General features: G+C 41.4%; 3 protein-coding genes across 8 annotated transcripts; 1 reads left to right on the top strand and 2 right to left on the bottom strand.

Annotated features, from left to right (window-relative positions):
- Window positions 1–6,037: 6,037 nt before the first annotated feature.
- On the top strand, window positions 6,038–19,050 carry SCCPDH (saccharopine dehydrogenase (putative)). 3 transcript variants are annotated; one of them, XR_008429850.1, is made up of 14 exons: window positions 6,038–6,348; window positions 6,525–6,637; window positions 7,476–7,556; window positions 8,016–8,145; window positions 9,757–9,806; window positions 11,279–11,409; window positions 11,944–12,061; window positions 12,964–13,083; window positions 13,204–13,260; window positions 14,225–14,336; window positions 15,152–15,233; window positions 15,673–15,793; window positions 17,076–17,125; window positions 18,305–19,050. XR_008429850.1 is itself a non-coding variant. In XM_053937758.1 (13 exons), exons 1-12 carry the CDS (start codon window positions 6,075–6,077, stop codon window positions 15,776–15,778), a joined length of 1,374 nt encoding a protein of 457 aa, XP_053793733.1. In that variant the 5' UTR covers window positions 6,038–6,074; the 3' UTR covers window positions 15,779–15,793; window positions 18,305–19,050. The 3 variants fall into 3 exon arrangements, 2 of the variants coding, with proteins under 2 accessions (XP_053793733.1, XP_053793732.1); XM_053937758.1 differs by lacking the exon at window positions 17,076–17,125; XM_053937757.1 differs by lacking the exons at window positions 17,076–17,125; window positions 18,305–19,050 and having other exon boundaries at window positions 15,673–16,672.
- Window positions 18,951–39,495, bottom strand: LOC128785339 (protein ELYS-like). The gene is made up of 25 exons (XM_053937759.1): window positions 39,398–39,495; window positions 38,184–38,310; window positions 36,790–37,043; window positions 35,129–35,309; window positions 34,177–34,384; window positions 32,915–33,031; window positions 32,154–32,238; window positions 30,586–30,736; window positions 28,788–28,920; window positions 28,520–28,701; window positions 28,006–28,067; window positions 27,140–27,268; window positions 25,674–25,764; window positions 25,498–25,587; window positions 25,168–25,308; window positions 24,297–24,401; window positions 23,728–23,821; window positions 23,305–23,428; window positions 23,140–23,196; window positions 21,944–22,090; window positions 21,027–21,214; window positions 20,705–20,849; window positions 20,476–20,607; window positions 19,188–19,335; window positions 18,951–19,102 (listed from the first exon to the last, which is right to left on the bottom strand). The coding sequence occupies exons 2-25, from the start codon at window positions 38,302–38,304 to the stop codon at window positions 18,951–18,953; spliced, it is 3,237 nt and encodes a 1,078-aa protein (XP_053793734.1). The 5' UTR covers window positions 38,305–38,310; window positions 39,398–39,495.
- Window positions 39,496–43,003: 3,508 nt separating this feature from the next.
- Window positions 43,004–83,998, bottom strand: LOC128785148 (protein ELYS-like). 4 transcript variants are annotated; one of them, XM_053937399.1, is made up of 36 exons: window positions 83,960–83,998; window positions 78,867–78,993; window positions 77,445–77,698; window positions 74,014–74,194; window positions 73,062–73,269; window positions 72,121–72,237; window positions 71,323–71,407; window positions 66,956–67,106; window positions 66,112–66,244; window positions 65,844–66,025; window positions 65,330–65,391; window positions 64,370–64,498; window positions 62,368–62,458; window positions 62,192–62,281; window positions 61,862–62,002; window positions 60,993–61,097; window positions 60,424–60,517; window positions 60,003–60,126; window positions 59,838–59,894; window positions 58,547–58,693; window positions 57,623–57,810; window positions 57,301–57,445; window positions 57,072–57,203; window positions 56,388–56,535; window positions 56,152–56,302; window positions 55,505–55,606; window positions 54,837–55,032; window positions 53,810–54,004; window positions 52,202–52,631; window positions 51,577–51,676; window positions 50,525–50,631; window positions 49,173–49,333; window positions 46,365–48,156; window positions 45,443–45,576; window positions 44,888–44,994; window positions 43,004–44,383 (listed from the first exon to the last, which is right to left on the bottom strand). In XM_053937399.1, the coding sequence occupies exons 2-36, from the start codon at window positions 78,985–78,987 to the stop codon at window positions 44,194–44,196; spliced, it is 6,750 nt and encodes a 2,249-aa protein (XP_053793374.1). In that variant the 5' UTR covers window positions 78,988–78,993; window positions 83,960–83,998; the 3' UTR covers window positions 43,004–44,193. The 4 variants fall into 4 exon arrangements, with proteins under 4 accessions (XP_053793374.1, XP_053793373.1, XP_053793376.1 ...); XM_053937398.1 differs by lacking the exon at window positions 83,960–83,998 and adding an exon at window positions 83,640–83,833; XM_053937401.1 differs by lacking the exon at window positions 83,960–83,998 and adding an exon at window positions 83,640–83,832 and having other exon boundaries at window positions 77,574–77,698.
- Between the last annotated feature and the right edge of the window lie 20,308 nt (window positions 83,999–104,306).

Here is a 104,306-nt window from a genome sequence, read left to right as displayed (position 1 = left end):
TCTATGCAATCTGATGCTAATGTCTCCCACATTTATCATCCTCTGAGCAAAACATTTATCCTTGTTTCTTTTAGCATAGAAAAAAGTTTTAACTTCTCTAGTAGAGATTACCTTGCATTTTCTGGATATTTTCACTTTTAGTTTCTTACCAGCCTTTAAATTATTTTTTCTACAGCTATTGAAGAAAGTTTCAAACCTTTAATTGTTGTCATCAAAATGAATACTGAGCTGTGACCTACTGCAGAGCCCTCAGCAAGAGAACCCTGACATTTAACTCCTTAAGTCTTACTTTACTGGGTGCCCACTTTTATTGTAGAGCATTCTAACGCAGCATTGGTTATTACTTAGTATCACCAGAGAAAATATGCTCTTCCTCTACATTGTCTTGTTTGGTCTTCCTGAACTGACAAAACTATTCATTTATTGGTCTTTTCATACCTGTGTTTCAAGTTCAGTGTGAGAAGTGGTAGCAGTAAATACAGAAGGAAGAGCCTGAACCTCCAGTGAAAATCACAAGCTTTGACCTTGGCTGTACTTCTATGTGTCAATCGTGCCTTCATTTCCTTTCCTCAAGAGATTGTTTAGAGCTGTGTATGAATGGAAATGTGCACAGAGCTTATTAAAAAATAAAATGATGGGATCTGCAAGTATTATAAATTGCCATCTGTTTCTTTGTAATCTCCGATTTAGAAATAAGCAAAATAGGTAGAAGTAACTTTGTTAATGTATTATTATTACTTGTCTAAATATATATTTGGTTGACTATACATATATATAATATATACATATAACATGACTATATATATGTATACAATATATGTATTACTATATACATATTACATAGAATATGTATAAAATATACACTTTACATTAATCTGCATGTATGTATGCATACATACAGGTTAAGATGGTCCCACACTTGGGTCACAACAACCCCATCCAGCGTACCAGACTGGGGGGGAAGTGTCTGGAAAGCTGCCCAATGGAAAAGGACCTGAACATGAGCCAACATGTGCCCAAGCGGCCAAGGAGGCTGATGGCATCCTGTCAGCAATAGTGTGGCCAGCAGGAGCAGGGCAGTGATTTTCCCACTGTACTGGGCATTGGTAAGACAACACCTTGAGTGCTGTGTTCAGTTCTGGGCCTCTCACTGCAAGGACATTGAGGTGGTGCTGGAGCATGTCCAGGGAAGGGCAATGGAGCTGGTGAAGGGTCTGGAGCACAAGTCTGATGATGAGCAGCTGAGGGAGCTGGGGATGTTTAGCCTGGAGAAAAGAAGGCCCAGGTTCTTGTCACTCTCTACACCTCCCTGAAAGGAGGCTGTAGCCAGGTGGGGATTGGCTTCTTCTCCCAGGGAAAAAGCGACAGGATGAAAGGAAATGGCCTCAAGCTGCATGAGGGGAGGCTTACACTGGATATTAGGAAAAATTTCTTCATGGAAATAGTGGCCAAGCATTGGAACAGGCTACAGGGGGAAGTGGTGGAGTCACCATCCCTGGAGATATTTTTAAAAAGTGTAGATGTGGTGCTTAGGGACATGGCTTAGTGATGGACTTGGCAACATTAGACTTGCATTTGGACTCAGTGAACTTAAAAGTCTTCTCCAACCTAAATGATTTTATGATTCAAGATTGGGATTTTTTTTTTTTAAGGTTAGATGACATTTTAATTTTAAAATAAAATTAAACTAAAATGAATAAAGCATTACTGAACTGCCACATGTGGCAAGCCTGTTGGCTTGTCGGCAGTTTTTTAGTTTAAGCTGCTCTTTTTTGTCCTAGTCTAGATGTTTCTGTTTATTACAAATTTTTAAGTTCTGTATGGGTTGGCGTTTTGGAGCCAATTGTCTCTTGATTATAAAGTAATAATCTGCACAAATTAAGGATAAAATGACACTAAAATTATGGGCTTTGTTCCAGAAACTCTTGTTCTCACATCCTTAAATAGTAACTGTAGCAACTGTAGCAGGTACAGAGATGCCTGCCTTTTTGCTTTTTCTAAATCCCTTTTATACTCACCCACATTACTCTTCATTCCCTGCAGTGATTTATCCATGCATAGTTAATCAACCTTATGTCCCAACACCTCTGCCTACTCTTATGTTCTATAGTAACTTTTACAATTATGCAAGTCAACTATCTTATTTCATCCTTGGAGGTACATGACAATTGTGTTTTAAAAAATTGCCGTCATACAGCATTGTGTAAATTACATAATACTGTGCTCTTTCTGTCACCTTGGTATTATTTTAATTAAAAACAATAGTAATAGAATATCTGCATTTCCATTTCAGTAAACAAAAAGTGCCCTAAAGTCATAAATGAGTATAAAAAACTTTACCACAAATATTGGTGTCCAAGAAATATATGAATATTGATATAAAGGAGTTTATTGGAACAACTGCTGCATGAAATGATGGGGCATATAGGTGCTTTTAAAAATGCTTGCACAGATTCCTCAGATCCTATCAGATGCTCCAGATGGAACAGGATAAGCTAGCAAAGGGATGCAAGCCCATTTAATTCCAGGAATTTGAAAAGATACAGCAAAGCACACACGGGAGTGTTGTGTGTTTCACTTGCATGCTTTTCTATCCCAGAGAAACCAGCAGGGACCTATAGTAGTTAAAGCTGTTTTAGACTGAATCCGTCTAGTAAAGGAGGCTTTAAAGTTCTGAAATCCTGAAGTATCGGTATGCAGATACACATGGAAGAAAATCCTACCTTCAAATCTGAGAAGGAAAATTTTAAAAGAAACAGCAGTATCTTTTTATTTGGTGAGTTTCTGAAGCTGATTCAGGTTGGAAGCTGCTTTGCAGAACTGCACTTGGCAGCAGATCTGGCATTTCTTGTTTTCCTGTTGGACAAGGAAAAACTGTAAATCATCCCACTGCTTTCCCACAGAGTATTTTTTGCAATCCTGCATTGTTGATACTAACTATGGAGAAGGATTAACCTTTGCTTCTAGTCAAGTCTGCTATAAGTCTCCCATTTAAAATCAGAGCCTTGACATCACTTTGATATTTGCTATTTTGAAACCTACCTGCCTACTTGTTAGTTCAAAGGCAGGAATGGAAACTGGCTTAGAGACTTTGAATTTTGTTCTCTTTTTATGCAGAGAGCTGGAGTGAAACTCCATACAGAATTCCTCAACTTGCCAAACAGAGCTCTCCCAAGAAAAAAATTACTTGGAGCTGCCCTAGTGATATTTAATGCAAACAAAAAGGGAAAAAACCCCTAGGTTTGTCACATGTTTTGATAGCCCTGTGCTCATTTCTTGTCCTTCTGTAATTCTTAAACCCTGATTTCTCTGTTGTGTAAGCTTTTATCTTACTTCCTTATCAATTTATCTTGCTCCAGCAGTGTGTTTTAAAGAAACACAGCTGACATTGAAAGAGCAGGTGAAATCTTGAGAGTTGTTGATTGATAAACAGGGTAGGTCTGCCCAGTTTGGTGTAATGTTTCAGTCATCAAGAGGAGACATTGCACTGCATGCAAGCTTGTGCTTGCCAAGCCTCTGCCTAACTACACAATGAAGGTCTTATCAAATACATATGGTCCAAGGAGGCTTGTGCAGTCCCAATTCTTAACAAATGGTTGAGTCAGAATCATAGGTTTATAAACTGCCTCGTGTTCTGGGGGATAACATGGAGAGGGAGAGTGGGCAAGAGAGACAAACATCTGAAGCAAAGGGATGAAGGGATCCCAGCCAGCCCTGCAAGCTATGTCAGGATCTCTCTGTAAATCTGCAGACTTATTACAGCCTCCTGTCACTGAATAATTTTTAAAGTCTGGGGAAAAAAAATGTTAACTTCAAATTAGGGGGAAAATATCCAATGTTTATTGTTCCAGTGTTTTTTCAAAACTTTTGCAAGAGAGAAAAGAGAATGGAAGACCAAAACCAGGGGCCTCAAAGAAGACTTTGCTTTGACAATTGGTGGCAGAAAAGAAAAATTGAGCATAAGAGCAAAGTAGCTCAGAGGAGTTCCACAGTATTGTGAGCACAGATGGAAATTATCCTGGTGTGTAGGAAGGAGAAGAAGGTAGTAGAGACAGCTTGACTGATGATGTTCAGTGACCTCACACATAAGAAACTGGTTTTTCAGGGTTGATCTGTAAATCAGATCAACAAAATTATCTGAATTAAAAAGGAGCACAAAAAGTCTTTGTCCTTCCCTCCCCCACTCTTTGTTTTTTGTTAGACTGAGTTGTTTCACTGACACAGCTGATGGTGTAGGCCTACAAACAACTGCTTCAGCACTACTCAAGGAGTTGATACTGACGCTTGGAGGAGAGGATCTGCTGCCTCGGAGATGAGATCTTTAGCATATATTCAGAAAGGTCATTACTCTTCAGTACAAATCTGAGATGGGGAAAGACTAGCTAGGCAGCAGTAATTTGAAAAAACCTCTGAGGTGGAACAGATCACGACCTGTAGGTGCAGCAACAATGTGACACTTGCAAAAGAAAAAAAGAAGGCAAGTGTTTGAGTCGCGTAGAAACAGACGCAAATTTCAGCATATCACATAACCTTCTCAATCAATTTCACACTGACAGGGTGAATGTGGGGTCTAGTACTGGATATTATGTTACAAAAAAAAAATGCAAACCAGCTGAAGATAGCTCAGAAGAGAACAGGATAAATATATGTTCAAAGTGGCCTGTAAGGAAAAAAATCAAAGGAATCTTTTAAATAAAGGCTAAGGAGATGCATGGCAGCTTCCAGCTCTGCAGCATCTTTTTATATGCTCCTCGGGGATTAAATCTTTTGCCAATGTCCTCAAGAAACAGGAGAAAAAGTATGGGGCTAAAACTACAAGATCTGAAGATCTAGCTTCTTGTCTCCATCCATATTTATAACAAATGCAGGAAGAGACTGCCTGAGGAACAGTATGAAGGTATCTATCACTGGAGGTTTTTAAACAGGTTAGACAGGCTTCTGTTGGGAACAATTAAATATGGTAGGTGCTCCCTGGGAAAATGGGCCAGGATTCACGAGGCTGCTTCCCTTTGCGTGACTTGCTGCAAGTCTCTGGAATTCAGGTGAACAGCCTGGCCATGATAAACACAGAAAACGTGGCCTCACCACTCCATGCAGTCATGGATGCTCCATATTGAAGTTTGTCTGCAGGGCCACAGGTTCTCCCTGCTGCAGCAAGAACTTCACATGTTGTGTCATTCCGCTTTTGTTGTTGAGCAAAACATAAATATTTGCTGCAATTGCAGGGGAACAGTGTTTCATTTTACTTCCAGGTCATTAAATTTCTCTCTTTTATTAGTTACAGTCTTCCAACCACCTGTGTTACCTGTGCTGAAATACCTACAGAGCCATGCTCATCATGAGAGAGGATGTCTGCTCTGGAACCAAACAATGGTGACCCAGAGGAGGACCACCAACAAGTTGATCAGAGGGACTGAGCACTTCTCCTATGAGGATAGGCTGAGAGGATTGGGATTGTTCAGCCTGGAAGAGTGAAAACTTCAGCATGACCTAATTGCAGCCTGGGGCAAGGCTATTTACAAGTAGTAAATGTACTACGTTTTCCTGTCACTACATGTAGTGACTACATGTAGTGACAGGAAAAAAAGAGAATGGGTGCAAATGGAAAGAGAGTAGGTTTAAACCAGATATTGGGGGAAAACCCTTTACTGTAAGAGAGGTGAGGCTCTGGAACAGGTTGCTCAGAGGGGTTGTGGATGCCACATCCCTGAAGGGGTTCAAGGCCAGGTTGGATGAGGCTTTGAGGAACCTGGTCGAGTAAAAAGTGTCCTTGCCCCTGGCAGGGGGACTGAAACGAGTTGATCTTGAAGTCCCTTCCAACCCAAACCATTCTGTGACTCCATAGGGCCACCCCCTATAAACGTCGCTTAGGCCTGGGCTCCAGGCCCCCTCGGCCGTGCCCTGGCACACTTCTACTCCCTCGCGGTCCATTAAACGCCCCGGAGGCTGCTCCTCTCCCCTTCGCCGCCGCAAGCCGAGCAAGGGCCGCGCACCGGCCGGGCACGGGCCGGGCGGGCACCGCCGCAGCCCGAGGGGGCGCGGGGCGGGGCGGAGCGGGGCGGAGCGGGACCGTCATGCCAGCGCTGCCCGGCGCCACCGCCAGTACGACGGCTGCTCGCCCCATGGCGGCCCGCAGTAGCACCATGACGGCCGGACGGGTCTACGACATCGTGGTGTTCGGCGCCTCGGGCTTCACCGGCCAGTTCGTGGTGGAGGAGGTGGCGCGGGCGGCGGCGGCGACGGCTGCCGGCGAGGGGCAGCTGTGCAGCGGCCGCCTGCGCTGGGCCGTGGCCGGGCGGAGCCGCGAGAAGCTGCGGGCGGTGCTGGAGCGGGCGGCCGAGCGGCTGGGTACGGGCCGCGGCCGGGGCGGGGGGCGCAGCGCCGCTGCCCGGGGAGGCCCAGCGGTTCGGGTGTGCGGGGAAGGGCTGAAGGAGCGAAGCGGGGCGAGCCCCGGCGCTGCGCCGGCGAGGAGGGGGCTCGTCCCGGGCGGAGCGGTGTCGGTGACGGCTGTCTCCGGTGCGCAGGGAAGGCGGCGCCCGGGGAGGAGGTCGGCGTGCTGCTCTGCGATGTGGGCGACGCGGGCTCGCTGGCCGCCATGGCGAGGCAGACCCGGGTGGTGCTCAACTGCGTGGGCCCGGTGAGTACGGGGATGCGGGCGGGGCGGTGCCCCCGCGGCGAAATCCTCCGGGGCCGCGCCTCGGCTGCGGGCGGCCGGGCTGCCTGCGCCTGACCGGGGCACGGAGAGCTGCCGCGGCCGCGCAGGGACAGCGCGGCTCTTGGAACTCGACCCCGGAGTTCGGAGTACAGCTGTGTACTGCAGTGGCCGAAGGGTTTCCCACCGCCGTCACAGGTGGTGCGGTTCACGGTCAGGTCTCCGCACTAAAATACAGCGGGGTTGGTTTTCGCTCTTTCACAGGCAGCCTGAGATACTGATGGTAAAGCTTGGCCCAACGTTTTGGGTTGGGCCAACATGTCAGTGGTGCTAGGGCTAAGCACGGAGTTGGAAAAGGGGCCCATAGGCTTGCTGCCAGAAGCACTTGGCCCTTTTAAAACTTAGAGTGGCAGTATTTCCAGTGCATTCAGAGAGCATCAACGTCTGCGAGGTGGAAGTTGGGTCGTGACCATGTCTTTGAAATTCAGATTGTTTAAGTAGAGAATATGCTGATAATAAATTGAGTGCAGAACGTGTAAAGTGAAATTAGTGGCAATATTCAGCTGGTCTTGGTAATCTGATTTCATGAGAGAAATCAGGTGCAGTAGTCTGCAGCAAGCTCCATTATCAGCAGTGAAGTTTGTTTTCTTCTCCCTACAGTGCCAAGAAATAGAAGTGCTGTTGCATTTTAGCCCCACTTAGAAAAATTGATAGCCACCAGATTCACTTTTATTGCAGAGATGTACCTTTAGGTAAAGCACACTAGTTAAGTTGTGGTGTGTGGGTTTTCTTTTGTTACATCTAGTGTTCTTTCCTTCTACAGTATAGATTCTTTGGAGAACCTGTGGTAGAAGCTTGTGTTGAAAATGGTGCAAGCTGCATTGACATTAGTGGAGAACCCCAGGTATGTGACAGTAAAAAAACATGACCTTATATCAAGGCTCTGCAAAAGGAGTGTTTGTTTAGTATGTTTCATGCTTTTGCTAATGTTTCTGAACATGAAGACAAATTCTGCTTCCTGATCTACAATTTCAAGATGCAGTAATTATTTTAAAGTACACTATACTTGGTTGTATAGTTTCCTTGCTTTTAAGACAGGAGACTCTTTGGGTCTCTGTGGAAGTTCCAAATTGCTGAATTCTGCTTCAAGCCTCTGTTATGATACTACATAGGAATTTTGTACTTTTCACTGCTGTGAAACTTTCATACTACAGACAGGAATCATGTATATTTGTCAAAGATACTTGTGAGTGGTTTCAAGCATGGAGGGTGCTATGATGTGTCAGTGAAGCGCTGATGGCTAATATTTGGGATGGCCAAGAATGAATTTCAGCTTAAAACATTTGTTCTGGCTGTTTTTCAGTTCCTGGAAGGAATGTACCTGAAATACAATGAAAGAGCTGCAGAAAAGGGAGTATATGTCATTGGAAGCTGTGGCTTTGACTCCATACCGGCCGATATGGGAGTACTGTACACCAGAGACAAGTTGAAAGGTGACTAGAATAAGTATATTTTTATGGTGAAAAAGGAATGCAGATTATGCTCTCATCCAGTTTCCTAAAGCACCAGTGGTCCTGTGGAAACTTCTTCAGTGTCTCTTTTTGCCTGCCTTTTCCCAGGTGACCAGTTTCAATCAAGTGGGGTAGAGAGGAATTTAAACTCATATTCCCACTGGATGGGTCATTGGGTAGGGAAGGGATTCATGGTCACGTTGCTCACTGAGAGGGCCCTGTGATGAGCCCAGTTGTTCAGAGCAGGGTGCTAATAACACGAGGCTGTGGGTTCCAACCCCACATGGGCCATTCACTCAATGATGCTCATGGGTCCCCTCCAACTCAGAATATTCTGTGAATCTGAGAGGACAGAATGTTCAGCTGTGAGCAGCAGGCTGCTCAGCCAATGTGTGGATGTCCCTAGGCACCCTCAGCACAATTGCCTCTTGTGCAGTGAGAATCTTGTAGGGAAGAGACAGTGGGAAGAGGTCCACAGACTGGGGGGTAATCAGGTTTCCCAAGTTTCCTTTTTCAACTGCAAGCTCTGAGAAGCTGTTTATGAGTGTAAGTAGCAGTGCCTTTCACTTTAATAGCAGCTAGAGGGTAACTGAGAGAGAAATATATTTAAGAAGATATGTGAGAGGATTTAATTCTATGTAAATAGTGCTTGATCCTGATCCCAGATGAGGATACTCTCTTCATCAGGTCTGACTTTCAGTTGGGAGGGCCCATAAGAGTATCCAAATGTTTTGCTTTTATGGACTAATAAAAAGGCTGCTAAATGGGATCAGTTTACATTGGAGTCAGCATTCAGTTGAAGAAACCTCAATTCAGATTTGACTAGAGGAGAAACAAGGTATGGAAATGAGTATCTGGATGTTCATGAGGTTGTAATTTGATGTTTGATACCTGTTTCGAATAGATGTCTTTTATCTCTTCCTATTTTGATTTTATGGCATTACCTCTGTCTATCCAGTTGCTTGCTATATTGAAATTTATCCATACAAATACAGCTTTCCAGTCTCAGAAGGAACTAAGCAAAGCAAAACAAGTAAGAATACGGAGGCCTTGTGTTGTTCTGCTGTTCATCAAATTAAGCATTCTTTGCAGAACACTATTTAAGCTATGCTAAAATTAAATATTTTCGGTGTGTGGGTTTTTGGGGGAATTGTGGGTTGTTTTGTTTTGCTGCTGGGTTTTTTGTAGTTTGGGTGTACCAAAATTTTTAAATTCATGTTTGCTTTCACAGCATACATCTTCCTTTATTTTGAAACTTGGAGGAAAACTGAATGTGGCTCTCAGTATTGCCTTCCTCTTTTTTTCAATGAATGTTTTACATTATTTCATTAATTAGATATGAGAAAATAAAAAAAATTAAATGGAGGTATTACTTCATCTGTATTGAAGTAATTTACACAAGAAATGTAATACTTGCTAACTCAAATAGCTATGAGTCTTAATGTTACATTATTTTGCTTTGAGATAAAGATGTAACTCTGCTTTTTCAGCTGATAATGTCAGTGGCCTGCTGTTTTGAGTCTACCAGAGCATTCTCTGGCTTTGCAGACTAATGACTGCATGTGCCAAGTAATGTTTTCCCCTCCCTTACAGGTACCTTAACTGCTGTTGAGAGTTTCCTGTCGGTGAAATCTGGGCCTGAGGTTAGTTGGTTTCTTCCTTCCTGAAATTCAGGAGTATTTGCAATAACATCACCATAGCCCGTCAGAATAACTGTTGCTACATTAAGTCAGACCAAGGAGCAAGCTGGCAGGTCTTTGATGATAAGCCTAAGAACTTTATTCTTTAGGAGCTACTAAAAGTATCGTAAGGAAACACCCTTTTGTAAGGTCTGTTTGCAGAGCTGTCTACCTACACTTTACTCTGCTAAGCTGTTCCAAGAACTATTTTGCTTTTGCAGATATGTGGGAAGGATTCTTACAGAAGTGAAACTGTAACAGGTCCATAGTGTATTGCCAGTAATCCTAGTGTTAGGCTGTTTGGGTTTTTTGTTTGTTGGTGGGGTGAAGGTTGTTTCAGCATATTTTAATGCATGTAATGATAATACCTGTGGGTAGTAATTGTAATAATATATAATATATGTAATAATTCTAATGCTGTTGTTAAAACAATGCAACAATGATCCAAGTCAGTCTTGATGCCCAACAACCAAACAGTACTGCTCCTGGCATGAGCATCCATCTTGCCTTACAAACCATTTTTGTTCTTAAAAACATCTGGAGGAGTGGAGGAAGCCCATGGAATGGGAGAGTAGTATCTGTCTGCTAAGCAACAGAAGATAGTAGTTAATGGGAATGTATAAATTTGTATGTTGGCTATGAAGACATATTTAAATATATAGCATAAGTTCAAAGTGTTGGTAAGAAGGGATTTCAGTAATGAGAATTAGCTATGAGATGAATGAGATGGTTAGAAGAGCTACAGATATGTATTAAATTCTGTGGGTCCTGAGTATGTTGCAGATCATGTGGAAAGAGGGGTGGAGATTGCGTTGGGTCTGGCTGATCTGGAGCTCATTTCCCCACAGCAGCCCTCACAGTGCTGTGCTTTGTGTGGCAGCTACAGAGGTGTCAGTAACACAGCAGTGTTCTGGCTACTGCTGAGCAGTGCTGGCACAGCACTAAGGCTGCTCTGCAGCATTTCCCCCCTCACCTTGCAATCTGGAGTGGGCAGGATGCTGGGAAGGGACATAGCCCGGACAGCTGCCCCAAACTCACCAAAGGGATGTTTCCATGCTGTATGAGTTCTGCTCAACAATAAAGGCTAAGGGAGAGGAGGAGAAGGGTGGGGGTAGGGGGGTGGGGAGGCATTTGTTACTACTACACCTTTGCTTCCACTACTACACCTTTGCCTTATTAAATTAACTTTATCTTTACACACAAGGGATTTTTCCATCTTATTTTCTCTTCTCCCTATCTTAGCTAGGAGGACAGTTATAGAGTGTCTTGGTGAGCACCTGACATCCAGCCAAGGTCAACCCGCACCATTTCAATATACTATCATCATAACATTTATATGTGATAATTGTAATACATGTAGTGATTCTAATATTATTAAAATAATCCATGAAACCTTTAAATACTGAACTAATTACTGTTTCATGGTATGTCACAAGGGTCTTGGTGTACATGATGGGACCTGGAAATCAGCTGTCTATGGCCTTGCAGATGAAGCCAACCTGAAGAAGCTTCGAAAACAGATAGGATATGCCCCTGTTCCAGTAGTTGGTGCAAAGCTTAAAAAAAGGTATAAGCACAAGATGTGGAATATGCAGTCTCCTAACAGTTCCAGTATTTATGATACAGATTGCTACAGTAAATTAAATACTAAAAAGATGCATTTAGGACTTTAGTATAGTATGAAAACATAGGTGCTTATCTAGTAGAATTGAAGAAATCGGTTTTACTGATTCATCTTACTGATTTATCTTACTGAAAAGAGAACACGTCCCAGCATACTGGGTCTCAAAATTAACGTGTTCTAAAGGACTTCTAGTGACATGGGAAACGTTTGATTTCAGAAATGATTAGTAGAATGGAGGTGAAAAAATGAAAATACTATTATATAGATTATCAAATTCACCCTTGATATAGAGCATATAGAGAGTTATATGTAGTGAATTTTGAGTGAGCCAGGGATATATTTGGAATTGCTTGCTTTCAGTGAAAAGAGATAATGTCACAAAAATTCTTGAGAGAAAACTGGTAATGGTAAGTTTATTTCAGTTTGTGTGAAGATTAGAACATTTTTTTTCTGACTTAATTTTTTTTTTGTTTGCAGAGGATTTATGTTTTACAGTCCAGAATTCAAGGAGTATTGCATTACATTCATGGGATCTGATGGTTCTGTTGTGAAAAGGACTCAGCGTTATTTGTACACCGAGTTGCAGCAAACACCTGTAAGTTACTGTTATTTGTGCACTGGCCTGTTTCATGCTACTTGAGACTGTGGCTGATGAGCCTGCCTTTGTTAACATGATAGTTATGAGACTGTCTTGTCGTTCTCCTGTCTGATTTCTAGGTATGTATTTGTAGGGAATGGAAACCTTGAGTCACAGGAATATTTGAAAGGTAGCTTTCATGATAAATATACTAAATTCTGTTTCTGTGCAGAGACTTTTCTTGTTGTATCAGCAGAGCTTCTAAAAGCATCATAATTGTAGTCAATGGTAGGTGTAGCCAGCTCAGTATAGTGTAGTAAATATCCTGATACAGAATTCATATGCTGCTCATTTATATCTTAAGATTTCTTTGATGCTTGGGTCTCCGGTGTGCAGAGTAAAGGCAGTGTGAAGTAATGGTGGTGAAAAAGATGATTAATTTTTGTTTTCCATGGCTTCCTGAGAGGAGATGAGCACCAACAATCTGTATAACTGCTGTGCAGAATCACAGGCATTAGTTAAGCAATGAGAGTGAGATGGTGCTTTAAAAAATGCACTTGGAAGCTACAAATGAGAAAGGCTTGCCATTGCTATTTCAGTTTCTCTTTAAAAAAAGCACAGAGAGGAGAAAAGGAAGATCTAGGAAAGAAGACTGAAATTGGATATCAAAACACATTTTTCTGTAAAGTTTTCTGTTCTTGTATACCATGTCTGCTCCCCCTTCACTCTGTAGTTACATTATCTTCCCAGAATGAATGATGAAATGAAAAGTATTCTTCAAACAATTCCTTAGAATTAAGACAATTGTTTAAGGCCCTGTTTAAACCGATGTATGTTGTACAGAATAACTGCATCTTGCTTTATAAAAATCATTTGATGGAAAAAGTTAATGTAAATCTGAAAATACATTCTTGCTTCAGGTCCAGTATGGTGCTTACGTGACTGTAGGTGGTCTTGGCTCTGTTATCAAGCTAATGTTTCTGGGAATGTTATTTCTTCTTTTGGTGAAGTTTAACTTTGGAAGAAAACTTCTGACAAAAGTAAGTTTTCAAAACACAAAATAATTTAGTGTTTGGAGATATATTTTTTTCTTCCTCTTATTTACTGTTGGTCATTTTTTTGTCTTTTCCATTTTTTTTTCCTCTCCTCTATTCATACAGTACCCAGAATTTTTCTCTGCTGGACGCTTCACAAAGAAAGGACCAACCCAGAAGCAGGTAACTGACTGTTTTCTACCACAGTTATAGAATACATGTGTTGTGGTAATGGTGGAATAGTAATTTAGAGTCAACTACCTAGCCTCAAAGAAATAATTTCTAAATGAATCACAGAATATTCTGAGTTAGAAGAGATCCACGAGGATCATCCAAGTCCAACTCCTGGCCCTGCACAGGACACCCCAGAGTCACACCATGTGCCTCAGAGCATTGTCCAAGCACTTCTTGAACTCTGTCAGGCTGGTGCTGTGACCACTTCCCTGGGGAGCTGTTCCAGTGCCCAACCACCCTCTGGGTGAAGAAACTTCTCCTGATGTCCAACCTAAACCTCCCTGACACAACTTCAGGCCATTCCCTTGGGTCCTGTCACTGGTCACCACAGAGATCAGTGCCTGCCCCTCCTCTTCCCCTCACAAGGAAGGTGTAACTGTAGTGAGGTTTCCCCTCAGTCTTCTCTTCTCCAGGCTTATCAGACCAAGAAACCTCAGCCTCCACTCATACAGCTTCCCCCCTAGGTCCAAATGCATGTTGTGTGTGCCTGTTTTGATAGTTACTGAATATTTAAATAACCATACCTTCTGCTTTTAGACGTCAAAGTGTGTGTAACTACTATGATGAATAAATGGATAATGTTGCTGGGCCTGATGTAGTCCCATGGATGGCTCAGAGCACACTATCAAAGGTGATGACCAAGGCAGACTGATTAGCAAAAAACCCAGGACTGAAAGTACTGAGAGAACAAACAGACTTTAGTAAAAGGCCAGTGCAACACAGTGGAAGCAATTAAAAACTCAGATTATACCTTTTGAACAGTAATTCAAAATAGCTCCTCTCATGCTTAAATGGATTATAGTATTTGGCAGGATTCTATATATAGAATTTGGATACTTTTATTTACTACTTGTGCTTTCCTGATAGCAATCAGTTTCTCTTTTGGTGACCATGCTTGTTTTGTCCACTACAGATGGATGGAACCTCTTTTACAATGACTTTTTTTGGTGAGGGTTACAGTGAGGGACAAGATCTCCAGAACGGCAAACCAAATGTGAAAATCTGCACTGAAGTGAAAGGACCAGGTATGTATTTTGCCTAGCATTTCCTGCTCTAAAAGACATTTCTGATTGCACCTTTAACCCTTGAGAAGCACTTGCAACAGGAACAAAGCCAACAGCCTTTACAGTGTATTAACTTGGATACTAGAATTCATTGTGACCTGGTTTTTGAAATAGCCACTTCACTTGCATTCTTGTGATTCTTTTTCCTCTGACTTTCCCTGGTTTGATTTTCATTTTTGCAGAGCAGACCTTCTGAAGGAAGAGGGCTTTAAGAATAGTTTTTAGTTTTTACAGCCTGGACTTTGTTTATTTCCAGTTCCCTGAGAGTGAACTTAAATGGATCTGGTGTGGTATAATTTCTATCACATACTTTTGTTTGGGTCATTCCTTGAGGGGAGATGACACCTGACAGTTTGGAGAGAGCAAGAATGTACATTCAGAAATAAGTTACTGTAGCACAGCCTCTTTAAATAACTAGAGATGTGGCAGAATGCAAGTGTTTGATGGTAAAATTCTGAATTTAAGCACAGGATGGGGAAAGCTCTTGCTGTGTCAGAGAGCCCTCTGTCACCGTGATGTGGTCACTCACAGTTGTGTGGTTAGAGGCCATTATGTGAACCAGTATTTGTCTGGATTAGATCTTAAGGGTTTCACCAGCTACTTGGTCTGATTACTAGGTAAGAAAAGCTGTTCTTAAATGGGGAAGGCTCTTTCATTGTTAAAGATATTATTCTTCAGAATGCTGTAGGGAAGAGCAAGATTACATTGTACATTTCAACACACTGTATTTCATGGGGGGGTTTTAGTTTGGTTTGTTTTTTTTTTTTTTTTGTCAGAGCCTGGATACATCGCTACACCAATTGCAATGGTTCAAGCAGCTCTATCTCTTCTGGAAGATACAGCTTCTCTGCCTAAACGGTAAGTACCTTCCCATGCTGAGCAGCTCACTCTCCCTTAAACCTACTGTGTGCAAATGTTTCTCTTTGCAAATACACTTAATCAGCCCTGTGGATTTGTGTTACCTCACCCAGCTGGCTGTGCAAGGGAGTCACCACAAGCTGATTTAAAGACACTTGCTCTTCACCAGCTGATCAGTTTAAAAGGATGTAGTCACAGGCTTTTAGTCAGGCCTTTGCATCAATGTCTTTATGTTCAGTTAATGGAGTGGTTTCTGTAGAGTTTGCTGGATGCAGAAATGAACCTATGGTTATAACCACCCTGCCAAATTCTTCACCCACTCTCTTCTCCAAGTGGCTTTTTCTTTCTTAGTCAGGGAAGCACATCTCTAGCTTCACAAAAAAGGTGTCCCTCAATCACTGTGCCACTAATGTTTCTTCTTTTTGATTTTCACTAACAGGGGTGGTGTATATTCTCCAGGAGCTGCCTTCTCAAAAACAAAACTGATTGATCGCCTCAACAAGCGTGGTGTTGAGTTCTCTGTTATTAGCAAGCCTGAAGTCTGAAGTCAGAACGTAACTGTATGAACTAACACCTTTCCTGGGTCTAACTCTAATAAAACCCATGTGGCTGCAAAAGCCTAATCATAAAACAGTTTCAGCTATTGTTTGTAGCAGAAACAGAAGAAAATTCCAGTTAAAAGCTATAATAATATTTGCTATAGTGAGCAAACCCCTGAAGGGTGGGTATTGAGTTAATTCACAGACATATTGGTAGCCTCTTGGGTCCTAATTCTGGAATCTTAATCTCATTCATCTAAGTTCAAGTTCCTACTTCAGGACCCACTATAGCATCTGCTTCACAAGTAAGCACAGCTGCCTTGCTTCGCCCCATTATGCAACTATGTAAAGCAGGCAGCCTGGAAACAGAAGTGCCTTAGCAGATAAGCTACTAGTTATTCCTAATGTGTGTTTGGTATATGTCTTCATTAACACCTTCAATTAATCTTTATTTAATAATGGTTCTTAGTGCAGATCTATGTGTAGTTTCTGTAGTTAGGTAAGTAGTCATGAACTGTATTGTGCTTTTGCTTCTGTAAAGAAGGAGGCTTGTTCTGTTGATTGCTTTTGGAGTCTGACCTGATGTGATCCAGGCTCTGGGTGCACTGGCCTGTTTCACACTACCTGATACTGTGGTTGATGAGCCTGCTTTTTGCTGTTAGCCTCAGAATTATGAGAGTGTCTTGTCCTGCTGTCTTATTTCTGGGTTTGTATTTGTGGGCAATGGAAGCCTTGAGTCACAGGAGTATTTGAAAGGTAGCCTTTATGATTTTCAGGACTGTGAATGCATTAAATTCTGTTTCCATGTAGAAGCTTTTTTTGTTGTATCCGTAGAACTTGTGAAAACTATGAAAGTTACTCTGAGATACTTAAGGTCATAAAAGTCTCTGATCTCCCTCAGCTGCATCACACTGACCTTTATTATTTTAAGGCAGATCACATACAAATTGATGCTTTATAGTGTCATAGCTGTGTTGATTTCTTTATGGATTTAGTTCATTATATGGTGGGGTTCTGGTGCTGCTTCTTAAGTTTATGCTGTCACTGCACTGTCTTCAATAACCTAAAGTTAAAAAATATCTGTTAATACTTTATTCAGTAGCAAACAGACTAATTCCACACTGAGCTACAAGAAATTAAAGACATTGAAAAGTTGCTTTTCCCATCCACTCACCCCTGAATGTGAAACATACGTACACACTCTGTACTACCTTACAGCTGAGAGTTTATGTATTTGAGGCACAGGGATGAGAGATGTCCCTGTGTACAATTCACATGCTCTGTTTCTGATATTTCTGTTCAGAACTGACCATTTGCCACTGCCCATGACCAGGAGCAGTTTTCCAGCACAAGGTGTGTACACAACCAGCGGTGACCATTACATTGCAGTGCCCTCTGCACTGCTCCACAGCCAGAGTGACCCACTCTGCCTCTGACAGGGCAAAATACAATTGGGTCCCCAACGCTTAAAGCTTCAGTCACGACAACAGAAAGGTTATTTTTCAAATTTCCTGAAGAAACAAGAATATAGCATCTTGTTGTATACAATGTTCTCTCCTATCCCAGTTATTTTTACGCTGCTCTTTTTCTATGCTGCTCTTTTAAAAGGCACACAGCCATTATTCCACAAGGCGGCATTTTCAATTACTGTATTCCAGATGCCAGTCAAGAGAGCAACAGCCACAGCTTATTTCTGCACTAATTAATCGAGATGAAGGGATAGTGCTGTAAAAATACCTACATATCTTCATGTAGCAGTGTTCAGGTCTTCCTGGCTCAGAAATGTTTTACAGTATTGAGAGAGTTAGAAAGGAGAAGGATGAAGCTAGTTCAATAGTATAGATGGTATTTCATAACAAGAAAAAGGTTATAATTTAGGGAGATGGCAATGATTTCATTCAGGTAGGCAAAGGAAAAAAGATCAGAACCAAGGGGCCATGTCAGGTGTTACTGCCTTACATGGTAACAATTTGATGGCAGTGACTGGAAATACAGTTTAACACAAACAACTGATAAGCAAAACTGCTGCAGAGTCGTCACTGCATCTGACAGAGACTGACATCACTGGCATTGCTTAGTTCTTATTCGTGTGACTGGATTAAGAGTTTGAAGCACAGTTCTTGATTGTAGAAATGCACATCAAACTACACAAAGCTACTTGGCACTTAAATAATGACATGGTTAAGCCACAAATTGCATCTTTAGGGAGCTAAGTATAGATTGAAAAGTCCAGGTTGAACTTTGTTCCATGCAAGAAGAACAAGTGTATTTCTCAAAGCTGTGGGACAAGGTGACCACTTCAATTAACTGAAAACTAAACTTTCCCTCTGTTCCCATTTTACTGCTTTGAAAAGGACTGTGTATACAATAACTACATGCATGCTAAAAATACCTCACAATTTGAATCCAGGAGTTTCATTTTAAACAAAGCTCACAAGCTTCTGCTTTGATTAGTTGCTACTGACTTTTTAAAATACAAACCTTGACCACACGAGGAGTTTCCAGTACATTCAGCTCTGATGCTCTTGGCAGATTCTTTTGGGAGCTGGAGCGATGCGTATCTGATCTCAGGAGGCTGGATGCCACAAAAGAAGTAGAAGCTCTGCACAGGGACTGCCAGCTCTCATCCTGACCCATGGAGCCGGAAGGAACAGGACGAACCACCAAATCCAGCAACCTGTTAAAATACACATTTCAAACCAGGAACATCAATAAATAAATGAAAAAAAGCATGCTATGATAGTCTCAAATGCTGACAACAGGAACACTCAGTGAACAAGAAATACAGGTGAACGCTCACTGCTGGGGTGATACATTAGGCCCACATGGAAGTGACAGGCATTTCTTTTTGTTCGTCTGTCAAAGTCTGTACACCAAGAGCTTGGTGGTAGTCCAAGCTTTAGTTTCAGCGGTCTTAAACTTTGTAAGCACATTTCTCATCATGTAAATACATGTATTTGCCTAACTAAAATTATCATAGCAGAAAAATACGTTTCTCCAAATACTCCTTATGATGAATTGTGTCTCAAACATTATATATTTTATGCGCAAAAAAACAAATCTGTATTCACATGTACCTTCCCACCAAGACGCTAACATAATTCAAACAGGTTTCTCTCCTCCTTTTTCTGTCTCCCCTCAAACACATAGAACAAGGCTAAACTTGTGAAAAGGCTGCTTACTTCTTATATTCTGAGAAAATGGTTGTCTTGTTTCCTAGCCATGCTTCTTTAAATCTGGACAGTACTTTAGTGATTAAACTTGTTCTTATATGCACATTTCCTGCATTAGCCTGCCTTGTTGCTGTTGATAAAGGCTTTGGCCTTGGGACTGTAAAGCAAGAGAGAAAAGTATCAGCCTTGTGTAATCAAAGTGACGGCCAGCTGCACGTCCTATTTCCCTTCTCTAAAATTACCTTCTCTTAAGACCGATGAAGGCAAACGGTACAGCTTGGCTCTCTCTACTGCCAGCTTCCTTTGAACTGTGGGAAGGATCTTGCCATATTGGTCTAATAGAGAATTTCTGGCTACTGCTCTCTCTCTCAAGCGAGGATCACGATCATTCTGACAAAGGAAATGTGTAAAGCGAGAGTTAACAATTCACCAGAAGATCATTGCACAGAACTCTCTCTGCTCTTTCTAACCTAAATTTGCTCTACAGCTACAGGAGAACAAATCCACTGCACAGAGCCACAGCAAGTTCCACCCAGGAGCACGCACCAATTTCACCTGGTAGTTTTGGATAAGTGCAAGAAAGACTGGAATAAAAGCAGAACATAAAACTCCTAGTTAAAAGGACTCTGGCACTTTGCGGAGCCTTCTTCTTACATACTTCTTAACAACTGCAATTTTCAAATGGCTTATAGAAGAGCAGGCTTTCCCCTGGTTATCATGAAACACAGATGTCTGAGATTACTGAATATTCAGGGCAACTGCAAATTATGTTGGACAAAATGATGGGAAAATTAAAACAAGTTAAGAAAATCTACCTACACACACCTGACTGGAAAACAGTTTTCACATACAGGACTTAAACCTTCCAAGACTACCTTTTAAGTTTGATTTACTGGAAAAATACACTTTCAGAAAAAACAACATATGCATCCCTAAGAGAAGTTCACATAACACAAAATTTGATCTGGATATTTTGATAAACATGGCTTAGAATTTATGTCATAACATTGGTATCATGAAACTACTGGGATCAGAGAGCTTGCTCTGTAATTTGAGAAAATAAAAAACCCAAAATAACAACTAAACCCCACTACTCATACTTGACCTGTTGAGTGTCCAGACTGCTCTCAGGTAAAAGCAAGATACAAGACATGACATAAAACATACTCTTCATTCCATAGAAAAAAGTGACACAAATAACTTCCATAGCTAAACCATATATAATAGGGATCTGAAGATCTGAATGAAAAGATGGGATGGTAAAAAAGATACTTATTTTTTCCTCAGATACCAACAAACTTTCAGTGGAGTCAACCACTGAACATTTAATTTATAACTTTACATGGGAGTTTGCAGTAGTAAAATTATTTCAGCACCTTTTAGGTTCAGCTGTAACTTGACATGTAGGAACTTATTCCTAGTCTTTCAAAGAATAGTATAAAAGACAAAACAGGATTTTTCTTGAAGACTACAAAAATGATCAGTCACACTGAAAGAAACTTGCACACTCAGAAGGGCTGCTACCCTTACCGTCGGATTGGCCTTCATGGACTGATTCAGCTGGAGTGCTGGGATGTAGTTGGCACGCTGCAGATGGTGGACTAAGAGGAATTCATGATTCTGAACACCAGATTTGGTCTGTAAAAACTTCTCCAAACACTCCTGTGAGAAATAACACGTTTCAAACATCAATTACAATTCTGCCTCTTCTCTTGCCAAAGAGACAATTAAGATCTTTTTGTTTCTTCCCCAAACTCACTTTTTCTGTGTCTGTGAAGGGCAGCTTCAGCAAATCCTCCATGAGCCCCATCTCCTGACAGATTTCATACATGTGCTTTAGCAGCTCTTCTATGTTTAACTTCGTGGTGTGCTGCTGCAACAGACCCCAAGCCTCCACCATGCACCTGCAGTTAAAAGTTTTGCACATGGAAAGGAATGGGAACACTGAAGCCAAAAAGATGCCCCACAGTGATGGGGCTTTCATTCAAAGCTCAAAGGAAATGGAGGGGAGCCCCATTTGTGTCATCACTTCTCCACATTTCCCCATATCTGAATGCCAAAAGAGTGGGAGATTTCCTTACCTATTGGACAACAACACGGTGAGGAACAGGCGCACTTCACTGCTGCTGGACATCGACGGCTTCATCATCTGCATGTACCTGAGGGCTCGCCTGTGCTCTCCCTGGCACATGAGGGACTGAATTATCCTCATGTGTTGCCATGACACAGTCTTGATTGTAGCTGGATGGAAGAGCAGGGCCAGGGAATTCTGGACAAGTTGAGAGCAGCTTCATTACCACAGATACACATACCCATGGCAACAAACAGTCAAAACTTTCTGCAGCAAGGCTGGACTTGGGTTAGAGAAACTTAGATGTTTAAATGACAAGATACTTGATCCAGGACATATCAGTAAAATTCTTCAGTATTTGCAGGGGAAAAAAAATCAGCCATACAATTGTGAATGTCTTAAAAGGAATGATTCAAGTTTTTCTAAGTTCACAAAACTCGGTGTACAAACATCCCTTTTTATAAATACATGACTAAATAATAAGTTACTTGACAATCAAATTGATTCTATTGGTATAGTGACAGGTAAAGAACAACCTAAAGCATTAGGAAGAACAGGCTGAATCATCACTCCTGCAGTCTTTTGTCTCAGATGTTCCTGCTACCATCACAGTTTCCATGCTTCAAGTACCCAAAACACTCTTCTAGAAACAGTGCCCAACCAATCTGCTGAAACAGATATGGCTTTGAAACTTCAAATATTAAGCATTATTTATGCTGATTATGCCTTTGTTTTAATCAATTTCTGTCAAAGTAGTTAAAGCAAAATTTCAAATCATAACTTGTTGCTGAAGATGTCAGACCAGTGTTATAAAAAAGCTTCTAATGCTCCAACAGCTCCTAACATCTAAGTAGCAATTTTAAAATAATTTTATTGATTACAGCTCCGCAGTGCAATGTGTGTCTAACTCAACTGTTTCATACTTACTTCATAATCATTGTGATCTAGAAGCCAAAACCCTCGAATCAGCTTAATAAGACCCCAAGGGATAGCAAAGGCAGTTGGAAAGGAAACAAGTAAAGTTTCTGTTTCATTTGGAAAGGAATGCATAATATCCAGCAGCAAGTAAATTGTCTGAGAGTATCTAATTAAGGTGAATAAATTGCTAAGACCAAAAACTTGTATCACATTACATTTAGCAAAACAAAGAAATAAGAATATGAAAATAGTAGAAAGCAGAACATCCCAAGGTATTGATCTTGCCGTCTCAAGCTATTACAACCCATTATATTAATAGTCAGGTCCTAATCACAAAACTGCATTCTGAATATACGTCCAGAAAGAAACACTTGTGGATTTCGGTAAGGCAATCAGAAAGGCAGATATTGGGTATTTATATACTGCTGTTACAAACCCAGACTTCTGCTTCTGTCAGTGAAGCTACCAGTTGGACACTCAACAGACTTCAACATCCAGTGCTTAATTAAGGAAAAGAAGTGCTACAGCTGTTTTATTCTCCTCATTTCCTGTCTTCACAAAACCAACACAAATTACGGTGCCCTTACAATGCAACTTAGCACTTATTGATTGATACTGTGTTTAAAACTGCATGTGGATCCCTCACTCAAAGTGTCATCTTCCCTTTCTGACATGCCATATTAGGGACATGTCTGAGAAAGGCAGCTTGGGAATACAACCATTTTTAAGCCCTTTGCTCCAGGCTCCCATCTCGTTTTAGCTAACAAACAACAAAGGCAAGTCTGCATGTTCCAGCAGCTTAAAAATTAGGCTTCAACGCAATGACTATCCTCAACCCCCTCTTTATTATTCTGTGTGCTCATACTTCTTACACAAATAAAAAGCAAACACTCTTAGGTGGGAAACTAATGATTTTGGCAAAAATCAGCAACTGGAAAATCACTGTTACAAACCATTTTGTTCTGAAGCAGTACATTTCAGGCACTGTCCTAACACACAGTCCTTTGCTACAGAAAGAAGTGCTTTAAAAAATTAAGAACTATTACATTTTGAAAGAAACTAAGCAAGGTTTTTATCTTGAATATTTTAGGGAACCTGCTTTCTTGTATCAGAAAAAAATTTGCACAAACACATAGGTGACAAACAAATAAGAACATTTATGTTCTTATTAAGGAAGGAGTAATAACAGACTCTGGAAAGGATACAATTGCATGTTTGTCACTTTCTTCAATGCTTTCTAGCAAATAGAGATCCAGAAGTGCCTGAAATGAAATATGAAAAGGTTTTCTAATGCTCCTGTCTTTCACAATCATTGGCTTTAGGGGACTGCTGCTGCTGCTCCTGGGGTTTTCAGTGAACAGAACACTCACATGTAAACTAACAGGTGGGTATTTCCCAGTGCCGCCTTCATCTCTCTGCCACAACTTCTCCACTTCCTCTCCCAGCTGGGAAACCATTCCATCAATCATCAAGCAATCAGAATCCCATTTGCCTCTGCAACAAAAGGGAGCAAGGGCTTGCACAGTGTAAAATACACAATCCAGCCTCTCAGTGTCACAGATTTTGGAGTCAGAGGAAAGATGGTCCTTAGCTCACAATGAACTTATTAATTAAGAAGGCTGAAGCACAAACCCAAGAGAAGAGTTGCAATGACCTTCTGGGTTCCAGGTTTGCTTTCTTGCTCTGTTATGTGTAATGCCAAGGAGTGCAGACAAAGGGTTTTGCAACTGCAAAAATAACCACTCTCACAGTCTAACAGTGTCAGCTTTCTAGAGAATTCCTCTAAGTCTTACCTTGATAAACGTTTGAGTTTCTGTCGGTGACCTGTATAGTAGCTCTGAATCAGAGGGTAATTGTAGAAAGGTCTGGACAAATGCATGTGATCATCTACAGGTGGTAAAGTAAAAGCAAGTTAAAGAATAAGACCACATTTTTCAACTAGATCTTTGGACTAGACAGACAGAAACCACAAAACCTCAAGCAGCCTCCAACTCTCAGTGAATCCAATCCTGTTTCTGCCTTTGCTAAAAGAGAACTAAGGCAAAACTACTACTGCTGCAAACTGCAAAACTACAACTACTTTTCTCAAGATCAATTTCATGTTTGCGGTTGATGCAGCGTTCAGACCATGTAGGGTAAGCTCAAGGCTACTCCTAAATAAACAACTCTCAAAGGGAATGATTTTCTGAACATGTGAGCATCTGTAAAATGATTAAAACTGAAAATGGAATTTATAAGGTGTCTGAATTAAGAGCATTTCCGAGGAGTACTTTCACCTCGAGCAATGAATCAAAGGTTCAAAATTTGCAGGTACTGCTTTTACTATCAAAACAAGTGTACTGGAACTACAGGTTCTGCTTACCTAAACCCTCGGGAAGGAGACTGGATCGACAGAACCAGATCACTACTTGTGCATACAAAGAAATGAGGCTGGTTACCATCTGCTTATTTGTCAAGTCTGAAAAACCTGAAAAAAAGTCAAAACAAGATTTGAGTATTGCAATTCCTTTCATTTTACAGAACTCCCTTTGCAGAACAAATAGAAAATATGAACAAACACATAGAAACCTGTCTTTGTAGTTGTCCCTCTGTATCACTTATGAATTTGAAAGAAAAAACCACCATTCCCCCCTCGCCAAAAAAAACCCCAATCACTACAAAGAAACAGAATCACCAAAGACTAAAATTGAAAAATAAAGCCTAAACTATTAGATACACTCAGGAAGACAACGTTTGTTTTCCATGTAGCAGAGAGTTTTACTTTAGCGAAAGGTATTATAGTCCTCTATTTCCCTCAATATGCCAACAACAATTTATAAAATCAGAAGCCAAAAAATCTCAATGCAATTGCTTTACGTGTTACTCACTTTGGTTTCCTTTCTATTTCCCAGCAATCTGCAGACAACAATCAATTGCTATCTAACAATTATGAACACTTCTCAGCATTACCACACTCAGCTGCTGCTATTGCCACCCAGGTCCTTACTCAGCTCAGTGCTGAATCAGTGTAGCCTCCCATACCCAGTCTCATGAACTCCACAAGCTGCTTCCCTGAACTCAAAGTGGCTTAAACCAAAGTCCCAACTGCTCAGATTTAAGCCTCTCCTCCCAGCTCAACCTGATTCTCTCCCAACCATCCAAAACAACAACAGCTCCTGTCTCCACAGTTACAACCCAAGCATCCTTCCAAATCTTAACCATCAGACCTAAGGCCTAGCAGTGCTTTCACCAACCTTTCTCAGTAAGCTCTCGGGCTTCTGTTAGAAAACAGTTCAGGACTGTGCTGAGGTTGCTCAGAAACAGCTGGCAGTGCTGAAGGGACTGCAATGTCTGTGGGTCAATGAAGTTGCAGGAGCCGTCAAACAGTGGAACACCTTGTCAAGGAGAAATATTAAATCATCACTCAGCAGAGCAACTGCACACTTCCAAACTTAAACCCTTAAACAACCACAGGAGACTTAAAGAACCTCTTAAAAACCAGCAGCATACACTGGCAGATTACTGAAGAAGACCCTTTACAAAGAATGACTCGAGGTTTCAAAAACCACTAAACCACTACTCACATATTTGGTCCAGTTCATCTTTTGTACAGATCACTTTGTTCCACGTCCACTCAAGAACATACCGTAAATTTACAGCAGAACTTGGCTGCTCTTTAAAAACAGAAAACAAAAAGGACATGAAATCACAATTTCTAACCCAAACTGACACAACATAAAAACAATGGAAGCAGCAGTACCTTCAGAAGTCCAGTGTTTAATGCATCCCGTCAGAAGTTCTAAAGATCCTGTCTGCACAGCAGCTGACAACACTGCTTCTAACTGCTCCTCCTGAACAGAACATACAAAAGCAAATCACAACCTCACATACTTTGCCTCTAAGGCTTACCTTGATAAACACTGGAGATTCTGTTGGTGACCTTTACAGTAGCTCTGAATCAGACACTACCTGAGCTGTTGACAGAAGTGTTTCTTTCTAACCGGATACCCATTCAGACATTAGTTGCAAATGCAACAAATTCCATATTCTTGATTCTTTCTTAATTCTAGCCACAGGCTGGACTGCTTGCTGGTTTGAGGAACACATAAACGTTTTCCTCTAACATTTCAACTTCACACAGGTTAGTTTCAATCTGTATATCTGTGCCTCAGTGTTTCAGTCTTCATTTACTTAGTCCCAATTACCTATTTTCAGTAACATCCTCTGCTAATACCCTTTATGCATTTGGGCACACCCCTTTGCCATCAGGAACACGTGAAGGGGACAGAGCAAACACCACTGTGTTTGCATGGAAACAGTGAAGCTGAGGCCAAGCAGCTCCTGAGACTAGCAAGACATGAAGCAGCTTTGACAGCCAAAACATTAAATTACAGTTTGTTAAAGTACCATAAAGAAGTGAAACATTTCAATTCTAACAGGCTGGAATTTCAGCCTGTTCAATTATTGTATTCTATTGCCATGGCAGTCCTTGAGAAGGATAATGCACAGGCATGCACACACATGGGAAATTATGTAGCAGCTTATTCCAGCTGGTGTTCAGACATTTATTTCAGGTGAAATGATCCTGCATAGACTTTTACATTTTTCTTCTTTTTCCTTGTGTTTTTTTCTAAAACATATTCAAAAATATGTTTGCCTTCTAAGTTAAATTATTACATTCAAAGACATTTTTACACGTTCTGTCATTTGAAAGCATTTGGGATACCTCCATCTTTTTCTGAAATCTGGTTTCAGACAAGGAAACATGCCAAATACTGCTTAGGGTGGCCAACAAAATTTTGAACCAAGCTTCTTGACCTAATTCTGAAATTTCTCTTTCTAGCATCCAAAAGCAATCCCTGCTCGAACGCATATCAAGTCTCTGAACAATATAGTCACAATTCAGCAAATGCCATCATAAAATTTCTTGCTTTCCCAAGTTACTTCCCAACCAGAGTTGACATCAGAACATCAAATAAGAATGTAAGAGCCTACATCAGGCTTGCAAAATAAGCAGTCTGTGGGCTGGGTCAGCTTTCCAATAGGGTTCTTCCCAGTCAAATTCGGAGTTAGGATCTAAGAATATTATTATTTCTGCTAAATATTGTCAACAGCTGCCTCTCAGAGCAGCTTGCAAGTAAAACTCAGATGGTCATGTCTTGTAGCCTCTATAGCCTTCAGACAAGATGGAAGTATTTCCCCCTGAATTCCCCAGGGTACACTCACCTGACTCAGACTGGATGGCTGGACATCAACCAGTCTTGGAGACAGCAAGCCAGCTACAAGACACCGAGTGTAGCTGTCACGAATGGCTTCACTTATTAAAGGACCAGATTTCTTCAAAAACTTCAGGGTCTGAAACATCAATCAAAACACACAGGTTAAGACAGCATTCAATCAGTAAGGCTCTGCCTTAAAGACAACAGCTAAACTAATGGCTTCAATTTTAAAAGTACCCTGTAGAAGAAAATACCAACCCTTGCAATGCTAAAGAAGTATTTTCCAGCCTGTCTGTCAATACACAGGCCCAGGTATTTTCTCTGACACAAATTACATTCAATAGAAGTTAAATCTAACACACAACTTTAAATAACACATCTGAGCTTGTTTGTTTTGAAGCTGATTCATGTTACCATATTTAGTGAGCTTGAACTTAATTTGAAAGGGTTTGTCAAAAGCTGCGCAGTGACTCAGAAATTATAATTTGGCCAAAGTTAAGAGAAAAAACTGCATTTCTTCTTAAACAGTTAAATCACTTTTCCCTTTCTCCATGCTGTTCTCCTTTCTCAAGTTCATCACAGCTGCTCAAAACCCTAACTCCACTCTATACAAAGAAGTAAACACTTTCCCCTTCTTCCACCACACTTGTCCTTCCTACTACAGCAATGCTGCAATTCCTTTCTAGCCATTCAACCCCTGCTCATGCCTCCCTAAAACAGTGCCATTTGCACAAAACTGGCAGGGGATGACTGCAGCTATGCATGTGTATGGGCAATGTTGAGCATCAAGTGGTCTCTGACACTCAAAGCACTGCAAGAGAAAAGCTAGTAAAGGTTCATCTCTTGACACTCTCAATACAATCAAAAAGTCACCTCTTTCTGGAAGCTGGTGCAAGTCATGTGAACAACTCCCGAGTTGAGCAAGCACGTCACATCTGCAGAAACAAGGAACATTTGACAGGCCTTGTTACCTCATCTCCAATTTATGCTTTTTAAATAGTGCTGTCTGCAAAGACAAACCTCCAGCACCCCTTTCCTTCATCACATCACTTACACACTTCCCATAAAAACTGCTTACTCTCTGTCTGCAGAAACTTGAGTGCTATCCAGGTGCCTCAGCTCAAAGGCATTTCATTTTGTGACCATCACCCCTTCCCAGGCTATGTTACAGAAGCCCCAAAACCCAAAACTCAGCAGTCTGTCAGATATGTTTCACAAGACTAAGTACCTTGTCAGGACAAGGTACAATCAGGTTGGAGGTTTGCGGGCCTTTTTTTGGTTTGGTTTTTGTGTGACAAACAATGAACAAGAAAGAGAACCACCAAAGTGGCATTTGACCTCCAGTGAAGCTTGTCACTATTCAAATGAAAAGCAGTGAAATACCTACCAAAATTATAGGTGCTTGGATTAAAAAACTGTTCAGGTGGTGGATAAGAAGGAGGAACCCCCCGACTCAGACTACGCTCGTGTACCAGAATATCCAAAATGAGGTTTGGAGAAGTCATGCTTATTACAGGATCCAGTGACCACAGTGCAAAATAGGGGCAATCATGAAGGAATTCTTCTGGCCTTAAAGAGAACAAGTGCATAAGCTCAACAGCAATTCTTAAATTAACCTTCTGTAGGGCTATTGAAACCACTTAATTAAAACCCACCTCAATGAGTCTGGCATTTGAGCATGATACCAGCGATTGATGTCAAACACACCCAAGTAAGTAGATGGTTTTCCCTGACCATAGGTATTCACTTGCCAACTGAAGATCGATACACTGGTGTCAGGAGAGATTACTGTCAAAGACAAGACATTGTTTCTTGATGTAGAAAATATTGGGTATTTGCTGTTATTTCACTCATGAAACACAACACTTTACTAGGAATGATAAAAAAAAAATATGAAATAGCAACCATCTCTACAATAGGCTTCAGTCATACTGCCTCTTTTTCTTATTCAAATTATATTTGTTTTAAACAAAATCAAATACACAACTATTAATTAAGTTTTGCATGGTGGATGAATAATTTGGTGGAAAAATACACTAGAACTCATAGATTGATATTTTTAGAAAGCATACTTGTATTTATCTTACACAGTTGTATCCTCAGCTAGCATGATTGATTTCAGTGTGTGACTAAACAGGAAGTTTAAAGAGTCAAAGTAAAAGAATTAAATTATCAGACTAAATAAATAATATAATACTTAAAAGTACAAACAGGACATAGCAATAAAGATTTTAACATAAAACATTCCCAGTCTTCTATTTCAGTTCCCTCTGTAATTGGAATGTTTTGTGTTCTCTGGGGAGAATGCATTCTCTAGGTGTAAAACAAAGTATGTGAATGACATTTACTCTAATAGAGCAAGAAACAAGAGAAGACAGTATGTTTGGGAAAATGCTTCTCTGTTCTCTCTTCAATTCATCACTAGGGATCCTCACACACTTTGCTAGGCCTCATTGTGAACTTCTGTGCCATTTCAATTTTGTCAGCTTCTGAAACTGCCTTAGCGTGTAACAATTACCTTCAGAACTGAGAAGACAACTTCAATGCTAGCCTCAACACACATCCAGCAGAAGCTCATGTGTGCCAAGAACTTAACTTGAACAGATTCTGAATAAAATCTAATTAGAAACCATCAGAAAACTAACAGGTATTTCTCCATGCCTCATACTTGATAATAACAAGACAGAAAAGGTTTTTCTTCTTGTTATTTTGGGGATTTGGAGTTTTTTAATGTGGTGGAGTGGCTCGTATTCATCCAGCTGTCATGTAGGACACCTTGGTACTTTTTACCAGGCACATTTCCAGCCACTTTTCCCCAAGCCTGTAGCACTGCAAGAGATGTTTGAACCTCCTACAACTGGCCTTGGTCCATCGATCCAGCCTGTGCAGATCCCTCTGCACAGCCTTCCTACCCTCCAGCAGATCAACATTCTTGTCCAAGATGGTATTGTCCCAAACTTACTGAGGGTGCACTCAATCCCCTCATTCAGATCATTGATGAAGATATTTCATAGGACTGGGCCCTAGGGGGGAACTCTGAGCCCTGGGGAACTAGATTCACTGAATGCACACTGGATGCAGCCAGAGGTTTGAGCAGGATAAAAAAATCAGGTAACACTCCTAAACAATAGATTAAGCAATAGAATGATCTTACTGTTCAATGCAGACAATTGGCAGAACAAACTGACTGTCCAGCCTTATACAGATGACCCCATTTGCTGCTCTAGCATCCCATCAAACATAAAATAAAACCTACTTTTTCCCTTAAAGAATGATGTTCAAAGGGGTAAGAAGTCTCACATAACTTAAGCACACAGGTTTTTTTAATAAGCCCAACAAGGTCAGCTAGATGAATATTTAAGACTTTAAGACTGTGGGTATAGAACAGCACTCATTGCTTAGATTTCCAAACCATGTAGTTCAGAATAACCAAGCAGGGACAGCAGAACAAACCTTCATTAACGCCATCCTCTCTGTCAGCATGGTTGCGAAATTTTTCTATGGTCTGACAGCTGAGGAATTTAGTATTGCTGGTCTGTCCTCTCAAGGGAAAGATTCCACCAGAGAGATCTAAACTGAAGAGTTTGACACAGTATGTAAAACCCTGGGGGAAAAAATGAAAAAGAGAGGAAAGGTATTTTTGAAATAACAACATACATTATACCTAAATATGAATTAATGCAAATATCTGATGAATATACTTATTTCACTGTATGTTTCCCATCAATAGGAATTACATCTGACCTGCACGAGAATTAAGTGTCAAGTCCTAATGGGCAAGTTTGGCTCTACAGGCTTTTGCACCTTTTCAAAATTTAGCATTTCCCTAGCATTAGTCTAGATCTAAACATGTATTGCAGAATTCCTTGCATCATCAAAGTGCCTTTACAAACCTGAACATATACTTAGAAAGAGACATCTAAAACAATGAAACACATCTTCACACAAAGCCTTTGCTCCATGTTTTGATTACAGAACCTAACATTACAGGAGCTGAAGGTCTGTCAGGAGACATTATTGATACACACACATCAGTGGAGGGAACACTCATCTCTCTACTAACAATGAGAACTTCCTAGAGATTTTAAGCCTTCTTTCAAACCACATGAGCTCTTATCAGGGAAATATCCCTCAATTCCTTATGGAGAGGACATGGGATGAATATGGACAATGTGTTTAAGATCCCAAATTACTACAGAGCAAGCAAACTGCTTTGAGACACACAGACATAAATATACAGGAAGGATGGCCCTGAACCTCTGCCACCACCATTTTCTAAGGAAGCATTAAGTGAAATACTGTCTTTTCAGTACAACTTTCATTTAACCTGTCTACCACACAACATGTGAATGTGTGTGTATTGTGGACAAATAGCAGCTCTACAATAAAAGAGCCCAACAAAACACCAATCTAAAAAAAAACCAGCAAAACTACTTCCAAACAAAAATTGAGTTTCCAAAACTTTCAGAGATTTAAAATGAACTGGCATGAAACAACACATTCTCATTCTATACATTTAATTCATCTAATCTGAGAAGAGACAAGCTTTCTCTTAATGGTTCCAGGAAATGCTATAAATAAATATCAAAGCTGTCTAAAATAAATGAATAGATTCAAAAGTTTTTCCTTACTGAAAAGAAAAATGGTAACATTTGTCCTGAAACATGCACATTCTATTCTGTGTTATTCAGCAATTTTGGAAATAACAGATACACATGCACTGTAGTTAAGAAAAATCAAAACCATCTCTTTGAAAAACTAACATGAAGCCTAAGCAAAGAATCTCATCTTATAAAATGACTAAAGATAAAATCAATTTTAATAAAAGATGAGGATCTGAACAAGATGTCCACCATACCAAAGGACAGTTCCATAAGATATAGTACTATAATTCCACAAACTCATCAGGCATTCATTTTAATGACTAGAAATTTCAGCTTTCATTCATATACAAAGAGCCAACTTAACTGATACTCAGGGAAACTTTATCTTTTCATCTCTCACATACAGGCCTGTCTTACCTCATACATGACTTGTCCTGATGCCAGACATTTCCTGTCACCAAAGGCTAACTGCAAGAGATGTAAATTTACAGCATTCCCTTCACTGAAAAAGGTATAAATGAGGAGATTTGATTACAAAGCTGCTTTACAATCCTCATTATCATTTCATTAGATCTAGGCTGAAACTAACTTGAGATCATGCTCTTGCTGAAAAGAAAAACACTGCTTCCCAAAACATGGTAATTAGTCACACTTAGCCAGTAAAACATAAAGGAGGAAATTTCAACACAAACAGCTTCAGGGGCAAATGCTAACTATACCATTGGAAAGCTTTAATATGCAGTATGGACCTAAAATTGTTGAAAATAGCTTTTCACAGTAAAACATACTCCATGAAAACTGCTTTTAAGTCAAGCTCAAGAAGACTGCCATTCTATGAACAGCTGGGCTGACTAAGTAGCTTGCTGATGCTGAGAGAGAGGTATGTTTGTCTCCTTCCCATCTATGTTCCAGTCCCTCTCTTGCATGCAGTGCACCCTTCTACACTCTAACTTATTTCTTATGCCAGCTGGAAATCACTGATTTGTTTGCTAAACACTGCTCCTTTTCTGCCAGAGAAGCTGAACTGGCACACAAGGACTCCAAAGAATTCTGAAGCTCTCATGAAGCAACCAGCAGTACCATCACCATCCTCTTTTAGGTACAACTCTATGTGAACAAATATTAAAAAAAAAAAAAAAAAAAAGCTAAATCAGTTGCTTATTGCAATTTTTATTCACCTTTGCTGTGTAGACTGAACAGCCCATAAGTAGCAACAATTTTGAAGATCACTCTCAGGCTCTTGAAAAGTAAGAGCACAGACAGGAATCCTTCTTCCTCCAAGCTGAGTGTAGTGCCTACAGGTTTGAAAAAAAAGTAGAAAAGACAAATAATTGAGTCAAGCAAGTGACTACCTTTTATGCAGCAATAAAGGTGAGAAGATTTCTGTCCATCAAAGCAAAAACCTCTATTTATGTCCTCCTCTGCCTGAGAAGAAGGAACAGAAATGATTAGTTCATCTGCTAAGGAAAATACTAGTTCTACTGTTGAAGCCTACTTCAATATTGAACTTAAAATGCAGTAAATCTGAACATATTTTAAACAATACCAAACACAAGGAGCTTCTCATTTCTTTATTTGGACATTGAAACAAACTATTTCTTTCAGACTTCTGAACCTTAGTTGTACCTTCACAATCTTTTCCTGACACCTGATTATGCCTCCACTATCTATTTATGCATCAGTAATTATGGTAACTGCAGATTTGCTAAAGTAAACACCTATGTGAATTTCACCATGTATTTAAAGTGACACTGCTCTTCAGCAGATTTTAAATAATTTCTTAATTTTACATTTTATTTGTAAATTTATATGCTTATTATTCTCATCTTCAAGGCTTCCAAGGAAAAATTGGTTCATGTAAATCAATGCCTTGGAATGGGTCAGTCCCTTACTTGCATCAAGGCTGAAATGTAGGAAAGACTATACTTTCAGACATAGATCAGCTATTGAATTATCATGTCTCACTAGTTTCATCCCAGTCCCTTAAAAAAATATAATCAGCACAATCACATTATTCATATACTGAAGCCTTTCAGTGTATGCCCTCATTGCAGTAACTGGTTCTGAAAAATAATTTCTAAAATCTGTCTCATGGAAAACCACACATTACCTTGTTCACTGAATACGACTGGACAGAACAAACTGACTTAAAAAAACAGATCTCTCACATCCCTACTGTCTGACATGACCCAGTACTTTCCACAAGACCTCTATGCACAAGCCCGGTAAGAAATCAATTGCAGTCCACTGCAGAGAAGGTGCTGCACTTAAACCATGTATGAGTTAATAGTCACTTCAGAAGAGGATTTCTGAACACTCCAAGGTTATACCAAACATCCCACACACAGAAAAGAGGCTCTTGAAATTAATGTATTTCCTGAAGCAGAAAAACTGAGACCCCTGTGCCTCCAAGCAGGGCCAAGTGGAAGTGACTACTTACGCCCTCTTCAAAGTTTTCATGCTCCCCAGTGACAAGTAGCCATCAGAAAAACCCACAACGAGCTGGTTGCTTCTGCTTATGTAGCACAGGGTTGATACTGCTGTTCCTGAAGGACTTCGTAATTGGAAACAGAGATGCCTCCCTTCCCTGGTCACAGCTTCTCTTCTTTGTGGAACTTCAGCAGGAATTCTAGTGACAACTTCTAGATCTACACACATAAAAACGGGCAAGAAATTAACGCATTTTGCCACTTCAGCTGCATTTTAAACTCATGTGATTATACAACATGTATAATCTAATTTTTGCAGCACCTTTTTGGCTATTCCTGTTTCTGCACACATTCAGAGAACAGAAGGACTCTCCATTGGAACAGGTATTCTCACTCCTACTTCAAAATTGGGTACAAATGTAACCATTGTAGACAAATTCCTTTATTGGGCCTCATGAGGAAGCTACTTCAAGGGACACGAACTCCTGAAGCCACTCTTACAACACCCAAAACAGTGTATGCAATCTGAAAACACAAAATGCAGGATTCATTCACCCAAATGCAGGGTTTTTGATAAGCCAGATTTATTTTAAAACACAAGCCTAAAGCCTGACCCAAGTCATTCAGGGAAACAGGAGAACACTCCCAAGGAATTTGGTACTTCTGACACAACTTCCCATCCCACAGTTGCACTGACTCAAATGGAAAAATTCCTACCTCCCATTGGCAAGAATCACAGGGACAAAGAGATGTGGGCAGCAAGAGGCCTTCTTAACATCAGGAGGAGTATTAAGCCACTCCCATTTTTGGACCAGTTCAGAACCATACCATGTCAAACTGCTGCCTGCAGTCAGCAATGTCAGGAGTCAGCACATGCTGGGCTCTGCATTGCCATACAAGCTGGGTTTTGAAAAGAAACACGTTTTCTTACTTCTAAATTCAAGTTTAAAAACTGCAGCTTACCCGATGCTTCTACTTCATTCTGACTGCAAGATAAATCATCCAAACAAAGGTCAACCAGAAGGACGTGGCCAACATCTGTGGCCACCGCTGCCACTCCAAAGAGCCATCGCAGACTCTGATGCAGGTGCCGCGTGCTCACGCTGGCTCCGCCGTCGTTGCTGATGGGTTCGATGGCAGTCACCTGCAGGGAACTGCAGGTTAAGATCAAAGCTCTTTGACAGGCTGTAGAGCAATCCTCAGGAGGAAAGCCAGCATTAGCACATCAGAAACAGGAAACAAAACACAGGATAAGACTTCCACGGGAATGAAACAATCCCAGAAAGGATTGGAGGGGGGTGCTAGCTTACTAAAATCTATGCTGGTCTTCACTTTGACTGATAATATCCAACAAAAATTTTAAATGCACACCAGCACTCTTACAGATGGTAAGGAAAACTGTAAAAGGCAGCCTAAACCAACAGCAAGAGACCAAACAAGAACTTGCTCAGCCTGAGGCAGGAGCTCTCTCTGCTCCCTGATAGGCCAAGCACTCCCCATGACCTCAGCACAAGGTGAACAGACCCTTCAGCACCCACACCACACCCAGCACAATACTGACTGCTCTAGCAGAGACACAAACACACCAGGGCTCCTGCACTAGAATAGGGGCTATCTTCCAGCCTTTTACAAATGCAGCACCATGAAAGCACACATCAGCTGTACATCAACAGCAAAGGTTTGTCTGAAATAAAGAACTGACCATCACAAGTTAGTCTTTTTATGTAGCTTATTTACTCCCAGAAGTGCAGGAAAATATCCAAACTTATGGGCCCCCTGAGGTTTTCTTCTGTGCTATATCAAGCACTTGCTTGTGACTGCACTGCCTGGCCACCTGCTATACCATCCACCTTTCACCTTGAACACAAGAAATCCAAGCTTACAGCTACCTCTAGTAAATTCAGGTAATTTTATTTTATTTCAGAATGTCTATTATTCAAATTAAATTTTTCATCTTTACTGCTGCTCAGAGGACTAACAAGAATACTTTGATTATTCAAATTCTCGTGCTTTGAGTCTTAGTGACTGTGATGAGGAAATGCAGAACACATCTTGCTACACAATTAGGCATGGTTCAAGGGTTGCTGCTTCTAACTTTTTTCTTTTAAGATATTTTTTTCATTGTACAACTGAATTCAAATGAATCTTTATTAGCTCTGCATAGAGTCTTCTAACAATGTTCCATGTAGAAGCTCCTGAAATATTTTTCCATTATAATATGCACTGCTTTTTCCTATTCTCCTAGTGTACTGCCAGCTAATTCTGAGGAAGAACAAAGAAAAGTTTTCTCACTGAATCTGAATGCTGCCCTTCTGACTCATACAAACCAGGAAAATTTGGGAAAATACCATGCGGCAGTCCTGAAATATGCAATCACTATAAACCCACATGGAAAATAATACTGGAAACATGGTGCTCCGTTAAGCCTTAAAACAAAAATTACAGAAATGCAGAAAAGGTTGTTGAGATAAAGGCTCTCTTGGCTGGGTAATCTGAACTGACAATATGTTAATACAATTCAGAAAACATACCACCTTCAAAGAGATGTTCCAAAGCTTCTCCTGAAAAAAGGTTATGCAGCACCAATCAACACAAAATCTTCATTTCCCCAAAAAGATACATACCCTTCCTGAAAGAGCAACTGCTTTAACCACTCTTGAGATCCCAAGGTCATACAGACAGAGAACACTTCCCTCTGTTTCCTCCAACCCAACCAGGAGTCCAGTCCTCTTCTGCCAAGAAAACTCCTTCACCACGCGAACGGTGGGAGGCTGCTCGTTCACTCCGCTGAAGCGATACGCAGAGAGCCGCTCTCCGGTCACTGAGTTCACCACCTCCAGCTGGGGGCCACACGCCAGCCACGCCAGGCCACTCCTGCCTGCAGGGCAAAAGAAACACCACTCAACAAATGCCCAGCAGAAGAACTGAAACAACAGCAATGGCACTGCCACTGGGCCTTTCCCTCAAATGCACCTAAGGGAAGAAGGCCAACCTGCCTGGACAATCCTCAACCAGCACTTCTTAAAATTAATAACCCCATTCTTTTGCATTTGTACTTGTCATTCCTGCACTCAAGAACCTTGACTGTTTGGGATAAAGATTACAATAGACTGAGCTCTAGTCTGCACATCATACTTGACCTGGCTTTGCTAAAAAACACCTAAATATGTACAGGAATACAAGTCTCAAAGCATACTTCAAATACAGCCCATCTAAAACAATTCATTTCCAGTTAAGAATTTTGCTTGACACATCACCACTCTGGGCAGGGATCTGGACAGGAAATTATCTTAAAATGGGCACTGCTTGCTTAATTCCAACTTTTACATGTGCTGATCACAGAAAGATTTTAACAAGTGTTGTTTCACTCAAGAGTTTAACACTTGCTCCTTTTCTGAAGAACTTCAAGCTCAAAGGAAGGATGAGCTCCATTACTGCCAAGTACTGTCAGGTAGGTAAGATTCTACCTGGTCTTAACAGAAACCCAGACATCCAGACAGGCTTCCAGCTCTACCTTCAGATCACCTAGAAAGTCAACTGCTTAATCTGCTTAGCTGTTGTCAGCAACTCTCACTGGGTCCTCATCTGCATCCTATTAAATACCTTGGAAATACACAGGCAGCACTTAACAGAGCCGTCCCTCTTTCCACTTTTTATTTAGATTAGAGAAGAAAAAGGAGCATATTGTGTCTCTGTAACTATTTCTGCACGAGATGCTATGATGGATGTAGAGCTTGAGCTGGTAAAAAGAATACATCCCAAAACAACACTGTTCTTTCCTTGAAAATTGCCTTCTATTTCATTCAAAACTGAGGAGGGCATGGCCAGCTATATTATTTAAATAGCACATGATTCTAGCAGGCTGTTCCACTTTCAATGCTTCTAATTGTTAAAATATCCTGTTAGCACTATCAGAACCTGATGCATTTCACTTCACAGAACCAACCTGATGCCATGAGCCTGTGCTTCAGGCAATAACAACTTCATACCAAATCCAAATTTAAAGGAAAATGCTCACCTCCAGAAAACTTCCCACACAGTGCAGAGTCTAGGGTGATCTCATCTTCCCCAAGTGCCTCAACAGTCACCTCTGGAAACTGCAGCAGACTGCTCGTTACCTGAGCCGTTAGGTCTCGCATTCTTCACTGGAAGTAAAGAAAACAAGGCAAAGAGACTCGTGTCAGCCATAAATATCTTTGAGACTGACCCAAGCTTCATCAGTATGCAGTGACAAATCTCCCATAAATCATTTGTAGCTCTTTTTTGCTCAGAAGAAATGGCACTTAGGACAGTTTTTCATCTCACATCAGAGCAAAAGGAGAATCATGAGCTTTTCTGATGCCTATGAGATCAACAAAAAGTGACACAGATGGACCGACAAGATAAATAACAGGGAAGAGAACAACACATCAAGTTTAAGTCTACTCATATATGTAGGTTATCAAGATTTGATCTCAGAAAAAATCATATTTTAAAAACTTTGTGCTTGCCAGGAAGCATAAACCTACAGCAGAAGATAAGAAGTAGAATTTCAGCACTCTATCCCCACTTTATCCCACTTAGCCGCCAACAGCTAAGATTCTGTATTAGATGCAGACCAAAGGTTTGATTTTCCTTTAAGTGAGAAAACCAACACAGATCAGAACTGGACATTAGGGCAAATTTACCCAGCTGTCTGCTGTGGCTCTTGCCTGACATGACTCTGGTTTCATTCAAGTGTTGCAGCCTGTCTAACCTGGCTAAAGAAGCAAAAGTTCTGAAAGTCTGTGCTGAGTCAGTGCTTGCCTCTACATTGCTTCCTTTACCTGGACAAACAGACATAGGTGCCAAGGGGCTCAGTACAGAACACAGCACTGAGGTATTTCTCTGCTTCCCCCCCTCCCCAGCTCAAGTTCTAGAATCTTGGCTTTATAACAGAATTCTAGAATGGCCTTCTGGAACCACTGGCAGTCATCTCATCGAACTACCCTGCTGCTCAAGCCACCACCTAGAGCAGGCTGCCCAAGGCTGGATGCAGGTGGATTTGGAACATTTAATTCTCCAACAGGTTTTTATAACCAGCAACATGGCAAGATCAACTGCAGAAACACCTGCAACCCCAGCAACAGGGCCTGGTGTTCAGTGACTCTCTCCTGTCAATTTAAGGATTCTGTTCTCTCCACCACACCAGCAAACCAGCATCACACCAGGAAAGACCTGTCACCACTGCTTCTCCAAAACTATATGTGACACCTTAATTCCCAGAGCAGCCAGTCAGGCAATCCTTGGCTGTCAGGCAGCACGGCCTCCGGCACAAACGCCGCAGCCCGGCTAAGCAGCCGCCATGTTGCTGCCAGGCTCGCGCAGGGCGCACGCCCCGCCTCTCCCGGCAGGGCCGGCCCAGGGGAGAGCGGGCGCCGGCTGCTTCCATCGGCACCGGGCCCGTCCCCCGCCCGCAGCGGGGCACCCTCGGGCCGCCGTGCAGGGCGATGCTAAACTCTGGGAGTGCATCCAGAGGAGGGCAAGGAAGATGGGCCTAGGGAAGAAGCTGTATGAGGAGTGGCTGAGGTTTCTTGGTCTGCTCAGCCTCGAGGAGACTGTGGGGAGACCTCACTGCGGTGACACCTTCCTGGTGAGAGGAAGAGGAGGGACAGGCACTGATCTGTTCTCTGTGGTACCCAGTGACACGACCTGAGAGAATGGCCTGAAGTTGTGTCAGGGGACGTTTATGCTGGATATTAGGTTCTTATGCTGGTTCTTCACCCAGAGGGTGGTTGGGCACTGGAACACACTCCCCAGGGAAGTGGTCACAGCACCAGCCTGACAGAGCTCAAGAAATGTTTGGATAATGCTCTCAGGCATATGGTGTGTTCGGGCCAGGAGTTGGACTTCTATGGTCTTTGTGGGTCCCTTCCAACTCAGTTTATTCTGTGATTCTGTGTGAGAACATGTGCTACATTGTGGTGTTCAGCTCCAGGATGACAGAAATGTAGGTAATGCTACATAACACTTCAAACCAGTGAACACCAGACACATGCATTACACTTAGGTAAATAAGGAGAGATAAAAAACCAGACCAGTCTACGGCAGTATATTAGTGAAAACTGATTTTAGTTGCTTCTTTGAATAAGATCTTACCTGGTCCATGTAACTGTTGGGTCCTGCTGAGATGAGCACACTGTTCTTGTCCTTTAAGGAAGATACCAGGGTCAGAAGTCACAACAGGTCAGATCAAAAGCAAAGGTTTTTCTGTGCCCCAGACTCCTGGGATCATCTATGCTTGTGCTGTTGGTTTTCACAGAAATCACACACCCACCTCCTGCATCCTTCTCTCACTGTTATTAAAATCCCAGTTGTAGTATCAAAATACAAGCAAGCAGTCGTTCACTAATAATTCATGTTTCAATTCAGATTTAAACCAAGTTCTGCAGCAATGCACAGCACATAAATGCCTGCTGTGAGTCATGACACAGCCGAGGAGGAACTGACCTGAACGGTCACATCAGTAACCATAACTTGCATTTTTCACTCTACCTCACATATTGGTCATCCACACAGCCCAGTGCTGAAAAATGCATTTTATTTTAGGAACAGCTTTAATTAATCAGGAACCACAGAACATTTATCTTCAAGCATATCAAAGGAACTTATTATCTTGACTACTTTGGTGAAAAAAGCATTCCTGGAATGGAAACCCAGAAGTTTGCACAGAAGACAAAAGTACGAACAAAAGAAGCAAACACTGTCCTATTACCTAAAATTATATTATTTCATTATTTTCAGATTGGCCTAGACTAATTGGTTGCAAGCATTGCCTAACTACTCATGAGAACCTGTAGACTGTTTTCTGCTAAAGCTTCTTTTTTTCCCCCACTAGAAATCAACACCTTTGCTATATAGTAGTTACACGGGAAGTAATGAAATTACAGCAAACAAATTTATTGCACTGACAACCCTGAGAGTAGTCTTCCATGAGAGGAAGTTCTGATGGGGTTATAAATAGATATCTGTGCCCTTACTTGCACACTGGACATGTACAAATATTAAGGCAAATAAACAAAATCAACATTAATCAATTAGCACTTCAAGCACTGAGTGGCTATTGAAAGTAAAATAGATTTACCTCTCCTTCATGTTATGACCTAGAACAAATACTTTAGTCAGCCTTAGCTTATAAATATTTGAAGAATGTTTGTGAGGTAATTCAAGAGAATAATTTCCACTGTAACATTTATTTTCTTACAAAATACCTTCCAACAGCCCTTAATGTTATTCATGCTCCCGTCACTAATAACTCCTCCTGTGTGCTTCCTGGAAATAAAATCTGGCATTTTGCCCCATTTTATTCTTCCTGAAAGCTAAGGTTCTGCTGTCCCAAGGTGGTCAACCTTCCAGTGGAATTTTCTCTGGGGTTACACCCTAAAGGTACAGATGCACAATCTGGCTTCAGCTTTTAGCCATCCAGCACTTCTTTAGAGGATAAAAACGTTAAGGAACCAAGGAATTATCTTTCTATAGAAAAACTTCAGAATATTCAATTTAACAATGAGCTGTAGCTCCTGTGAAATTCCCACCTTGTTTACTAGAAAATTTCAGCCCGGTGTCCCCACAGCTTTCTGCATCCATCCATCCACCACCATGAATCCCACCTCCTCTACAGGTCCCTCCTGCCCTTCTCTGGCACAACTACTCTCTTCCTCTCAGCTCCATGTGCAAACAGCTGCAAATCTTTTCCACTCATCCTTCACACATGCAGCAAGCCTACACAGACAGCACCCACATAAAGTCTATTTTCTCCACTTCATTATAAACCCATCCTTGAGCTGGCTCCTTAACACTGTTCCCCAGCTTCTTCCTTTTCTCAGGCTCTAAACAGAGCCACAGTGTTTGGTTTTGCTTCCATTTCCTTCTATGTCCTTCAAATTTCTTCTTAGTGCCCACTCCTTGATACACATTATGCTCAGGCTCCTTTTTAAACTGCTCCTTGGGGAAACTGATCAGCACTGGAGAACTGTGCACCAAATCCAAGTTACAAAAAAAGGGAAAAAAAGAGTAAAACATTTCAACACATAATTAAAACTCCTTTTTAAGTAAAAAGTTACTAGAAAATTGCGAACCTAAATTAAATCTATTGCCAATTGTCTTCTGCTACTGCTTGCTTTCTTCCTAAGCACAGACAAATGAGGCTATTTTAGCTGAGGTATAAATAAAATAGACATTAAAATCTAATAAAATCTGCTAATACTATATTTTCCTTATTTCTAAATAATTTTCATACCAAAAAAATATACATATATATAAGTATAAATTACAGAAATGCATTAAAACCCTATTAAGCAATCTTCACTGGCATTTCATCAGTCAATTCGACAATAATCAGAGTATTTTACAAATACTCTTGTACACTACAAAAAACAGATTTGCCATCTGTATTCTATTCCAATTTTGAAAATTTGACCTTTTACCCCATTTTCTGAGCTATTCACTGCACTTCTGAGAAATGTGAATATAAAAAATTGCTAAACTTCCCTCCCCTTTCCTCTCTGACCATACTTATATTCATTAATGTACAAAATGCAGAAAATAATTACTAACTTGGCTCAAAGGTCTCCATTTACTTCCACTTTCACACTTTAAACTTTTGACTTTTTTTTAAGCTATCATTCAATGTTGAATACTTCCCCAAGGAGAAAAATATTCAAGTGCATGCAATTGCTTCTCTAGAATGATCTGTTCTGAGATAGAAAAATCACAGCCCCAGAACAATCTTCTTTCACAAGTTTAGTCTGTTATTAGTATATTCATTCACTATGTACAAGCTATTAGTTAATAAATAACTTATGTCTTAAATAACTGTAGTAGTTTTTACTAATTGAAAAGTTTAATATCAGGTTCCACCATTCTGTAGTCTTCAAAGTTGCATCCATATATAAATTAACATACAGAAAAATAATCCGTTGTCTAAAAGACTGCACATCAAAATAGTACTTCCATGTCTGCTTTTAAAAGAATAGGTTTGTGACTTTATTTATACAAATTGAAACTTTATAGGGACATATACTCCTTAACCGAAGACTGTTAATGAAATAATTATTCAAAAATACGGTTTGTAACTAAGATTTCTGTACATTTCTGTACCTTTTTCAGACTATTATATAGGCTTTACCATCAGGTTTTCAGTGCTGTGATGATATGCAGGTTTCAAATACTGCAAAGCATGTTTACAGACAGTAAGTATTTCAATTATAGTAGCAGTCATATTACGAAAATAATTTTGGCTCAAATTTCAAATTATCTGGGTAGTATCCCTTTAAATCTGATATGCTATTGTAAGCATCACACCATCTGTACAGTTAACCTTTTGCTGACAACAAATTTTAAGAAATAATGACACATCTGAGGTGTGATCTGGTTTTATGAACTAAAGAGCAGCTTTCCCAAAGTTTAAGACAAATACAAAAAAAAATATTGCACAGCTTAAAACACAATTGTTTACATTCTGACTTCAATACAGTACAACTTAACCGTGAATGTAAGGAATTACCAGTTTGTATTGTAAGTCCAATTATTTGTACCAGAAGGTCAAACATAATTTTAAAATTAAAACTAGTATGTTTAAAATGTTTACTCATTATAGGAATTCTAAAAAAACTTTTTAAAAGCTTTTGGAATCACTTTTGAAAGTCTGTAACTCCCACAAACCAACATTAAAAGTTCTAAGCAATACAGGTCATTCAACCCAATATTCCCTCAAAAAGCTATCAGACAGTAAGCACATTGTGTATACATTTTTATTTAACATTCCTAAAATAAGCTGTATTTACATATTATATAAATGTATGAAGTCTTAATATAAAATAGAAAACTGCATTGACTGAGGAAATCACACTCCATATGGAGTTACTTACTGAAGACCATTTTTTATGAAATTCTACAATAATTTATATAAATTATCTCTTCCAAATTAGATGATTTTTCTTCTTTTTACTAATTCACACAATTTTGATGACTTTACAAACAGTGGTGTACATTATAAACTTAAAAAACAGTTACAGCATCTTCCGGCGCACAACTGGCTTTGGAAAATTCGACAGTCTTTTTTTGTTCTTTCTTAGTGTCTTCCCTGCTGTATCTGTAGTTTCTTTCTGTTTGGTTTTTGTTCCATCCACTGGACTTCCAAAAGGAGAGATGAATTTTATTTCGACTGGTGGAGGTGACCAAGAATCTTCTTTTGTGGTTCTGAAAAGAAGGATAGGCATCATATCAATTTTTCAGTACTAACAGTATTCAATTGAGGGAAAAAATGACATAGAATTCCAAAATCAATTTAAAAAATGCATGGGCTTCTGTGCAGATAGAATTAAAGTAGAAAAGGTACATAAATCAGGTTTGTTTTGCTTTCATTCTCTTTATTCATTGTCTGGCCAACTCCCACCTTGTATGAGAAGCTAAACTGGAAGAGTTTGAGTTCATAAGGTGGACTAAGTCAATGTAAAAGCATTGCAATGCCACCACTGCAATTAGTATCCACCTGCCCTTTTCTATTCCCTCCCTCTTCCATTTCCATTAGCAAACCAAACCCTTAAATGGGGAAAAGGTGCCTATTAGATCAGCAAGCTGGACAGGTTAATGGAGTGAGAGAAGACCTGCACAGCCAAGTGTGGAAGAAGTAGTTAGATACTTAAGAGCTGAGTCACAATCACATTAAGAAACGCAAATAACTATTCAAAACTTATTTCGTACTTGCTTGCTTTCTTCATTTTTGATTTTGGAGTTCTACCTCTCTTCAATTTTTGCTTTTCCCCAGATTCCATGGATTTGGTATCCTCTTCCTCTTTAGCTGGAAGCTCCTATGTTAAGACAACAAAAATGTTACTCATGAACAAGTTCTTAGACTTCTATGGAATAATAACTTTTTTTCATTAAGAAATCATACCAAAGTTATTTCCAAAAGTACCCTTTGTTTGCAAAAACAAATCTTCCACATCAAATTATTTTACCATCCTATAAGTTAAAATTCTGAAATTAACAGGTAACACACCAAGTAATTTAAAGAGAGCCACTGTGCCTTTTGCTAAAGGCAAAACAGTATTTTATCAATTCCTGATTTACATAGATTCAAAACTGACTTTTGTAGCTAGTTTTCATCAAGAAAAACAGTAACATTTTTAACTGATTCATTTAAAGCTCTGTTTAGATATGTTTCCAATGAAAAAGGCAAGGCATTGCAAAGCACAATCTCAAAAAATGGTACAGAATTAAAATCAAGAACATGGGACAACTGGAGTTTTTACTTACTGCTTCTTTCACAATTCGGGAAATGCTAGCTACAGGTTTTCTCCTTGACCTCAAAAGAGGGGGTGAAAAGACAAACTGAGAAGACAAATCCGGGTCTAAATCCTGAAACTTCACAGGATGGTCTGTTTTTCCAGCTAAAATGACAATGCATTGTTAGTATGCACATACATTATGCAGGAGGGACAGTAATATTAAATTACAGCTGACAAAAAAGAGCACAACAGCTTCCCAAAATAAAGGTCCAATCAGCTTTATAAACACTCCATGCAAAGGCATTTTTCCCCCTAGTAACCACCTCTAGGGATTAATTCTTTTACCATAAATAGTGAAACAAAACTAAGCCAATGCAGTGATTTTACCTGCACCTACATAATCAAAGATATTACACTCCAGAGGAATCCACAGTCCTTACATATCTCAAAAACATTTATAATGTACTCTAATTAAAAGACTCCTGTGTACACTAATTTCACTGACAAACTATACACTCATGAAAAGAATCACATAATTAAACAGCTGTACAGTTTGTTGCAAGATGTAGCTCATCTGAACCTGAAAACTGAACAGAATTTGGAAACACACATCCTTTTATTTCTCTTATTATTGGGGGGGAAAGGGTGGCAATCACATATTCACAAATAATCTCTGGTTTTCAAAATCTGACAGAAATTAAGTTCCTTACAAAAAATATAGCTTAAATTTAATTTCATGTCTTCTTCAAGATCAGCTTCATAATCTATTTCTACCAGAACTAAGCAGGCAGTCACATAGACTTCAGCCAAAAGATGAACTGCCTCTTGGCAATTTTTTTCTTTTGCATGCTTACATTCTTTGCAATACTTAAAGCCATCCTCACAATTTGTTTTCCGTGGTTTAAAGAAGAGGGTATGCCCTCTTTTGCATATAAACATAGTGCACCTACCTTCAAATTTCTTTGTCAACTTTGTGAGAGGAGGAGAGAAAAGGAAAGCCTGATTTTCCTCAACAGACAGTTTCTGATGGATGGCAGTCCTGCTGGATCTGGTTCTTGTAACACGATCTGTCAGAGCTCTTGATGTCTGATCACGTCCTGAGGGGTTTATGTCTTCAAGCAGCAAAGGACTGCCACCAGGTCCTTGGGAGGTCTCCTCAGACATTGATCTCCTCTTCCTGCCCCGACGCCCTGTCCTTACCGTAGTCCTGGGTGTGGTTGGCTCCTCACTTGGCTCTGCAGGAGTTTGTTCATGAGTATCCACTTTTTCTGTGTTCTCGTGTGGCACTCTTCTAGTTTTTCTCTTAGGAGTATCAAGGGCTTCTACTTTCACACCTGAATGTGTGTCTTCCTGAGAAGAGGTAGACTCTGCATCTGCCAAGACGTTTTGTGCTGCCTTCCTAGCACTTCTTCTAGGCGTGACAGGAAGTTTAAATTCTGTTTGAGGAATCGATGATTTAGACACATCAAGATCAGAATTTTCTGAAACTTCTGATGAACTAATCTTTCTTCTTCTGCCTCTTTTACTTGGCACAGGTAAAAGGAGTTGGTCACTAAGCTGCACCTGTTGATCCTTGACAGTATCTTCAGTAAACTGTAAATTAAAACTTTTCAATTTTCTTGCACTTCTACTGGGACTGACTGCTGTTTTTACTTTATGATCAGTGTCAGTCTTGCCAGTTTCTAGATTTCCAGCTGAACTTTTTCCTCCTTTAGTCCTTTTGGAAGCAAAAGAAGCAATAATGTTGCCTTCAGCAAGAGGCATTTCCTCATTAGCCTCTTCTTGGAGTTCAGATGCAGCTTCCTTTGCTCTCTTTAATCCTCTTCTAGGAGTAACAGGCCGAGTACTGTCAGACAAGGTTTGTCCATCAGAATGGCTGCTTTCTGTTTTTTCTAAATTAGACAGTTTAGGTTTCCTACCTCTCCTAGGAGTAACAGGTGTTACAGGTGTTTGCTGCTCTTGAGCATTTTCCTCTGTTTGGAGCCTGGGAGTCTCAGATGATTCTTTTGTTCGCCTGGTACTTCTCCGAGGAGACAGTCCAAGAAGAGCAGGGCTGTCTGTATTCAGCAGCTGCTGAGTGCTTGCTGACAGAATACCCGGACTTCTACCCAGCTGTCCCCTTGTGCGTGTTCTTGGAGCAGTGCCATAATGATGTCTGCTGGCTTCCTCTCCCACTGCTTCTAGCACAGGTGTTAAGGGAGCTTTTGCCTTCTGGAATCTAGTTACCTTTTTACCTATGGTTTCATGAATTGATTGTTCTACAACTTCAGATGTAAATTCTTTACTTCTCGTGTCCTTGATTACATCCAGTAAGTTCTCAGCAATGGCAACCTTAATAGGTTCAGGCACATATGGGAGTGATTCTGCAATATTTTGAGATTCCTGATCACCAGTTACAGTGGACACTGAGTTTGTAACATGTTCCTGGCTTTCAGTATTTCCTAAATTGGTCACAGGCTTTTCTTCTGTTGTTGTGTCATCTGGTTTAGAAACATCTACAGATGTAGGGTCTCCCATCTCTGCTTCCCCTTCTTCTCCTTCCAAAACTAAGGTAAAATTATTCTGAGATAGAAAAAGGTCTCCATCTCCCTCAGTTGCATCATATTCGCTATCTTTATTGTCAGGCAAATCACATGCAAACTGTTGCTCTATATTTTCATAGCTATAATGAAGATCGCTTGATGGATCTAGCTCACTGTATGGTGATGTTTCAGGTGCTGGTTCTGAGGTATCTTCTATAACCTAAAGTTAAAAAATGTCTGTTAATACTTTATTCAGTAGCAAACAGACTAATTTCACACTGAGCTAGATGAAACTGAAGTTCCCTTAAGATCACCCCTGAATGTGAAACAATGTGCTTTTGTACTCCAGCTAAGAGTTTATGTAATTGAGGCACAGGGATGAGAGACGTCCCTGTGTACAATTCACATGCTCTGTTTCTGATATTTCTGTTCAGAACTGACCATTTGCCACTGCCCATGACCAGGAGCAGTTTTCCAGCACAAGGTGTGTACGCAACCAGCGGTGACCATTACATTGCAGTGCCCTCTGCACTGCTCCACAGCCAGAGTGACCCACTCTGCCTCTGACAGGGCAAAATACAATTGGGTCCCCAACGCTTAAAGCTTCAGTCATGATAGTTCTGACAGTAGCACTTACACTGGCCAGGTATCACATCCAACAACTCAACACTGCACTTTGAGGAGTCACTTGGATTGCATGAGATTACACACAGTTTCTAAATACCTCCATCTCTTGAAGAAATATCTTGACAATAAATGCGCTCATTACTGGGAATTCTGTGTCTTAAGAAGGAACAAACGACCTAAGCACCTAAATAATTCTGAGTTTCCTTCTCACATTTTTTTGTCCTTTGGTAACTGGTTACCAGTATAAAGAAGCTGCACTCCTGTAACTTTTTTATTGTCTTTAACATTAAAACTATTTTTTAAAGTAAAGTTTGAATTCTACTAAATCAAATTAATGCCTAATTAGTTTAAAAAATAGTTTAGGCTTTTATTTTGGTTTTGTTTGCTGTCAAAGGCCTAAGTCTTGACAGGTCCCATTCATGTTATAGGAACAGAAAATGCAGAAGAGAAAAACATATCTGCCCTTACAACACTGAGTTTTTAAACTTGTGTTAAGCAGCTCAAGAAACAGACACATTTTTGAGCATCTTCAAATTGTCAGTAGAACAGGTCTGTCCTCAATTTGCAAACTGTTCTATTGTGTAGAAAATGGGAAAATAGTTTACTTACATTAATTTCCTCAGTTTTTGGAGGATTGTTAGAAACAGGGACTTCTTCAGCTTCAGCTGCTTCAGGGTTACATTCTTCAGGTAAATCCACACACTTGCCCTCAAGGCGATTTTGAGACGGAGTACTGACCACGTCCTCACTGTCAAGGATACTTATCACAGCTAGAAGAGATTTATGTAAATTTACTTTAACCTTTATATAAATGATGGAAGTTTAAACAAAAAGAAGTAACAGATCTCGCAAGAGCCAACAATATGCTTCTCCATCCTGCCACATATATTGGGTTTTCTCCAAATGCTAAAACTATTGTGCTGGTTTTGGCTGGGATAGTAATTTTCTTCATAGTAGCTGGTACTGCTCTATTCTGAATTTGTGCTGAAGGCAGTGTTGATAACAGGGATGTTTTAGTTACTGCTGAGCAGCACCTACACAGAGCCAAGGCCTTTCCTGCTTCTCACACCACGCCAGCAATGAGTGGGCTGGGAGTGCACAAGGAGATGGGAGGGGACACAGCCAGGACAGCTGACCTCAACTGACATCCCATAAAATATGGCAGCATGTTCAGCATAAAAGGCAGGTGAAAGAAGGAAGAAGCAGGAGACATTAGAACTTATGGTGTTTGTCTTCCTTCCCATGACCCATTTTCCTGCTTTCCTGGAGATGGCTGAACACCTGCCTGACAACAGGAAGTGGTGAATAAATTCCTTGTTTTGCCTGACTTGCATGCAAGACTTTTGCTTTCCCTATTACAGTGTTTTTATCTCAACCCATGTGTTTTCTCACCTTTAGCTCTCCAACTCCCTCCCCCATTCACCCAGGGGAAATGAGCGAGTGGTTGTGTGGGGCTTAGTTGTCGACTGGGTTTAAACTGTGACAACTACAGATCAGCTAAAGGATGCAGCCCCACAGCAAGGAAGGAGAAGAAAATAAGTTGTCAAGTCCATGAAGGGGACAAAAAGAGGACAATGTGGCTGGAAAGGCACACTGGTAGACAGTTGCTTCAGTCTGAATAGTGAGGATGCATCATCTTTTAAAATAGTAAATCAAGCAGCAGATCCTATGGCACACAAATTGGTAGTGGTGTACAACATAAAAATAAATACTGATCTCTCCTTATAATACTTTAAATTCTACCAGCATCTCAGTATTTTGATCAGTATTTGAATGAAAAGATTCACTATGCACTGTCTACAAGGACTTTCTTTAAGGAGGGTGTTCTCTCTACAGCTTAATGAAAGTTAGCAGTAACACACTACTACTATTTCCATCTGAGACACCTACAGTGGTATGGCAAACTACACATTTCACTTGAGGAGCTCTGCTACCCTACCACACAGAACATTCCAACATACGTTCACTGTCTGCCTCCAGGGATTCAGTGAGCTGTGGATTTGTTGCAACCAGTACGGCTTTTTCTTCTGATGAAGAAGTCATTTCAGACTCCTGGTAGGTTGTTTTGCTTCATGAAAAGAGAGAAAAAAGGTTGAAAACACACCTTTAAGAGCTTTACAAGTTACTTTCTCACTGTAAAACCTTCAAGTTTCAAACCACAAAAAATACTAGAAAAATTAGAAATACCTCTATCAACGTATTCAATGTGTGATTCAATTTGTAATTCACTTTGTAACTCATTTTTTGCAACAAATTACTTAACAATTCTTAACATTCTTAACAATACTTAACATTCTTTCCAGCTACCCAACACTAGTTAGTAACATAACAGAGGTGCATTACAGAATAATGTATTATCTTTGAATAATATTTATCTTTGTAGAAAGAGGGCAACTACAATAACAGGGGTTCAGAACCAAGTGAACAGAAGTCTGTACAGACGAAAGTTATCACTTGAAATTAAGGGTTCTCTCATTGCTAACATTCTGTCTTTATCACTCAGCAGTTGCAGCTTTTAAAGTACCTGGTGAGAAAATGGTTTCCCTTTCCATAAACAAATAGATGCTAGTTGAGCACACACAGAAAACAGAAATCAAGTGTAAAAAATATTGTCAGAAAGAATTCAAACTCCAAAATAAACCCACTGAAGTTACAGGAATCTCAGGATTCATTTTTAACTACGCAATTCTCATAAAAAAAAATAAGGGCTTATGTTCTGTTATCTGCTTATTAAGTCTCACAAGGTCTGTATGGGACTGTTGAACGAAGTATTTATCATCATACTTTGGGGTCTGCAATGATTTGAGAAAAAAGGCTCAAACTGACAGCTAGTCAATGTGCATTACGTTCACACCAGATTACTTTTGGTCACAGACAGAATGGAATAGACAGGCCCTTACATATAAGAACACAGGAAAGTACTAATCCCAGGTCAAAATCAGTTTTCAAACACAGATATGCCAGCAGCTGTATGCTGTGTGAACCCAAAGATGTATCTACTTCTTAAGCTCACCCTTCATTTCCAGCCCCAGAAGTTGCAGCCTCAGCAGCTTTAAACACCGACTTATACTCAGGAAGGGTATGATATTCAGCATTTGATTCTTCCACAAGTCCTACAAAAATTAAGAGATGGATGATTTCCCTGTTGCACTCAACATCACTTCTTTTAAACTGCTCATGAGTTAAAAGTGATCCTTTATGCATTTCACCTAGGATAGGGAATTAACAAAATAATGCTACCAAGACTTCAAGTGCATAGATGGCCTGTGTTCTTCTTTCCAGTAGAACAAGAAGTCTGATGCATAATTTCAGTTAAACAATGTAAAAATTCCTGCAAATTATAGAAGTACCCCTAAAACATAACCACAAGCCAAAGTTTTAAACGTGTATCCCTTTCAAAACTCCCATACTGTTGCTTTTCAGCTGCAACTACACAAGAAAAAATGTCAGCCAAGGAAAGTATACATTCATAAGGTCCAGGATACCTAGAAAAGGACTTAAAACATAAGAGGTAATTTTAAAAGCCTAGGACACTTGTGAAAACTCATCATTAATTCCTGCACTCCTCAGTAATTCAGTCTTTTGAAGACATCTGAAAAAATCAGAAACTTAGGTTATCATCATAGGATGAAACATACCTGCTTCTTTTCTTTGTCCTGAAGAATCTGGTTGTTTCACCTGGAAAGGTTTATCTTCAACCATTTCACTTTCTTCCTCTTTCTCCAATTCTTGAACATCAACAGTTTCTTCAGTGGAAGAATTAGCTGGTTTAGCAGCTATAAAGATGACATCATCTTCAAAATCACCAGGTGATTTTGCATCATGATACTCCAAAGTGGTCTGGTCTGATCTGACAGAGAAGTTACTATTTTCCTTGCTGACATCCATCTTCTCCAAATCATCTCCAGGTATGCTTTCTGAAGATTCCTGCAATTCAGCACGATTATCCCCAGGACTGCTCACAGTAAACAGAGTTGGTTTAGTTCTACTTTCAGACCAAGCATCCTCCACCAAGCCATGATGATGCTCAGATGAAGCTCCAAATAGTGCTTTATCATCTTCTGTCACCTAAAATAAAAGTTCAGATTGGCAACATAAGTCTGCCTGTTGTCAAAGCGAAACAAGAAAAACCCAACAAATACTGATATTTCTAAGTTCCATATGTCCCCTTAGTGAGGCAATGAAAAATTATTTCTCATTCTAGCATTACCTTAGATTTAAAGCTGAGTGTAAAAAATAATTACACTTTAGATTGCTTATTGAGTTTCCATGACATTGAAGAATTAAGATTAAATCAGTCTTGCTCACTATGTCATCTCAAGGCTCTTCACTAGGTTTACTAGTGTGTTTTCAGGAACACAAAGCTTTGCCTAGTAAAATCCTAACTCAAGATTTCTCTAATTTATGCTAGCCCTTTCAACAAACACATATGCACTACTAAAATATCCTGGTGTTCAATTATGCCTGTGGCATGGAACAAGCAAATTAATCTGGCCACTATTAGTAAGAATTTCATACAGGAGAGAGTACATCTTGTTACAATTGAGTAGCTCCTTGTAACACACACCAGCTACTCACACATGGCACATGTCCCTGTTGTGCCGCCAATTTGGGTACATTATGCTGGCAAATGGCTGATGGGCTGAGCCACAGAATCCAGCTACACAGCTGCAGGAGCAGAAGAGACCACAGCTGGTCAGATGGACCCGCTGCATTTGAAAACTACATGGGTGCTATCTCTGGTGCAAGGCAAGAAGCAAACCCGAAAACTTTGGGCCTGAGAGAACGAAACACTACAGTTCTTTTCATCAGGAGTCTCTTTTTACCATCATTTAAGTAAATCCAACGTTGCAAAATGACAGGTTAAGAGACAATGCATCTTTATGACTTTTGTTACTTTCCCAGATGTTCAATTTACAAAATTTAACAAACCCAAACAAGAGGCTCCATCTATATTCCTTACCTTCCTGCAACACTACCATTTGAAAAGGTACAGCTGAAAGGTGAACTAACATTCTGAACAACATTTGAGTAAAACCCACCATGGTCCCTGATGTATGTTATGATGATGTTCCTGCAAGAACATGATGTTACAGAATGTCTAGCATAACACAATCTATTTTTTTACCAAATTCTGCCATTCTGATTCACAATCCAGATTCTCAGTATAAGAAGTTTTGGCAAACTAAAGTCTAAATTAAATCACAGCATTATCTGCAAAGCTCACTAACTGCAGTCCAGCTTACCCCAATGGTCCACTTTGCATGTGAGCTCTCTTCCCTGAAAGATATTCTAGGTTCCTTTGCTCGTAGAGGAGGAGTAACTGATCGTCCTGGGGATGCAGAGGGAGTTGCTAAGGGTGTAGTGCGAAGGCTGGACCTGAGAATAGACTGAGGAGTAAACCCAGGAAAACCAGAAGATGTGGCCAAAACTTTAGCTCTCTAGGAAAAGAAATAAAAACACTTAATTTAGGATCAGTTAAATCTTCAAAACAGAAGACTGTACTTAAATTACAAAAAATTACATTACCCTAAATTGTGAACTGGTTTATACCAGCAGAAAGTTTTGCCTCTGCACAGTTCTTCCAAAAATACCAACATTTAAAAGATAAAAATGCATGTTTTTTATATTTCCCTTTGCTTGTCTTTGAAATGTCAACAAAATAAATGTTATTCTCCAAAATTATTTCTTCAGGAAGCAAGGATATGACAGCTTGTTTTCTGCAAGGTTATCCCCTATCCCACTAATTTCTGCAATTCCTACACTGCTCTTATAAAAGGCACACAACTTGAACTTCACTCTGCACAACAGTGTTTTCAGTTGCTGCATCTGACAGCCATTCTGCAAAGAAATGGACACACCTTTTTTTTCACTAATTATTCAGCTACACACAAGAGGAAGTGACACTGTTGCAAAAATATTTTACAGTATTGAAGAGTTTCAAAAAAGGAGGATGAAGCTAGTTCATTGGTACATACGGTACTTCATAAGAAGGTGGAAAGATGGAATTGTTCCATACAATAAAAATAAATTTAGTTCACAAAGCTATGGGACAATCAGCTGTCCACTGCAATCAGCTGAGAACTAAAGTTTCCTGCTTAAAGACCGTTCCAAACTTACTGCTTCCAAAAGGGCTGTGTATATAATAACCACATGCATACTGAAAATTTAAATCCAGAAGCATTTCTACTAAATACTTTGGTGATTTCACTTAAAACAAACCTCAGAAGTTTTTCATTAGGTTGGTTGCTACTGACTTTTTAAAATACAAACCTTGACCACACGAGGAGTTTCCAGTAAATTCAACTCTGATGCTCTTGGCAGATTCTTTTGGGAGCTGGAGCAATGCGTATCTGATCTCAGGAGGCTGGATGCCACAAAAGAAGTAGAAGCTCTGCACGGGGACTGCCAGCTCTCATCCTGAGGCACGGAGCGGGAAGGAACAGGACGAACCACCAAATCCAGCAACCTGTTAAAATACACATTTCAAACCAGGAACATCAATAAATAAATGAAAAAAAACCATGCTGTGATCATCTCAGATGATGCAGAACAAAAACACTGGATGAACAAGAAATACAACCTCACTGCTGGGGGTGATCTATCACAAACAAGTGACAGGCACTTTGGGGCATTTTTTCATTATTTCTTTACATTATATACCTAATTTCCTAAATCCCTGCCTCTGACATAAGAATACCCCAATTTTAAGTTGCACAAGTGACCTAATTCTTAGCAGTGGAGAAAACCCATTGACATTTCAATGCAGGGACCATTTCAAGTTGTCTATCTAATTTTATCCCTAAGTTGACTTTTTCTTTGAGATACAAAACTAAATGCAACAGAATGCTTGGTAAACCAAAAAAGCATACACACATACACATGTATATGCATGATAAACAATACCATTTTGAAATATAAAGTCTGTAGATGTAGTATACCTTGAACACTTGTGAGAAAGTTTTGTAATAGGTGTCCCAAGAAATGCATCAGGCAACTCTGCACCAGGATGTGTACTGACTGCTGGCTCTGTAGTTCTAGGACTAGAAGGAAAATAAAAACGTAACTGATTTTCATTCCCCAAGAGTCCAGCCATACCAGAATTAGTTTATGTAACTACATCCCATGTAGGACAATCACCTGACAATTATTAGCCTCTTCTCCACTCTTAGTAATTCTGCTTATTTTTAAATAACCAAGCAGGAACTGGTAAAAGATTACTATGTGACACAAATGAGTCTGTAAAAGTCAGTACACTAACAGCTTCATGGTAGTGACAGTTTGAGTTTCAGCTTCTTAAACACTGCAAACACATTCGCCATAAGGTAAATACATGCATTTGTATAGAGAAGATCATCATAGCAGAAAAACTCTCCAAACACTATGTATAATAAACTGATTCTTAGATGTTATGTCATATATGTGTAGAAAGGCAAACCAAAGCTTTATTCATGTGCATCTTCCCACCAAAAACCTAACACAATTCAAATTGAATTCTCTTTCTCTCCCCCTACAATTCACTCACTCACTCTCCACCGCCCACTCCAAACATGTAGCTCAAGACTAACTTCTATAAAAGGCTGCTTACCTATCATATTGTGAGATATTTGTTTTCTGCTCATTTCCTAACCATACTTCTCCAATTTTGGACAACACTTTACTGATGAAAGTTGCTCTTGTACGCACATTTCCTGCATTAGCCTGCCTTGTTGCTGTTGATAAAGGCTTTGGCCTTGGGACTGTAAAGCAAGAGAGAAAAGTATCAGCCTTGTGTAATCAAAGTGACGGCCAGCTGCACGTCCTATTTCCCTTCTCTAAAATTACCTTCTCTTAAGACCGATGAAGGCAAACGGTACGGCTTGGCTCTCTCTACAGCCAGCTTCCTTTGAACTGTGGGAAGGATCTTGCCATATTGGTCTAATAGAGAATTTCTGGCTACTGCTCTCTCTCTCAAGCGAGGATCACGATCATTCTGACAAAGGAAACATGTAAAGCAAGAAGTTAACAATTCACCAGAAGATCATTGCACAGAACTTTCTCTCTGCTCTTTCTAACCTAGGCCTAAATTTGCTCTACAGACAAATCCACTGCAGAGAGCCACAGCAAGTTCTAAGTTCCACCCAGGAGCATACATCAATTTCACCTGGTAGTTTTGGATAAGTGCAAGGAAGATTAGTTAAAAAAATCAAAAACATAAAAAACCCAAGCAACTCCAAAACTCACAATTAAAACCTGTAAGACAAATTTTAACAGTGGAGCATCCAGACTGCTCTTAGGTAAAAGCCAGATACAAGATGTGACATACAATATTCTCTTCATTCCACAGAAGTAAGCAACACAAACAACTTCCATAACCTAAACCATACGCAACAGAGGGATCTGAGGAACTGAATGAAAAGACAAAATACATATTTATTCCTCAGATGCAAACAAACTCTTTTAACTGGAGTCAACCATGGTCTGTAAGATTTAATTCCTAAGTTCTCACAGCAGGACTGCTACCCTTACCGTCGGATTGGCCTTCATGGACTGATTCAGCTGGAGTGCTGGGATGTAGTTGGCACGCTGCAGATGGTGGACTAAGAGGAATTCATGATTCTGAACACCAGATTTGGTCTGTAAAAACTTCTCCAAACACTCCTGTGAGAAATAACACGTTTCAAACATCGATTACGATTCTGCCTCTTCTCTTGCCAAAGAGACAATTAAGATCTTTTTGTTTCTTCCCCAAACTCACTTTTTCTGTGTCTGTGAAGGGCAGCTTCAGCAAATCCTCCATGAGCCCCATCTCCTGGCAGATTTCATACATGTGCTTTAGCAGCTCTTCTATGTTTAACTTCGTGGTGTGCTGCTGCAACAGACCCCAAGCCTCCACCATGCACCTGCAGTTAAAAGTTTTGCACATGGAAAGGAATGGGAACACTGAAGCCAAAAAGATGCCCCACAGTGATGGGGCTTTCATTCAAAGCTCAAAGGAAATAGAGGGGAGCCCCATTTGTGTCATCACTTCTCCACATTTCCCCATATCTGAATGCCAAAAGAGTGGGAGATTTCCTTACCTATTGGACAACAACACGGTGAGGAACAGGCGCACTTCACTGCTGCTGGACATCGACGGCTTCATCATCTGCATGTACCTGAGGGCTCGCCTGTGCTCTCCCTGGCACATGAGGGACTGAATTATCCTCATGTGTTGCCATGACACAGTCTTGATTGTAGCTGGATGGAAGAGCAGGGCCAGGGAATTCTGGACAAGTTGAGAGCAGCTTCATTACCACAGATACACATACCCATGGCAACAAACAGTCAAAACTTTCTGCAGCAAGGCTGGACTTGGGTTAGAGAAACTTAGATGTCTAAATGACAAAATACTGGATCCAGGACATATCAGTAAAATTCTTCAGTATTTGCAGGGAAAAAAAAAAAAAACAGCCACCCAGAACAAAGTGAATGTGTTAAGAGTAGCAATTCAGATTTTTCTAAGTTCACAAAACTCGGTGTACAGACATCGCTTTTAATAAATACATTAACTTATGCTATTAAAAAATTGGTTGTATTGACAAACTGACAAGAAAAACATCTGGTATCAGGAAGAATAGCTATTAGGTTGAAATATCACTCCTGCAGTCTTCTGTATCAAATGATCCTGTTATCATCACAGTTTCCATGCTTCAAGTACCCAAAACACTCTTCTAGAAACAGTGCCCAATCAATCTGCTGAAAACCTAACCACAGATAGCTTTGAAAATTCAAATATTAAGCATTATTTATGCTGATTATGCCTTTGTTTTAATCAATTTCTGTCAAAGTAGTTAAAGCAAAATTTCAAATCATAACTTGTTGCTGAAGATGTCAGACCAGTGTTATAAAAAAGCTTCTAATGCTCCAACAGCTCCTAACATCTAAGTAGCAATTTTAAAATAATTTTATTGATTACAGCTCCGCAGTGCAATGTGTGTCTAACTCAACTGTTTCATACTTACTTCATAATCATTGTGATCTAGAAGCCAAAACCCTTGAATCAGCTTAACAAGACCCCAAGGGATAGCAAAAGCAGTTGGAAAGGAATCAATTGAAGTTTCTGTTTTATTTGGAAAGGAATGCATAATATCCAGCAGCAAGTAAATTGTCTGAGAGTATCTAATTAAGGTGAATAAATTGCTAAGACCAAAAACTTGTATCACATTACATTTAGCAAAACAAAGAAATAAGAATATGAAAATAGTAGAAAGCAGAACATCCCAAGGTATTGATCTTGCCGTCTCAAGCTATTACAACCCATTATATTAATAGTCAGGTCCTAATCACAAAACTGCATTCTGAATATACGTCCAGAAAGAAACACTTGTGGATTTCGGTAAGGCAATCAGAAAGGCAGATATTGGGTATTTATATACTGCTGTTACAAACCCAGACTTCTGCTTCTGTCAGTGAAGCTACCAGTTGGACACTCAACACACTTCAACATCCAGGGCTTAATTAAGGAAAAGAAGTGCTACAGCTGTTTTATTCTCCTCATTTCCTGTCTTCACAAAACCAACACAAATTACGGTGCCCTTACAATGCAACTTAGCACTTATTGATTGATACTGTGTTTAAAACTGCATGTGGATCCCTCACTCAAAGTGTCATCTTCCCTTTCTGACATGCCATATTAGGGACATGTCTAAGAAAGGCAGCTTGGGAATGCAACCATTTTTAAGCCCTTTGCTCTCCAGGCTCCACTCTTGGTTTAGGCAACAAATAAGATAAGGTACTACCCACCCCCAAAAAAAAAAAAAAAAAAAAAAAAAACACAGAAAAAAAAACCCAAAAACACTGTTAGCTGGGCTGGGAAACAAGTGATTGTGGCTAAAATCAGCAACTGGAAAACCACTGTTGCTCCACCCTTTTGCTCTGAAACAGTACGTTTAGGGCACCATACTAACAAGCAGTCATATGCTACATATAAGGGTGTCCTAAAAAATAAGTAACTGTTAAAATTTGAGAAGAACTAAGTGAGGATTTTATCTTGAATACAACTTAGAGAACATGTTTTCTCATATGATAAGAGACTTGGCAACAAAACACTTAAAAGAAATCAGAAAAATTCCAGTCTAGAAAGAAATTAAGCAATGCTCCTACCTAGGAGTTAATTCTATTCTAAATGTATTCACTCACATTGTGTTTGAGGCATAAATTTGAAAGTGTTGCCAACCACACACAGGTGAAAAGTATATAAAAACTTTTATGTGCACACCCTGAAGGAGTAATAACAGACTCTGGAAAGGATACAATTGCATGTTTGTCACTTTCTTCAATGCTTTCTAACAAATAGAGATCCAGAAGTGCCTGAAATGAAAGATGAAAGGGTTTTCTAATGCTCCTGTCTTTCACAATCATTGGCTTTAGGGGACTGCTGCTGCTGCTCCTGGGGTTTTCAGTGAACAGAACACTCACATGTAAACTAACAGGTGGGTATTTCCCAGTGCCGCCTTCATCTCTCTGCCACAACTTCTCCACTTCCTCTCCCAGCTGGGAAACCATTCCATCAATCATCAAGCAATCAGAATCCCATTTGCCTCTGCAACAAAAGGGAGCAAGGGCTTGCACAGTGTAAAATACACAGTCCAGCCTCTCAGTGTCACAGATTTTGGAGTCAGAGGAAAGATGGTCCTTAGCTCACAATGAACTTATTAATTAAGAAGGCTGAAGCACAAACCCAAGAGAAGAGTTGCAATGACCTTCTGGGTTCCAGGTTTGCTTTCTTGCTCTGTTATGTGTAATGCCAAGGAGTGCAGACAAAGGGTTTTAACTGCAAAAATAACCACTCTCACAGTCTAACAGTGTCAGCTTTCTAGAGAATTCCTCTAAGTCTTACCTTGATAAACGTTCGAGTTTCTGTCGGTGACCTGTATAGTAGCTCTGAATCAGAGGGTAATTGTAGAAAGGTCTGGACAAATGCATGTGATCATCTACAGGTGGTAAAGTAAAAGCAAGTTAAAGAATAAGACCACATTTTTCAACTAGATCTTTGGACTAGACAGACAGAAACCACAAAACCTCAAGCAGCCTCCAACTCTCAATGAATCCAATCCTGTTTCTGCCTTTGCTAAAAGAGAACTAAGGCAAAACTACTACTGCTGCAAACTGCAAAACTACAACTACTTTTCTCAAGATCAATTTCATGTTTGCAGTTGATGCAGCGTTCAGAGCAAGTAGGGTAAGCTCAAGGCTACTCCTAAATAAACAACTCTCAAAGGGAATGATTTTCTGAACATGTGAGCATCTGTAAAATGATTAAAACTGAAAATGGAATTTATAAGGTGTCTGAATTAAGAGCATTTCCGAGGAGTACTTTCACCTCGAGCAATGAATCAAAGGTTCAAAATTTGCAGGTACTGCTTTTACTATCAAAACAAGTGTACTGGAACTACAGGTTCTGCTTACCTAAACCCTCGGGAAGGAGACTGGATCGACAGAACCAGATCACTACTTGTGCATACAAAGAAATGAGGCTGGTTACCATCTGCTTATTTGTCAAGTCTGAAAAACCTGAAAAAAAGTCAAAACAAGATTTGAGTATTGCAATTCCTTTCATTTTACAGAACTCCCTTTGCAGAACAAAGGGAAAGTATGAACACAGTAGAAACCTGTCTTTGTAGTTGTCCTTCTAGATCACTTATTAATTTGAAGGAAAAAACCACCATTCCCCCCTCGCCAAAAAAAAACCCCAATCACTACAAAGAAACAGAATCACCAAAGACTAAAATTGAAAAATAAAGCCTAAACCTTTAGATATACTCAGGAAGACAACGTTTGTTTTCCATGTAGCAGAGAGTTTTACTTTAGCGAAAGACATTATAGTCCTCTATTTCTCTCAACATGCCAACAACAATTTATAAAATCAGAAGCCAAAAAATCTCAATGCAATTGCTTTACGTGTTACTCACTTTGGTTTCCTTTCTATTTCCCAGCAATCTGCAGACAACAATCAATTGCTAGCTAACAATTATGAACACTTCTCAGCATTACCACACTCAGCTGCTGCTATTGCCACCCAGGTCCTTACTCAGCTCGGTGCTGAATCAGTGTAGCCTCCCATACCCAGTCTCATGAACTCCACAAGCTGCTTCCCTGAACTCAAAGTGGCTTAAACCAAAGTCCCAACTGCTCAGATTTAAGCCTCTCCTCCCAGCTCAACCTGATTCTCTCCCAACCATCCAAAACAACAACAGCTCCTGTCTCCACAGTTACAACCCAAGCATCCTTCCAAATCTTAACCATCAGACCTAAGGCCTAGCAGTGCTTTCACCAACCTTTCTCAGTAAGCTCTCGGGCTTCTGTTAGAAAACAGTTCAGGACTGTGCTGAGGTTGCTCAGAAGCAGCTGGCAGTGCTGAAGGGACTGCAATGTCTGTGGGTCAATGAAGTTGCAGGAGCCGTCAAACAGTGGAACACCTTGTCAAGGAGAAATATTAAATCATCACTCAGCAGAGCAACTGCACACTTCCAAACTTAAACCCTTAAACAACCACAGGAGACTTAAAGAACCTCTTAAAAACCAGCAGCATACACTGGCAGATTACTGAAGAAGACCCTTTACAAAGAATGACTCGAGGTTTCAAAAACCACTAAACCACTACTCACATATTTGGTCCAGTTCATCTTTTGTACAGATCACTTTGTTCCACGTCCACTCAAGAACAAACCGTAAATTTACAGCAGAACTTGGCTGCTCTTTAAAAACAGAAAACAAAAAGGACATGAAATCACAATTTCTAACCCAAACTGACACAACATAAGAACAATGGAAGCAGCAGTACCTTCAGAAGTCCAGTGTTTAATGCATCCTGTCAGAAGTTCTAAAGATCCTGTCTGCACAGCAGCTGACAACACTGCTTCTAACTGCTCCTCCTGAACAGAACACACAAAAGCAAATCACAACCTCACATACTTTGCCTCTAAGGCTTACCTTGATAAACACTGGAGATTCTGTTGGTGACCTTTACAGTAGCTCTGAATCAGACACTACCTGAGCTGTTGACAGAAGTGTTTCTTTCTAACTGGATACCCATTCAGACATTAGTTGCAAATTCAACAAATTCCATATTCTTGATTCTTTCTTAATTCTAGCCACAGGCTGGACTGCAGGCAGGAACGCGTGAAGGGGACAGAGCAAACACCACTGTGTTTGCATGGAAACAGTGAAGCTGAGGCCAAGCAGCTCCTGAGACTAGCAAGACATGAAGCAGCTTTGACAGCCAAAACATTAAATTACAATTTGTTAAAGTACCATAAAGAAGCGAAACATTTCAGTTCTAATAGGCTGGAATTTCAGCCTGTTCAAGTACTGTATTCTAATGGCATGGCAGTCCTTGAGAAGGATAATGCACAGGCATGCACACACACTGGAAATAATTTAGCAGCTTATTCAAGCTCAGACATTTATTTCAGGTGAAATGATCCTGCATAAAATTTTTCTTTTTTTCTTTCCTCTATTTTTTTTTAAATAAACTTTACAAGTTTGCATTCTAAGTAAAATCATGGCATTTAAGAGCAATTTCTACGTATTAGAAGACATACAGGATATTTCCATCATTTTCAGAAAATGCATTTCAGAGAAGGAAACATGCCAAATACTACTTAGGGTACCAAACAAAATTCCAAGCTTCTTGACCCTAATTCTAAATTTTTTCTTTCTAGTATTCAATAGCAATCCTTGCTTAACGCAGTGCCTGAACAATATAGTGGCAATTCAGCAAAGGTCATCACAAATTTTCTTTCCTTCTCAAGTAATTTCACACCAGAGTTGACATCAGTAAATTTAATCAGAATGTAAAAACCTACAGGCTTGCAAAATAAGCATTCCATGGGCTGGGTCTGCTTGCCAAATTTGTTTTAGCTACCACATTATGCAGAAGTGTTATTTTTCCTGACAAATTTCCACAGTCTGGTGAAGAATCCCATAGACAGGAAGATAAAGGCAGGGGGAAGACTACTCTCCCCTTCCTAGTGCTTGCTGCTCCACTCCATGATGACCATCCAACCCTTCAGCTTTGACCCTGCCTGGAGAAAGATGGGCTGCTCATCACAAAGAGTCCTCCTTTCATGAAACTCTTCAGATGAGAAACAAAGTTTGCTGCACCAAAAATGGAAAATCCACAAGAGGGGTGTGAAGCCACTGTGGTAACAGACAGAATGGTAGCAGTGTTGAGAGATATAGGTGCTCCAGGTGCTGCAGCAAGAGGGCAGTCTAAGAGGAGGAAATCGAGCTATCACAGCACAAGACAAAGGCTACAGAAGTAAAGATCAGTTTTGAGAGGGTGCAGAAAAACCTACTGATGAAGGGAAAATGAGAGGAAGTGGTGATGCAATTGTCAGGTAGAGCAGACCATTGTAACTGGTTAGCACTTCCTAGGAAGGAAATAATGTCTAGTGCAGCAAGCTGGTGTTTGCAATAGTGCACATTGGAGGGATGCAGCATCAGGGCCACCTACTGCACTGCACCCAAGGCTCTGAGACTCTGAGGGCATGAAGAGGATGAAGGCTGTTCCCAGGGAAAGCTGCTTTCTGAAGCACATGCCCAGCACTGACTGAATGCTTCCACATGTGGACCTGAGGCATGGAATTTACAGACGGGTCACTAAAGACAAACCTCTCAGGGCTGTTCACAATCAGAAGACTGGATCTAAGAATATTATTACTTCTGCTAACTATACGTCAAAACCTGCCTCTCAGAGCAGCTTGCAATCAAAAATCATGGTCTTATAGCCTTTTCAGACAAGATGAATGTACTTCCCCCCGAATTCCCCAGGGTACACTCACCTGACTCAGACTGGATGGCTGGACATCAACCAGTCTTGGAGACAGCAAGCCAGCTACAAGACACCGAGTGTAGCTGTCACGAATCGCTTCACTTATTAAAGGACCAGATTTCTTCAAAAACTTCAGGGTCTGAAACATCAATCAAAACACACAGGTTAAGACAGCATTTAATCACTAAGGTCCTGGATCACTCAGACTGTCAGAAAGCTGCATTAGTAGCAGCAGGCTTTAGGTTAGCAATTTTGGTAAGCATTGCTATGTAGAGTCAAAGACAGCAGCACACTAACAGCTTGAGTTTCTAAAAAAAACATTCTATATAAGAAAAAACCCTTGCAATGCTGAAGGCAAGAAAGTATTTTCCAGCCTGTCTGTCAGTACACAGGCCTTACTTTCCCCTAACATTGACACAAAGTACATTCTGTAGAAGTTAAAACTAATACAACAACGAATCACTCTTTGAAAGACTCTATGCTCATTTGTGAGGAAGATGATTCATATGGGTATATTGAGTGAGCTGGAACTTAATTTGAAAGGGTTTGTCAAAAGCTGCACAGTGACTCAGAAATTATAATTTGGCCAAGGTTGAGAGAAAAAAATGCATTTCTTCTTAAACAGTTAAATCACTTTTCCCTTTCTCCATGCTGTTCTCCTTTCTCAAGTTCATCACAGCTGCTCAAAACCCTAACTCCACTCTACACAAAGAAGTAAACACTTTCCCCTTCTTCCACCACACTTGTCCTTCCTACTACAGCAATGCTGCAATTCCTTTCTAGCCATTCAACCCCTGCTCATGCCTCCCTAAAACAGTGCCATTTGCACAAAACTGGCAGGGGATGACTGCAGCTATGCATGTGTATGGGCAATGTTGAGCATCAAGTGGTCTCTGACACTCAAAGCACTGCAAGAGAAAAGCTAGTAAAGGTTCATCTCTTGACACTCTCAATACAATCAAAAAGTCACCTCCTTCTGGAAGCCGGTGCAAGTCATGTGAACAACTCCCGAGTTGAGCAAGCACGTCACATCTGCAGAAACAAGGAACATTTGACAGGCCTTGTTACCTCATCTCCAGTTTATGCTTTTTAAATAGTGCTGTCTGCAAAGACAAACCTCCAGCACCCCTTTCCTTCATCACATCACTTACACACTTCCCATAAAAACTGCTTACTCTCTGTCTGCAGAAACTTGAGTGCTATCCAGGTGCCTCAGCTCAAAGGCATTTCATTTTGTGACCATCACCCCTTCCCAGGCTATGTTACAGAAGCCCCAAAACCCAAAACTCAGTAGTCTGTCAGATATGTTTCACAAGACTAAGTACCTTGTCAGGACAAGGTACAATCAGGTTGGAGGTTTGCGGGCCTTTTTTTGGTTTGGTTTTTGTGTGACAAACAATGAACAAGAAAGAGAACCACCAAAGTGGCATTTGACCTCCAGTGAAGCTTGTCACTATTCAAATGAAAAGCAGTGAAATACCTACCAAAATTATAGGTGCTTGGATTAAAAAACTGTTCAGGTGGTGGATAAGAAGGAGGAACCCCCCGACTCAGACTACGCTCGTGTACCAGAATATCCAAAATGAGGTTTGGAGAAGTCATGCTTATTACAGGATCCAGTGACCACAGTGCAAAATAGGGGCAATCATGAAGGAATTCTTCTGGCCTTAAAGAGAACAAGTGCATAAGCTCAACAGCAATTCTTAAATTAACCTTCTGTAGGGCTATTGAAACCACTTAATTAAAACCCACCTCAATGAGTCTGGCATTTGAGCATGATACCAGCGATTGATGTCAAACACACCCAAGTAAGTAGATGGTTTTCCCTGACCATAGGTATTCACTTGCCAACTGAAGATCGATACACTGGTGTCAGGAGAGATTACTGTCAAAGACAAGACATTGTTTCTTGATGTAGAAAATATGGGATATCTGCTGTTTTTAAAACATCACTTTCTGTTGGCTTAATTCTGTTATTTCACTAATGAATCACAATATTAAGAATGATAAAAACAATATACAGAGTAGCAAATATCCGTGTGATAGGTTTTAATCATACTGCCTCTTTTAAATTGTTCAAATTGTATCTGTTCCAAAACAAACCAAATACACAATTATTATCTCATCAAGTTGTTCATCCAGATCATCAAAAAGAGGTATCAAATAGAACGGGCTCCAATACTGAGCCCTTGGAAACACCACTAGTGACCAGGCGCTTAATGGGTGCAGCCAGAGGTTTGAGCAGGATAAAAAAAAATTCAGGTAACATTCCTCAGCCATAGAAAGAATGGTCTTACTGTTCAGACAACTGGCAGAACAAATTGACTGACCAGCCTTATACCGATGACCCCATTCACTGCTCTAGCATCCCAGCAAACATAAAATAAAACCTACTTTTTCCCTTGAAGAATAATGGTCAGAGGGATAAAAAAGTACCACATAACTTCAGTGAACAATTTTTCTTTTTAAATAAACCCAACAAGGTCAGCTAGATGAATATTTAAGACTTTAAGACTGTGGGTATAGAACAGCACTCATTGTTTAGATTTCCAAACCATGTAGTTCAGAATAACCAAGCAGGGACAGCAGAACAAACCTTCATTAACGCCATCCTCTCTGTCAGCATGGTTGCGAAATTTTTCTATGGTCTGACAGCTGAGTAATTTAGTATTGCTGGTCTGCCCTCTCAAGGGAAAGATTCCACCAGTGAGGTCTAAACTGTACCTTTCATCACAGTATTCCAAACCCTGGGTGGAAAAAAAAAAAAAAAAAAAAAAAAAAAAAAAAAAAAAAAAAAAAAAAAAGAAAGAAAATAAGGTAATTTTCATTAGATCTACTAAGAAAGAATGTATATATCTAATGTAACATGCAATATTTTAGTGTTTATTTCTAATGAACTTATTTCTGATAGCAAATAAAAACTACATGTGACATTCAAGAGAATTAAGTGTCAAATTTTAACAGCTATTGGCTGAAAAGGCTTTGCACATTTTCAAATTTTAGCATTTCCTTAGCAAAGCCTTGCTCTGAAGCATGCATAGTTCATGCTATTTTATTAAGGAATTTTGGAAGTAACAGATATATGCAGGGCAGAAAAGAAAAATCAAAAACATCTCTTAGAAAAACTAACATGAAGCATAAGCAAAGAACCTCATCTTTTCTGTAGGATAACTGATCACTAAAACCAACTTTAAGAGAGATGATGTCCTGGACAAGAAGTTCACCATTCCAAAAGACAGTTCCACAAGATAGAGCACTAAAATTCCATAAACCTGCCCAGTATTCATTTAATGACTAGAAATTTCAGCTTTCATTCATACATGAAGAGCCACTCCCACATAAATTCAGTGCAGAGGGGAAGGAGAAAGTAATACCAATTAGTTCCTGGCAAAGACAACTTCCTAACCAAAGCTGCGCATTTTAAGTTTTCCACACCAGGGCAAGCAAATCCAAGTTAAGGAACTCTAGTGCATAGAAGACATTAAGCAATGATGTTCCAGGCCAGTTAAACGGGACAGTGTTCAAAGGAGTTGCACTGGTCAGACTCTGACATGAATGCAGAGACTGTCCACAAGTCTTGTGTAGTACAAAGGTAAGGATACACTCCAGGACCACAAACTGATCAGCAAGATACAGCAGCTGCTGAGATGATCTAAAAGAGGTCTTTGGAACTCTAATTTAAGTCTATCTTCTAGTCTTCTTCCTTGAGCAGATTTAAACCAGCCTTGAAGGCAACAGAGACTCAAGTCTGACACGTTTATAAAAACACAGTGCCACACGTTCTAAAAGTCCCATTTGTGACTTTTACCATGATATGAAGTCAAAGATGCATGGTTTCATAACCTCAAGTCTGATTCCTGGAATGTACACCACTGATGTAAGCAGACAAGTGTTTTAAGCTCCTGTGACTTATACTCAGTGAACAAGGAGCAGCAGCAGATTAATTTCTCCTTGTTTACTCAAACTTAGCCTGGCAAATGGGAACAATTATTAAATTTTATGTCACTGAAGACCAACAAGAAGCTTGATTCAGTCATGTACGCAGAGAGCCATCATGTCATACTGACCAGTCTGTGACCACAGTAAGTATTCCAACATGTAAGTATCCACTGAGCACAAATCCTGTCATGATGCATCCTTTGTGAATGGATTAAGAATTGTTTCGTGGGGATTTTTTGGAAGTAGATGCTATCAGGTCTCAGCATGAAAGTACATGATTAAGTGGTTTATCTGTATGCCAGCTGAAGAACCCGTCTTTCCTCCTCAGAGGGTGCAGATGTGTTCAGCTCTCTTCAACAGCCTTTTAAGATTGGTTCCTGTTATAATCTTTCAACACATGCCTGTGAATGTACTACTGGTTGTATAGTCTGTAGAGGGGTTCAAGTCTTACTTTAACTACACCACAGGTTTTCCAGGTCACAAACACAGTAACATTTTTAATCACTTTGTGTGCTTTTTTTTTTTTAAGAGTGTAAACTGGAATTTCTAATAAATCCACTTTAAAAGACTGATTAAACATTTCAACTCTCTGAGTTTTTATTGTCTTTGTCATGGCTAAGACTGTAGCTAAAAATAACTTTTAAAAGACGCTAAAACAAAACTGAAAATCAAAAGCAAATTTTGAGAGGATTAAAGAAAATTCTTCCTATCAACCTGCCAAAGTGATTAGAGCACTACAAGATGCAGGAGTGAACTGCAATGAAAGCCCTTATAAAAAAAAAAAAAACCCAAACAAAAAAACCCCAAGCAAACAAGGTGTTCTGTTCCTCTAGAGCACTGTGTATTTTTGTCACTGAAAAACTACACATGAAGATATGACATGCATATTCAGACATGTTGACCCACTTGAAGGTATTTCTACTTCATCACCATAATAGATGATATATTTTAAAAAAATGCCACCTTCTCCAAACACCTAACCTTTATTTGTTCAAAAGCAACACTTCGAAAACAGGAAGGCCCTTTCCTATAGACAAAAGGAAAAAAGAATAAAATTCAAACTCATTCAAAAAATTCAAAACTCAAAGTCCCGATTAAAAAAAAAAACTTTGAACCACAATCCAAGGATTACCTCAAATTCATTCTGTACTACTGAGAACATACAATAGCAAGTGTCAAATAGGAAGAAAGACTTGCTGTGAATTAAGATTACTTTCCCATCAAAAAGATCTTGGTAGAGTTTCATGCATACTGCTGAATACAATTAAACATTACAGAGGTGCCTCTTGTCTCTGTTAGATTATCTGAGATCTAATGATCCTCCCCTCCTATATTTTATCTATTCTATACCACAGCATCTCTGGAACCAGATCTAAAAATTTACAGAGACTTTTCTGAACAAATCATACCACTGTATATTGTATGTATATCTTTTGCTAGCTTTAAGAGTAGATTTCAGAGACAACCCATCCGAAACTTAAAACAAGAGTCATCTTTACAGCTACTGAGTTTCAGATTCAACACTGAAGAGACACTGTAGGTATTTTTGTAGGTGTATTTGAAGTCAGGCTGATAAGAGTTTAAAAGAAAAACAAGATTATAAAACAGAGATCAGAAATGTATAAAGAGAAATATATGACCATATTGTAAGAAAAGGAGACAGAAGCTTCCTCAAATCTACGCTTTGGTATCACAAAGCTATTCAAAGCCTTGTCTTCTCTTCCTATATGCCATTCATGTGATATTTAAATTAAGAGTAATTTAATTTCTAACAGCCATTTCCTCTTCAGAAATCAGATGTATAAGGGCTCCTTGCAAATGAATCTAACTGGAACACATGACACTGAAGTATAAAATTGTATGGCTTCAGCATGGACAGATTGTGTCTGACCAATCTGGTCATCTTCTATGATGGAGTGACTGAAACTCTTGACGAGGGAGAAGTGACCGATGTAATCTACCTAGACTTCTACAAGGTCTTTGACACAATCCCTCATGACATCACCATCTCGAAACTGAAGACAGGACAGGCAGATTTGAAGAGTGGACTACTCAGTGGATAATGAATTGGTTGGAAGGACCAAGCCAGAGTGTTGTGGGAAACAGTCTGTCTCCAGACATGGACCAATGTTGAGTGGTGTCCCTCAGAAACCTGTGTGGAGACTGGTGCTCTTCAGTATCTTCATCAATGACCCAAACAGTGAGATCAAGTGCACCTTAAGCAAGTTTGCAGATCACACAAGGCTGAAAGGTGCAGTTGACAAAACAAAAGGCTGGGATGTCATCCAGAGGGATTTGGAGAAGCCTGAGAGGTGAGCCAATGGGAATCACATGACATGAAGGTCAGCAAGTCCAAGTGCAAGGTGCTGCACTTGGAATGCGGCAATCCCAGACATGACTACAGACTGGGAAAAGTGACGGAGAGCAGCCCTGCCAAGAAGGACATGGGGGTTCTGGTGGACAAGAAGAAATATGCACTTACAGCCCACAAGTCCAACCTCATCCTGAGAGACCTCAGTGCAGCCTTTCAGCACATAAAGGGAGCTTATAAAAAAGAGGGAGACTGACATTTTACAAGGGCAGATAGTGATAGGATAAAGGAGAAGGGGTTTTCAACTAAAACAGGAGAGATTTAGATTAGATGTTAGGAAGAAATTTTTTACTGTGAGAGTGGTGAGGATCTGGAGGTTAGGCTGCCCAGAGATGCTACAGATGTCCCATCCCTGGAAGTGTTCAAGGCCAGGGTGGATGGGGCCCTGAGCAAACTGATCTAGTGGGTGGCATCGATAGTCATGGCAGGGGATTGGAATAGATGATATTTAAGGTCTTCCAACCAAAACCGTTCCATGATTCTATGACGTGTTCTAAAAAGTATGGAAAAAGAATGCCTAAAAAGACTCATCAAAAGATTTTTTTCTTAAGTCTCACTGATCTTTCATGGTAAATATCAATCTGGTCAACTTAACTGATCCTTACTTAGACAAAATTACTATTTTCATCTTCTCACATACAGGCCTGTCTTACCTCATACATGACTTGTCCTGATGCCAGGCGTTTCCTGTCACCAAATGCTAACTGCAACAGATGTAAACTCACAACATCACCTTCACTGAAAAAGATATAAATGAGAAAATTTGATTACAAAGCTGCTTTACAATTCCCATTATCATTTCATTAGATCTAGGCTGAAACTTACTTAAGAGCATGCTCTTGCTGAAAAGAAAAACACTGCTTCCCAAAACATGATAATTGGTCACATTTAGCCATTAAAACAGAAAGGAGGAAATTTTGACATGAACAGCTTCAGGGGCAAGTGCTAACTATGCCTTTGTTTGGAAAGCTTTAATATGCAACATGGAGGAAAAAATTGCTGAATTGCTGGAAATAACTCACAACAGTAAAGTGTTCTCCCTGAAAACTGCTTTTAAGTTGAACTTAAGAAGACTGCCAGTCTATGAACAGCTGTGCTGATTAAGTAGCTTGCTGATGATGCTTACTGTTCTGCATCTGCAGCCTAAACCACTTTAAATGGTACTGAATATCATGGTAGGAATACCAAACAAATCTTGAAGCAGTAATCAAGAAACAAGGGAAATCATTTGAGACTGCAAACACAAAAACATAGCCACCGTTTCCTTTGCCTTCTTCCACAAGGTAGGAAAGAGTCAACCCCTCTTTGCAATCCTGAAAAAACTGCACCGTAAGCTTAACACTTTTAATCTCCTGTACAGTTAAAGAAACAAAATGAATACACAGATATCAACCAAATATGAACAAATATTTTTTTAAAAAATCAGTGACTTATGGTAAGATTTTACTCACCTTTGTTGTGTAGACTGAACAGCCCACAAGTAGCAACAATTGCGGGGATCATTCTCAGGCTCTTGAAAAGTAACTGCATAGACAGGAATCCTTCCACCTTCAAGTTGGGAGTGGTGCCTACAGGTTTAAAAGAAAAATATAGAAAAAAGGAGAGCCTGCTGGATCTGGCTGTTTGTAGAAGGGTAGAAGCATCTTCAGGGAAAAAAGGAGTTTGCATGCTTATCCTCAAAGTACAGATGGTCATACTTCCATTTGAAACAACTGATGACTGACACCCACTACTTCTTAAGTATTTGTCTTCCCAACTTCCGAACTTGAACTGCACTTTCACAAACTTTTCTTTGCATCTAATTATGTGTCTATTTATGCATCCATAATACATTCATAGTTTCTGGTGAGGCACTGTACATTTCCTTAAGTAACACCTATCTGAATCTGGTCATATATTTCAAGTGGCAGATTTAAAATCACCTATAAAATTCACTATTGATTATAAATACATGTATCCCTTATTCTGACCCCCAAGTCTTTATAACAAACTTTAATTCACATATCCATTCTGGTCTGAGAATGAGACAACCACCAATTTCCATCAAGGCTAAAATATAGGAAACAATGTGTTTTCAGGCACAGATCAACTGTTGAATTATTATGTCTCAATAGATCCATCATGGACAATTTAAAGAATATTATCACCAAAATAACATTATTCACATAGTAAAGCCTTTCAGTGGGTGCCCTAATTGCAGTAATTGGTTCTGAATCATTCTAAAATCTTTCACAGAAACACATGCATTGCCTGGGTTCACATAATACACCTGCACAGAACAAACAGACTTATAAAAAATCAGTTCTATCACATCCCTACTGCATGAGTTTCTGAAGCAAAAAATTGAGACTCCTGCACCTCCAAGTGTGATCAAGTGGAAGTGACTACTTACTCCCTCTTCAAAGTTTTCATACTCCATAGTGACAAGTAGCCATCAGAAAAACCCACAACGAGCTGGTTGCTTCTGCTTATGTAGCACAGGGTTGATACTGCTGTTCCTGAAGGACTTCGTAATTGGAAACAGAGATGCCTCCCTTCCCTGGTCACAGCTTCTCTTCTTTGTGGAACTTCAGCAGGAATTCTAGTGACAACTTCTAGATCTACACACATAAAAACGGGCAAGAAATTAACGCATTTTGCCACTTCAGCTGCATTTTAAACTCATGTGATTATACAACATGTATAATCTAATTTTTGCAGCACCTTTTTGGCTATTCCTGTTTCTGCACCCATTCAGAGAACAGAAGGACTCTCCATTGGGACAGGTATTCTCACTCCTACTTCAAAATTGGGTACAAATGTAACCATTGTAGACAAATTCCTTTATTGGGCCTCATGAGGAAGCTACTTCAAGGGACACGAACTCCTGAAGCCACTCTTACAACACCCAAAACAGTGTATGCAATCTGAAAACACAAATTGCAGGATTCATTCACCCAAATGCAGGGTTTTTGATAAGCCAGATTTATTTTAAAACACAAGCCTAAAGCCTGACCCAAGTCATTCAGGGAAACAGGAGAACACTCCCAAGGAATTTGGTACTTCTGACACAACTTCCCATCCCACAGTTGCACTGACTCAAATGGAAAAATTCCTACCTCCCATTGGCAAGAATCACAGGGACAAAGAGATGTGGGCAGCAAGAGGCCTTCTTAACATCAGGAGGAGTATTAAGCCACTCCCATTTTTGGACCAGTTCAGAACCATACCATGTCAAACTGCTGCCTGCAGTCAGCAATGTCAGGAGTCAGCACATGCTGGGCTCTGCATTGCCATACAAGCTGGGTTTTGAAAAGAAACACGTTTTCTTACTTCTAAATTCAAGTTTAAAAACTGCAGCTTACCCGATGCTTCTACTTCATTCTGACTGCAAGATAAATCATCCAAACAAAGGTCAACCAGAAGGACGTGGCCAACATCTGTGGCCACCGCTGCCACTCCAAAGAGCCATCGCAGACTCTGATGCAGGTGCCGCGTGCTCACGCTGGCTCCGCCGTCGTTGCTGATGGGTTCGATGGCAGTCACCTGCAGGGAACTGCAGGTTAAGATCAAAGCTCTTTGACAGGCTCAAGAGCAATCCTCAGGAGGAAAGCCAGCATTAGCACATCAGAAACAGGAAACAAAACACAGGATAAGACTTCCACGGGAATGAAACAATCCCAGAAAGGATTGGAGGGGGGTGCTAGCTTACTAAAATCTATGCTGGCCTTCACTTTGACTGATAATATCCAACAAAAATTTTAAATGCACACCAGCACTCTTACAGATGGTAAGGAAAACTGTAAAAGGCAGCCTAAACCAACAGCAAGAGACCAAACAAGAACTTGCTCAGCCTGAGGCAGGAGCTCTCTCTGCTCCCTGATAGGCCAAGCACTCCCCATGACCTCAGCACAAGGTGAACAGACCCTTCAGCACCCACACCACACCCAGCACAATACTGACTGCTCTAGCAGAGACACAAACACACCAGGGCTCCTGCACTAGAATAGGGGCTATCTTCCAGCCTCTTACAAATGCAGCACCATGAAAGCACACATCAGCTGTACATCAACAGCAAAGGTTTGTCTGAAATAAAGAACTGACCATCACAAGTTAGTCTTTTTATGTAGCTTATTTACTCCCAGAAGTGCAGGAAAATATCCAAACTTATGGGCCCCCTGAGGTTTTCTTCTGTGCTATATCAAGCACTTGCTTGTGACTGCGCTGCCTGGCCACCTGCTATACCATCCACCTTTCACCTTGAACACAAGAACTCCAATCTTACAAGTATCTTTAGTTATTTAGCAAACTTGGTTTGGTTTCAGATTTCTTATGATTCAAATTAAATTTTTAATCCTCTCTACTGCTCCGAAGACTAACAAAAGTATTTTCATTACTCGGATTCTTGTGTTCCTCGTGAGTGATGAGGAAATACAGAACACATCTTGCTGTGCAATTAGGCAAGGTTGAAGTGTTGCTTTTGAGTTCTTTTCAAGTTATTTTCTTCACTGTACAACTGGCTCCAAATGAATCTTTACTAGTTTTGGATAGGCTTCCAAAAATCTTCCCTGGTTACTTCAATTTTCCATGTAGAAGCTCCTGAAATTACATGTTTTTCCACTATGCTATGCACTGCTTTTTCCTATTCTCCTAGTGCTTTGCCAACTCATTCTGGGAAAGAACAAAGAAAACTCTTCTCAGCTCATTGAATCTGAATGCTGCCCTTCTGCCTCATACACACCAGGAAAATTTGGGAAAGTACCATGCAACAGTTCTGAAATACGCAACTGTTATAAACAGTTAGATGTACTTCATGTTTTTAATTCAGAATCCAATTCAAATCATACTCATCAACATTTTCAGTCATCTTCTGCTGCATTTCACACACATATCAAGAGGGCATCAAGAGACACTCACAGACGCATGAAAAGATATTATGCCAAAATTCTTTCTAAGCTCCTGAGTTTGGGTTTCTGAACTGATTTCTTTATTCTCTGAACGATTTAACATCCACTCTTACACTAAAAAGCATTCACACGGTCACAATAAACACCCTGTATTAATACACTAACAACTTGACATCTTGGAGCAGAGTTGCTCCAAGTTAAACTGTACAACTTAGCTATCCACAGAATTTATACCTGTTGAGAAAATAGTCCCAAAAACACAGTGCTCATTAAAGGTTTAAAAGAGTAACGACAGAACTGCAGAAAGTGACGTTAAGAAAAGATCCACATTTTACTTTTAAAAATAATCAATCTGAAAATCAGAGAAACATTCATGCAAATCAATCCCACCAAACTATACATTACATAATATGCAAATATGAGTTTCTTAAAGAAGTCAAAACATATGGACAGCAACCAAGTGCAAGTTTTATCTACTTGTTTTTGCTTACCCTTATTCCCAACTCACAGCCTGAAAGTTAAGACTTCAATTAGCAATACCTGTGTCCTGACTATGCTGACTTAACTAACGAAATACCAAAGACACAGGAACCAAAACGCAAGCAACAGACCAAACATACTTGTAATCATGAGCTTTCAGGGCATAAGAGCAAAACTTTCAGAGCAGCTTTGGCTTTATTTCAAAATTCCTACCCTTCAACCCAACAACCAACTCTTTCCTGCAGGGCTTAATCTTTGCTCCTGAATCGAACAACTCTAGAACAACTCTCTAATACAACTGATTGTTGGAACTAGCTTCTATTTCAAAACACTTCCACAGCTACACATTTGACATGGAACATAATCCTTACTTCTCAACCTGTACTTTTCCTAGCTTAATTAGACAGAAGAAATAAAACCTAACACACCAACATCACTTACCAAAACATAATTTACTTATTATATGTTCACACTAGCATACAGCCTGCCTTTCCATCTACAACTCGAGCAGATAGCAAAACACCTCACTGGAACACTGATACAACTTGTATCTTCAGAAGTTAACACAAATGCTTACTCCTACTAACAAGACTTCAACCTGTACTCTAGCAAGTCAAACCAAACGATGTTAGGGAAAACTGAGTAGTAAATAAGTATTTATTTGTTGCAGATTCTAAGATGATAAAAACACAGTGAATCTTGATGTTGTGATAACTTGATCTGATTCTTGTTTCCACTGCATTAATGAGACACAGAAACACATCATCATTTGAATTCAAGGGTTACAGAAGGCCGAAAAAATTATTGACACTACACCACTGTATCCCATCTACACAAACACTATATCCATTCAAGCAGAGATTCAAGGACTGCAGACTGAAAGTAAATCTGCCAACTATCTGACAGAGAACTCACTAAAATATTTTTTCCAATCCTAAGTTAACAGAAAAATCTGTTCTGTTCCCACGTCACCTGCTCCCTAGTCTGAGATTGATGGGAACGTGTCAAAGTCATTAACAGCAGAATGATGGGAGTCTGAGATACTTTAAGGACAGTATTCCTGACAAAAATGAGCCATTTAGGAAAGGTATATTACAATCAATTAAAGTGGGGTTTCCTTTTTTGCTCTGAAAAAAAATAAAGGTTTTCAATGCCGTTTTTTTAAAAGCGGAGAATTTCATCACTATGTGCTCTACATTTTTTTTTTCTATCAGTAACTCAAAAGATAACGCAATTGCTAAGTCCAAGATTTTACAAGGCTCTTCTGACTGGATAATCTGAACTGACAATATGTTAATACAACATAAAAAGGATAAGTCATACAAAGAGATGCACAAGAGCTTCTCCTGAAACAAGATTATGCAGCACCAATCAACACAAAATCTTCATTTCCCCAAAAAGATACATACCCTTCCAGGAAGAACAACTGCTTTAACCACTCTTGAGATCCCAAGGTCATACAGACAGAGAACACTTCCCTCTGCTTCCTCCAACCCAACCAGGAGTCCAGTCCTCTTCTGCCAAGAAAACTCCTTTACCACGCGAACGGTGGGAGGCTGCTCGTTCACTCCGCTGAAGCGATACGCAGAGAGCCGCTCTCCGGTCACTGAGTTCACCACCTCCAGCTGGGGGCCACACGCCAGCCACGCCAGGCCACTCCTGCCTGCAGGGCAAAAGAAACACCACTCAACAAATGCCCAGCAGAAGAACTGAAACAACAGCAATGGCACTGCCACTGGGCCTTTCCCTCAAATGCACCTAAGGGAAGAAGGCCAACCTGCCTACACCTGGACAATTATTTTAGATCACCCAATGCAATCCTCAACCAGCACTTCTTAAAATTAATAACCCCATTCTTTTGCATTTGTACTTGTCATTCCTGCACTCAAGAACCTCGACTGTTTGGGATAAAGATTACAATAGACTGAGCTCTAGTCTGTACACCATACTTGGCCTGGCTTTGCTAAAAAACTCCTAAATATGTACAGGAATACAAGTCTCAAAGCATACTTCAAATACAGCCCATCTAAAACAATTCATTTCCAGTTAAGAATTTTGCTTGACACATCACCACTCTGGGCAGGGATCTGGACAGGAAATTATCTTAAAATGGGCACTGCTTGCTTAATTCCAACTTTTACATGTGCTGATCCCAGAAAGATTTTAACAAGTGTTGTTTCACTCAAGAGTTTAACACTTGCTCCTTTTCTGAAGAACTTCAAGCTCAAAGGAAGGATGAGCTCCATTACTGCAAGTACTGTCAGGTAAGTAAGATTCTACCTGGTCTTAACAGAAACCCAGACATCCAGACAGGCTTCCAGCTCTACCTTCAGATCACCTAGAAAGTCAACTGCTTAATCTGCTTAGCTGTTGTCAGCAACTCTCACTGGGTCCTCATCTGCATCCTATTAAATACCTTGGAAATACACAGGCAGCACTTAACAGAGCCGTCCCTCTTTCCACTTTTTATTTAGACTAGAGAAGAAAAAGGAGCATATTGTGTCTCTGTAACTATTTCTGCATGAGATGCTATGATGGACGTAGAGCTTGAGCTGGTAAAAAGAATACATCCCAAAACAACACTGTTCTTTCCTTGAAAATTGCCTTCTATTTCATTCAAAACTGAGGAGGGCATGGCCAGCTATATTATTTAAATAGCACATGATTCTAGCAGGCTGTTCCACTTTCAATGCTTCTAATTGTTAAAATATCCTGTTAGCACTATCAGAACCTGATGCATTTCACTTCACAGAACCAACCTGATGCCATGAGCCTGTGCTTCAGGCAATAACAACTTCATACCAAATCCAAATTTAAAGGAAAATGCTCACCTCCAGAAAACTTCCCACACAGTGCAGAGTCTAGGGTGATCTCATCTTCCCCAAGTGCCTCAACAGTCACCTCTGGAAACTGCAGCAGACTGCTCGTTACCTGAGCCGTTAGGTCTCGCATTCTTCACTGGAAGTAAAGAAAACAAGGCAAAGAGACTCATGTCAGCCATAAATATCTTTGAGACTGACCCAAGCTTCATCAGTATGCAGTGACAAATCTCCCATAAATCATTTGTAGCTCTTTTTTGCTCAAAAGAAATGGCACTTAGGACAGTTTTTCATCTCACATCAGAGCAAAAGGAGAATCTTGAGCTTTTCCAATGCCTACAAGATCACCAACAAAAAGTGACACAGAGGGATGAACAAGATAAATAAGAGGGAAGAGAACAACACACCAAGTTCAAGCTTACTCATACAGGTTATCAAGATTTGATCTCAAAAAAATCATATTTTAAAAAGCTTCTCAGTAAGAGGTATAACTCTCTGCCCTTTCCCTTGATTTAATACATTATTATTTGTTGTCAGTTGTCTTCTAGTAGATGTCACAGATCAGCCATGTCTTGTTTACTTTTTGCATGCTTATTTTTGACATTCAGGAATACAAAGTTCTTGACCAAATTCATCCTCAAATTCTTCCAGAAAACATAGTGCTAATACTTTCAAGAAATACTGACTTTCATAGCTCATTAATTAGAAGTATTTTTCCATACACTTAAGAGGTGAATATAACACAACACTTCAAAATATTGTTCTTTTTCTCTGCTGAAATCCTTGTATTTCTTATTCCAGTCCCTTCCTTTCTACTGCCTTTCATTATCACATCTCTGCAGTATTAGAGAAAAAATTTCTAGGCCTCTCAGACAGTTTTATACTCATACAGGTGCTCCACAAGAGTACACATTTCAGTATGTCAAGACAGATTTTTTTTTTTTTTGGAGAAACTGAAGAGCTGAACTAATTTACAGGATTAAACAGGTGACTAAATATGAGATAATCCATATGCATGGAAATACAAATTACTTTAAGTATCTCTGTTTTGCAAGTCATCTGGCTTATAGAAAAGGCCTCTGACAGACAAGACAAATTCAACTGTCTTGTTCAAATAGTACTGCTTTCTTCATGACATCTCAAGATATTATACACATGTACTAGTACTGGGTTGTGCTCTCATATCTGCTGCCAGCAGGACAACAACGAGTGCGTGAAGTACAGGAAGGGTAAGTCAGAGTCCTGCACTAAGCATAAGTCAACATTTTGACAAAAATGTTGCTGATTGCAAAGCCAGTACTGCAGCCAGCCAGCCTGACCACTCTGCCAGCATTCACTACTAGCACAGATCAGGTTCCAAGTGGGACAACTCACTTGCAGTAGTTTTGCTGAGTTTCTCTTTTGGTACTTGCCATCAGTTTCAAGTGACAACTTCTGCACTGTATCCAGGGGTCCAGAGAGTAAAAGGTCTCACAATTTGACCAGCATTCTTGCTTAGTTTAATTGCAATTTAGTGGATATATTTTAGGATTAACCCATAATATCAAATACTAATTCAGACACATCTGGTTGATGAATAGTAGATTTGAAACGTTTCAGCGTGTGCTTGTGTTCCTGTCACTGGGCACCACTGGAATGTTCCTGGCTCCATCTGCTTTACACCCTCCCTTCAGGTATTTATGTGCATTGATGAGAAGTCTCAAGCCTTCTCTTCTCCAGGCTGAACAGTCCCAGTCTCCCAGCTTTTTCTCAGCAAAGAGCTGATCCAATCTCCACTAACTATCTTTGTGGCCCTTCGCTGCACTCTCTCCAGTACCTTCATCTCTTATCTTGAGAGGTAAGCCTAAACCTGACACAGCATTCCAGCTGAGGCCTCCCCAGTACAGTACTAGAGGAAGGATCACCTCCCTTCACCTGCGGGCAAAGGTTCTTCCTCACACAGCCCAGGCAGGATACCATCAGCCTTCTTTGCTGCACACAGTGCCAGGGCACAGTGATGGCTCATGGCCAACTGGGTGTCCCAGGGCCTTTTCTGGCAAGCTGCTTTCCAGCTGGGCAGGCCCCCGCACACACTGGTGCCTGAGGTGGTTCCTGCCCAGTGCAAGACTTGGTGCTTTCCCTTGTTAAACTACATAAGGTTCCTGTCAGCCCATTTCTCCAGCCTGACAAAGTACCGACTCTGACAACATATATTAAGGAATTTTAGAAAAGGGCACAAGATTCCAGAATTATTGCAGTGAATAAAATTGTTTTCTTTTTTTTTGTAAATAAGAATGGAGATGTCTGTGTGGTAAGTATATGATTATTAATACCATATACCACAATAATAGCAAGATAGTTCTAAGTAAAGAGTGAACAAATATCTTTCAGTAGGGCAGGTAAGAGCATGCAAGGAAACTTCTCAGCTCTGAGCTCTTCGTGAGTCACCCTGAGCGATCCTGCTTGAGACACTGCCTACTTGCTCTGCCAAGAGCACAGAACCTTGTGTGGCTAAATTGGAAATCAAATTGAAATATCCTCTACTAGGGAGATTTGAGCTTAAAAAACAAACTCCTCACCATCCCAAAAAGAATTCTTCCCGGATGGAAAGCTCATATGATAACACAGTGTGCTCCTGCCTACAATATTAAAAAAATCTGTCCACGAACACCAGTAAGAACTATCAAGTAAGTAGAACTCCAAGACCCTAAACCCTTTTTGTAGAAAATGAAAATACTAGAGCATCAGGCATGCTCAGTTTTGCTCCAGTAAGGCAATAACCATTTTAAACACCTCTTTTTGTTTTTAGAAATCAGGCATGGAACAATGTTGATAAACTTTATAACAAATTATGAACCATATATACTGACCTCTCTATAAGGATGCCTTCCTTGCATCATTTTGCTAAGTTAAACCAAGAACTGCTAAGAAATCATAACAGAGGGGAAATACTTAGATCTAGATTAAAGGCACAAAGCCTCTCAACTTTACAAGATATATCCAACAGTAACTGCATTCGGCTCTCTTCGAAACAATAACTACAATCACATTCTTATTTCTGTTAGAAAACAGATTAGGGTAAAATGTCACATGCTTACTCCATTTTCAGGAATAAACCAGAATTCATCCTTCCAGCTGTATCCTACAGCAATGCAGTCTGCATGCAAGTTGCCAAAATGAGCATTCTTTTTCACCCTAGGAACTTATAACTTCCAAAGACCATGAACTATTTCCAAAGACAGAAATGTCATTAATTTTTTGATTAAAATGCTTGGAGGGGGGAGAGGGAAGGAGGGAAAAGAAAGAAAGAGAAATTGTGTGTTCAGGCAGAATTACATACAGCCAAGCCAGAGTTCTGAGATGTCAGTTTTGACTGATGGTATTACACAAAAATCAGTTTAAAAGGCCAACAACATTATGGGCTCACTGAAGAAAAAGCTAAAAATATGGTCAGTCACAGCTAAAGACAAGATTTCACAGGACATGTTGACTTCACTGACATCAAAAGAGAGATCTTGCTGCCATTTCTCATCTCATATTTGCTCCTTTGTTCTAGTACTGTATTTTGGAAGACATTTCCAGCATACCACACTGGTATGCCATCCCACTGCTGGCCCTTCCCAGCACAAATTCCAGAATCACATCGAACAGAAAGACTTGCCAGAATCACACATGACCACCTCTTCTAAACACCCTGCTCAAGCTATCACCTAGAGCAGGCTGCCCAAGGCTGGATGCAGGTGGATTTGGAACATTTAATTCTCCAACACGTTTTTACAACCAGCAACATGACAAGACCAACTACAGAAACACCTGCAACCCATGCAACAGAGTGAATCTCTCTTGCCAATTTAAGGATTCTATTCTCTCCACCACACCAGCAAACCAGCATCACACCAGGAAAAGCCTGTCACCACTGCTTCTCCAAAACTATGTCCAACACCTTATTAGGCAGAAGACGCATAATTAATAGACGCTTGATCACTCTTGAAAAAGCCAATCCCAGGCAAATCGATGCAGGAAGGAGAGCTGAGGCAGCACGTGGATGAGGAGCTGGTCTGCCCAAGATACAGAGCTGTGTGCCCAAGCGCATGGGACAGCTGCCAGCCAAGGCTGCCACAAGCAGCCAGACTGACGGGCCCTGCACAGGCACCTGCACGGCCACGCTCAGCCTGTACCCCAAACGGGGTGCAGCCATCCCGACACAAACAAGTCCCTCAATTTCCTCCAATTTCCCCAGACACGATCAGGAAGCAATCATAAGACCTGAAAGACTGACACCAAGCATTCTATTGGCAGAAGCTCCAGACATGGACTCACAGTTTACTAAGGAAATGAGCACTTCTGTTTAAGCCAGCAGCAACTCTGCTTCGCGATGTTTTGCTTCGTGCAAAGACCCAGAGATCCCCACAAATCGCACTGGGTTCTTCTAAAGCTGTGGCCTCCCCATTGCACCCATCCCGCGTCCCGCAATCGCCGCTCTACGAACAGAGCGCATTTCCCGCCTCCTCATGGAATACAACCCCGAAGGCCGGCGGGGGAGGGGGAAATTAGAAAAAAGTAAAGAAAAACCCTCCAAATACACGACCGAAGGGGCGAGAACAGAGGGCGTGCGCGGGTGGCCGGGCAGTAGGGAAAGCTTCTGGCAGCAGCCGCCACATCTCCCACGCCCCCCAGCCTGACGGAGCCTCCCGGCTGCGGAGCCTCCCATGTGCGCTGCCCAGGCCGCGCCGCCCGGGCCTCTCCCGCCGCCGGGGGCCGGGGCACGTGTGGCGAACGCGGCGCCGCAGCCCGGGGGTCACTTACATAAGGGACGGGCGGCCGGGCCCGCCCGAGGGCCCCGCGGGCCCGCGCTGCGCCAGCGGCGGTGCCGGCCTATGAGGCTCGGGAGAGGCCGGTACCCGCTGGTACGGGGGGGAAGGAAGAAAGGGAAGAGCGAAGGCAGACGGGCGGGCGGGGGTCGTCGTTGCCGCCACCTCCGCCGCCTCCTCCTGTCCGCGCCGCTGCGCCCAGCCCAGCCGAGCCCGCACTCCCGGTACGTGCGGGTGCCGCTGCCGGTGGCATCTCCCTCCCGCAGCGGCGACAACGGCCCGGCCCGGCCCGGCCCCGCGCGCCCGCGCACCCACCTCGCTCGCTCACCCGCCGCGCGGGGGGCGGGACGGGATGGGGGGGCGGGCGGAGTTCTCGCGAGATCCGCAGCCGAGCCTCCGCGGGAACTTTCAAATGCGCGGGACACGGCCCCGGGCGCTGGCGGCGGAGGACTCCGGACTACGGATCCCGGCGTGCCGCGCGGCGGCTGCTTCCGCTCCCGCCCCGGTGGCCGCTGTCTGTCGCGGGGCACGCCGGGAGCTGTAGTTCCTGGGCCGGCAGGACCGGCGCCCTACCGAGCCCGTTCGTGGCCTCCACCCCGCACCTCGTGGGGACGGATCTGCTCTCCTGCCCCGCCGAGGGGCAGCCGCCGGCAGGGAGAAAGCTGGCCCTGCCTACCTGTGTCCGTCTCATCGCAGGAGCCGCTCACCTACTTCTCCCTCTTCCCCCCTCCCCCGGTCTATCTGGATTTCGTTGAATCACGGAATGGTTTGGGTTGGAAGGGACTCTAAAGATCATCGATTACAGCCCCCCTGCCACGGGCAGGAACACCTCCCACTGGACTAGGTTGCTCGAAGCCCTGTTCAGCCTGGCCTTGAACGCTTCCAGGAATGGAGCATCCGCAGCTTCTCTGGGCAGCCTGTGTCAGGGCCTCGTCACCCTCACAGTAAAAGACTTCCTCCTACTATCGAATCTAAACCTACACTCTTAGTCTGGATCCATTTCCCCCTTCTCCTGTCACGACATGCTCTTGTAAAAAGTCCCTGTGCATCTTTCTTGTAGGTGCCCTTCAGGTACTGGAAGGCCAGTCATGAGATCACCCATTTAAAAGGATTTAAAGGGGTAGGCTATTTAGCTGCAGTTTTCCTCTTAATTTTAATAAGAAATTGTATGTAAAACCCCAACAAATTAATATAAAATTAATGTTACACTGTTAGTCACCAAAAGGAGAAAAAGTAAGTACGAAGTCAAAAGTGCAAGTCTAATGCTACTCCTTTCAGTGTATATATTTTAATGTGGTCAAAATGTTCTTTGATTTTCAAAAAACATTTTCAGGTATTGATAAACAAATAGTCTAGAGGAAGGCATCCCTGCCCATGGCAGGGGGGGTTGGAACAAGATGATCTTTAAAGTCCCTTCCAACCCAAGCCATTCTATGATTCTATGCAATTTGCAATGCTTCTAAGCAGTGGAAGCATCATCAAAGGAGTGGCAAAGGCATTTATTTTCTCCCAGCACACATTATTCCTAAATTACAGCTATGCCTCTTAATGTTGAGTCGCCATTCTTTATATTATTATATCCTTTTTGTGACTTGGTGGCTGCTGTTGCCACTTTAGATCTATTCGTTTGTATCATACAAGAGCACAGGTCACAGAGAAGGAACCCACCATGCCAAGCAAGAGGATTGCACAGACCAGCCCGGCCCCTGACCTTAGGGGAGGCTGTGCACAAGTCCTGGGGTGTTGGTGAGACAGGATTTTCCTGCAAAGATGGAAGCTTGGCCCTGGCCACCAGCTGATGGGTGATGGCAGAGCTGACTTTTACACGTGAGAGGCTCTGTGTGAGAGAGACAGATCTGGGGTGGGCTACAGAAGGGCTCGAAAGCGAGGACAAGCAGCTCTCATCTGATGTGACAGAGAGTGGGAAGCTAAGGGAGAAATGCAGAGATAGGCATGGCAGCACCGGAGGACCAGCTAGACCTCTATCCTTTGCAAAGATGTGTAGAGTGATTGTGTGCACGACAGGGCTGCATTTATTGAGGGAAGGACAAGAGCTTTGGCAGTAAGCACAATTCAAAGTGGCAATTCAGCGTGGATGAGAGCCTTAGCTCCATTGCATGGAGACAGAAGGGCTTCATGTCAGGAATTATTTGTGGAACAATGCCTTCAAGGTTTGGGTATGATCTGAATAAGGACAGAAGGAGAAGTCTGGACCAAAGCTGTCCCCCTGTCATAGGCATACGTGAACATTGGCCTAAACAGCAGCTGAGGGGCTGTGGGATGAAGTGGGCTGGTTTAGCCAAGCTTGAGCTTCAACTGATAGCAAAGCTTATCTGAACAGGCATCATGGGCAAGGATGGGTTTGGAAAAAAGGGTCTATGACTCATCTTGCTCAGTCTTAGGTGTCTACGTTACAGTCATCAATGCATTCAGCTAGACTCCCTTTTTGGGTGAGGAAAGGAAACAGCTTTTTCCTGAGTGCCTGTCCTGGCTGGCTTTAGATACCTCCTACAGGATTAGCTGTAATGGGAGCCTAGGTGGCATTGTAGGTAGAGACATCTATGCTGTACCCTTTTAGTTTGGTTGGGTTGATCTCTCTTTTAGAGATTCATCTGAATAGAGCACTGGATTTTTAAGCTGCTTGGCAGGTGATTTTATGTTTGTGGTAGGGATTACATGGAGATAAGGCACAGAAGAGAAAGAGGACAAGTGCACAGTTTTATACCACCCATTCTAGAGTCTGGAGAGCGAGATAAAGAGGAGTCTCCAAAAGGCATGGTGGTTAAGCAAAGGAAGGGAAAGGGAAGGGTAGAGCTTTGAATGACATAGAGAATAACCTCTCAGGGAGAGCTAACTTATGGCAAGTGCCTGACAGATGGTGGGAGATGTAGGGGAGAGCTGGAGCTGCCTAAGAGGAGGCCATTTTGAGGCTTCCACAAAAACAATGCTGACTGAATGTGGGGGCAGGTGCCCTATGGGGGAGGAGGAGTTTCATGAGGAGGAGTGCAGCCTTTCACTGGGTTTACAAAGCAAAGAGAATAGAGGCACATGTTTGTACTGGGTTTGTGTAGCCAGATTTTGGAAGTGGAGGAGCCTCAAGGGTGGCTTCTGTGAGAAGCTGCCAGAAGCTTCCCCCGTGTCTGGCAGAGCCAATGTCTGGAAGCTCCAAGACACACCTGCTGCCTGCTGAGGCCAGGCTCATAGCAATGGTGGTAGCTCCTATGGGGTAACAGATTTAAGAAAGTAAGAAAAGGTGCAATTCCAGCCAGAGAGAGGAGTGAGAATGTGTGATGGGAGCAGCTCTGCAGACACCAAGGTCAGTGCAGAAGGAGGGGGAGGAGATGCTTCTGTCACTGGAGCAGAGATTCCCCTGCAGCCCGTGGTAAAGACCATGATGAGGCAGCTGTCCCCTTGCACTCCCCTGTGGTCCATGCCAGAGCAGGTGGATGCCTAAAAGCAGGGTGTGACCCTGTGGGAAACCCACACTGGAGTGTGGAGGCTCCTGGCAGGACCTGTGGACGCCATGGAGAGAAGAGCCCACCCTGGAGTAGGTTTGCTGGCAGGACTTGTGATCCCACAGGGAAGCCATGCTGGAGCAGCCTGTTCCTGAAGGACTGCACCCCTTGGAAAGGGACCCACACTGGAGCAGTTCATGAAGCCCTGCAGCCCATGGGAACGATTCTCATTGGAGAAGCTTGTGGAGGACTGTCTCCTCTGGGAGGAAATCCACACTGGGGCGAGGGAGCATTGAAGTGTCCTTCCCTTGAGGAGGAAGGAGCAGCAGAGACAATGCATGTTTAATGGGGCTGCAACCCCCATTTCCCATCCCTCTGTGCTGCAGAAAGGGGAGAAGGTAGAGAAAATCAGGAGTGATGTTGAACCCAGGAATATGGGAGGGGTGGAGGCAAGGTTTTTTTTACTATTTAGCTTTTATTTCTCATTGTCTCACTCTGCTATAATTTTTAAGAAATTAAATTCCTTTTCACTGAATCGAGTCTGTTTTGCCCATGACAGTGACTGGTGAATGATCTCTCCCTGTCTTTATCTTGACCCACGAGCTTTCATTGTATTTTCTCTCCCCTGTCCATCTGAGGAGGGGAATGATGGAGCAGTTGGTGGCTTGTAAACAATAAAAGTATTAATAGTTGCATTTATTGACATGAGAAAGAGCCAGAGAAGAGTGAGCAATTAACAAGGTAAAATGAGCATGGGACAATTAACGAGATGAGAGAAAGTGGAACCAACAGCAAGAAAAGGAGCAGGATGGAAAAACCAAAGAAGAGAGCTCTGTGCCTGTGGCAAAAGCAAAGACTGGGAGAGAGATAAGTGGAAGTGGGTTTGAGATGCAAAGATTGCAAAGGAAGAAAGCAGTGAGATGTTCTGCAAATAGAGAGGGAAGCAGGAAGGAAGATGCAGTGAAGAGGGAAGATGCTGCAGCTGAAAATGTATGCAAAGTGTATGCAAATGGCAAATGTTCAGCTCAGCTGGAAAAATTAGGCTGCTTGGTGTACAAGATGTCATCAGGTTTCATGCAGTTAAGATTGTTGAAAACCTGGCGGACAGGCTGTATTAGAAAGCTTATGCTCTTACTCAGCTAAGTTAATGATTGCCAAGTCTAATTGTTAAGGCTGGGTTGGGAACCAGTGGAGTCACAGCTGCAGCAGCACAGCAGCTCTGAAGTGGAGCTCCCCAGACTCAGGCACCAATTTGGCTGCTGTACAGCTGTGGGTGTCTGGACACCAGGTCCTGATGCACCGCTGGGGTACCTGGCCCTGGCAATACCCCTCCCCAGAGGATTGGGAAGCCTGGAACACAGCACTGGGTGCAAGGAAAGGCTCCAGCACTGCTGCCTTCCCCACTGAGTCAGACCATCTGCCCTGGGAAAGCTGGGAGGAGACCCCAAAAGCAGTTTTTGAATTACAGGGAGCTGGAAGTGGGGTTTGCCCAGTGGTGTCCTGGGCAGCACACCCTTTCTCCCAGATCGATAAGTCGATATCTGATTATGGGTGAGACCCATAAGCACTCTGCTGCTTTGTGCTGCCCCAGCACTGTGGTGTGGCTGTTGCTTTGGTGTATCCAGTTGGCATCCATTTTTGCATTTGTCTTGCATTGAGTATTTGTGATTCTGCCTCAAAAAAGTTAAAATGGATGGTGTTGCATGCTTGATAATATTTTTTTCAAATCATTGTGAAGAGTGTGCAGTAGCACCCTCTGCAAGCACTTCTTTGGTCCTTGTGGTCTGGCATTTTCAGTAAGCTATACCAAAAGTAAGCAAATACTGAGATGAAGAAAGCCCTGTGTTAAAATGAAGATCATACTGTTGGCATATATCAGGGGTGTAAAGGTGAAACAAAGAAGATGCTGCAGTGGTGTAATGATTATTTTCAAGCACAGGATTCTTTATAGAGACAGGATGCTCAGCAGTGTGGTTATACTTATCCAAATTACATGGGTACAAGTTTAAAAACAAGGAATTAAATACTGCCTTTCCTCAATTACAGAGAAGGAATCTATTTTGACAGTGTATGTGGTGTCTTTAAAGCCAAATATTAAAAAGACTCAGACACAAAAGACAAGTGTTTGGACTTTTTAAGAGGTTTCACTGTGAATTGTTTCAGCTGATAGAATTGTTTCAGCTGAGATTTTTGTAAGGTTTAAGAGTCTTAATTTAATTTTCTGGACTCAGAATGCCTGGTTATGATATACTAGCAATTAGTGCTATACATCTCTTACTCTTAAGTAATATTACAGTATTCTCATCCTTTAATTCTACTATATATTTCATTAGGAATAAATATTTACTATTTTTTCCTTTAAAATTGTATTAAATCAATTGTAAGTCTTTAGTAATATTACACAGTAAAAGAATTAATTAGAGCTTTTAAGTATCAAAATCAAAGTAATTAGAAACTTAATGAACCAAACATAATATAACAGGATCTCTTCTATTCTCCACTAGAGCAGCAGTAATTTAATATGAAGAGACACACTCCAGAATTTTCCAGAGAAATAAAAAAATAAGTTGTGGTGGGGTTGAAACTGCAGTTGCAGAAGTGTCATGCAGTCACAAAAATAAGAAGGGAGAAAAGTGTCTGCATTTCAGTTTAAACAGAAAAAGAGGGACCTTAGGAGACCTTGAAAACTGCATTCTTGAGCAGCATACTCTGAGTGTTAATACTCAGAGCAGTGAGTATTATCACATTTCCATTTCTCCTGTAGAAAATGTTACAGCTTGGTTGTCAGACCTATTCCCAGCTGCATTTTATGCATTACAGCATTACATATTACTAAGTTTGGGAATTCTTTTTTCTTACATTTTATTGTTGTTGTTGGGTTTCTTTCCATTGTACTCTGAAGCCTAGATGTCTTCCTCTTGCAGACTGAAAACATAGCTTTTCTTCCCTTAAATCAGATTGGGACAGGAAAGTTTTCTTGTTCTGGTCCTCTGCCATCCTGCCGCTGTGTGTAGCAACTGGGGAAGTTCTGTGGCTAGTGGGTTTGGTGTGACCTGTGCTTGCTCGAACACTTAGTCTGCATACGTGTGTTCCTAAATGAGCTGCAGAGAGAAGACAAACACTGCAAGCTCTACCTTCAGGCAGGTGGGAACCTCTGGGTAATATAAGTAGCTTGGCTAATGCCATTCAGGTTTTTCATTTCATAATTTATGGACATCATGTCGTTCATTAAAATCTGCACAAAGCACTCAAAAGTGAGGAAATAAGGGATTTCAAATATTTTACATATGGGTATGTCTTATGCCCACATAAGCTCTTCCCCCCCTCCCCCCAAATTCAATGCATTTCTTCACAATACAATAACCTTCATGTTAACCCAAAATTCATATGGTTCTGTCAATAACAAGGCTGAGAAGGTATGCAGATATATCTTGAAGGGAGATTATTTCTTCTAGAAACAAACTGGCCATTATGGTAGGATTATCTCATCGGACTTCAGCTGTATGAAAGACAAGTATCAACTTTAAGTGTGCCCATAGACTGTTTTCCTTCAACTGTGCTGACTGATCTCTAAGTCAGATTTCCCTTGCTGACAGCCGTGCAGTGCCCTATACCTTACCCTGTCCCATCTACAGCATCACTTCCAATAAATTAAAGAAGCTATCTTGGGTCCCTTTTCTCCTTTTTTTTTGGAGGAAACAGTAGCACTTCAGCAGACCTTGTTTGTCCTTTGTGGGAGAGACACCTGGATAGGTCAGACTCTCTGGGGTGCCTGGTTCTCCCTCTAAGATTAGGGGGAACCTAGACAAGTGGCAAGGAAAGGTTGTTTCACTTTTAGGTAGCTACCTAGGGCTGCCAGGAATCACTGTTCACCAACAGCTGGGAAGTGGCTGTGGTTACACACCTTCTTTAGTGCACAGCCAATTAAATCTCCATAAAGCAAGCTTCTCCCAAATGTTGTGCTTGTTAGACTGCTCTAAAACCTTCCAATTATCCATGCTGATCATGAAATGAAAGGCAAAATAACTCCCCAGACACAGGAGTCTCTATACTGCAGTTCTTTGTAGGGAAGTCCATGGCTTGCATTTGCTTATCCCTCCTTTTATGCTTATTTTTAGGTTTGTGCAGGTAAAGGTGGATGTTTGCTTCAATTTATCTAAAATAACCAACATATCAAAGCAAACCAAGGGTAAGGAGAGCTGATGTGGACATGCCTTGCACCAGTCAATTCAAAGCAGGAAGTTTCTTTCTTCTCAGTTGTTTTGTTAGCTGACCACACAAGAAATTCCCAAGTTCACCAGCAGTATTTCACTTGCCTAGCCTTTTTGATAACTGATATTCCTCCTCGTGCATCATGAGGGTCACACATGAGTACCCACCAGCCAACAGAGAAGGACCTTCATGTTCTAGAGGACCTGGGCTGCATTGCATGTCTTGAGAAACATGGAGTTTATGCCCGATGGCATAAACAAACCACTTCTTTACGTAGGAAAGGAGCAGAATTTCCTGCATAGCACATGTGCAATCTGGCTAAATTAATTGCACTATTTGAGCACAATGGCTTTTATGCCTATGGTTTTGTTGATAAATCCCAATGATCAGTAATCCAAAATCAAGCTTTTTGCACAAAATAAAGAAGATAATTTGTTCATTGCTTTTCTGGTCTGTCTTTCAGCTCTGACAAATCCCCATTACCCATAATCCTAAAGAATAAGATCTTAAAATCTAACTTGGAAATACAGTTTCCCTGTGATTTCTGGTGCAGGGGGAGTTTGAACTCAGTTGATGCGGTGCAGTAGCAACAGTGCACTGAACTGAAGAAATGGGTCGCTGTGCTGAGGTGCTGCAAACTAGCCTGCAGATGCTTTCTGAGATCTAAAATAAAAACACTCCAATTCCACTTGCACCAAAACCTCTGTGCTGACTTCAGTTCATTATCACTGTGCAAATTCTGCGTGTGTAAGGTGTTTTATATCATGTTCAAATTTGGACTGCCCTAATTCAACACAATCTGAGCTGAGGACCACAATGACATTATTGGTATTAGACATTTTCTTTGGTGATTAACCTCTACATGTGTGACCTCAGGGCAAAGGACCAATTAGGTGTTAAGTAGAAAACTTGGAGGCAATCAAGTCCAAACTTAGGTAGCAAAACCCAAAATACTGGAAAATGCAATCTGGAAAAAAAATTCAGACTGCCTTCTTTTCATAAGGAATGTGGTCGTATATGTTGAAAAGACCATCAAGGACATATTTTTGCAAAGCACACAGTACCCAGCAGTTCCTTTATAAGCAGAGAAAGCAAATTATAGAAATTGCCCATGGCCTTGTGCAGGGGAGCTCGGGATATCTGTGTTTCCTCAAACCATCTGCAATAGACTGGCTCTTGAAAATATTTGAGAGAAAAAGTCATTTCCCAGTGCAGGTAAGATTCAATGTCAATGTGCCCAGCTGTGCAAGATGCACTGCTGAGTGTGGGTGACTAATACATTCGCCAGCACAGCAACTTCAGTGTGTAATTTATTGTTGTGTAGGCTGTCTGGGTAGCTCAGCCCTGCACCGTTTTGTTTTGCCAGAGGCTGATCACTTCCTGAGAAGTGCTAAGACATCTCATTTGTCAGTGCGTGCTTGATGCCTTACAGAAAATGATCAGAGCCTTGTTGGGTTTGTGACCCACCAGTACTGAAAAATTAAGGTGATCCATCCTCTGCAAACAGAAACAGCTAACACAAAGCCAGTGCCCTTGAAAGAGCCACTGTGACCTCTGGTTTGAGCAATTTAGAGGAAACATCACTCAGTCTGCTGAATCTGCTCATTAACTGCTGGAACAAAGAATTACTGTGAATAAATAGTCCTTTTAGCTTCCCATTCTCCATCACTTGAAAGCTAAAAAATATTTTTTCTGGAAGTGGCATAATGGAATCTAACTGAGTGGCACCAGCTTGAGGTTCTCTCTGGCAGCCTCAGGCATGGGGCAATGCCCAGCCAGGCTTCAAGTGAGCCTCTGATGGGTAGACCCCATGATTTTCCCTCCTGCCTAACAGCCCCTGCCTGAAGTGCCTGAGATGGTTTGTGTTGGGCTTATGTCCCTGGCACGGCTGGGACAGCTCCCAGAATTGGTACTACCTGACCTGTATGAGACTTGGCTTCTTTGCTTGGGTCTCCAAGGGGCTTTCTGGGCAGAGGTCTTTTTACTTCCAAAGACACACAGCTTCTGTGTAGCACCAACCAACTCTATTGAAACACATCACCCTAGGCAAGGATCAGCTGGATTGTTTCCCCACCTCTACTAGAAAGTACACCAGCAGCTTGTTAATTACACAAGACAGTGCAGCTTTCAGGAAATAAATGGATGGTGATGCCCTACAACAAGCGTTTAAGATGAGTATTTTTGCCACCTTGTGTTGCTTGACACTTGTAGGAAGCCATTTCCTTTTAATGAGGGAGGTCTGTTTACTATTTTCTCCCTTCTGCTAGCAAACATTTCTGCTGCAGGTTGTATGGTATCCAATATCAGCCCGTGGGAAAAACATGGAGTTCCCTGAAAAAATGCTGACAACGAAACAATATATTTTCTTGATGCTGAGCCTCAAACTGTGGATGAATGTAGAAATTATTTCAAGAGCTGAATAATGACATAGGGCAAGGTGCCTCCTCCCTGCCACCAGTGCCTCCCACAGAGCCAGCTCCTTCTCCTGGGTGCCACCACTGCATGCTGCAGCACCATGGCTGGCACACTGGTGCCAGGAAGCTGCATGGTATCTAGCTTCTTCCCATGAAGGATTCTTTTCATCTAGAATTTCATAGGATTTGGAAAAGGCTTGGACATTTAAAAGCTGCCAGGGGTTTCCAGGGGAAAGCAGCCAGCACACGTGGCCTGCCAGACGCCTCACCAGCTGTGTGATCCAAAACTGGTTGTGAGCAAGCTGAATTCACTTCATAGTGTTGATATTACAATGCCAGTCAGTGGCAGGACTCTGGCTGGGGATCTCACTGAGAGCAACTTTTGCCTGGTTTGTCTATGTGACTCATCCTGCAAGAGGAGAGTTCAAATTTCCTTGCAGTCTCACTGTGGCCTCTGGATCTGCTGCTGCTGACAAACAGGCTCCTGAGTATTTTTTTTTTTTTCCAGAGTTACCTAACTAAAAAAATCTAAATTCAACCACTTTGGTTTAGGGGCACTGGCTGAGATCAGAGTCCCATCTCATTAGGCTTCATATAAAGACAAGACTACATTAATTCCTGTCACACAAAGTGCTTACACCTTGACAAACTGGAAGGGAAGCAGCTACAGTGAGAAACGCCTTGCCAAAATTCATGCAACAGATCAAAAGTTGAGCCAGAAATGTTAACCAGCTATCCCAGTTCCTGGCATCTGAGGAGACCTGCTTCAAACTGGCTAGCAGGTGGATATGTGTATTTATTCATACCAGTGGCTGCTGCCTCTTAAGAAATATGCTCAAAAACTTACACTGCAAAATTAAATATACTTTGGAGGAACTGCTGGCCCCTGGCTGACCAGCACTTCACCCAAGGAACAGCTCCAGCAGCAGCTGCTCGTGCTGGATGATGAACATCACATTCCCTGAATTTTGTAAAGCTAACAGCAGACAAGACCCACTGAAGGGCCAAATGGGCACCATTGACTCCTAGTCCACATGTGTCCTTGATCACATCAGATAACACAGATAATTGTTGTGACTTGGCCCTGGCTTTGGAGAATAAAAATGCACAGATTTTTCAAGCTTTAAGAAGCAGATTCAGTATTCTCATGACTTCTGGTCGAATGACAGATTATGCTGCTACAGTTTGCATACTAGCTGAGCACCTCTCACTTCAGCTGAAATTAAATCACAAGAGTGAGTGATCCTCCTGTCCAGCCCACTCCCTTCTGAATGAATGAGGTTTGTCCCAAAGTATCACATATTATTTTTGCTCCTTGCATATGTTAGAGATTTTAGCTGCTCTTCACTTTTTGATTTATTAATCAAAAGCATCTGCCTGTCAAGGAGTATTAGATCTAGAATTTACTTTTGACCATGTTGCCCATGAGGTCTGCCAGGAAAAAAAGTACTGCTGTAACTGAAGAAATCTTACCCTGGGTACTGATACACTGGATCCCTGATCATGCACTTAGAGGTATGTATGTTCTCTTGTGGTTAATCTGCTGGATTTTAAAGAGGGGATTCCAAGTTCTCTACACTAGTACATCTCTTTTAAGGGTATTTTGCAGTGAGTTGACCCACGTTATTTCACCTCAGCCTGAAACTTTTTTGGACAGTACCAGAATACAGTACTGGTGAGACAGATAGAGAGACAAAGGTGAAGTCTCAAAATGAAAGGGAGAGAAACAAGGAATTGTGCAGGCTATGAACAGTGTTAAAACCTCACAGTTGATGGAGGGAAATCAGAGGTGATGCTGGTGACAGTAAGTGAGCAGCTTGGCTGCCAAAAAGAAAAAAAAAAAAAGGAGAAAAGTCACAACCCAGGGGTTGCCTGTACTGAGAAGATGATTTTTTTCTTTCTTTGATATATATTAATAGGGATTGGGTTTGCCCAGCAAAAGTTTAGCTGTGCTGCAGAGCTAGCACTATATGTGTTGCTGGTTGTTGTAGTACCTAGGCTGGCTTGGCAGAGACTCCCCTGTGAAAACTGGTGGCCATGACACTACAAAATTATAAGAAAAAGCAGTGTACACCCCCAAAATGATGTGTTTCCATCCACTTCATCAGCTCAGGTAAGGAGACATTATGCTACTGAAGCAGACGCAGCTTGCAAGTGTCCAGGGACAGCAGAGAGCAGAGAGGGAGCAGCCTCGCCCAGGGGAGCCCGGCTGTGCCACTTCCTTGTCATAAGGACGGCAGTGTGGAACTGGCCCCGTGTGGAACAAGAAAACAAAGTTTCTGTCAAGAAAGAGACTTGCTGCCCACAGAGACAAGGAGTGCAGTTGTTGATATAGCAACAGAAAAGGACTTGTGGGAAAATCTGAGGCTGTGCTCCACCAGGAGATCAGGGTGATAATTTCTGCTGCTCCTGCCCTTCTTCATATGGGACAGGTCTGGGTGTAGGGTCATTACATCTTCACGTGGCCAGTTTGGTTTTGTTTTTTTTTTTTCTTATTTGAGTGTCAACCATAGGAAACAAGTTTGATTCATTGCACAGCTGTTACCATTTTGGGGAGTTATTTTTCTTTGGTCTGTTATAAAACTCTATATGGGATGAGCATCAACAGGGCAAACATTACACTTGCTAGAGGCAGCAGCTGTTAAAATTGTGCTTGAAGAGGAAGCAAGAAAATCTTTTTGTGATTACTGCCAGCAACATCTTCATACTTTTTTGGATAAGAGTGAGACAACAGCTGGTACAGACACATGTTCCTCTCCCTCCCCATCTTGCATTATTAGCAACTGTTAGTGCAAGTCAAAATAATAGTCATTTGCTGGAAATAAGTAATTTTATCTGAAAACAGTTAATTTCCTTCATGTGTGAACACATTCTCAAATGAAAAGGTACAAATTACCGATGGTAATTTTATTGAAATAAATGGGGTTTTAGGCTGTTTGGACTGAAACTTACACAGCATCTGATTTTTATGGCTATAGCAAAAAAATTATTGTGGCATTTTCATCAAATCATTTGAATGAGAGGTTAAAAACTTGAAATGCTCTGTCTGATAAACTAGTAATGTGACCACACTCTGCATTAAGCAATTGCAGTGTTGCAGTTGATAGGAAGTGAGATTGCCAACATGTCCTCAGACCAAGGGACAAAAATATCACCAAAACACACTTTGCTGTGATTGAGAAATCCTTCCAGAGAGGAGAAATAAAAGACAGTAAACCCAAGGGTTTTGCACCTGACATCAGGAGCAGGTGACATGCAGTGCCCAGCCCAGCTCAGGCAGTGTTATGGCTGAGCTGCTGCTCCAGCCACTTGCCTTCTTCACTCCTTGCTCCTTGAAGACAAGCAGGCCCAAAGCACCTTTGTTTTCACCATTTCCACATGAGATCATGTATCATTGCTTCTGTTACCTTTGTCAATTCAAGGAAGCGGAGGAATAAATTCGTGTCCCATCTTGGGTGTGTACTTTTTTTTTCTGGGGAAGGAGTCTGCTTTACTCTTTGAGCTCTTTTGCATGCCTTTCTTAGCCCTTTCTGCCATTTCTCCTGATGGAAGCTGGACAATGTGTTTTCATACTGAAGGACTTTCTCAGACAGCAGGATGGGGAGAGCATGGCATCCACCTCATGAGAGTGAGCATGCACCTGCCTCTCTCAACAGCTTCCCTACAACAGATCTGGCTGGGCAATGCTAACAAGCTGCTTCTTGCAAGGATCACCTGCTAAAGCTGAGCAGCTCTGCAGCTGGATGAAGCCTGCCTAGGAGGTCCTTCCAAGTCACACAGAGATCCTTTGAGGAGGTGTCATGGTTGGGCTCTGTGGTGCATTAATCAACCCCTGGACTATGATGAGTCCCCAGTGTGATACAGATGTAAATCAAGGTAAAAGCTGTTGTCAGATACGTCAGGCCGGGCATTTGCAGGAGGCTTTATTGCTATTGCGTAAAGGCAGAGACTGAGGCCTCGCCTGCCACCCCGGGACTGAACCTGGTCACTTGTGTTCAGAGAAGATTGAGTCAGATGGAAGCAGGTGAACATATGGGGCAATTTTGGCAGAAAATGTGCTAAAAGATGCCAAGAAGAAGTCACTGCATCCTTTGTCAGGGCTGCTAATAAGGAGAGTACACTGAGAGCCTGTCCAGCCCCACCACTGCCCTGTGATGTAAGGCTGCAGCTGGACTGCAAGCCAGCTCCACCTCTGAGTCATTGCCTTGCCTCCAGCACAGCTGTGACTCATCCCTCTTTGGCTTTTCCTCCTCTCACAGTTAAAGCACAATAGAAAACCCCAAACAAAAATGTGTTAGGTGAGGGAAGCATGGTGTTCTTGACAGAAACCATCACACACTCCCTGACCTCCTGGGGGATGCCCAGGCAGACCCACGGCTGTGGTTAAGAACTTTTCCTCTCTGTAACACTCCAATTGCCCAGGACATCTGGCATAATCAAGCCCATTCCTTTATTTTACTCAAATTCCAGTTCACTCAGTTCCCAGTCACTGCTTCAACCAGGGGAGCAGGGATGGCTGAGGCTGGCAAGAGCTCATTGTGTCCTCTGAGCAACAAAAGAAACACAGTGTCAGTAAACCTCAAATGAGATGTGTTCACAGCAAGAAGAACTGAGGAGATGCTGCTATGACACCAGCTGCCCTACAAAGCGAGGGCTCAACCAGAAGTTGTGGTTTCAAAATAATGGAAACAATTATTTGGATATAATCAGGTGATGTCTGGCTTACCAGAACATCTAGACATCATCTCCAGACAACGTTGCACAAATGGGTACATTTGAGCCAGCATTAGAATCCACCTTTCTGATAAAGGAAGCACAATTAGTAAACTTATTAGTAGCCTTTCTAGCCAGGACCCATTCATCTAGTCTGGATAAGTCAAAGACAGACTGGGTCTAAACAGAGCCCTGGTCAACAGAGAGTCCCAGGGGACTCAGAGCCCAGCACCAACCACTAGCACGACCCCACTTCACAGAAAATAATACCATGCTCAGAGCAAAGATGGCACCCTGAACATGCAGACCAGTCCACTGATACTCATCAGAGCTGATGTTAGAGATGTTCCTTCATCCTTAGCTTGAAGTGCTAAGACTGGGAATGACTTGTCTGAGCAGAAAGCACTGGCCCCACTGATGCCTTTATGCCATCTTGAACTTAATTCCTAAAGTTCCCAGTGACCTTCCCAGCCAACAGCTTTCCCATTTCTTACTGTTACTGAACCTTCTATAGAGCTCCTCATCTGACCTCCTAAGCAAGCCAGCCCTGCCATGGACTCCCTGCACTAGTCCCAGACTTGACCCTTTTGTCCCTCCCAGGGTATACAAGGAATTGTCTCTGTATTCACCTCCTCCATGACCTGCTGAAGGGTGGAAATTCAGCACTCTTCTAGTCTCTTCCAACTTCATTTGCTTTTAGGGCAGAAAACTCCATTTTATTTCCTCTACTGGGTTCTCTTTGCCACCTGAGAGTTTAGGCTTCATGCTGGATAGGTCCATAGTGAAAGTATGCAGGGTACAGGCTTGCATCTCCCAACTGCAGCATCAGATAGAGCCCAGAGCGTCAAATGCTTAGATCCATTTTAAAAAGAGAAAAGGAAAAGCCTAGGAGATGGATGAGAGAAAAAGTTAGATATGGAAGGGCATAAACCCCACAGAGCCAAGACATGGCTCAGGGATTGCCAGTTCAGGTGGAGTCTGAACGGTGACACTGAACTTGCTGACACAGACCCAAGCAGAAATGCCACACAATTCAGAAAACTTCAGAAACCTTGGAGAGGAAACTCTTCAAGGAGGTTCTTCATGGCACATGAACAGAAAAAAAAAAAAAAAAAAAAAAAAAAAAAAAAGCCAAAGCAGACAATAAGTTCATTAAATGGTGCCAGGTTTTGCCATCATGCGATGCTGAGGGAGAGATGTTTGAGTTGGCCTCTATGCTGCAGAAGAACAGATGATCTTAGCTGGGCTGCAGGAATGGCAGTCTCTACCTGAGCTGGGAGCTAAACCACACTGGAAAAGAAAGGGAAGGCTGAGGTATACAAACTCAGTCTATCCTACTCCTCCTTGTAGCAAATGTTTAAGAGCCCAGGACCAAGACCTAAGAAGAGAAGAAATTCTGAAATGCCTGTGAAAAAGCATCTCAGCAGAAATGAGGGAAAACAGCAATATTGTTTTATGAAAAAAAGCTTGCCAGGGTTAGCACATGCTGGGTAGAAACAGAGCTGAAAATCCCTGGCTACGGACCATTGGTACATCTGAGCAGAGAAAACACATGTGAAACCAGATCCTCACTGAAGTCAGGGAGACTTTCGCTGTTCGACATCCTTCAAAGTGCTGGTTGCCAAGTTCAGCCCAATGTTATCAGCACAGCTCTAGGGTGTCCAGCTCAGCTTTGTGAGTCCCCATTTTTCTGTTTATGACTTTATCTGCAGAAATGCTTGTAACCCTGAGGGCTCAGGCTCTGGCTTGCTGGCTGTGAAGCCAAAGTTGTATCACATGTAAGAGGACTGCCTGGCATAGCTCAGTTACCATCCCCAGAAACATTTCTCAGTGCACAAGCCTGCCAGGATGTGCAAGGGTAACATTCACCCCACTGTGCAGAAGGCAGGATGAATACATTCAGTGCTGAAATACATGTTTTCCTATTTACTACCAGTTATAAATTACCAGCAGAGAGAAGAGAGTATTTAGATCAAGAGACTCCATTGATGTACATGTATTTTAATTCCAGCTTTTTATCCCAAGAGTGATATTTGCTGGTATTTTAAAATTGCCTGTAGGCCTGCCAGAGCCAGCTTTCCCCATCTCTAGAACATCCACTGTGAACATAATTTTCTTGGTTTCCTCTGCTTGAATGCCTTCCAAGTTTCTAATTGGTGAAAGGACAGGGTTTCTGTTCCTGCAGAGATCTGAAACACAGATTTTCTGGTCAAATGGCAGAGATCCTATTTTGGCAGAGAGTGATTTCCAAATCATCTGTGAGCTGCTCTCTTGCCAGGGAGATGGAGGAGTTGAGGAGTTTCCATGACAGAAAACAGGTTCACTCAGGGCTGCACATATGTACCTGACTGTGCTGGGTGAGGAGGGCTTTGCTCTGGTGTAACATCTCCAGGCGTGGCAGCCCCCTTTTAGGGAGGATTGAGGATGAGAAAGATGAAGATGGAGATGCAGAGGAGGACTCTCCCAAGGTTTTCAGAAAGCTGAGTTCCCCTTCACAGGTGTGATACCCAGTGCCCAGAGCCCATGGTCAGCTCCCAAGGTCTGGTGGGCACAGAATGGGGGCACAGGGGGCTCATGGAGCTGTTTCCCCTCTCACCACTCAGGCAGAACAAACTCACCTCACATGGATTTCAGTTCAGGCCCAGGCAAGACTGCTGTGAACTCATTGAAATGAACCCCTCAGCAGCCACCCCCTCTTTTACCACATAGCATAAAAATGTAACATATCCACAGTGAAGGGCCTTTCCTCATGGCAGCAACACTGCGGGCCAGGGGGATATTCAGCCTGAACAGACACACTGTATTTGGTATAGTAGGGAACTGTGGCCAAGACAATATTATGTGTAATCTTACATGGCAAAAGTAGGCAAGTAAACTGGAATGCAACCTGTCAGGTGTCTGTGATGCTGAAGCTGATATGGGAGGTGTTCAAACAGGATAACTCAAGGTCTGCTGGTCAGAGGACCCAGACACAGCTGTTTCCCATCTGATCATATGCAATGCAGATGCCATTAAATGAATGGATGTGGGCTTACTGGGATGTACTTCTAGCATCCTTATCTCCTATTTGGGATTGTAGCCTTCCAGCCTGGGTGGTGTATATTACTGCCTGGAGGAGCTAACATCTCCACTGACTCTGCTGGAGGGGGGAGACCTTGACACCTACCTGAAAAGCATGCTGGTGGGATTATTCCAAATACTGAATCAGTTAAAATCGGTCTCCTCTCTTAATATGCAAAGGAACTAACTTTGCATATTAAGTTAGACCAGGAGCAACTTGGTCCAGTATAAGTTGTCCCTGCCCATGGCCAGGGGGTTGGTGCTGTATGATTTTTAATGTCTCTTCCAACCCAAACCATTCTGTAATTCTGTGATTCTGTGATAATGAACTTCTGAAAACTGTCTTTTTCTTTTACCTTTCTGACTCAGAGCATTGAAGGTAGGTTTATTGGAGAGGCAGCAGTAACGTGTTGTAACATAGACCAGAACCAGATCCACCTATCTTCCTTTACATTTCCAGGTGTTGCTATTAGACACTTCTTCATGTCTGCCCCCCAATTTTGATCCTGCAGAGATCAAACTTGCTACCTCTTTTTGAGGTGAATAATGGCATGTTCCCAAGCAGTCAGTGGCTATGAGTGCTTTACTCACAGAGCATGGTGCTACTCGTGAGGAGCTGGCAGGCCCTGGCTCTGAATTGGTATTGGGCGTTTGTGTTTCCTGGATCACGTTACTCACACAGGGACAGCAGTGTCTGAGTCTGACAGGAGATATCTCTAGTAATGCTTACTCTGAGGAATTAGACTGGTTCAGGAGAACCCAGAGGTGGCTGATGAGAGGACATGAGGCTTCCAGAGCTATACTTGGATTTAAATGAGACCCTGTGGTGATTTGCATTAAAAAGGATTTTGTTAATTGGACAAGCAAATCAAATACACGCAGACAAACCCTCTGCTGTCAGCAAATGATCATAAGGTTCAATGGGTTCATAAGGGGGAAGGGGAAAGGGAAAGGGAAAGGGAAAGGGAAAGGGAAAGGGAAAGGGAAAGGGAAAGGGAAAGGGAAAGACCCCAGAAGTGGTGAGTCACTGAGCAGAATTCATCAGTCAGTCAGTGACACAGTCAACAGTACAAAACTGATATTCTTGAGCCTGAGCCATTAGAGTATTCTGCCTACCTAGGGAGAGTTCCTCAGTAGTTGTGATACCAGGATACACCATGGTTTGATATTTCTGCAGACATGTTCAGAGCTTCTGTCCAAGCATAAGAGGCTGTATTCCAGGTGAGTAATGGGAGCAGGAGTGCAGCTCTCAGATGAGTGCTTGTCCGAAAGGCAGTCACTCAGGGGCCAAAACTGGGGGGAGCTTTGCCTTTTGTGTAAATATATTACATAAAATATGTACTTCAAAACAACAACTAGGAGTGCCCTACATTGCCTGGAACTGAATTCTATTGTCTTGAGTGACCTCTTGTCTGAAGCATGGACTAAAGCCAGGCAAAAGCTGAAGTGTGTGTGGCACACTGAGATGGGAATGAGGGCTGGCAAGTGCCATTGTTCTCCCCTTTGCCTCCCAGTGAACAGCATTTAATTCTGGGTTTGGTTGTCAGAGGAGATTAGATATCTAAATTCTGGAGTTCATAAGTGGCCTGTCTGATCTCTTAGGTGCAGAAAACACGTTGTGCAGCAGAAAGTGTCAGATGCATGGTTAAACCATTTGTGTAGTACCACAGCCATATAGTGCATGTTTGCAGGAAGTCAACTTTTGAAAAAAAACACTTGAACAGTACAAAAATAATTACATTAACAAGAGTCCTGGGAATAAAGGATTCATTTTCCCAGCAGACTGATGGCAGGGATGAAGGCTGGGTTATCAGCTCTGTAGAGAGGTCTTTCTGTCAGAGCAGCAGCACTAAGAGCTGTTCTGAGAGAGGTTCTTTGGCGAGCAGCAGCCAAACATAAATGTTCCTCGAAGATTAATGAAGGCTTTGATGTGAATGATGGAAGGAAACCAAACAGAAAAACAGTATTGCAAAAGGGGGAGAAAAGGAACAAGCTATTATTTAAAATGCTTACCAGCAGAGGACACATCTGTTGGGTTTTGGCAGAACAAAAGGACATTGCAAAGAAAGTCAGGGAAGTACTGCTTTGCAAAATATTCTACAGTCAGCTCTGAAATCATATGTGTACATAACTTCCAGAGGCTTGAGCAGAAGGATATAAAAATGTCTGCTGCATTTTTTCTCTCACAGACAAGGGAAATATAGTTTTCCTTATAAAAGTAAGGGATGATGAAAGAAATTTCTTAGGAGGTATGCTGCCCTGGTGCACTATGGGTATTCTCAGTTCAGTCAGAGGGAAAGGAAAAGTTTCTGCCAGGCTAGAGCCTGGGAGAGAGTTGGAAAAGAATGGAAATAATTCACTATCTCTCTTGTTGTTCACATTGTTATAGATATGTTCTGCTACTGTGCATCATTCACTGCACACCAATGGTGTGAGATGTTTCTACTTTAAGACCAATGAAATTAGTCTGCATGGTGTTCTCTATAAATAGAGCAGCGCATTTGAAATAAATCAATTCTTTCTTGCCTTCTGAATTGGAGTAATTCTGTTCCCATCCTGCCTCAACAACGACAGTGCACTCCCATAGAGGATCTCCATGTGGGGAGAGTCTGTGCCACCTCTCTGTGACAATTAACTGCCATCATTGCTTGTAGGGGGTTTAAAGCATATGTGTCTTGCTCCTGCTGTCCAAAAATGCCACGGGATGAGGCAGAAGGAAAATGTGCTCCTTTCCTGCCTGCAACCAACGATTTTCCATGCAACATGTCCAAGGCCCGTGACAGAGAGGATGGAGTTACTTCTGTAAGA

Source organism: Vidua chalybeata, chromosome 3 (genome assembly GCF_026979565.1).
Source record: "Vidua chalybeata isolate OUT-0048 chromosome 3, bVidCha1 merged haplotype, whole genome shotgun sequence".
NCBI lineage: Eukaryota > Metazoa > Chordata > Aves > Passeriformes > Viduidae > Vidua > Vidua chalybeata.
The sequence above is the reverse complement of the archived record's forward strand: the minus strand, read 5'-3'. Positions and strand labels throughout refer to the sequence as shown.

What these genes read in the sequence shown, in the direction of transcription:
- SCCPDH (XM_053937758.1), top strand. Translation starts at nt 6,075, where the DNA reads ATGCCAGCGCTGCCCGGCGCCACCGCCAGTACGACGGCTGCTCGCCCC. An exon ending in CCGAGTTGCAGCAAACACCT is followed by an intron (nt 12,062 to 12,963) that starts GTAAGTTACTGT and finishes TTCTTGCTTCAG; the next exon opens with GTCCAGTATGGTGCTTACGT. An exon ending in ACAGCTTCTCTGCCTAAACG is followed by an intron (nt 15,234 to 15,672) that starts GTAAGTACCTTC and finishes TTTCACTAACAG; the next exon opens with GGGTGGTGTATATTCTCCAG.
- LOC128785148 (XM_053937399.1), bottom strand. Translation starts at nt 78,987, where the DNA reads ATGCGAGACCTAACGGCTCAGGTAACGAGCAGTCTGCTGCAGTTTCCA. An exon ending in GTTCAGTCTACACAACAAAG is followed by an intron (nt 71,408 to 72,120) that starts GTGAGTAAAATC and finishes TATCTTTTTCAG; the next exon opens with TGAAGGTGATGTTGTGAGTT. An exon ending in GTTGACAAAGAAATTTGAAG is followed by an intron (nt 45,577 to 46,364) that starts GTAGGTGCACTA and finishes TTGTCATTTTAG; the next exon opens with CTGGAAAAACAGACCATCCT.
- LOC128785339 (XM_053937759.1), bottom strand. Translation starts at nt 38,304, where the DNA reads ATGCGAGACCTAACGGCTCAGGTAACGAGCAGTCTGCTGCAGTTTCCA. An exon ending in GTGTGGGAAGTTTTCTGGAG is followed by an intron (nt 37,044 to 38,183) that starts GTGAGCATTTTC and finishes TTTGCCCTGCAG; the next exon opens with GCAGGAGTGGCCTGGCGTGG. An exon ending in TCCAAGCACCTATAATTTTG is followed by an intron (nt 28,068 to 28,519) that starts GTAGGTATTTCA and finishes TTGTTTCTGCAG; the next exon opens with ATGTGACGTGCTTGCTCAAC.